This window comes from Solanum lycopersicum, chromosome 11, assembly GCF_036512215.1.
Source record: "Solanum lycopersicum chromosome 11, SLM_r2.1".
In the NCBI taxonomy this organism is placed as follows: domain Eukaryota; kingdom Viridiplantae; phylum Streptophyta; class Magnoliopsida; order Solanales; family Solanaceae; genus Solanum; species Solanum lycopersicum.
Genome location: NC_090810.1, coordinates 10,152,732 through 10,262,467, shown reverse-complemented (window position 1 = coordinate 10,262,467; position 109,736 = coordinate 10,152,732). Strand labels below are relative to the sequence as shown.

Genomic DNA, 109,736 nt, shown 5'->3' with positions numbered 1-109,736 from the left:
TTACAATAAATATGCGGAACATTTACTATCAACTTACATTATACCTCCAAAACCTGGTAGTCACGTGTACAAGCCTCTATTGTATTACAATTGATTCAAAAGAAAAACTCAAGTCTCAAATGAACTTGTTTCTAGAATAGAACAAGATCATAATTATGGATAAGAAAGTCTGATGAGATGGAAACAGCTACCTCACAAATCTTCAAGAAGCCTCAGAAAAGAAGAGAATGACAAGTACAATAAAAATCCAGGCTCATAACCTACAAAAAAATTATAGAAGCAAGGGGTGAGTACCAAACCACACGGTACTCAGCAAGTAAACCTCTAAACACAAGCTAAGGGGATGAAATACGGGTACTCCTACCGCCCCCAACCGAACCTCTACAACTACAACCTGCAGTAAAATCAACCCAACCTAACAGCTCACAGTTTACATAGCACGTAGCTCAATAACAACAGTTAGACAAATTACATATCCTCAACAACAACACTTTAACAAATTACATATCCTCAATAACAAATACTTCAACAAACTACATATCCGTAATAACAAGCTCAATGATCAATCACAAGTTACGCAGAAAGGCAATCAGAAGATCAGCAAAACACAATATCAAATTCACTAATGATAAGTATGTGCAATGCAATGGAATGCAATGTCAAGTATAATGATGCATGTCTGACCTAGTGATACACACCCGCTGTCTGTCAGTCCGGGACCCATGGGGGACATATCTGTCCATGCATCTGTCGCGGTGCACGACACGACCCTCGATAATAGTAACCATCGCGGCGCGCGATACGTCCCTCGAAATATAGTATCCATCACGGCGCGCGATACGTCCCTCGAAATGGTACATCCTCTTAAGTACTCATTCTTTCTCAATGTACATAACACTTGTCACAACCAATGCCTCAGAATAATGCAGATGACAAGCTCACACAAATAATGAGGAGATGACCATTTTCATAACATCGCACAGTTCACAATCACACAAACATGAAGCCACATCAACAAAGATTCAACAAGCCTTCAACCATTTCTCAACACATCACACATAAACAATTAATCACATTGCCTTTTATTATCCCTTTTTTTTTCATCATTATAATTAATCAATGTGGACAAGTCAACCCATCACTGATCCCGTTACTCCCAAACATATACCACAAGGAAATACACGCATTTCATACACTTAACAAGAGTTTAGAAATCTACTTGCCTCAATTTATCGAACAATCACTTCGAGACTTTAGCCTTCCTCCTTTGTTGTACTTTCAAATCAATACAATCTATTCAAATCAATAACCACAATAAGAGTTCAAATCTTACAACACTCATATTACTATTTGTTTAACTTTGACCCAACAATTTATCCAAATTTATAATAAAGTTTCTCAATCTTGATTCCAACTAATAAGTCAAATCTCATATTTCTTAAATTTCAAGTCAAGAGTTAAGTCATAATTTCTCCAAACACTACAACCCTAATAGTTTCCATATAATATAATTGTCCAATTATTATCCCAAAATGGCTATTGACGGCATATCAATATTCCATTGGAAATCTTGACATACTTTCAAAGGGAACACCATCAATAATTTCTAAAAAACCCAATTACATATCTATAACTAGTTATGACACTATCACTTTGACAAATTTCATAACAATTATAAGAAGATTTAGAGAAAATTAAATCCCAACAAATTTTCAGAATCTATATGTCACACATTAAATTCCTATATATTTAGTACCCACCCATTACCATTAACTTTCAAAACAAATTCACAAATCCTTTTTTCTTTACAAACCTACAGTAACCCACTTCAATTTCATATCTAACTCTTAACGAATTAAAAGTATTAATCATCATAAAACTTATCTTTTATACATGTATTGTTTCATCCACCAACAATAATAATTCATTTAATACCCTCTAGTCCATAATTATATGTAAATAACATGTGCACATGTACACGAAATCAAAAACTAGTTTCACGTATTAGTGTAAATTATACACGTTTTAACTTAAAAATCTACTCCTAATTACATTAAAAACTTAATAGAAAGGATGAAAATAATTACCTTGACGCCTTGAGATAAAAATATTGATTTTGCTCTTCTTCTTTTTTTCTTTTCTTTTCTCCCTTTCTTTTCTTTTCTGCGTATTTCTTTCTGTTTTTTTTTCTTCGTATGAGCCGTCACAGCTTTTAAAAGGTTAGGGCACTTTGCCCCTTTTCTTTTTATTTTATTTCATTTATTTATTGAATTAATTTCCTTTTTCTTTTCTTTTTTTTCTTTTTTTTTCCATTATTATTAGCAACAAAATAATCTTTTATTAAATCTAAAAATCATGTCACTCATTCTTATAAGTCATATAAATTAATTATAAAATCTACTAAAAAGTTTAATATAAAAATAATGGTTGAAATTTCTAAAACGACTAAGAGGGTCCTTACATTTTTTTTATTACAATGATTTAACATTTTAAGAAACTTTCGTCTATATCACTAAAGGATGTATTGCAGTGAATGAGGTTGCTCATCCCTTAATTAGAGGTCTCATGTTTGAACATTTGGTATGGAAAAATCTTCGGTATAGGGAGTGGTTCCCTTCGGAAGGGGTCTACAACTACAATAAAAATAATTTTTAGCGTCATTAAAATTTGACATCAATAAAGAGTGTTAAAGACTTTATCGACATTAGTTAAGTGTCATTAAAATCAATATTTCTAAAAGCTTCAGGGACATATACAAAGACTGCTAATTGCCCCTAAAAAACATTTTTAGCTATAATTAAGAATTAATTGCCGCTAATAATAATTTTTGATATAGTGTACACAACGTAAATTCGAATATAATTGAAGTCTAATGCATATACCGAACATTAGATGGGAAAAAAATCTTTCATCTATCACATTTATTATAGGATAAATTACCTATATACACATTTTTTTCTTCATAATTTCTATTATTGACTATCATTTTAAAAATATTTCTAAAATCCCTCTTTTTCCTTTCAAATCCCTTGTTCCAGATACATAAAGTTATACACGTTTTTTTCTTTCTATTTTTACTCCTTATTTCATTCCCTCAACCTCTTCCTATTTTTCTCACTCTATCTCTTCCTATTTTCATTCCATCAATCTTTACTTCCTTCATTTTTTAATTTTCAGATTTAATTCTCTCTATTTTCACTAATATCTCTCCACAATTTTTTTCAGAACAACTCAAGTTTTCGCTTTACAATTTTTTTCAAAGAATTACCGGATTCTCCTTCATTTTCACCTTCACAATATGCATAAGAGAAAGGTAAAATACATGATGTATTTTGTTTCCTGCAAAAAAATCAGTTTTAGGAGATCCTCATTTACTGGTGAAACTACATTATGAAATGAAATGAAGTAATATCTACCAAATGTATCATTTTATCATGTTTCAAGTGTTGTTGTGTATCTTCTACGGTTATTCAAATTTAGAAGAATATGTTTCCGTACACAATATCAAATTATATTCGTGATACATTTGTGAGCGAAGAAATCGAGGAATGACACATGCTCGAGCTTTAAATCTATTGTTTTACAAATTTCCAAAACCCCTCATTTTTGCACATTAAATTAATGTATCAGCGCATAAGATTAATGTATCTCACGCATCAGATTAATGTATCATGTATAAAATGTAATGCATCTTACTTAACGATTAATGTATCAGCGGTTATTTTAGTTATGATACGTAAATTCAAATTTATACTAAATGTATCTGATACATAACAATTACCAAACAATAATGTATCGATCTTAAACAATTACTATAATGTATTTTTTTTTAAAATTTAAAGTGTTGTATTTCTCAAATAAAATAACAGACATAAATAATAATGTATCAAACACTATTTTTTTGGTCATGATACGTAAATTCAAATTCATACTAGATGTATCTTATACATAACAATTACCAAACAATAATCTATCGATCTCAAACTTAAAATCTTATGGGCAACACTTACTTATTTAATGTATCTAATAAAAATATAATATCTATCAATTCAATTGAAAGGATCTTCATGATCTCAAACAAAAGAATATACATAAATAATAATATATCATGCACTAATTTTTTAGTTATGATACGTAAATTTGGATTTATACTAAATGTATCTGTAACATAACAATTGACAAATAATAATGTAGTGATTTCAAACCTAAAATTTTATGGGCAACACTTTCTTATTTAGTGTACCAAGTAGAAATACAACACTTATCAATTTAAATTGAAAGGATTTTCATGATGTATCTTCTCAAAAAAATTGATAATTTTTAATCAAAATTGAAAGAATCTTCAATGAACTAGGAGAATAATTTTGAAATTCAAAATTTTCGTCAATTTTGAATCAAGATGGAAAGGATCTTCAATGACTGGAGAAAAATTTAGAATCTCAAATTTTTCGTTAATCTTGAATCAAAATCGAAAATATATTTGATGAACTTGAAGATTTACAAAAGAAATCGTTGTCCAACAACAATTCCATACAATCCTTCATAACTCATCCCGCTTTCAAAATTTTGACAAATTTTTTTATCAAACAGAGAGAACGATGAACAAGAAGAAGAAATTTAATTTTTTGATTTTTTTGGATTGTTATACTATATGATTTTGAATTCGTGATATTAATTTTGAATGAAATAACGTAATTTGTGGAATCTTAATTTAATTTCCAGTTATTTCCCTAAATTAGTGGAACAAATGGATACTATGAGATTTTAAATTGATTTTACAGCTTTTTTTCTCTTAATAAGTGCAACAGATTGATCTGATAATAATATATCTGAATCCTTAATTATGTATCTGAAATATCTAAAAAATATGAGATTTATTTAATTATAAAAATAATAGGGATAGAAGGTAACTTAGGTTTTACACTATGGTATTTATGTAAGTTATACTTTATTATATTTATTAATTTTGCAATTTATAAAATTGTCAACTTTATTTTGAAAAGTACACTACCCTACAACACATGCATGTCTAGCAAGGTGTTGAAGTTATAAAAGGAAGAATTGTGTATGGACATGAATTTCAGGTTGAAAAAAGAAAGAAGTTGAAGCATTTAGAACGGAACTTGAAATACTATTCGATCACATTTATTTTTGACATTATAGGTGTTGAATTTATTTCATTTCTTGGTATGTTAATTTTTTTATATATAGAATTTCTTTAATGAAAATTAAACTTTCGCCGTTGAAGTTTGATACTTTTAAACTACTGGTGAATACATAGAAAGAGGATACAAACAACTTGTGTAGAACACTACGCTATAAAAGTTGGAGTTTGGAATGGTTAATTAAACAGAAATAATATATTACATCGAATAGTTTAATGTTAAAAATAATTATTATTTGTCAAATGTGAGCATTATAATTATTTATATAGTCATATACAGATCATCAATTCTTTGACATTCCCCTTCGTACTAGAGCCGTCAATATGGGCTAGGCCTGTTGGGGAGTTAATACCTCAGATGGTCACTCAATTATGCACTCTTTTCTCAGAAAGTCACTCAACTTTCAATTTTCACTCAAAAGTCACTCAACTATGCGCTTCTTTCTTAGAAAGTCACTCAACTTTGAATTTTAACTCAAAAGTCACTCAACTATCCACTCTTTCTTCAGAAAGTCACTCAATCTATTAAATTATTTTTTAATTAAAATTTATTGATATTAATTATTTATATAACAAATAAAAAATTTTAAAAAATAAAATAAATTATTCAGTGATCTACCCACCTAACCCGACCCACTAAAAATATCATATGACCTATTTTATTTTATCTTTAATCCTAAATTAATTCCTCTCTTTAAACCTTGAATTAGGATTAAAGACAAAATAAAATGGGTTATATCATGTTTTTTAATGGGTCGGGTTACGTGAGTGGATCACTAAATGGTTTAAATGGTATTTTTATTTTTAAAATTTTTTGATTTGTTATATAAATAATTAATATCAACAAATTTTAGTTAAAAAAATAATTTAATAGATTGAGTGACTTTATGAGGAAAGAGTGGATAATTGAGTGACTTTTGAGTTAAAATTCAAGTTGAGTGACTTTCTGAGAAATAAGTGCATAGTTGAATGACTTTTGAGTGAAAATTGAAAGTTGAGTGACTTTCTAAGAGAAGAGTGCATAGTTGAGTGACCATATGAGGTATTAACTCGTCCGTTGGGCCGGCCTGGCCTAACCCGGGATTTAATAGGGCTGGGCTAAGATTTTTGGAGCCCATTTAAGAATAGAGCTTTTTAGATAAGTCTGCTCATTTGGGGGGCTTGAGAAATATTGGTAGGGCCGGCCCGTGGGCCAATAAAAATTAATTTAAAAATATAATATTAAATTTAAAAATAAAGAGAGTCCAAAATCAAAATAATTAGGTTAATATTTCTATTTAGATATTTATACTTTTAGTTGAAAAAAAAAAACTTAATAAATATTAAGGAAAATACACAAGTACCCCCTAGACTATGACCCAATTGCAGAGACACACCTTAACTAAACTAAGGTCCTATTAACCCTGAAATTTTTTTTTTTTGTAATTTTATACACCTTTTGTCTTATGTGTCACTCTATGTGACTCCATGCAATTGAGGTGCGTCAGAGATATTTGGATGCCACGTAAGCCAAAGAGGTACACAAAATTAAAAAAAAAAGTTCAGGGGGCAATACGACCTTAGTAAGGTGTGTCTTTGGGATTTCGGTCATAGTCTAGGGGGTACTTGTGCATTTTCCCTAAATATTATAAAGATAATTTTATTTGTGAATTTGATTAACAAGTAGTGACAAGGTTTCATTTGTTTCCATTAAGATTAAGACGTTTCAAATTGAATGCACATTTAAATATTAAGATGTGCATTAAGATCTAGATGTATAAATCTGAATAAACATCTGAATATTAAAATATTGTCTCTGAATCTGATCACTAAATTATTGAGACAGTTTGTTTTCAATATTTGAATGCACATATGAAATTAAACGTTATATCAATAAAATATTATAAAAATCTTATTAGTAAAATAGTTTTTTTTCATATAAAATAACATTTTGAACATTTTTACCGTAACAAGGTAATATGATTTATCTTTTAAGAACTCAACATCAAGTAACATCATTAATATGACTATATTTTGCACTCAAATACTTTGAGAATCTACAATTTAAAATAGTTTATATAGAGTAGTAAATATATAGTTTATGAAAATATTTTATTTTATTTTATTTTATTATAAAATGTTTTTGTTGTTATTAATCAAATAACTAATAATTTCTTATTTTTTAAAATCGTGCTAAATATTATATCATGTGAGTGCTTATCAATTCAAATATATTTGTTAATTTAGAAAATAAAAGATGTATATTAATTTAAGGTGTGTTACAAATCTGATTCATTCAGATATATCCAGACCCATTAAGAGTCTTATAAGAAAATAAACAAACGAACTTAATAAATTGAATCTGAATAATTAAGATCCAGTTCTTAAAAACAAACGCACTTAATAAGGCAAATCTGAATGATTAAGATTCAAACCCCATTAAGTGCAAACAAATGAGACCTAACATAATGTAATATTGTTTTGTCGATATTTATGATAATATTTTTAAATTATAATTTATAATTTAATAATTATAAAAAAAATATAAGAAAGTGGGCTGGCCCGGCAAGCCTGTAGCCCACGTAATTGTGGGTTGGGCCGACCATTTTTTGGCCCACACAAAAAATGGGCTAGCCCGGCCTGACCCGAAAAATGTCAAAGCCTGTATAGGTTAGCCCGGATAGGATGGACTAGCCCATATGACAGCTCTATTTCGTACTAATGATTCGATGATATCTAATTTGTAGGATAAAATTATGAAATATCAAAATCAATAGTAAATGGGATTAAAATATTACTTTTGGAGGACATTCTGTTTTCCATGTTCAATAAAATCTATTATGAAAGAGATAGTCATTTTAATTTGTTATTATAATGATAACATTCATAGTCGCCGTTTGATATATTTTTTAATTATATTAACAAGTTGTCCATGTAATTATTTTTCTGTTAGACTTCATTTCAGAAAATTTTATAACTTTAGTAGTTGAAATTATGGCAAGGTAAATATGAAAAAAAATACAATGATATAAATTACAATAAAAATCTAATTGCACATTTATAGTCGAAAAATTTATATATAGTAGTGTTATATATGGTGATATAGTATAAAAAACTTATTTATATTATTTATATTGAGATAACAGATTAATTATCATTATAATTATTGTGTATCAAAAAAATTTAAGTTTAATTATATATTAAAAATGGAGCCAAGTAGTTACATTGCCAAACATTTTCTTTCACAAGGAAGATTTATTTCATTCTTGAAACAATACAATATATAAAGAAAAAAAATCAAATGAATTAGCGATTATACAAGTAATAATAGGCTTTTGAAAAATCAATTTATAGCTCCACAAACCGTTCTTATGATCCCATTTTGACCAGTTAGAGGACTGATATCTCCCATTTTAATCATGGCTGCAGCAAAATCAGAGGCAAATGCTCGAGGGCTATTGCTATATTCTAAAACAATATCATCGGTAGATCCTCCACTCAAAAGAACTTGATCCGATTGAAGAAGGCCTTTTCTTTGCCTCAAATTCTTGAAGTAGTTGTTATCCAATTGATTAGGTGTTACCAAATCAAGTGGAGCTAGGTTTCCATTTTGATCTTCTTGAGGACATTGTCGTCTTCTAGTGCTAGCAAATCCAGCATCGATGTCTGTTCCATTGCTATAAATTCTATCACGGAAAAGGAAACATTGTGCTTGTCCAATTGAATGTGATCCTAGAATTATTTTAAAATGTTAGAACTTGTCATAAATATATATGTACAAATCTATATATATGATCCATATCAATAATTACCTGATAAAGCAACCATATCCCTTGTGCTAAGGCCTTTGTTGGCAAAGCCAGAAATAAGCCTACTAAGAGGATCAAAAGGACCAGGAAGATCAGTTTCCGCAACAGTATGACTTGCAGTGGTTGAGTCTCTTCTTCCGAGTTTCACTGTCCATGATGGACCGCCAACCTGATTGTCATTAACGTAACATTAATTAATTGGTTTGAATAAAAAAGTTTCTTCTTTTCATAGTGTGAAAATGTACTTACGAGACTTGATGCATCTCTAGCAGCAACTGCAAGTATGTCAGCACACGATACAACTCCAGGACATATTTTCTCAACCTCTCTTTTTGCATCTTCTATAACACCAAAGCCTCTAACTGATCCAAGATTTGGCAGCGCTGTCTTCTCACTGACAATAGTTGGAGTTTCATCAAGCAAGAGAGAAGCATCACAACCCTACAAAAGTTTTAAAAAAAGTCACTTAGTATGTATATTATACATTTCATCAAACAAAACAATCATATAGTTAGATAAACATACATATAGATTAATTAATGTATATATCCAACCTGAACAAAACAATCATGGAAATGAAGACGAATGAGGGATGCAGCCATACGACGTTCGCTTGAAACTGCTTGTCTTATACTTGTACGAATAGTGGTGAGAGCATTAGGGCAAGTTCGGTCGTAGAAAGTGGAAGAAAGTTGTGCATGGCATTGCATGGTAGAGAGTAGAAGAAGAGAAAATATAGCAATAAAAGAACTAGTCATTTTGATATTAAAATGCAAAGTTTGTTGAAAGAATTATAGATATTTTTTTAATCTTTGTGATGTGTTGAGGGAATAATGTTTCACTCAAATATTTATAGGCATAAAAACACGTTATTCTAAATATCTTTGGTCACTATTGGCTGCCAATTGCATATCAGCGTTTTTTTGCCACCTTTTGTCTTGGCCATTCTTTTGACTTGGTCTAATTGCTACCTATTCTTGTAAGTGAAATGGATCCTTACCATGTTATCGATTATCGATTATTAGTTTATTAGTTATTAATCATTATCAATTTAATCTTGACAAAAATAATAATCAAAAATCAATTAAAAACTAGGTGATCCACAAATCAAATGAACCATACACAAGGGTTGATCGATTGTATTTTTTTCAAAAGCAAAACACTATCATATTGTAGAATAATCGAGAATTTGAGACAACCTAAAATAAATATATGAAAGTAAACTCTGAGCTGAGAACTTTATATACCATGTTACAGCCAAAATTAAACGGGTAAGAACATGTGAATTAATTGCACAATAGCCACTTAATTTCTTTTTGAAGTAATTTGTAGGGTTAGGGTTTAAAAACGTGAAAAAGTGGGGTTGGGTTATGGAGTCATGGGCCATTTCATCACTTTAAGAACTTGGGGATAAAAAAATAAGTACTCCGTGCGTTTAAATTTTGTTGACAAGTTAAGATTGTGGTTAGGTTATTATGATTGTTCCCTGCTCATTAATCATTATGGTCAATATATACATCATTTTGTCTTTGACAAATACCTTTCTAATTTGGGAAAATACTATGATTTTTAATGATTAATTAATTGTCGTATTCTGTCTGTCATAAGAAAGTCAAAGAAACAATTTTTATGAATTAATAAACTAAAGAAGATTTGTATTTTAATAAAAAAAGTCAAAGAAACAAATATTATGAATTGATATGTCAAAAGTCAAAAGTCAATGACATTATTAAAAAATATATTTTTAAGAGAAGATTTTCTTTTAGCTGAATAAAATTTCATAAACATATAAAGACATTTTAATTTTATTATGATGTGGATTTACATTATAATTTTGGATGTTATTTGTTACCAGATTAATATCTAACTAGAGATATATCTATAATTTTGTTATACGTACTAGGAAGCTTCATGTATTAAATAATGGCATGCATAAATGTCACTTTCAACATGTATTTAGGCATTATATTAGTTGAAAGTCAAAGTCAGCAGGCTATATCCAATTACATAATAAAGTTAAAACTAATTTTATTTTTTTAATAAATTAAAGCAGCATCTAATACTTTATAAGAAATTCACCTTATATCATTTGTCAAAGACAACTCTTGCCAAATACGAGTACGGTATGAAAGATCGAATTGATTAATAAATTAAATTGAAAAAAAATCTTATTAGATTTATGTGTTTTTAATGATTATATATATATATATATATATATATATATATATATATATATATATATATATATATATATATATAAAAGGTTATTGAATTATTGAATCGATTTTGATTTTAGTATTGAGTTATTGATAATCCGATAGCTTATTAAGTCAATAGTATTTTACTACTTTACTCTTCATAAATATTAAATATTTAATAATTTATCATGATTAATTAATCGCTATATCAGTGTTCTAAAACACTACAATTTATCTAATTAAATATTATTTTTCTTGTTTCACTATATCAAAATATTTTTTGCTAATTTACTTGTTTCACCATATCACGTCAAATTATTAGAGAAGTGAGAAGTTATATATTAAATCAAACTGTTAAAAATCAAAAATTGATAAAAAAAAATATTCATATTGATTTGCATCTTTTAAAATTGAAAATTGATAAACTGAATTCATAATACATAAAATCGAAATAAATCAACCGCTTTAAGAATAATAAATTACATTTTTTTTTGAATTTTTCTACTAAACTAATCCCTTTACAAAGATTTATTATGTTTATTATTATTATTAATCTCATAATTATGAGTTTGATAGAATCCAGTAATTCTAATTCAAATTTAGAGTTGTTAATGAACAAATAGGTTAAACTTGAACGAACAAATATAGTCAAATTTAGAGGTGTTAATGAGCAGATAGGCTGAACTTGAATGAATTGATATAGTCTAAATTAATAAATGGTAAGTCAAGTCAGTTGAATTGAAATAATTTGGATGAAACTAAGCTAAAAAATATATCATCGTAAGCCATCCATACAAATTTCAATAAGTTTCGATTTTTTTATTTATTCTATTATAATCTTTTATTATTCTAATTAAAATGTTTTTTTCTTTATTGTAACTATATAATATAGAGTATATCAAATAACAAATATATTTTCTTGAAAAAAAATTCAATGAGATTTTTTATGGTCAATTTGAACTATGTACCAAATATTATTTAAAGTTGGGCAATATGTTGAAACTAATAGAATTAAAATCAAACTTTGATATGAAGTAGTAGTGAAGCACCAGCTAGCAAACATAGAATATTAATTATACATGAATTAAAACCTCATTACAATATATTTTTCTCTTTAATTATTATTATTATACACTCGAGAATAATTTTAAATAAGATCCAATAAACTTCAAATAAATATATATTTTATACTCAAACTTCACTTGTCATATATACGTAGGGATATTCATGGTATTGTTACAAAAAATCAAATCGAATGCAATTTGAATAAAATCAACCAAAAAGAAATTCAATATTTGATTAAATTTGATTTTAAATTTTGAAAATCAATACTATTTAGCTTGGTTTTGATTTTACTAAAAACAACCGCAAAAATAATCAAAACCAAATAGATGAATAAGATGTATATATTTATAATTATTTATATATTATTCATAAATAAAATATAAATATTTTGTTAAATGTTAATTAACTTAAGCCTTTAATTTTATCATTTTTCTCAAGTCCAACACTGAAATTTTAGCCCAATTATTACAATCCTAAGATCAAGTCCACCAAAATTCATTACTTTAGTCTTTACCTGCACATTCTCTTAATTGAATCACTTTATTTGTGTTATAATAACTCTAATATTGCTTAATTACTCAATTGAATCGATAGTGGCTTTCTTGTGAATTATTCATGTATTAAGTGTTTGTGTCCATCAAAATACATATGTGCCCTAAAAATTTATTACTTCTCAAATAAAAAAACTCAAAAAAACTGAACGAAACCGAATCAAATCGACAAGAACCAAACCGCAGTTATTGTTTTGTTTGATTTGGTTTGGTTTTCAAAATTTACAAAACTGACTAGATTGGTTTGATTTGATTTTAACCAATAATCGATCCAAGCCGAACCACGAAAACCCCTATATATAGGGATAAAACATAAGTATTCCTCTAGATTATGATTGAAATCTCAAAGACGCGCCTTTACCTAAATTAAGGTCCTATATATAATTCCATCTCTCTCCCCCCACCTCACCCCCAACCCAAACCCATTCTTTGTATAAAGTTGTACATATTTTTGATTTATCTGACATTCAAACATTAATCACGTGCCTCAATTATTTAGAGTCATAAAGTGTATCACGTAAGCTAAAAAATGTATAAAATTATAAAAAAAAAATGAGTTCAAAGGTAATGTGACCTTAATTAATTAAGATGTATCTCTAAGATCTTGGTCTAGCTAGTTTAAGGATGCTTGTGTTTTATCCCCTTGTTATAATCACCTTGTTTGATATGCATGCATTTCAGATAACTTTTTTGTCACGACCCAAAAATGGACGTGATGACACTCGTCTTATCCCATCAAGACAAGTCAGCCTAAAATTCAACCATTACAATAAATATGCGGAACATTTACTATCAACTTACATTATACCTCCAAAACCTGGTAGTCACGTGTACAAGCCTCTATTGTATTACAATTGATTCAAAAGAAAAACTCAAGTCTCAAATGAACTTGTTTCTAGAATAGAACAAGATCATAATTATGGATAAGAAAGTCTGATGAGATGGAAACAGCTACCTCACAAATCTTCAAGAAGCCTCAGAAAAGAAGAGAATGACAAGTACAATAAAAATCCAGGCTCATAACCTACAAAAAAATTATAGAAGCAAGGGGTGAGTACCAAACCACACGGTACTCAGCAAGTAAACCTCTAAACACAAGCTAAGGGGATGAAATACGGGTACTCCTACCGCCCCCAACCGAACCTCTACAACTACAACCTGCAGTAAAATCAACCCAACCTAACAGCTCACAGTTTACATAGCACGTAGCTCAATAACAACAGTTAGACAAATTACATATCCTCAACAACAACACTTTAACAAATTACATATCCTCAATAACAAATACTTCAACAAACTACATATCCGTAATAACAAGCTCAATGATCAATCACAAGTTACGCAGAAAGGCAATCAGAAGATCAGCAAAACACAATATCAAATTCACTAATGATAAGTATGTGCAATGCAATGGAATGCAATGTCAAGTATAATGATGCATGTCTGACCTAGTGATACACACCCGCTGTCTGTCAGTCCGGGACCCATGGGGGACATATCTGTCCATGCATCTGTCGCGGTGCACGACACGACCCTCGATAATAGTAACCATCGCGGCGCGCGATACGTCCCTCGAAATATAGTATCCATCACGGCGCGCGATACGTCCCTCGAAATGGTACATCCTCTTAAGTACTCATTCTTTCTCAATGTACATAACACTTGTCACAACCAATGCCTCAGAATAATGCAGATGACAAGCTCACACAAATAATGAGGAGATGACCATTTTCATAACATCGCACAGTTCACAATCACACAAACATGAAGCCACATCAACAAAGATTCAACAAGCCTTCAACCATTTCTCAACACATCACACATAAACAATTAATCACATTGCCTTTTATTATCCCTTTTTTTTTCATCATTATAATTAATCAATGTGGACAAGTCAACCCATCACTGATCCCGTTACTCCCAAACATATACCACAAGGAAATACACGCATTTCATACACTTAACAAGAGTTTAGAAATCTACTTGCCTCAATTTATCGAACAATCACTTCGAGACTTTAGCCTTCCTCCTTTGTTGTACTTTCAAATCAATACAATCTATTCAAATCAATAACCACAATAAGAGTTCAAATCTTACAACACTCATATTACTATTTGTTTAACTTTGACCCAACAATTTATCCAAATTTATAATAAAGTTTCTCAATCTTGATTCCAACTAATAAGTCAAATCTCATATTTCTTAAATTTCAAGTCAAGAGTTAAGTCATAATTTCTCCAAACACTACAACCCTAATAGTTTCCATATAATATAATTGTCCAATTATTATCCCAAAATGGCTATTGACGGCATATCAATATTCCATTGGAAATCTTGACATACTTTCAAAGGGAACACCATCAATAATTTCTAAAAAACCCAATTACATATCTATAACTAGTTATGACACTATCACTTTGACAAATTTCATAACAATTATAAGAAGATTTAGAGAAAATTAAATCCCAACAAATTTTCAGAATCTATATGTCACACATTAAATTCCTATATATTTAGTACCCACCCATTACCATTAACTTTCAAAACAAATTCACAAATCCTTTTTTCTTTACAAACCTACAGTAACCCACTTCAATTTCATATCTAACTCTTAACGAATTAAAAGTATTAATCATCATAAAACTTATCTTTTATACATGTATTGTTTCATCCACCAACAATAATAATTCATTTAATACCCTCTAGTCCATAATTATATGTAAATAACATGTGCACATGTACACGAAATCAAAAACTAGTTTCACGTATTAGTGTAAATTATACACGTTTTAACTTAAAAATCTACTCCTAATTACATTAAAAACTTAATAGAAAGGATGAAAATAATTACCTTGACGCCTTGAGATAAAAATATTGATTTTGCTCTTCTTCTTTTTTTCTTTTCTTTTCTCCCTTTCTTTTCTTTTCTGCGTATTTCTTTCTGTTTTTTTTTCTTCGTATGAGCCGTCACAGCTTTTAAAAGGTTAGGGCACTTTGCCCCTTTTCTTTTTATTTTATTTCATTTATTTATTGAATTAATTTCCTTTTTCTTTTCTTTTTTTTCTTTTTTTTTCCATTATTATTAGCAACAAAATAATCTTTTATTAAATCTAAAAATCATGTCACTCATTCTTATAAGTCATATAAATTAATTATAAAATCTACTAAAAAGTTTAATATAAAAATAATGGTTGAAATTTCTAAAACGACTAAGAGGGTCCTTACATTTTTTTTATTACAATGATTTAACATTTTAAGAAACTTTCGTCTATATCACTAAAGGATGTATTGCAGTGAATGAGGTTGCTCATCCCTTAATTAGAGGTCTCATGTTTGAACATTTGGTATGGAAAAATCTTCGGTATAGGGAGTGGTTCCCTTCGGAAGGGGTCTACAACTACAATAAAAATAATTTTTAGCGTCATTAAAATTTGACATCAATAAAGAGTGTTAAAGACTTTATCGACATTAGTTAAGTGTCATTAAAATCAATATTTCTAAAAGCTTCAGGGACATATACAAAGACTGCTAATTGCCCCTAAAAAACATTTTTAGCTATAATTAAGAATTAATTGCCGCTAATAATAATTTTTGATATAGTGTACACAACGTAAATTCGAATATAATTGAAGTCTAATGCATATACCGAACATTAGATGGGAAAAAAATCTTTCATCTATCACATTTATTATAGGATAAATTACCTATATACACATTTTTTTCTTCATAATTTCTATTATTGACTATCATTTTAAAAATATTTCTAAAATCCCTCTTTTTCCTTTCAAATCCCTTGTTCCAGATACATAAAGTTATACACGTTTTTTTCTTTCTATTTTTACTCCTTATTTCATTCCCTCAACCTCTTCCTATTTTTCTCACTCTATCTCTTCCTATTTTCATTCCATCAATCTTTACTTCCTTCATTTTTTAATTTTCAGATTTAATTCTCTCTATTTTCACTAATATCTCTCCACAATTTTTTTCAGAACAACTCAAGTTTTCGCTTTACAATTTTTTTCAAAGAATTACCGGATTCTCCTTCATTTTCACCTTCACAATATGCATAAGAGAAAGGTAAAATACATGATGTATTTTGTTTCCTGCAAAAAAATCAGTTTTAGGAGATCCTCATTTACTGGTGAAACTACATTATGAAATGAAATGAAGTAATATCTACCAAATGTATCATTTTATCATGTTTCAAGTGTTGTTGTGTATCTTCTACGGTTATTCAAATTTAGAAGAATATGTTTCCGTACACAATATCAAATTATATTCGTGATACATTTGTGAGCGAAGAAATCGAGGAATGACACATGCTCGAGCTTTAAATCTATTGTTTTACAAATTTCCAAAACCCCTCATTTTTGCACATTAAATTAATGTATCAGCGCATAAGATTAATGTATCTCACGCATCAGATTAATGTATCATGTATAAAATGTAATGCATCTTACTTAACGATTAATGTATCAGCGGTTATTTTAGTTATGATACGTAAATTCAAATTTATACTAAATGTATCTGATACATAACAATTACCAAACAATAATGTATCGATCTTAAACAATTACTATAATGTATTTTTTTTTAAAATTTAAAGTGTTGTATTTCTCAAATAAAATAACAGACATAAATAATAATGTATCAAACACTATTTTTTTGGTCATGATACGTAAATTCAAATTCATACTAGATGTATCTTATACATAACAATTACCAAACAATAATCTATCGATCTCAAACTTAAAATCTTATGGGCAACACTTACTTATTTAATGTATCTAATAAAAATATAATATCTATCAATTCAATTGAAAGGATCTTCATGATCTCAAACAAAAGAATATACATAAATAATAATATATCATGCACTAATTTTTTAGTTATGATACGTAAATTTGGATTTATACTAAATGTATCTGTAACATAACAATTGACAAATAATAATGTAGTGATTTCAAACCTAAAATTTTATGGGCAACACTTTCTTATTTAGTGTACCAAGTAGAAATACAACACTTATCAATTTAAATTGAAAGGATTTTCATGATGTATCTTCTCAAAAAAATTGATAATTTTTAATCAAAATTGAAAGAATCTTCAATGAACTAGGAGAATAATTTTGAAATTCAAAATTTTCGTCAATTTTGAATCAAGATGGAAAGGATCTTCAATGACTGGAGAAAAATTTAGAATCTCAAATTTTTCGTTAATCTTGAATCAAAATCGAAAATATATTTGATGAACTTGAAGATTTACAAAAGAAATCGTTGTCCAACAACAATTCCATACAATCCTTCATAACTCATCCCGCTTTCAAAATTTTGACAAATTTTTTTATCAAACAGAGAGAACGATGAACAAGAAGAAGAAATTTAATTTTTTGATTTTTTTGGATTGTTATACTATATGATTTTGAATTCGTGATATTAATTTTGAATGAAATAACGTAATTTGTGGAATCTTAATTTAATTTCCAGTTATTTCCCTAAATTAGTGGAACAAATGGATACTATGAGATTTTAAATTGATTTTACAGCTTTTTTTCTCTTAATAAGTGCAACAGATTGATCTGATAATAATATATCTGAATCCTTAATTATGTATCTGAAATATCTAAAAAATATGAGATTTATTTAATTATAAAAATAATAGGGATAGAAGGTAACTTAGGTTTTACACTATGGTATTTATGTAAGTTATACTTTATTATATTTATTAATTTTGCAATTTATAAAATTGTCAACTTTATTTTGAAAAGTACACTACCCTACAACACATGCATGTCTAGCAAGGTGTTGAAGTTATAAAAGGAAGAATTGTGTATGGACATGAATTTCAGGTTGAAAAAAGAAAGAAGTTGAAGCATTTAGAACGGAACTTGAAATACTATTCGATCACATTTATTTTTGACATTATAGGTGTTGAATTTATTTCATTTCTTGGTATGTTAATTTTTTTATATATAGAATTTCTTTAATGAAAATTAAACTTTCGCCGTTGAAGTTTGATACTTTTAAACTACTGGTGAATACATAGAAAGAGGATACAAACAACTTGTGTAGAACACTACGCTATAAAAGTTGGAGTTTGGAATGGTTAATTAAACAGAAATAATATATTACATCGAATAGTTTAATGTTAAAAATAATTATTATTTGTCAAATGTGAGCATTATAATTATTTATATAGTCATATACAGATCATCAATTCTTTGACATTCCCCTTCGTACTAGAGCCGTCAATATGGGCTAGGCCTGTTGGGGAGTTAATACCTCAGATGGTCACTCAATTATGCACTCTTTTCTCAGAAAGTCACTCAACTTTCAATTTTCACTCAAAAGTCACTCAACTATGCGCTTCTTTCTTAGAAAGTCACTCAACTTTGAATTTTAACTCAAAAGTCACTCAACTATCCACTCTTTCTTCAGAAAGTCACTCAATCTATTAAATTATTTTTTAATTAAAATTTATTGATATTAATTATTTATATAACAAATAAAAAATTTTAAAAAATAAAATAAATTATTCAGTGATCTACCCACCTAACCCGACCCACTAAAAATATCATATGACCTATTTTATTTTATCTTTAATCCTAAATTAATTCCTCTCTTTAAACCTTGAATTAGGATTAAAGACAAAATAAAATGGGTTATATCATGTTTTTTAATGGGTCGGGTTACGTGAGTGGATCACTAAATGGTTTAAATGGTATTTTTATTTTTAAAATTTTTTGATTTGTTATATAAATAATTAATATCAACAAATTTTAGTTAAAAAAATAATTTAATAGATTGAGTGACTTTATGAGGAAAGAGTGGATAATTGAGTGACTTTTGAGTTAAAATTCAAGTTGAGTGACTTTCTGAGAAATAAGTGCATAGTTGAATGACTTTTGAGTGAAAATTGAAAGTTGAGTGACTTTCTAAGAGAAGAGTGCATAGTTGAGTGACCATATGAGGTATTAACTCGTCCGTTGGGCCGGCCTGGCCTAACCCGGGATTTAATAGGGCTGGGCTAAGATTTTTGGAGCCCATTTAAGAATAGAGCTTTTTAGATAAGTCTGCTCATTTGGGGGGCTTGAGAAATATTGGTAGGGCCGGCCCGTGGGCCAATAAAAATTAATTTAAAAATATAATATTAAATTTAAAAATAAAGAGAGTCCAAAATCAAAATAATTAGGTTAATATTTCTATTTAGATATTTATACTTTTAGTTGAAAAAAAAAAACTTAATAAATATTAAGGAAAATACACAAGTACCCCCTAGACTATGACCCAATTGCAGAGACACACCTTAACTAAACTAAGGTCCTATTAACCCTGAAATTTTTTTTTTTTGTAATTTTATACACCTTTTGTCTTATGTGTCACTCTATGTGACTCCATGCAATTGAGGTGCGTCAGAGATATTTGGATGCCACGTAAGCCAAAGAGGTACACAAAATTAAAAAAAAAAGTTCAGGGGGCAATACGACCTTAGTAAGGTGTGTCTTTGGGATTTCGGTCATAGTCTAGGGGGTACTTGTGCATTTTCCCTAAATATTATAAAGATAATTTTATTTGTGAATTTGATTAACAAGTAGTGACAAGGTTTCATTTGTTTCCATTAAGATTAAGACGTTTCAAATTGAATGCACATTTAAATATTAAGATGTGCATTAAGATCTAGATGTATAAATCTGAATAAACATCTGAATATTAAAATATTGTCTCTGAATCTGATCACTAAATTATTGAGACAGTTTGTTTTCAATATTTGAATGCACATATGAAATTAAACGTTATATCAATAAAATATTATAAAAATCTTATTAGTAAAATAGTTTTTTTTCATATAAAATAACATTTTGAACATTTTTACCGTAACAAGGTAATATGATTTATCTTTTAAGAACTCAACATCAAGTAACATCATTAATATGACTATATTTTGCACTCAAATACTTTGAGAATCTACAATTTAAAATAGTTTATATAGAGTAGTAAATATATAGTTTATGAAAATATTTTATTTTATTTTATTTTATTATAAAATGTTTTTGTTGTTATTAATCAAATAACTAATAATTTCTTATTTTTTAAAATCGTGCTAAATATTATATCATGTGAGTGCTTATCAATTCAAATATATTTGTTAATTTAGAAAATAAAAGATGTATATTAATTTAAGGTGTGTTACAAATCTGATTCATTCAGATATATCCAGACCCATTAAGAGTCTTATAAGAAAATAAACAAACGAACTTAATAAATTGAATCTGAATAATTAAGATCCAGTTCTTAAAAACAAACGCACTTAATAAGGCAAATCTGAATGATTAAGATTCAAACCCCATTAAGTGCAAACAAATGAGACCTAACATAATGTAATATTGTTTTGTCGATATTTATGATAATATTTTTAAATTATAATTTATAATTTAATAATTATAAAAAAAATATAAGAAAGTGGGCTGGCCCGGCAAGCCTGTAGCCCACGTAATTGTGGGTTGGGCCGACCATTTTTTGGCCCACACAAAAAATGGGCTAGCCCGGCCTGACCCGAAAAATGTCAAAGCCTGTATAGGTTAGCCCGGATAGGATGGACTAGCCCATATGACAGCTCTATTTCGTACTAATGATTCGATGATATCTAATTTGTAGGATAAAATTATGAAATATCAAAATCAATAGTAAATGGGATTAAAATATTACTTTTGGAGGACATTCTGTTTTCCATGTTCAATAAAATCTATTATGAAAGAGATAGTCATTTTAATTTGTTATTATAATGATAACATTCATAGTCGCCGTTTGATATATTTTTTAATTATATTAACAAGTTGTCCATGTAATTATTTTTCTGTTAGACTTCATTTCAGAAAATTTTATAACTTTAGTAGTTGAAATTATGGCAAGGTAAATATGAAAAAAAATACAATGATATAAATTACAATAAAAATCTAATTGCACATTTATAGTCGAAAAATTTATATATAGTAGTGTTATATATGGTGATATAGTATAAAAAACTTATTTATATTATTTATATTGAGATAACAGATTAATTATCATTATAATTATTGTGTATCAAAAAAATTTAAGTTTAATTATATATTAAAAATGGAGCCAAGTAGTTACATTGCCAAACATTTTCTTTCACAAGGAAGATTTATTTCATTCTTGAAACAATACAATATATAAAGAAAAAAAATCAAATGAATTAGCGATTATACAAGTAATAATAGGCTTTTGAAAAATCAATTTATAGCTCCACAAACCGTTCTTATGATCCCATTTTGACCAGTTAGAGGACTGATATCTCCCATTTTAATCATGGCTGCAGCAAAATCAGAGGCAAATGCTCGAGGGCTATTGCTATATTCTAAAACAATATCATCGGTAGATCCTCCACTCAAAAGAACTTGATCCGATTGAAGAAGGCCTTTTCTTTGCCTCAAATTCTTGAAGTAGTTGTTATCCAATTGATTAGGTGTTACCAAATCAAGTGGAGCTAGGTTTCCATTTTGATCTTCTTGAGGACATTGTCGTCTTCTAGTGCTAGCAAATCCAGCATCGATGTCTGTTCCATTGCTATAAATTCTATCACGGAAAAGGAAACATTGTGCTTGTCCAATTGAATGTGATCCTAGAATTATTTTAAAATGTTAGAACTTGTCATAAATATATATGTACAAATCTATATATATGATCCATATCAATAATTACCTGATAAAGCAACCATATCCCTTGTGCTAAGGCCTTTGTTGGCAAAGCCAGAAATAAGCCTACTAAGAGGATCAAAAGGACCAGGAAGATCAGTTTCCGCAACAGTATGACTTGCAGTGGTTGAGTCTCTTCTTCCGAGTTTCACTGTCCATGATGGACCGCCAACCTGATTGTCATTAACGTAACATTAATTAATTGGTTTGAATAAAAAAGTTTCTTCTTTTCATAGTGTGAAAATGTACTTACGAGACTTGATGCATCTCTAGCAGCAACTGCAAGTATGTCAGCACACGATACAACTCCAGGACATATTTTCTCAACCTCTCTTTTTGCATCTTCTATAACACCAAAGCCTCTAACTGATCCAAGATTTGGCAGCGCTGTCTTCTCACTGACAATAGTTGGAGTTTCATCAAGCAAGAGAGAAGCATCACAACCCTATAAAAGTTTTAAAAGAAGTCACTTAGTATGTATATTATACATTTCATCAAACAAAACAATCATACAGTTAGATAAACATACATATAGATTAATTAATGTATATATCCAACCTGAACAAAACAATCATGGAAATGAAGACGAATGAGGGATGCAGCCATACGACGTTCGCTTGAAACTGCTTGTCTTATACTTGTACGAATAGTGGTGAGAGCATTAGGGCAAGTTCGGTCGTAGAAAGTGGAAGAAAGTTGTGCATGGCATTGCATGGTAGAGAGTAGAAGAAGAGAAAATATAGCAATAAAAGAACTAGTCATTTTGATATTAAAATGCAAAGTTTGTTGAAAGAATTATAGATATTTTCTTAATCTTTGTGATGTGTTGAGGGAATAATGTTTCACTCAAATATTTATAGGCATAAAAACACGTTATTCTAAATATCTTTGGTCACTATTGGCTGCCAATTGCATATCAGCGTTTTTAGCCACCTTTTGTCTTTGCCATTCTTTTGACTTGGTCTAATTGCTACCTATTCTTGTAGGTGAAACGGATCCATCGATTATTAGTTTATTAGTTATTAATCATTATCAATTTAACCTTGACAAAGATAATAATCATAAATCAATTAGAAATTAGGTGATCCACAAATCAAATGAACCATACACAAAGGTTGACCGATTATATTTTCTTTAAAAGCAAACACTATTACATTGTAGAATAATCGAGAATTTGAGACAACTTGAAATAAATATATAAAAGTAAACTCTAAGCTGAGAACTTTATATACCAGATAGCATAAGTATAATTTTTTTACGAGTTGTCAGTTAACCCGATAGAAAAAGTCTAAAACCGTTAGAATCGATAGCCCGACGAAAAAAAATCAAAAACATTATCAAAATCACTATAACTCATTATTGATAAGTTAATAACTATTTTTTTATCCAAACTATCAATTTCTGTTCGATTTTAAAAGTAATTCCTAAGTTATGTCGAGCTAGAAAACTTCATGATTAAATATTTTGTATTTTATATTATAATTGCATGAATGTCATTTTCCAATAATGTAACATAGATTTGGTCATTACGTTGAAAGTCAACTGGCGATACCATCATTATAATAAGAGCTAGTGAAGCTCCAGCTAGCAAGCATGTATATCAGAATATTATGCATGATTTCTTTCAATATTATATATTCTCTTTTCAAATTTTTAAAATTATTTTCAACAGTATCAGAATAATTTCAAATTAAGTTCAACACATTGCAATTTAATATATATTTTCCATTTAACTTAATTATTTAAAACAATTTTACTAGACACAACTCTACAATATGCACCATAATTTATGAGTAAGTTTTTATCTTGTAATTACTTAGACATTTTTGGCTGCTACACCATGTTACAGCCAAAATTAATCGGGTAAGAACATGTGAATTAATTGCACAATAGTCACTTAATTTCTTTTTAAATTAGGGTTTAAAAAGGTGAAAAAGTGGGGTTGGGTTATGGAGTTATGGGCCATTTCATCACTTTAAGAACTTGGGGATAAAAAAATAAGTACTCCCTCCGTTTAAATTTTGTTGACAAGTTAAGATTGTGATTAGGTTATTATGATTGTTCCTTGCTCATTAATCATTATGGTCAATATATACATCATTTTGTCTTTGACAAATCCCTTTTTAATTTGAGAAAATATTATGATTTTCAATGATTTATTTATTGTTGTATTCTGTCTGATATAAGAAAGTCAAAGGAACAATTTTTATGAATTAATAAACTAAAGAAGATCTGTATTTTAATTAAAAAAAGTCAAAGAAACAAATATTATGAATTGATATGTCAAAAGTCAAAGGTTAATGACATTATTAAAAAATATATTTTGAAGAGAAGATTTTCTTTTAGCTGAATAAAATTTAATGAACTGAAAAAACATATAAAGACATTTTAATTTATCTTTATTATGATGTGGATTTACATTATAATTTTGGATGTTATTTGTTATCAGATTAATATCTAACTAGAGATATATCTATAATTTTGTTATACGTACTAGGAAGCTTCATGTATTAAATAATGTAGTAATAATAAATAATGGCATGCATAAATGTCATTTTCAACATGTATTTAGGTATTATATTAGTTGAAAGTCAAAGTCAGCAGGCTATATCCAATTACATAATAAAATTAAAATTAATTTTCTTTTTTTAATAAATTAAAGCAGCATCTAATACTTTATAAGAAATTCACATTATATCATTTGTCAAAGACAACTCTTGCCACAGTTCTGACTAATACGAGTACGGTATGAAAAATCGAATTGATTAATAAATTAAATTGAAAAAAAATCTTATTAGATTTATGTGTTTTTAATGATTATATATATATATATATATATATATATATATATATATATATATATATATATATATATATATATATATATATAAAAGGTTATTGGATTATTGAATCAATTTTGATTTTAGTATTGAGTTATTGATGATCCGATAGCTTATTAAGACAATAGTATTTTACTATTTTACCCTTCATAAATATTAAATATTTAATAATTTATCATGATTAATTAATCGCTATATCAGTGCTCAAAAACTGTAATGACCTGTTTAGTCGTTTTGAGCAGTAGATTTTATTTCTGGAAAAACTGGCTGAGTCGATGGATCCCACGACGGACCGTCATGTGCACGACGGACCGTCGAGGGGGTCTCGTTCCCAAAACTCTTAGAATTCTGAAATTTGGGTACTGAAATCGACTCTCTGAACTTCGCGACGAAGTGGCAGGACGGACCGTCACAGGCGTGACGGGCCGTCACAGACCCTTAGTAAAAATTTAGTCTCTGAACTCTATGACGGAAGCAGCAGGACGGACCGTCGCAGGCACGACGGGCCGTCACAGGCTGCGCAATCCCAGGCTGGGTCAAATTTCTGTTAAATGTTTTAAGGGGCGTTTTGGACTATTCCTGCTAATTATAAATTTAGTGGGTTAATGTTAATAATTTAACTACTTGGGGGTTAAAGGAGATAACCTTGAATTAATTAATGGGTTAATTCATCATCTTTTATACTTAATTATATGCTAATTAGGGTAAAAGAAAGAGGGTTTGAATAAGAAAAATAGAAAGAACAGAGAGAGAGAGAGAGAGAGGAGAACGCACGAACGAGAAAGAGGAGAAACGAAGAGGAAAGCAAAGCATTGGAAAAGTAGATTGCTTGAATCACAATTCTTCGGTGGAGGTAGGTTATAGTTTATACTATTCGTAGTAAACTCTTAATAGCGAATGATATGTATTGGGTAGTATTGTAAACCCTTCTATATGCTTAATTGTATGCTTGCATGAATGTGATTATATAATTGTGATAAAATAAGCATGATGAGGCTATTGAATCTTAAATCTTGAAAAAACCTAATCTACTTTGTTAATGATGATGTCTTGGTATAAAAGAAGGCTTGATGAACGAAAGTAGTGAGATTAGGGGATCGGGTGTCACGTTCCGGCACCAGGATAGTAATAGAGGATCAGGTGTCACGTTCCGACACCAGGATAGTATATGGATCGGGTGTCACGTTCCGACACCGGGATAGTATATGAGGATCGGAGTGTCACGTTCCGGCACCAGGATAGTAATAGACGATCGGGTGTCACGTTCCAACACCAGGATAGTATTTGGATCGGGTGTCACGTTCCGACACTAGGATAGTATATGAGGATCGGAGTGTCACGTTCCGACACCAGGATAGTATGTGAGGATCGGAGTGTCACGTTCCGACACCAGGATAGTATATGGATCGGGTGTCACGTTTCGACACCAGGATAGTATATGAGGATCGGAGTGTCACGTTCCGACACCAGGATAGTATATGAGGATCGGAGTGTCACGTTCCAACACCAGGATAGTATATGGAGCGGAGTGTCACGTACCGACACAAGAGGAATAAAGATAATGAATCTTGAAATATGTTAATATACTCAATTTAATGAACCTAATTTCCAAATGAGTATGGTATTGAGGCTTGAGTCCTCATGGGTGTACTTGACCTTACTTATTAATGATTATAGTACTTGATGTTGCTACAGATAGAGTATTGTAGTTGATTTATGATATGATCTGATATATACTGTTTTCTTTTTTGAGTTGGCCGATGATACCTACTCAGTACTTGTGTTTTGTACTGACCCCTACTTGTATGTTTCTTTCTTTGTTATTTGTGGAGTGCAGCAAACGTACAGTCGTCTTCAACTCAACCGCAACTCTAGCCAGTCTTCATTACACCGGATTTCAGGGTGAGCTAATGCTTCTAGCTTGGACTGGATCTTCTTCTTCATGTCTTGATGCCTTGAAGTTCCGGCATGGACTAGCTTTTTATTTATTTTAGCTTCCTAGATACTCTTAGATTTAGAAATTTGAGGATAGATGTTCTTATGATGATGACTTCCAGATTTTGGGGATAATAATAGTTGTTGAGTTTTTAGAAGTTATTTAATTGATTTTCATTAATGAGTTTAAGTCTTCCGCATTATATTCTGTTATTATATTGAAATGTTGGGTTTTGTATTGGTTGATTCGCTCACATAGTAGGATAAGGGTGGGTGCCACTCGCGGCTCGATTTGGATCGTGACAAAAACACTATAATCTATCTAATTAAATATTATTATTTTTGTTTCACTATATCAAAACATTTATTATTGATTTACTTGTTTCACCATATCATGCCAAATTATTAGAGAAGTTAGAAGTTATATATTTAATCAAACTGTTAACGATCAAAAATAGATAAATCAAAAATTGATTAAAATAAATTCATATTGATTTGCATCTTTTAAAATTGAAAACTGATAAACTGAATTCATAATACATAAAATCGAAATAAATCACCCGTTTTAAGAGTAATAAATTATATTTTTTTTTGAATTTTTCAGCTAAACTAATCTCTTTACAAAGATTTATTGTGTTTATTATTATTATTATTATTCTCATAATTACGATTTTGATAGAATCGGTAATTCTAATTCAAATTTGGAGTTGTTAATGAACAAATAGGTTAAACTTGACGAACTAATATAGTCAAATTTAGAGGTGTTAATGAGCAAATAGGTTGAACTTGAACGAATTGATATAGTCTAAGTTAATAAATGGTAAGTTAAGTCATTTGAATTGAAATAAGTTGGACGAAACTAAGCTAAAAAATATATCATTGTAAGCCAGCCATACAAATTTCAATAAGTTTCGATTTTTTTATTTGTTCTTTTATAATCTTTTATTATTCTAATTAAAATGTTTTTTTCTTTATTGTAACTATATAATACAGAGTATATCAAATAACAAATATATTTTCTTGAAAAAAAATTCAATGAGATTTTTTATGGTCAATTTGAACTATGTACCAACTATTATTTAAAATTGGGCAATATGTTGAAACTAATAGAATTAAAATCAAACTTTGATATGAAGTAGTAGTGAAGCACCAGCTAGCAAACATAGAATATTAATTATACATGAATTAAAACCTCATTACAATATATTTTTCTCTTTAATTATTATTATTATACACTCGAGATTAATTAATGTATATATCCAACCTGAACAAAACAATCATGGAAATGAAGACGAATGAGGGATGCAGCCATACGACGTTCGCTTGAAACTGCTTGTCTTATACTTGTACGAATAGTGGTGAGAGCATTAGGGCAAGCGCGGTCGTAGAAAGTGGAAGAAAGTTGTGCATGGCATTGCATGGTAGAGAGTAGAAGAAGAGAAAATATAGCAATGAAAGAACTAGTCATTTTGATATTAAAATGCAAAGTTTGTTGAAAGAATTATAGATATTTTTTTAATCTTTGTGATGTGTTGAGGGAATAATATTTCACTCAAATATTTATAGGCATAAAAACACGTTATTCTAAATCTCTTTGGTCACTATTGGCTGCCAATTACATATCAGCGTTTTTTGCCACCTTTTGTCTTTGCCATTCTTTTGACTTGGTCTAATTGCTACCTATTCTTGTAGGTGAAACGGATCCTTACCATGTTATCGATTATCGATTATTAGTTTATTAGTTATTAATCATTATTAATTAAATCTTGACAAAAATAATAATCAAAAATCAATTAAAAACTAGGTGATCCACAAATCAAATGAACCATACACAAGGGTTGATCGATTGTATTTTTTTCAAAAGCAAAACACTACTATATTGTAGAATAATCAAGAATTTGAGACAACCTAAAATAAATATATGAAAGTAAACTCTGAGCTGAGAACTTTATATACCAGATAGCATAAGTATAATTTTTTTACGGGTTGTCAGTTAATCCGATAGAAAAAGTTTAAAACCGTTGGAATCGGTAGCCTGACAAAAAAAAATCAAAAACATTATTAAAAGCACTAACTCAGTTATAACTCATTACTGATAAGTTAAAAACTATTTTTTTATCCAAACTATCAATTTCTATTAGATTTTAAAATTAATTCCTAAGTTATGTCGAGCTAGAAAACTTCATGATTAAATATTTTGTATTTTATATTATGATTGAATGAATGTCATTTTCCGATAATGTAACATAGATTTGGTCATTACGTCGAAAGTCAACTGGCGATACCATCATTATAATAAGAGCTAGTGAAGCTCCAGCTAGCAAGCATGTATATCAGAATATTATGTTGGGTTATGGGTCTTTTTCCTTTCCTATGTGGATAAATAAAAGCCCAATTTGGACCAATCCATTTTTGCCCATAGGCCCATTCTTATGAGGCAAATATAAACCTATTTAGGTCTTATTTTCAAATACATAGAGAGTTTTTTAGCAGCCAAAAAGAGAGAAAAAGAACAGTTTTTCGCAGTCAAATTTCAGCCATAATAGCCAACTTCAAATTGCGATTCCCGCTTCGTTTCTTGTCCGATTGAACTGATTTTTGGACAGCATATTATCTTTATCTCAATCTTTGATTAGGAACTGACAGAGTTGGATTTGGTGCCTGCAGCTTCAGTTTTGCTGTCGTGAACAGTAGCTGCGAAATTGGTGATTTTGCTCCTTTAATTCTCTAGATTTGGTGCAATCTTATTTTGTTGTTGCTCGTTGTTTGACACTTGTTTTGTGGCCAATTTTGGAGAACAATATTGTAACTCTTGGTGATTATAGTGGAGCTTTTGGTCCCGTGGTTTTTTACTCTTCACATCGAAGGGTTTTCCACGTAAATCTTGGTGTCTTGTGTGATTGATTTATTATTGTCTTGTTATATTTGTTTGGCTGAATTACTTGCTACCTTACTATCATATTGCTTGTGGTTGTTTGTCTTCTTTTGATTCAAATCGAAAAGGGAAAGTATAGACTTAGGTATTCTTCCGCTGTTATCCTGTCAGACATTCTTTGTTAGTGCCTTGTCTTTCCCAACAAAGTGGTATCAGAGCATTGGTTATTGTTGATTGTCGTTTTGAATGATGGAGGCAAATATGAGCAAAATGGTGTGTTTAAATGGTAGTAACTATCATATTTTGAAAGGCAAGATGAAAGATCTTCTATTTGTCAAGAAGATGCATTTACCTGTGTTCGCTTCTAATAAGCCTCAGTCTTTGAATGATGAAGAATGTAAATTTGAGAATCTACAGGTTTGTGGCTATATTACACAATGGGTTGAAGATAATGTTAGAAATCATATTGTGAATGAGACACATGCCAAAAGTTTGTGGGACAAGCTCGAGACACTTTATGCTTCGAAGACTGGCAACAACAAGTTGTTCCTATTGAAACAATTAATGAATATCAGGTATAAAGAGGGCACTCCTATTTCTGATCATATTAATGATTTTCAGGGTGTTCTTGACCAGTTGTCCGGAATGGGTGTAAAGTTTGATGATGAGATACAGGGACTTTGGCTTCTTAATACTCTGCCAGACTCTTGGGAAACTCTTCGAGTTTCTTTGACTAATTCTGCTCCCAGTGGTGTTGTAACCATGGAATATACTAAGAGTGGTGTCTTGAATGAAGAAATGAGAAGAAGATCTCAAACCTCATCTTCTTCAGCTTCACACTCCGATGTTTTGGTTACTGAAGATAGGGGGAGAAACAAGTCCAGAGGTCAAAATGATAGAGGTAAAAGTAGAAGCAAGTCAAAGTCTAAATACAAGAATACTACATGTGACTATTGCCACAAGAATGGGCATATCATGAAATATTGTTACAAGCACAAGAGAGATATGAGACAACAAAAGAGAGAAGGCGATAATGAAAATCGTATTGTTGTTGTTGCTAATAATGATCTTCTTGTTTCTTGTGATGAAAATGCCATTAATCTTGTTCGTGATGAGTCTAGCTAGTTTGTGGATTCTGGTGCTACTTCTCATGTCACGCCAAAAAAGGAATTATTTTCTTCTTATACTCCAGGTAATTTTGGAACGTTGAAAATGGGCAATAATCATGAAGTTGAAGTTATTGGCATTGGGACAATTTGTTTGGAAAGTAACAATGGTTCCAAACTAGTTCTCAATAATGTCAAGCATGCTCCAGATGTTCGCTTGAATTTGATTTCTGTGGGATATCTTGATGATGAGGGTTATGTTAATGCACTTGGTGCTGGCCAGTGGAAGCTTACTAGAGGTTTGATGGTTGTGGCCCGTGGTGACAAGTTGTCTAACTTGTATGTATTTCAGGTCTCCATATCCAGAGACTCAGTAAATTTGGTGGAGAATGATACTTCATCAGAGTTATGGCATAGAAGGCTGCGTCATATGAGCGAGAAGGGGATTGATAGTTTGGCTAAGAAAAATTTGCTTTCTGGAGTGAAACAAGCAAAGTTGAAGAAATGTGTTCATTGCTTAGCCGGTAAACAGAAAAGAGTTTCTTTTCAGAGTCATCCGCCTTCAAGAAAGCTTGATTTGCTGGAGTTGGTACATTCTGATTTGTGTGGTCCTTTTAAGGTAAGATCTCATGGTGGTGCACTTTACTTTGTGACTTTTATTGATGATCATTCTCGCAAACTCTGGGTATTTCCTTTGAAGTCCAAGGATTAAGTACTTGATGTGTTCAAGAGTTTTCAGGCCTTGGTTGAAAGACAAACATGGAAGACATTGAAATGCATCCGCTCGGATAATGATGGTGAGTATATTGGTCCTTTTGATAGATATTGTAGAGAGCAGGGTATTAGGCATCAGAAAACTCCTCCAAAGACTCCTCAGTTAAATGGTTTAGTAGAGAGGATAAACAGAACTCTAGTTGAGAGGGTTAGATGTATGCTTTCAGATGCTAAGCTGTCAGATTCCTTTTGGGCAGAAGCACTTAATACTGCTGCTTATGTTATCAATTTATCTCCTGATGTTGCTTTAGATGGTGATGTCCATGACAGAGTTTGGACTGGTAAGAATGTTTCTTATGATCATCTTAGAGTCTTTGGGTGTAAAGCCTTTGTACATGTTCTTAAGGATGAAAGGTCAAAGTTGGATGTTAAAACTAGGCAGTGTATCTTCATTGGTTATGGTCAAGATGAATTTGGCTATCGTTTCTATGATCCTGTTGAGAAGAAACTTGTTAGAAGCCGTGATGTTGTGTTCTTTGAAGACCAAACAATTGAAGATTTTGACAAAGCTGACAAGGCTGATTTTCAGAGTAGTGAGAGCTTAGTTGATGTTGATCCAGTTCCTTTGACTATTCACCGGAAGAAAATCTTCATAATGATGAAAATCAAGTTGATAATGAAGATGGTGATCATGTTCAGAATGACCGGCATGATGTTGTTGATGCTCCAGCGCAAGATGATGTGGTTGTCCAACAACCAATTATAGATGCTCCAGAGAGTTCTCTCAGACGATCTAGTAGGGAGAGAATTCCTTCATCTCGTTATTCTCCCAATGAGTATGTACTCTTGACTGACGGGGGAGAACCTGAGAGTCTTGATGAGGCCATGGAAAGTGAAGAAAAAGAAAGGTGGTTTGATGCTATGGAAGATGAGATTAAATCCTTGCATGATAATCATACCTTTGATTTGGTTAAGTTACCTAAAGACAGAAAAGCTTTGAAAAACAGGTGGGTTTTTCGGGTGAAACATGAAGATGGTAATCCAGTTCCACGGTACAAAGCTAGATTAGTTGTCAAGGGATTTAATCAGAAAAGGGGAGTTGATTTTGATGAGATATTCTCTCCAGTTGTGAAGATGTCATCCATTCGTGTGGTTCTAGGCTTGGCTGCAAGTCTAGATTTAGAGGTTGAGCAAATGAATGTTAAAACTGCTTTCCTCCATGGTGACTTAGATGAAGAAATTTATATGGAGCAACCGGAAGGTTTTAAAGTCAAGGGAAAAGAGAATTATGTTTGCAAATTGAAGAAGAGCTTCTATGGTTTGAAACAAGCTCCCAGGCAGTGGTACAGGAAGTTTGGTTCTTTTATGAGTCAGCAGGGCTTCAAGAAGACTTCTTCAGACCATTGTGTTTTTGTGCAAAAGTTCTCTGATGGTGACTTTATTATTGTGTTGCTTTATGTTGATGACATGCTTGTTGTTGGTCATAATACTTGAAGGATTCAGAAGTTGAAGCAAGAGTTGAGTAAGTCTTTTTCTATGAAAGACTTAGGACCAGCAAGGCAGATTTTTGGCATGCAGATTGTCCGTGATAGAAAGGCCAAGAAATTGGTATTATCACAAGAGAAGTACATTCAGAAAGTACTTCGCAGATTCAGCATGGACAAAGCTAAGGTTGTCAGTACACCTTTAGCTATGCACTTCAAATTGAGCACGAAACAGTGTCCTTCTAGTGATGATGAGAAGGAAGATATGAAGAAAGTTCCTTATGCTTCAGCTGTTGGTAGTTTGATGTATGCGATGGTTTGTACAAGACCAGATATTCTCACGCTGTTGGAGTTGTTAGCCGTTTTCTTTTTAATCCGGGAAGAGAACATTGGAATGCTGTGAAGTGGGTTATGAGATATCCCTATGGCACTTCTAGTCTGAGTTTGTGTTTTGGTACAGGGAAGCCTATTCTTTGTGGTTATACTGATTCAGACATGGCTGGTGATGTTGATACTCGCAAGTCTACTTCAGGGTACTTGGTTACTTTTGCAGGGGGAGCTGTGTCTTGGCAATCTAGGTTGCAAAAATGTGTTGCTCTATCTACTACAGAAGCTGAGCTTATTGCTGTCGTTGAAGCTTGTAAAGAATTGTTTTGGATGAAGATATTCTTGGGGGAACTTGGTTGTGCTCAAGAGAGGTATGTGTTTTATTGTGACAGTCAAAGTGCTATACATCTTGGCAAGAATTCTACGTTCCATGGTCGGTCTAAACACATTGATGTGAGATACCATTGGATTCGAGATGTGTTGGATTCTAAGTTGCTCGAGCTTGAAAAGATTCATACAAATGACAATGGTTCCGATATGATGACTAAAGCTTTGCCAAGAGGGAAGCTTGAAGATTGTTGCATGGTCGCCGGGATGGCGGTCTCCTCCACATAGTCGTGAGGGGGAGAATTGTTGGGTTATGGGTCTTTTTCCCTTCCTATGTGGATAAATAAAAGCTCAATTTGGACCAACCCATTTTTGCCCATAGGTCCATTCTTATGAGGCAAATATAAACCTATTTAGGTCTTATTTTCAAATACACAGAGAGTTTTTTAGCAGCCAAAAAGAGAGAAAAAGAGCAGTTTTTCGCAGTCAAATTTCAGTCATGATAGCCAACTTCAGATTGCGATTTCCGCTTCGTTTCTTGTCTGATTGAGCTGATTTTTTGACAGAATATTATCTTCATCTCAATCTTTGATTAGGAACTGACAGAGTTGGATTTGGTGGCCTGCAGTTTCAGTTTTGCTATCGTGAACAGTAGCTGCGAAATTGGTGATTTTGCTCCTTTAATTCTCTAGATTTGGTGCAATCTTATTTTGTTGTTGCTCGTTGTTTGACACATGTTTTGTGGCCAATTTGGAGAACAATATTGTAACTCTTGGTGATTATAGTGGAGCTTTTGGTCCCGTGGTTTTTTACTCTTCACATCGAAGGGTTTTCCACGTAAATCTTGGTGTCTTGTGTGATTGATTTATTATTGTCTTGTTATATTTGTTTGGCTGAATTACTTGCTACCTTACTATCATATTGCTTGTGGTTGTTTGTCTTCTCTTGGTTCAAATCGAAAAGGGAAAGTATATACTTGGGTATTCTTCCGTTGTCATCCTGTTAGGCATTCTTTGTTAGTGCCTTGTCTTTCCCAACATATTATGCATGATTTCTTTCAATATTATATATTCTCATTTTATTTTTTAATTATTTTCAACACTATCAGAGTAATTTCAAGTAAAATTCAATACTTTACAATTTAATATATATTTTTCATTTAACCTAATTATTTAAAACAATTTTACTAGACACAACTCTACAATATGCACCATCATTTATGAGTAAGTTTTTATCTCGTAATTACTTGACATTTTTGGCTGCTACACCATGTTGCAGACAAAATTAAACGGGTAAGAACACTATGAATTAATTGCACAATAACCACTTAATTTCTTTTTAAATTAGGGTTTAAAGACGTGAAAAAGTGGGGTTGGGTTATGGAGTCATCAGCCATTTCATCACTTTAAGAACTTGGGAATAAAAAAATAAATACTCCCTCTGTTTAAAAAAGAATGACCTCCTTTCGTTTTTAGTCTGTTTCAAAAAGAATAACCTCTTTTTTTTTTGGTAACAACTTTCCACATGAGGTTTCTAAGAACGCAAGATTAAAGAACAATTTTGTACATTTGAAATAACTTTAATTTAGGACCACATGATCAAAAGTCTTCTTTATTTTCTTAAACTTCGTGACAAGTCATACTAGACCATTCTTTTTTTAAATAGAGGGAGTATATAAAATATCATGTTCATCCCCAACACTTCAACATAAAATAAATTCATCCATCCAAATAATCATATTATAATCCCAAGGAATATCAAATATTTAATAAAAAAAGGTTAACACTTTTCGAGGAAACCTCTGAACACGTTATCAGACAACTCCTCGTCTTCCATAAGCTTCTCAACCTTCTTTACCTAAACTATTAACCTTCATAAAACTGTTCATCCTTCGTCTTTCATTCATCCTTCGTCTTCATCTTCCGTCTTCCATCTTCCTTTGTTGAAAGAAAAAAGAGATCCTATAGTTGTTCGTGAAAAATGAAGTCAAGCTTGTTTATTTTCATCAATCTTCTTCTCAAGTTTAGTCAAAGATTTTTCAATCTACTCTCCAGATTCTTTTTCAATCTTCTGATTCTGATGTAAGCTTAATCATGTTTTCTATTTTCTTTTAGCCTATTTGATAGTGTCATGAAGGTTGTGATGTTTAGATGTTTGCTTAATATTCTGAAAATTTCACCCGTTTCAGTTTATGCTTTTTATTCGGAATCATTAGTGACGTTATGCTTGGGACAATGCATAGATATTTTTGATTTTTTCTGTTTATCGATTTTTTGATTTTTTATGTTTGTCTGGTCTAACGGGCTAAAAGCTTTTACTGTATGTTGGGAATTTCTTGTATGTTGGTCGACTATAATGGAGTTTAGGCCATTGACATTGTCGATTTTTAATATGAAAAATATGTTTTTTTGTATGTAATACAATATGACTCCTAAAATTAGAGGCGGAATTGTTAAAATATCTGTTTCTAAGCCTTCTAAAACAATAAAAGAAAGGTTGAAGAAGTTTCAAGAGAATCTTCAAAAAAGAAAAAAGTTGTTGTTGAAGAGTCTAAGTCTAAATCAGATTCGGATACAATGGCTGAGATCGATAACTATGACGACAATAGTAAATCTAGTAAAGAAAGAACTGATAGTGGAGATGAGGAGAGTATCACAAACAACGAAGATACTGAAGATGACAATGATGATCCTCTGCCCTTGTCAATCTGTGCAAGATATATCTTTGATAAGTTCTTTAATCTAAGACATATATGGATGAGTTGAGATATTTTCCAACGAAAATTTCTATGAGAGAAAGATTCACCATTTATCGTGATTTTAGAACTGTATTAGTTTAACAAAAAAATTCATAATGACTTTAAAATTACTTGTTTTAGACATTTAAGACATATTCCAGAGTACTACAAGTTCAATAGACAATTGGTCCATTATATGTTGTTGCGCCATGTAAGAAATAATTTAAAAAAATTGCATGAGAGGTGATTTTGTGTGAATGATAAGCTTGCGTGTTTTGGCTTAAAAGAGTTTGCACTGTCACACGGTTGAATTGCTCAGCATACCCTTGTGAATCAAAATGAAAAGAGTAATTGAGAAAGGTGAGAAATGATACCATAAAGTGATGAAGAGTAAGAATATCAATGGTATAAAGTTGATGAATTTGATTAAGGTTCTAGATCGAACAAGGAGCTGAAGTTGAAGTGCTCCATAGTTTGTTCGTCCATTCTTTGTTGCTTGCCCACGATCAATCTAAGATGGTGGTTTCGAACCACATTAAGATGGTCAATGATTTAGAGTTTTTCAAGAGTTATCCATGGGGAAAAGAGTGTTTGGATTCAACACTGAAGTATTTGAAGAACAAAATTGATTTGAAGAAGCAGATGCAAGTGTATAATGAAATAGGGAATGCATCATATGCTTTGTATGGTTTTCCCTGGACATTTCATGTAATGGTTATCAATTATGCACTTCATTTATAATAAACTTTTGTATATTTATAAAGTATTTGATAGTCTTTGTTTTTTTATTTGTTATTGTATCAATTTCAGTTTTGGATATATGAGGTGTTTCCTCGTATTGGGAAGTATGCAAAGAATTCATTCGATTGTCCTTTGTCCATTCCCTGTTTGCTTAGATGACATACAAAAAAGGGCAATAATGTTGTCGAAGGTGATCCATGTAAGTATTAAGGGAGAAGTACAAATGTATAAATTTATTTATTATTATCTAGCAATATTTGTAATTCAGTTTCAGGTCTTGTATTATTTATATTATTATTTTTTGTAAATTGTGCATCCATACCTTATACCTACTGTTCGTGAAACAAAACAAAACAAAATTATATGGCAGCACTAAAGTCATATACAGACGAAGTCAAGGACATAACTATTGATGCCTTAAAGGTCAATTTGAAAGGTGTCACTGTCCTGACTTCTGCAACAGAGAACGAAGAGGATGAAATATTGGGTGAGAACAATTTCAACCAACCTCGTGATAATTCTGTTTCGAGTGGACAGAATAATAAAAATGATAATTGTGTGAGCGTGTTGCATCTTGTAAACTATCAATGTGGAAGTTGTTATTTTCACATGAGATGAGAAATTAAGGAGAGCTCAAAAGAACAAGAAAAATAAAGGTAGACTAATTTATATAGTTTTGTGTAAAATAATATATATGTAATAATGCTAAGCTATGTATTTATCCGTAGTTAATGAAGATTATACATCACTAACATTTGATAATGATGATGATGATGATGATGTAGATGAAGAAGTCCTTCCTTTAGTAATAGTCGATGAATATCTCGTCCCAGTTGATGAGTACTTTACATAACAAGTCAATCAAGTTGTACATGAGATAAAATAAGGAGATAAAGAATATTTGAAATTTGATAACGCTTTGAAAATTTGATGTCTCGAATCCGAGACTCAATTTTGATGGGTTGCTCGTTGATGAATCATAATCAAGCCACTTAAAAAAAGATCAATGCACCAATTGCACATCGATCTGGGTTCGTATCGGTGTGTGAAATCCTCAAAATAGCTAAATTACCACAACGACAAACGTAAGTCTTTTTTGCATTAGATGTTTGACATGCTTGAGACATAATTAAAAAAGATGTTTAAGTATTTTAAAATAGAATATGACTGAGGAGTTCATGAATCCTTCTTTTTTATACACTAAAAAAGCAGACGTTAACATTGAAAAAGTTGCAATTTGTACTTTGTTACCGCTGTAAAATTTAAATAATTGAGTATAGTCACTATTCATCAAAATATATAGATAATTAAGACAGTCGGTACTTGTTCATGTTCTTGGTATATATTGTAACAACGACATCTACACTTTAACAATAATAAGGTATATACGGGTTGATATCATGAGCCTTAAATGATCTATATTGCACCTACTACAATATAACTCTTTAATATAGATCATAGCTAGTATAATTTAAATGAGAAAATGATTAACTAATATTTAAATTATATTATTGAAATTTATTCAATTAAATCAGTTTAAACAAGACATTTATGGGTCTACATACATTAGGGGTGGAAATAAATGATTTATGAGAAACAATTGTAGTTATTCAGTCAACATTTTCAATGTAATGTGTGACAAAGCACAACTATGTTGAGAGAAATGTTGATTTTTCAGCTAATAACAATTGTAGCTTACTCTTAGAACTGAATGTTTGATTCATGTAAAAATTAGTTCCATCTAGAAAGTATGGTTGGGTTGTGATCTCAATTCCGGATCTGCCTCATCTTCTTCAAAAGGTTCGAAATCTTTCGCATCTACTGACTGATCTTCAATATCCTATGAATGATCATGCCCTTGGAAGAAGAATTCTCCTAAGCTTAACACTAGGTGATCTATATGTCAAAGGGATACTTTTCTTCCTATCGTTTCCCTTGCCTTGCAGCCTATGCATCAATTCATTGAATCATCACCCAAGTTGTCATTTGATTGATCACAAAAGATGTTATTTGGTTGATCACCCGAGTTTTCATTTTCAACTGAGTCATTGTCGTTAAAAGAATTCGTCGGTTCAGTCGGAGAACTCGCAATGACATTTATCCTCAACACAAGCCTAGAGCCATCAGCAATAACATCCATCATGTACAAGCTCACATTCTTATCATTCTCTATGAATGTGGGATGTATTTTTCCCCTCCCGTTCATTTGATAGCTTATCACCAAGTTGCCTAGCTCACAAGATTGCTCACCGACCTCAATTATGTTTGAAATCATATCGTCACATGAACCATTGGAACGCAAAGCAATAGGAACTATAGTCTTACTAAAAGATTTCCATAACCAGCTTTTGGGAGTATCCTCCCATACTCCAATATAATCACCACCAACAACAATATATTCTACTACTACCATATATAGACTACACTGATAGATATTAGATTACGATATTGGTATCTAGTGGTTGATGAGTGGTACAAATTTCGTACAAAAAACGAAAGAACGAGAATAAGTTCAAATCAAGCTCAAAATGGATAAAAATGCATATATAGTCCTTATAAACAACTAAAAATGATCTAAAAACGAGTTATGAAGTGATCTTGGAAGATTTTTGCAAGTTTCAAGAATGGGGGGGAATTTTTTGTTTGAAGCCATTTGAAAGAAAATGATGTAAAAATGGAATCAATGACTAGAATGATGATGATTTCACCTGTGAAAGCTTAAATATCGTCGGAATCAGCTAAGTCAGTTGCAAAAATAGGAGCATTTTGGTTTCTTGTTGGAGAGCTTTTCTGCAGTAAAACTTTTTAATAAATGAAAAATAAAAGCAATTCCACATTTGTGTTGGATGAGTAGGGACCAAAGTGTAGTATCAAAAACTTGAGAGTAGGGTGTTATATCTTTTGGAATAATATTAAGTGATGTCATATATGGTGTCTAAAGTACCAATTTTTTGGACTTTTGTCTGAATGTTCAATTAAGTTTGAAGAGTGGTTGTTTTGTCAACTCTCTCCAAAAACATGACTAATAGTAAATTGAGTATATATATTTAACTATTGTTGTTTGTTTAGTTTACTTTGTTCAAAGTACAATCACATTATTTGAAAAAGGGGAAAGACCAAAATATATAGATGTCATTGAATTTTGAGAAAAAACTCATTTATGTAATTGACCAAGTGTTTGACTTATATATGTTCTTTCAATTAAAAACTAATGGAATGAAAATAAAACTAGCGTAGATGAGTCAAATTTTTAATGAATGACATAAATGAGTATTTTCTCAAAGTTGAACAACATATTTGAACCTTTTCCGTTTGAAAAAGAACAAAATCACTCTTTATTAAATAATTTAACATTTTAAGAAACATTCAAGATCCAACTTTTGAATCAGAATTCGATCCCAACATGGTACTTGACCTCGACTCCCAACCCCAACATCCAATTTAAGATCCAATTTTCAATTGAGATCCGACCACGAGAACTGATTTTGAGACCCGATTCCAGCTCGAGATTCAACCTCTACCTCGACACCCTACCCTCGACCTCGATCCGAGACCCGATCCTATCCTAAGACTCGACCCTGACCTTATCCCAAGACCTCGAATTTGAACTCAACCTTGACCATGACACCTAACGCCGACCTCGAGAACCGACCCACGATCCTGACCCAACCCCTACCTGAGACTCGACATCAACCCTAAGACTTGACCTATGACCCAAACTTGAAATCCCAAACCAAGACTCGAGACCTAAGATTCGACACCTGACCCTGACTCAATCCAGAATTTAGGAGTTGGATCTCGAGTCGGTCTCGAATTGAGAAACAAGAGGCGGATCCAGGATTAGTATTGGAAATCGAAACCTGATACATTAAGTTAAGATGGAAGTTGAGGTGTGAGGTTCTTATGCTCGTATTCTCATTGAGATTAATATTACCCATGACCTACCTGATAATGTGACAATTGAACTACCTTAAATACGAGTGGCAGCCGCTATATTGTCAAGATTGTTTAATGTTGGGTCACAAGACTAGAATGGATAGGAAAACCTTGTAATAGTCAAAACCAAGCTCACTGAATAATATACAACTCAACAATTATTTCTAAAGTAATTATTGGTGTTTATGCACCGACAGTAATCACGGCTATACTCAAGAAAGTGTTTGGAGAATCTCAGACAACCTTCATTTTAGGCAGGATCGAGTGTACTCGACAATGTCATAGTAGTACATGAATTGTTTTAAATTCTGTGACTCACTCGAGTGGAATTGTATGAAAAAAATAGGCTTAAGTCATATGCGGCCCCTTAAAGTTGTCCGTATATTTCACTTAGACACTTCAATTTAGCCCCATACCTATTGAACACTTCAACCTTAACAAATTTATACCAATTTAACACAAACTGATAGTCAAATAAAAGAGAAATATGCGTGCATTTCAAACGCTCAAACATGACAAATGGACCAAAGAAGCGAAGACACATGGCAATTGGATTAATTTTTAAAATTTTTTTATTTAAATTATCAAAAAGCAATTTAAGAAAACAAAAATTGAATTAATCCACCCCACCCCCACCCCAGCCACCGGCCACCCACCATTCTTCTTCTTCTCGTCGACTTGAACTGCAACCTCCATACTTCTTCTTCTTCGTTTCCTTTTCACTGGCTCCGGCGTTTCAACGCCAGTCAACAATAGCCTCCAGCCTTTTCTTCTTCTCCATTGAATTTTATCCATATTTCACCATTATTGTCAATCTAAGCTAATTCCTCATTCACCTTTCATTTTGATTGCAGCAAAACCTTCTATTCATTATCTTTTATCTTCTTTTCACTAATTACAGAAAAGATAATCAATTGCTTCATCGAAATAATATTTTTATCGAAACAATGAAACTTTGTCAAAATATTTGAGACTTTAATTAGATTTACATAGAAAAAGAAAAAACACAAGAAGAATTTGAGGGGATCGGAGAAAAGATGGATGGGGTGGGTGTGGGTATGGAAAGAGATCAGAGAAGTTGCAGAAAGGTATATGGAAGAAGGTCATTTTTTTATTTTAGATTAATTATTTTTATGCATTATTTATTAATTAGGTCTATTAATTGAAAAGAAGAAGAAAAAAAGATCATTTCAAATGGTTTCACGCGCTTGGGGACTGTGAAATACACATTTTTTGTCACATAAGCCATTTGTGTCCAATAGGAACTGTTTTTGAACACATAAGGTTTCCAATAGGTATGAGGCTAAATTGAGGTGTCTAAGTGAAATATACGGACAACTTTAAAGGGCCGCATATGACTTAAGCCAAAAAAATATTCCTGGATTTTTTTGAAAATGACACTATGGCTAGGCATTCATCAAAGACTTGCCAAAGTTGACAGACCAAGTAGTACTAGGCCTTCATCAATGACTCGACAATGTCATAGTAGTACTAGTTGTGTACTGTGTAACACGAGAAAATTAAATGAAAGGTGTCAAATAAGTCTTAGTTTGTTTTTTGGTGACAGATTGACCAAAAGCTGGTCAAATCATCTTTAAAATGTGATTAAGTAAATTTGGGACTAAATTAAGATTTTCAAAACTTTCTAATCTGTTATAAAAATACAAAAAAAAAAACACTTCATTTTTTTCAACTTTTGTAACTCTATCCAAACCATTTTTCTTTAAAAAAAGGTAAATGAAAATAGGTATTTCTCTTCTTCTTCTCTCAATGTTATCTCTTCTCTTCTTCTTCCTCTTTAGAAAATCTGAAAATTCGACTATCAAAACAAATATTCTTCCCCATTATCTTATCTTCCTTCTCATCTCTGGCCGTGACTCTCTACTCTTTCTGAACTGAAGATTGTGTTTGACTTAAAATGGGTAAGTCAGTTTTTAGAGATTTTACAATTTTGAAATAATACTAAGTTTTTTTCTTGGGTTATTGAAGACTAAATCGTTCTATAGATGTGAAAAATGAATAATAGTGTAACGGTACCTATTATTTATTACTTTAAAAATAAAATTAACAAACCCGAAAAGCTATAATTTGAGAAAATGTATATGTAATGTTAAGATTCAGTGTAAATTCATTTTTTGTTGTTTTTGTTGTTCTTTTTGTGACCATTTTGTTCATATGGTTTAAGAAATATAGTTTTGTTCAGTTGCCCACAAATATTGAAGTGTAGGAGATTGAAAAAAATATATTTCTCAATCACTATCTATAATTAGTTAAAGAAAAAACAATGACTACTGCTCTGTATCACACTCAAACCCAAAAGGCAAAGAGAACAAGAAAGAGAAGGAGAAGGAACAAGAGATGGAGAAGGAGAAAGTGAAAGAGAAATAAAAAAAAAAGTTGAAGTCGTCAATTGATGTGAAGCAACAATATCCACCATTAATTAGATTGATGGTTATGCATACCATTGTGATTTTTTTTTTGTTGATAAGTTGTATAAAACAATTGATAAAGTGTTTATTTTTGTTGATAATATTAATGAATTTTTTGTTGAAACAAATGTCTATTATGATGGAAAAGAAGAAATGTGGTGTATTTGGCAACAAATATAACCTATGTTGTAAAAAACACCACAAAATTATCTACATGTGCCCAATAGAAGGATATATGTGACAACATATGTCACAGAAAGAAGATATGTGGTAACATATGTCACAGAAAGAAGATATGTTACAACATATGTCACTGAAAGAAGATATGTGACAACATATGTCACTGAAAGAAGATATGTGACAACATATGTCACAGAAAGAAGATATGTGGCAACATATGTCACTGAAAGAATACATGTGGCATTATATGTCACAGAAAGGAGATATGAGGTTATATATGTCATAGAAAGGAGATATGTGTCAACATTTCATTGTTACCAATGTGGTGTCTGTGGCAACATATGTAACCTTAATTATGAAAAACTATAAAATTATTTGCATGTACCTCAACAGAAAGGATATATGTGGCGACAGATGTCACATTATGAATTATCAAAAAAAAATTAAAAATAAAATAAAAATGTCTAAAACAATCGTCCTTTCCTTTTTCTTCTCTCCTCTCCTCTATAAAAGGTCATTTCGTTTCATATTGCAAATAAATTATTCATATCTAATTTATTTTTACTAATTTTTGTTTTCTTTTCTCTCTTTCCTTTCTCTCGTTCCAATATTTCTTTATAATTCAAATTGTTGCTATGTTTTCTACAACATCAATGGTAATATGTTGTGATTTTCTTCTACAACAAAGCGTTGTTGCCCTCATCATTCTAGATTATCGTTGATATCTTCCAAGATAAAATATAAAAATTATTGGTATTAAATCAGGACATTTTTAGTGGTTTTTATCACTTATTTGTTTGTAGGACAGTTGGATTGTTATTCCTTTTGAATTATTATCTGGAAAAAAAATACATTTTAAGATGTACATGTTGCCACATATGACATCTCTATTGCCATTTTTTCAACAAAATTTGCATATGTTGTCACATATGTCACTTCAAGGTTGACTCAATTGATAATTGAGCGATTTAGGAACGGAAAAATGTCAAATTGGATTAAATTTAAGTATTTTGAACAATAATTAAATAATAAAAATATGTTATAACACTTGAAAAAATAATTTACATGGTGTTATATAATCATCATATGAAGTTACTTGGTCATTGTATGATGAACTAGTGATATGATAGTCTTTGTAAAAATAATTGATAAAATTGACGAAAGTTGTTGTATTAGACCATATTTTTATGCTTAGACATGTTGTATGACTATATATTAGTGTTACATGTTGTATTAGGTGACAATTTAATTGAATTAACCCCAAAAAGATCATTTTATGATATACATATGTTGCCACATGTGACATGTCTGTTGCAATTTTTTCAACAGGAGGTGCATATGTTGCCACATATGTCACTTCAAGAATGTGTTAGTCGATAAATTGAACGATTTAGGAATGAAAAATGTCAAATTGGATCAAATTTTAGTACTTTGGACCATAATTAAGCAATAAAAATATGCTATAACACTTGGAACACCAATTTACAACAATACTATATAACTATCATATGAAGTTGCTTGATCATTTTATGATGAACTAGTGATGTGATAATCTCTGTAAAAATAATTGATAAAATTGAGGAAGGTTGTTATATTAGACTATAATTTTATACTTAAACATGTTGTAGGACTATATATTAGTGTTACATGTTGAATTAAATGATAATTTAATTAAATTAACCCCTCAAAGACAATTTTATGATATACATATGTTGTCACATATGACATTGTTGTTGCAATTTTTCTAACAAAACGTGCATATGTTGTTACATATGTCATTTCAATGATGACTTAATCAATAAACTGAGCAATTTAGAATGGAAAATGTCGAATTAGACCAAATTTTAGTAATTTGAACCATAATTATGCAATAAAAATATGTTATAACACTTGAAACAACGATTTATAAAGATGTTATATAACTATTATATGTAGTTACTTGGTCATTGTATGATGAATTAGTGGAAAATGATAGTGTTTGTAAATATAATTGATAGAATTGATGAAGGTTGTTGTATTAGACCATAATATTATATTGTACTTGGACATGTTGTAGGACTATATATTAGTGTTACATGTTGAATTATGTGGCAATTTAATTGAATCAACCCCGAAAAGATTATTTTATAATATACATATGTTGCCACATATGACATTTCTGTTGCAATTTTCCCAACAGAACGTGCATATGTTGTCATATATGTCACTTCAAGGATGACTTAATCGATAAATTGTCCGATTTAGGAATGAAAAAATATCAAATTGGACAAAATTTTAGTACTTTAAACCATAATTAAGTAATAAAAATATGATATAATATTTGAAACAATAATTTATAAGGGTGTTATATAACTATCATGCCGATTGCGGCATGTAAGTCATATGTTGCTACATGTCTAGTTTATATGTTGCAACTTGTGTAAGATATATGTTGCAACATCTGTCAATTATATTACTATTGAAATAACCTTGTTGTTGCTACATATGACTATAATTTGTTCCAATAGTCAATTGTTGCAACATATAGCAATATGTTGGAAACGCGAATGCAAATTATTCAAAAATTGCAGGTGCCCAAAGTATGATGAATGATTTCAAAGAACTATTAATTTTACATATCAAAACAATGGTGTGACCCTAATCATTTATGAAGTAATTTCAATTGAGGGAAAACAAAATCTAATCCACTGATTAAATTAGTTAAATGTGATTCAAGAAGAAGAAAAGAAGAAAGCTCAAGGACTAGCAACCAAGACCAATAATATACGAAAAGAAGAAGAAAAAGATAAAGAGGACGGGAAGAAAGACAAGCAAGCAAGCAAGAATGACGAAGAAGAAGAAGCAAAAGAAAAAAAATATGACGAGAGGTGAGGGAAAAATGTTTTATTTCCCCTTTTAGTACATCTTGTTAGTAGCTTTCCCCAATTTTAATTCCCACCAAAATTGGTTAAATTAGGTTTTAGTCAATTTACTCTTTTATCCTTCATTTAATTCAATCGACCAAACTGTCAACTAATAAACTTGAAGGCAATTCCACAATCTTTAATCATTAATCATATAATTGTCACTTACACTCACTACTTAAAACTTATGTCACCCATTTATTTTGAAACCTTATCGTCACTTTTTTTAAATGTCCCGTGTAACACAGGCTCAACAGAATTATTCAATCATCTTTTTTTTCTTGAGTGTGAATATTGGGGTACACTCTTGACGTGGATGAAAAAGATAGGAAGCTGGGAGGATGAACTACAATGGGTATTGAATACATCCCATAGAAGTGGACCACTCGCAAAAATATTGGGTTATTTGTACGTAGCAAGTCATGTCTACCATATTTGGAATGAAAGGAACTCAAGGCAGTTCTCACAACAATGCACACCTACTGCCAAGAACTTCAATGAAAATTGCCTCCAATTGCATATCAGGGGACAGTTCATACCAATTCTTGATCAACTAAATACTTATCCCTGCCTAGACTAATATATGTAATTACTAAGTACAGATAGATAGGTGATCTCTCGAGGACTAGTTCTAGAGTCCAAAACGAACTAGCGGTGCACATTTGATATTTGGTTGAATGAAATTTTTTACAGTTTGTCGAAAAAAGAATTAGTTGAGGAACATATAAATTGACTAAACTATCACATTTAAAAAATCATCATCACTTTGCTAGCAAATGAACACTTAGTTAGTAGGCCAAGGAATTGGGAGAGCTAGCAAATGCTAAGCTGCTCGATCAACAGTGCGGGATGGATCGGATGCCTTCACCATTCACCAAGTCCAGTTTCCCAGTTACTCAAGTCGGATAGCTGAAATCCAGGAAAGAATTTAGGAAGTCCCAGTCAAGCAAATCAAGCATTGAGTCGGACTGATGCGAGTGACACTGATCGACCACGTAGGGAATCTATTTTTGTCCAATAACTTTTTGTTGAATGACTTTCTACGATGAAAAAATAATTGGAAACAATTTTGCTAAAATATGCTATGTCATTGTCCATACATCAAATTCACTCACAAAATCAACATAGTAATGAGTTGAAAAACTTCTAGTCAGAAATATCCAAATGCTTCTGTAAAGTTTTTCCTCAAAATTATGAAAGATGTACTAAGATTGTCACTACAGATAATATACCAAACAGGAATTATCGCCTGTTGTTGTTGTTGATTACCCCATAGTAGCTTACACAAGTGGAAAGCTTCTCTATCAATAGGCCGGTTCATCTCGGGATTATCTCCATCCATTTGAATAATTAGACTCAAATTACATGATCTTCATCTTTAAATACTCTTTCACGAGTTCAAATTTGGGATTGAGAACAAGATGTACTTGAGTAGTTTATCTGAGGGAGGATGTGGGAGATCCCCATTGATGTTCTTGAAATTCCATATGGATTTAAAAATTTACAAATCCCGATGATCATCAGCATCACTGTGTGTTTTAGATGATTCTTCTTGTTCGTAAATCAATAAATTCACGCACCATCATTTCACATTTGCATGACATTCGCTGTTTTCTTTTTTCAGCAGCTCTTCTTTCTTCATCGCCTCCTGATTCTTGATTTGCACACTCATTTTGTTCAGAAATCTAATGATTTCCCCATCCTCCATTCTGTATGTATTCTTCTTCGACCCCATTTTCATCATCTTGGCGTTCTCTTTTTCGTCCCAATTGATTCCCTCCAGCTTCATCTAATTCCTCTGTTTTTTGCTCCTCTGTTTAATCAGATTCTTGATTTCCATTCTGTCGATTAAGCTTTTTCTGGCATGCTTCTTCTTCATGAATTCTACGCTTTTCATTTGCATTACCATCTTCTTCTTCATCAGTACGTATTCGCTTACGTCCAATTGCAGTAATTCTAGTTAACATTTTCTTTTCTTTTTTTCGCAGAGAAAATCAAAACCAAAAGAAAAAATGAGTAGAGATTATGAAGTGGCGGAAGAAGATGGTTAACAAATATAACCCTTACTATTATATAATAAAACTGACAAATTACTTAGAAAAAAATAGTTATAACTTCCACTGATAGATTTAAAACTAGTATTTTTCTTTTTACGTTTTTTCAACCATCCCAGTAGCATAGGTTGGTCCCGTGGAACAAACTCATTGATCACTTTAATTACCTTCCCAAATGCATTCCTAGCTGCATTTGCAAACCAATAATCCAGTACGTTAGCAAATTTATTTGGGGACAAAGTACTACTACCACCAACTGGTAGGTTAGCAAATATTATTCTTAAGAGCATCAAAAGAACAAAAACACAGAACCAATTCTTGAGCACCTGAATTCATAGTTTGACTATCTACAAATGGTTGCATCGAATAGGCGAACCAATTTCAATACTGGAGATTTTTTCTTCGTCACCACAACCCCAATTTCAATACGGTACCTTTAATGCCAAGTCTCGAAACATTAACACTGTTGTTTTCAATCGTGTTGCTATTTGATTGCTTCCCGAAATCAACTTGCGACTCTAGGACCAAAGTTTTTCTAGTGGCTAAACTTTGATCCCCTAAAGCCGATTCGTGCGCAACTGCTTTGCCTAAGAGCTGTCCAGAATTTTCTTTAGTTTGGCATTCCAATTTTTCTAGTGGCTAAACATTGATGCAGAGCCATGAAACAGACTAACAGATCATTTGTATAACCGTAACTTTTATTAGGCCTACCAAATAGCGAGTTAATCTCTTTCGGGTTTCTAACTATCATGCCTGAGGTTCTGCTAAAATGAAAGAATATTGTATCCTATTTTTTTTTGTTCAAAATCAGACAAGGCTTAAATGAAGCGACATGTACATTAAGGATTCATTTAGCCAACCCCAACAAGCTTGGGATTGAGGCAAATAGTTGTTGTTGTAGTCAGATCCCTAAGAAACACATAACATGAAAGCTGCTAGAATAGGTTTAAGTCCGGCATTGAGTGAATATCATAAACTCAACATATCTCCGATAGCCGGACTCTGACTAGATCGTGATGAAAGGATGGATTTTGAAGTTGTAACGGTTACATCCCCTCATTGGAGCATTTTTTTACCTATCTGCATACCTTATTCAAGATGACCAGAAAATCCCAAACGTTCATCTTAATTAGCATTTCTGTGGAATGAAATGATTCTTCATGGTCTATTGATACCCATCTTTGTCACATTTCCAATATCACAACTCAAAGTGGAGACGACTTGTAAGCCAGTATTTCGATACTGATCTTCTGAATCCTGAGGCAAATCCTCGAACAGATCATTGGACTTGATGCTATACAAGCTCCGTTGATCCCTGGCAGCACATATTCCTTAAATCTTATAATTTCATGAGTGTCTCGAGCTTAAATGCTTGGGAACATAATGAAACAGACTACTATTCCAGAATTCTATGCTATTCCTGCGTTCTTGCAGACAGATTAAAACAATACCTACTCGATATGGGGATCGTTTAAAAACTTGGGGTTCTAAAATGCAAGAATATCGTATCCTATCAAGAAAGCAGTAATCAGACTTGGACAAGCATAAATGTAGCATATGGATTAGATATTCTTGCATTTTAGAACCTCAAGTAATGGCACACATTTTTACTCTGTATCAAACAGTTTGGCAAAAATAGCACATACATCATATCAAATCAAGTTTCTGATCGTTTAGTCAGACATATCGTAATTCTTCTTCTGTAAATGAAACTGAAAATTAGTATAGTTATTAGAACCAACATTTAATGTGCCTGAACAAACAATCTCTGAAACATTTTCTTTCTTGTAAACAACACGAATAAATGATGATCATCAAGTTAAAAAAAGAATATCAGAAAAATTTACAAAAATAATAACAAAGAACAAAAAGAATGATCATAGCTTTAATTTAGTCTGCTCTAAGATGAAATCAATCTCTTTGGGGTCGTAAAAATCAAGTCTAATTTGCTTCGGACCCCTAAACAGTTATGATAAATGAAGCAATACAGTAAAACATTACAAACAAGAAATAGCATAATTGTGAAATTCTCATATAGTATTGTATATCACATTCACATTCAAGATATCAAATCATGTTTTTGATGTTTTAGTCAAAAATATTGTAATTCTTGTGTAATGTTTATACTAAAATGAAATTAAAAATTGGTAACCTATTTCCAGCTCCAGTCATCATAATCAGAAGTTGGTTTTTCTTCTTCTTTCTTGTTCTTCTTTAATCATTGATTCTTTTTCAGCAGCTCTTCTTCTTTCTTCCTCCAATTCGTTTTGTTCAATTATATCTTCATTCCCACGTTTTCTTTTATGTCCTCTATTTCTATCCCATTCCTCGGCTTCTTTCATTTTTTCATCAGATTCTTCATTTTCATGCTTTATTTCTTCAGTTTCATTCTTTCCATCAATCTCCATTTGCCCTTCTTCTTCTTCTTCTTCTTCTTCGTTTTCGGTAACTTCTTCTCCTTCTTCTTTTTTTTTTTTTGCAGAGAGATGAAATGAGTAGAGATTTTACACTTATTTTTCAATATGAAGATGGTTTATACAATAAAAAACTAATTAGTGGAATAAATTGTCTATTATAATAACGGACTTAACTTCCACGGCCAGTTATATTATTCTCGTGTATTTTCTGTGTTATATTTGGGGGTTTTCCATATTCATATTGGAACACGACTTAATTTGGATTCGCGCGTCCATTTTGAATGGGAATTCGATATGAGACCCCACCTTTACCTCGACACCTTACCAGAGACACGAGAACCGACCCTGACAGAAGTGAAAGCTAGGAACTGAATGGGAAATAGCATCCGATTACTTAAATGATCCCACAGGGAGAATGTCAACTGGTTCAAGTACACAGAGTATCTAATACCATCCACAATTGGTCCACTCACTTGTGGTGATCAACATTGTTGCACAAATTCAATGTCTCCCTATACCTATTGAAATGTTGCAGAGACAAGATTTTGCTGACACAGTTTGCATTGTTTGTCTTAGTAATGGATACCTGAACAATCCTTGAAACAATTCCAGTTGAACCCAAACTTCAATTTCCATCCTAAGTGCAGCAGAATGAATCTTGTACATGTGTGTTTTGCCGATGAGCTTCTAATATTGTGTAGGGCTGATAAAACCTCTATCCAACTACTACTACTACAATCTTCCAATCATTTTTCAGAGTTTCTGGGGTTACACGTCAATCTGGAAAAAATTGAAAGATCAACTATTAGATGTACCTTAGAGTTCACTTGTCTTCAAGAAAAATCACTATACAGCAATTCATGCCACTAGTGGAGAGAATGACTGCAAGGATTTAATGTTGGACAACAAAATTTCTTTCTTACAGTGCTCGATTTCAACTAATCAAAAGGGTGATATTCGAGATGCAGATGTATTGGGATCAAGTGCTTTTCCTGCCAAAGGAAGTGGTCCAGTTGTTCACTAGTATTTATCGTACTTTCTTATGGACTGGGAGCACTGAGACGTCTAAAACAGATTTTATGGCCCAAATCTGCTGGAGGCCTGTGTTTGATAGACTACCACCTATGGAACAAGGTAGCTATATGTAAACTCTTATGGGTAGTGGCTCTTAAGAAAAACAATTTTTGAGTTCGTTGGTTTCATAGCTTCTATATCAAGGACAGATCTCTGGATGAAGCACCAATTCCTAATCAAGCATGTTGGCTTGTTAAAAAGATCCTTGATGCTTGAAAATGGTTGGCGAGCTACAGAATTATTCACATTAAGGGGTGCTCAGTATCAAGCAAATGTACGTGTCATTCCAACCACGATTCCCAAAGGTTCCCTGGATAATCCTCACACTAGGAAAAGGTTGTACGCAGCAAGTGTCGACCATATTTGGAATGAAAAGAACATAAGGCGATTCTCACAACAATGTGCACCTACTGTCAAGAGATTAAATGAAATTTGCCTTCAATTGCACATCAGGGGATTAAATACTTACCCCTGCCTAGACTACTTTTTGTAATATATGTAATTACTAAGTACAGATAGATAGGTGATATCTCGAGGACTACTTCTAGAGTCCAAAACAAACTAGCGGTGTACATCTGACATTTGGTTGAATGAATATTTTTACAGTTTGTCCAAAAAAGAATTAGTTGAGGAACATATAAATTGACTCAACCGTTTTACATTTATAAAAAGCAAAAGAAAAAAAGTTAATAATAGTGCCTGCGATGCGAGCTAAAAAAATAACCATCTCTTTTCTGCCACTTAAAACAAATCACTACAATATAAATGAACACTTAATTAGTTGGCCAAGGAATTGGGAGAGCTAGCCAATGTTAAGCTGCTCGAGCAACTCAGGAAACAGAGGGAGATGGATTAGATGCAAATCAATCATTGAGTCGAGTTTCCGAGTTAATCGAGTCGGATAAGAATTAAGGAAAGATTTTAGGAAGCCCCAGTCAAGCAAATCAATCATTGAGTCGGACTACTAGTTTCAGTTCAAATGTAAATGATACTATTGATCGACCCCGTAGAAGGTAGATCGGAACCTATTTTTGACCAATGACTTTCTTTCTTATATCAGTCTTTTCCAGACTTCCTACAATGAAAAAATAGGAAAGAATTTGCTAAAATATGCTAATTGTCATTACCAAAACAGTCCATACACCAGATTCACTCACAAAATCAACGTTGTAAGGAGTTGAAAACTTTTAGTCATAAATATCCAAACGTTTTTGTAAAGTTTATCTCAAAATTATGAAACTTGTACTAACATTGTCTCCCTGCAGATAATATACCAAACAGAAATTACCACGTAGTCCCTAATTATTCCATAGTAGCCTACACAAGTGGAAAGTTTCTCTATCAATAGGCCAGTTTATGTCGGGATTATCTCCATCCATAAAAGTAAAAGTAAAATATTTTGTTTTGTTTTTTATTTGTACATCCAAATTGTGGTACCATTTTATTTTTGCAATATGCTAAATTTTTATTTAGTACTTTTTTCATTTTTAATTTTTCTTTTTGGTTCTCACATAATTGTGTAAACCATTGAGATAGAAATTTTATTCTAGCTCCTAAAGTATCTACCATTCCTTCATTATTCCAATCCTTTATATTTTTGTACTAAATGGTTTTGGTAATTTTGTAAAATATTGTTTTTTATTTCTTTTGCTTCGTCTAAATTGTATTTAGCTTTGTAATAATATTCTTTGAATGCACAAGTATATTCTTCTATATAACACATTTTACATATAGCTAATTTTGTCATAAGTTGTCTATTTATTATTTTTTCTCTATTTTGTTCTCTTATATCCGTGGTCATACCTCCAAATTCACTTCTTATTGTTGATTCATATTTGTCTAGTATATCTATATTTGTTGCTGATGAGGATCCATCCATTTTCTTATCATTCCTAAGTACTTCTAAACTTTCTGAGGGTAAATTTTCTATCCATAATTTTGTTGTTCCTACGAATGTCTTTCTATGTATCTTGGTGTTTTTGTTGTTTCTATTTTGTTATCTATTAACTGTTTAGATATTTTCCTGTCCATAGTAATATTGCTTTATTTATGTCTGTGACACAATCTAAATCTAAGAAATTATATTGTTCACTTATTGGTTTCTATTTCTCTTGATTTATCTATTTCTTCATTTTCTTTTGTTATTCTTATCATGGCTGTTAAACTATCTTCTAATCTTGCTGTTTCTTTTTCTAACATCAAGTATAAATTATTTCCTATTTTTTTTTATATCTTCTTCCTAAATTTGAAAATCTTATTTTTATTATCATTCCGTCTTGGTTTTCATATGTCTTTTCGTCTACTGCAAATTCCTCTTTGTTCATTATAATTTATGTATTATATTATGTTGTAATTCATATTCAAGACAATCTGATTCTAATTCTAACATAAATATAACTTTTCTTTGTGCTAGTATTGATTTATTATCTACTCCTGCTAATATATTTTCTTCTAACCTTCTTTTTCTATGTTATAATTCTTGTTCTTTTTCAGTTATTTTTTCCATTATTTTTTCTATTAATTGTTGTTTATATTTTTCTTTGTTCATACTGTTTTTTCAAATAGCAAACATATTTGTATTCTGTTTTCGAAATTATATTTATCAAATGATCTTTTTTATCGTTGTCTGTTTTGACTAGTTGTGATAGTTTATATTCTATATACAAGGGTTTTAATTTTTTCCATGTCTTTCTTACTTTTTTATCTATCTTGGTTCTTTTTATTTTGATTCCTTTACTTGGTGTATTGTTCATTTATACCTTTCTATATAAGATTTTAAAAAGTTTACTTAATTTACTTGGGTCTTTAATAAATTTTATCTTGTGAGTTATACTTCGTCTTTTCCATATTTCAATCATTATTGGTCTCTGAATATATCTAGATCGTCATATAAATCATACATATCATAGTAAAGTTCATCTTGTATACTTTGTATGGTTAACTCAGTCCAACCTTAGGTTGTTATTTCTATTATTTCATATGTTACCAATTTGTCATAAATTTCTCTTTTTATATCAGTGCTCAGATTTTTTAGTATATAGAGTAGTAATATTTTATAATTATCATCATCATCTATTAAATAGGTACTCATTTTATTCATTTTTGTTAAAAGTTTTTATTCCTTCCAACCTCTTAATGGATTATACTTATTTATTATGAAATAATAATGATTTAATAATCATCTCGTCTAGCCACTACTACAGCTTTTTTCTCTGATTAGTTACCCTAACAGCGCCTCAACTTTGTTTACTCCCCTAAACGGCCTTCTTGCCAACCGGTTTCAACTTTAGGATGACATAGTCTGGGCATACTTATTCCAAAAATATTTCTGTAGCAAACCTTCTAAAGATGTTTACTATAACATTATTAAGTCATGAGAAACAATTATAATCAACAAGAGATTTTCAGGAATAAATTTATTTAGTTACTCATAAATTTATGAGTGTATACCTGATTTTGGAGATTTGTAGCTCCAGATTTTTCCATAGTTATTAGCTTAATTAGTTAGCTAGCTCTGATACCAATTTTGGGGGATGGAAGCGGATTTGTAAAGAAAGAGAAAATATTGTAGAGAGGAGAAGATGATGGAAGATTGATGATTTTATTTATGAGGGAAGCCCTCTATTTATATACAACAATCTTACCTCTTTGGCCAAAAATGGCCGACACCTACTTTACACTTGGCCTTTTTACATTTTGCCGACGCTAAAAATAAAAAACTTAGTGGCCTATCTTTATTATTGGCCGACACACTTACTATTTACTTTGCGGCTTTTATAATTGGCTTTTTATAGCCGACACAACACGACAAAAATAAAAGACTATTACTTTGTACATATGGCTGATATTCAGCCGACACAAAAAACAAAACAAAATATTTTACTTTTACTTTTACTTTTTTTTTAATTCTAAAAGTACCTCAGGGATTATGTCATCCCCTTGGTTACATTTTGAACAAATATGGTCTGGGTATTTGTGCCCAACTAGCTTGCAATATCTTGTCATCAGTTCTTCGGATATGAATCATTGCTTTATTGCTCTAGTTGTTGGCGTAGCTTCTGATTTTAACAGGGACAAAATCCATTTTTGGACTTCTTCCATATCTGCTTGTCTTATTTCTCGCGAATTGGCATATATCATTAAGTGATCTCTCGAATAATAGCTCCATATGGCGTTGCCTTGTAGATAGTTATTTGCTAGCTCTTGTATAATAGTTGATAATCCTATTATCCTTTTATTGGCATAGAAACTGGTATCTCAACTCTTGTTATCTCTGGCTGTTGGCCTATATCTTCTGGAATTATCATTTTCCGCGTTAGCCCAATTTTGACTATCTGGATTGTTGTGCGAAATTTGAGATAATACGAGAAAATATATAAACGCGAAAAACAAGACAACAGATTTACGTGGTTCACCAATAAATTGGCTACGTCCACGGGAAGAGAGGGAGCAGTTTTATTATGGAGAGGCAAAAACAGAATTACAAAAATAGGGTTTGCCATAGCGTCTATATATATATAGTGCTAAGCTACGCCCTAACAGGCTTGGGCCCAACATACAGAATCAACAGAAAATTAAGGGCCCAATACAACAACATTGTATACCGTCGGGCCGGGGGCGTCTCCGCCCCCCCGGACCTCCAGGCCAGGGGGCGCGTCGCCCCCCTGGACCCCCCGACTCGCTGACCGGGCAGCGAGACCCCCGTCCTTTCTGTTTGTAACGGGTCCGATTCAAGGCATTCAACATGGATCATTGGCTTTATTTCATCATAGAGTATCTCCGCTGGTGCTGTGTAGAATCTTATGAAAAATAAGTTTCTTTTTGTTATCTTTTTATATATTAAAAATGCTTTGTGGACCTCTGGGATTCCACTTATTTCTTCACATGTATATGTATAAACTGTATTTAATAATCCATAGTTATAACAAGTTTTAACTAGGTTTGGATTAGTTTTTGGTTGTGCAATTAACTTGTTATAACCTTGTAGTTTTTGGGTTAGGTAGTCTTGGGTTTTTTCTAATGTCGTGGTAGACTTGGGTTTTTGATTCAAAAAGTTTTGTATCTTGTATAGGTTTTCAATATATGTTCGGGATATATGGTTATATGTTTTCTTCTCTTTATGCAGGCTAGCTGCATACGTAGATGTTTGTGGTGCTAAAGTGTCTATTATCTGTACCTTTGTAGTAAATGGTTTGGTAAATATGCTATTTAGGTTTATGTTTTTTGGTGTAGGTTTCTCCATAGCTCCTTTGCTTGTACCTGCAACATCAGTAATGTCATGGATTTTAAGGAGTTTCCCAACGTCTCCTTTTAGTTCTGGCTGTTTTTCGTCTGCCGAACGACGTAGCTCCGCATTTTTAGAGTCATGCTGCTGACTATTAGCTTTCAGATTTTGCACATCTGTCTCTATTTTTTCCATTTTCTGACATAGGTTTGTCATCATCGCTAATAGATCTTTCATTGTATCTCTTCCTTGAGAGGTAGTCTGCAATAAGATTTTCATCAATTTTAATAATCTCAATTGTAAATGTAAAATTTAATATATTTAATATTAATCTTCTTATTTCTTTTGTTGTAACTGAATCATCTATCTTTTTGGTTATCCACCACTTTCCCTGTGTGTTATCTGTTCTTACAATAAATTTATTGTAAACTATATACGGTTCAAATGCTAACAAACATTTATATAATGCAAATAATTCTTTTCTATTTATTTCCCATTTTGCTTGTGCTTCAGTATATGATCCTGAGCAATACCTGCAATGTTGTTCTATCTTTTCTTTGTTATATTTATATTTTAGTACTCCTCCATAACTGTGGTCACTTGAATCTGTTTCAATTATATATGTAAACGTTTTACTTTCATCAGGAAAATATAGTTTTGGTAATTTTTTGATATTTTTTATGTGTTCTTTGTCTTTGTTGTCAAAATGATATTCAACATCTTTTTTGAGTTTTTTGTATAGTGGTTTTAAATGTTCTGCTAGTTTTGGTATGTATTCTCTTACTTGGTTTACTAATCCTAAGAATGATTGTAATTTCTTTTTTGTATCTATATTTCATCAATAGTAATTATTTTTTGTACTATATGAGTTTGCATTTTTATTCCATTTTTATCTATTTGTATTCCTAGAAATTCTATCTGTGGTTTCATAATTTCTCCTTTACTTCTACTTAAACTTATACCTGAATGTTTAATTATATGTATAAATTTTTCTAATAATCTTATATGTTCACTTGTGTTTTAGAATATAGGAATATATCATCTATATATACAACACAATTTTCTAACTGGTTAAAACAGTTATCCATAAAATGTTGGTATTTACCTGGTGCATTTTTATATCCAAATGGTAATACATTCCATTCATAGAATCCTTGCGGTACTGTGAATGCTGTTAATTGTTTAGATTCTTCTTCTAGTTTTAGATGGTAAAATTCTGATTTACAGTCAAATTTGCTAAAATAGTTGTATCCTTGTATTTGTCTTATTTTAAGTATTTTATTAGGTATTGGATAGTTATATGTTTTAGTTTTGGCATTTAAATTTCTGTAGTCTATAACCATTCTACTTTTGCCTCTTTTTTGTTCACTGTGTTTTATAACTATAAATGCTGGGCTTGTATGTTTACTATTACTTTCTTGTATATAATTTTTTTCTAGTAATTCATTTATATGTATTTTAAATTCTTGCAAATCATCAAAGTTGTATTTTAATGGTTTTTGTGTTATTATACTATTTTCATCTATTAATTCAATTTTTATTTTTGTTTTATGTTTTTCCCATTCTTGTAGTGGATCTTCATTATATAATTGTTCTAGTTGTTCATTAATTATTTTAACTTTGTCTATTGTAAATATAATGATTTCTAATTGTGATATTTGTTTTTCATTTACATTTTCCATTTCCTGGTTTATTTTTTCACTACCTTTAATCCTTTCTATAGTTTTTCGTTGTTTATTTTTTACTCTTTTTGCTCCTATTTTATAGCCACATGACGTAGTAAGCCACTAGTGTGTTTTTGTTATTATATGTGGGTAAAATTTGTCTAGAAATGGCATTCCTAGCAACATATCTTTTGTTGTGAATTCAAAATTATAGATTTCTTCTATTGTTAATATTTTATCCCATATTTGTATTTTTATATTTTTTGCTTTATATTTAATCATACTTCCTTCATTATTAAATCTTGTTACTACCATTGGCGTTTTTAATTTTTCTCATTTATCTTCTGGTAAGCAATTATATTTACATATATTCGCTTCTGCTCCTGTATCTATCATAGGGTATAATATCTATTGTGATATCCTTCTACAATAATTTTTACAAGTATAAATATTTTCATTAATTATTTTGTTCTTTTTATAATTATTTTCTTATTTTGACAGGTTATTGTTAATTGTTCATTTTCTATATTGTACGGTTTAACTTTTTTTAACCATTTTATTCCTAATGTAATATTATGGTTTCCTTGATATATTTTAAATGGTATTACTAAGGGTATTTCTCCTATTAGAATATCCATCTGTTTTTCCATCCTCTGTTTTATCAGATTCTTGATTTAGCTCTTTTTGACCTGCTTCTTCTTCATGAATTCTACGTTTTTCATTTGCATTACCATCTTCTTCTTCGTCAATACATATTCGTTTACGTCCAATTGCAGGAACTGTAGTTAACATTTTCTTGTTTTTTTTGCAAAGAAAATCAAAACAGAAAGAAAAAATGAGTAGAGATTATGAAGTGACTGAAGAAGATGGTTAACAAATAATAACCCTTACTATTATATAATAAAACTAACTAATTACTGAGGAAAAAAAACAGTTATAACTTCCACGGATAGATTCAAAATTAGTACTCGTTTTTTCAATTTCTTTGCACTTAGGAAAAACTAATGGCAGAAGGTTTCCATTTGGTATTCAATAGTCGTATGGAGTTCTTTGATTAAGGGAGGCATTAATGCAGAGCCATGTAAACTCTAATGCAAAGTCTTGCACCAGTAACACTGTTGTTTTCGATCTCGTGTTGCTATTTAATTGCTGCCCGAGATGCAACTTTAGGACCAAAGTTATTCTACTGATTAAACTTTGATCCCCTGAAGCTGATTCGTGCGTAACTGCTTTGCCTTAGAGTTTTCGATGCTTCTTCTTGGTTTCTTGCTGCATTATTTCTCAATAATAGTCGACCATTCACTTTTATTGCATACAAAAGTTCCAATAAGACGGCAGATTACCCAATACAAACTTCTTAAATTGCTCCACACTTTTTTCCTGTTTTCTCGTCGACATATTGAATTCTCATTCGATGTGGCAAATTGCTAGTAAACCAAGTTCGACTTTAACTCTAACCGTGCTAGGTCTCGACTTATCTTGAATGGCTTTACAACTGCTATTTACCTAACCAGCAGCCGAGGCAAATGACAGTAAGGATTGTTTTGCAAAAAGTTGCTTGCGAGGAAAAGATATCCAAACAAAAGCTATTGATGTCTCTTTTTTCGAATTCAAATAATTTTGCTGAGCAGACAAACAATCTACATTTTCTTTCATGTAAACAGAGCGAATAAATAAGCATCATCAGAGAACAAAAAGAATGATAATCTCTGAAACATTACTAACAAGAAATGGCACTTCTTTTATTCTATATCAAACAGTTTGCCACATACATCATATCCAATCAAGTTTTTCTCATCTCTTAGTCAGAAATATCGTTATGCTTCTGTAAAGATTATGAATCATATATGATATCAAATTGAGTTTCTGATCTTTTAGTCAGAAATATGGTAATGCTTCTGTAAAGATTATGAATCATATATGATATCAAATCGAGTTTCTGATCTTTTAGTCAGGAATATGGTAATGCTTCTGAAAATTAGTATCGTAAAGAGTTATCAGAAGTACAAATAGGTCGTTTAGCTTTTTCAACTGCTTTTCTTATTCTTTCTTCTCGTTCTTCTTTTTCTTTTTCAACAGCTCTTCTTCTTCTTTCTTCTTCCTCTTTGTCGTCGCCAATTTTATGTTCGTATTGGAGTTTCCTTTTTCGTCCTCTATTTCGATTCAATTCTTCCATTTTTTCATCAGATTCTTCATTTTCTATGCTCGTTTCTTCGTTTTCATTATGTCCATCAATCTCCATTTCCCCTTCTTCTTCTTCGTCGTTTTCAGGTAACTTTTTTCTTTCTTTTACAAAAAAAAGTCGAAACAGAAAGATGAAATAAAGCAGAGATTTTACACTTTTTTAATTCAATATGAAGTGACTCAAGAAGATGGTTAGTTAATTGTTTATTTAACGAAAAAATGGTAATAACTACCACTGCTATTTTATATTCTGTAGTTATAGACACTTAAATTTTACCTTATAATTCAAAAATATTATTATTTTCTCTATTTTTAATTATATTTTGGGGCTTTTTTATTTGGTATCTAGTATTCATATTAGAGTTCGGTTTAATTTGGATTCACCATTTTGAATTTCTTATATTTTTTCGTTATGTTTATATTTTAACTTATTATTTCAAGTTTGAAACTTTGAATTTTGAATGGTATAATAAAGGTTACGTTCATTAATGCCAATAATTCTAGTAAAACTCAAACCAAAATTAAATTAATATTATCTAACAAAAAAATCAATTCAACATTATGAATGACTATAATGTTGAGTATTTTTTCTTTAATTTTACATTAGCTTAGACAACTAATACATAATTTAAATTAAAAAATTTTCTTAATATTTAGTTAGATAGTCAATTTTGAGGCATAATACATAAATATACCCTTTAACTTAATCTCATTTTACATTTATACCTCCAACTTTGAGTGTGCACAAATGAGCACTTAAACTTGTATAAAGTTGAACAAAAAATAGATACATGAGTCCTACGTGTTACAATACATGGACTCAAACTTCAATGTAGGATGCCATGTAGGACGTTTGTCTTTATTTCTTCAATTTTATACAAATTTAACTGTCTATTTATGCATACCCAAAGTCATAGACGGATCTAGGATTTGAAGGTAGTGAGTGTCATATCGTTAGGTTAATTGAATGATCAAATTATTATTGTTAAGTCTCAACCGTTTGTAATTTTTCGTCACATATATCATATTATAATATGGTCTATTTAAAGTCAAATATCGCCCATGACTTAATGGTATTATTACTGTTTTGTCATGTGTGGATTACAGGTAGGAGTCCAAGCACCAAACATTTTTATTTTGGAAAAGAAACAGAAAATACATTAAAAATGAGCAATATGACAATAGAACTTACAACCTCAAAACTGAAAGTTCAATCCTTAACCACGAACACCATGCACATACTTGTGTCTAGGGGTGGCCGATTAAATTTTCTTATGCTTTTTATGTAGATATACATATATATATATAAAATTTTAATCGAAAACACCGTTAAAAAATAATGGCATACATGATCCTTTTTTTAAGGATAACAACATAAATGAACCAAACTTATAACTGATGTCATAAATGAGTCTTATCTGAAAGTTTAGTGACATATTTGAGTCTTTTCCCCTTTATTAAAGATAGTTGTATTCTAGTAGGACTAAAAAATATTTAAAACACTATCTAATTATATATTTATTTGAATATTTTTTCAAAAAAAATCCATAAAACGTCATATAACAAGAAAAAAAACCGAGGAAGAATCCAAATTTTATTAAATTTATTTGAATGAATCTCTAAAGACAACAATGGTTATCACACTACCCAAATATAAAATTATGCATGTGAATTGAAATTTCAGTTTTTAATCAAATAAATAAGATTAGATGTTATTAACAATAGGCACAAAAAAATGCCTGTATATGTGGAGAATACCACAACAAAAAGAAAAATGATATGATTTTCTACAAATATATGCTATACCTACCAAAACCTCATGGGTGTTGCAAAGGGAAATAAGAGATTAGGGGCTATTCCTCCATTGAAGAAAATACTTAACTGTTCTCCTATTTCTTTCTCTGCATGTAAGGGTCAAGTCGAGTCGAGCAACATCTAACACCTTGCGTCTTCTCTTCCGTCAGCTATTCAATACTTCTCTTATATGATTGAAGTTCAAAACTACTCGGTTCTTGCACGTTTTGACTGTGCTTGATTCATCCAGTCGATGCATTCTTCAGCTGAACCAGAAGGGTGTGCGAGCTGCCACTCCAGCAGTTTTTGTTGCTGCGGAGAAAATTGAACTATCAGTAAATACTTATAACCGATTAAACGCTGGTTATGGAAATAGTATTAGTGGCATACCCATTCACTAACAACTGGCCCTCCACTTTTAATCTCCAAAATATTCATAATTTCCTTTCCATTAACCAGTGGTTTCATTTCCCAAACCTTCTCCAGACCTGGAAATTAAGGTAAGCTTAAAGGTTAAAAAGATCAATCAAATATGTAGTTTCTACAAAAGCAACATGCACATCACACGATGTATGCAAAATTTTACTATTCTAATATTACTGTCCAGTGAAACATCTTGGTGGGAGTCGGTACTCCATGAGAAACCTTAATTCATTTAAGAACCACACTAAATAAGTGTGGAAGTGAGAAAAGACTTTGGTATGGGATATAACCAAGGAATGTGAACAAGGTTAAGTTATTTTTATCTTTTATGGCTGTCTTCAACCGAATTGATCCAAACTCTGAGGCAACACTGAAGATAAGTGCTTAAAGGGAAAGAGAGCAGCAACACAGGAGCATTGAGTAAGAAAAATAATATATAAAAGGGACGCAATTGTACCTCAAGTCTTAAAATTCATGCTCAGTAGCTATATGAGATGATTGATACGTCCAGTTTCACAATCGCAAAGGGAACACAAAGTTAGAAGCAAAGAGGACGAATGACAATACCTAGTGTTCTTACTGCATTCTCTACTGTCTTAAATAATCCGCTACTCTTGTCCAGTTCAAAGTTCTCATTTGAGAAACTTGTAGAGGACACAACGTCAACAGGATGTAGCAGCATAGATAGAAGAAGAGCGACACGCCAAAATTCTTTAATTTCTCGAAGTAGCAAACCTGTTTGTAAACAAACATTTACTATATCAATTTGCAATATGCCACACTAATTGGTAGAGCACTTGTCTGCAGAAGAAAGATATTGTTACCAGTCAATATTCTAAGTTTTGAAGCTATTGGAACCTCAATGGTATCCCTTTCCCAATCAACTTCAAGAACTTGGATATCGTCTTTAGAAATGAGTAGTGATATTAAGGTGACAAACTTCCTAGTTACCGTATGCAAGCTCATGACCTGCAAATGGATCATAAAATATCACACTTCTTGATGTAGAGAGTCACACAAGGTTCAATCAAATTCATGAAACAGTCGCATGAAGAATCACTCACTATTTCCGCATCACTGGCCTTCAACTTGAGAGAATTGCGAAAAATATAATTGACAACTGGAATCTGATCAGCATCAGCCAAAGTTAGTAATTATTGACAAAAAAAATCGCAAATCCTCAACATGTGTAGACATTATCAAGTTCGCAGAAAGAGGTTACAACTACATAAAAAAATAGTATCTTTAGGGCCATGATTTTTCTTCTGCTTAGAAACAATATCCAGCAATATCCATCTTAAGCAAAACACACTCTAGATGGAATGGAATCATAAGAACTGTTCACGTCACATAAAAGATGCTGAGTGGAATCAATCAATGCAAAGCCTGCATGGACTCTTTGATGGTCCAGAGTTTACCTTTTTGGCTTTGTTATCTCTATAAATGGTCTCTCTGAATGGCAAAAATAAAGCAGCATACAGGCAAAGTCTCCTCTGATCATCCTAGAACCAGAAATAGATATGACAAGGTTAGTTTTTAATTAGCCTATAAGACATGGGGGGAGGGGTCATTTGGATCAATCATCACATCAAAATCAATTTTATCGCTAATCACAGAAAAAAAGTGATACTGATTGTCTCGTCACACCAAAAAGAAAATAGAACTCTCAGAATATGTACAACCAAACATTACTTTGTAAGGTGAGAATGGAAGAGGAGATAACTGTTGAAAACATGAGATGATAAGTTAAAGAACCACCCTTGTACTAACGAACAGGACATAAAATTTTTTTTTTTGATAAAGACGAACAGGACATAAATTATTTTTTTTTAATAAAGACGAACAGGACGTAAATATTTGAGCACATCTGCATGCAATAGAATCTTGAATAGTATATACAACTCATAAGGATTTTCAGACATATCACCAGCTTTTAATTTCATATACAGATGACAAGTTAAGGCAGAAGCATGATCATGAAGAAACACTCACTGAAAATGAGGAGCGTCCAATAAGGTTTAAAAGTTCCCAAGCTGAACCCAAGCAAGTAACACACAGCCTGTGAAAGTCACAAGTGATTCACATGTAAGAAGTAACAACCATCAAGGAGCAAAAATTAGAAAATTATACATCAAAACATCCAGAATAGATAGAATTTTGATTTCCTTAAAATGGAATGAGCAACTCAACAACATGACACAAACACTCGTACAATTTTATCATGTTCCTTTAGCACTCTTTCTGGGTCCTAGGAACATTCAAAATCTAATTTCAACTTTGAAAATTGGTGGTTGACCACAGAAGGTTTTGTTGGTAGAGTTAAAACTTGGTGGAACTCTTTTGTCTGCACTGGAAGACTTGACTACATATTAGATTGCAAACTCAAAGCCCTCAAAGGCAAGCTCAAGGAATGAAGTAAGAATGAAAAAGGGAACCTGAAGATCCAAAGGTCTAAGTTGCTCAGCCAAATGGAAGACTTGGACTCTTTAAGGTCAAAAAGGCAGTTGTTCTCATGGATTATGAAGAACTACATATCAATGAGGAGATTGCATAGAGACAGAGGTCTAGGACCTTATAGATGAAAGAGGGACTGTCGAATTGAAATACCAAGTTCTTTCATCACATAGCCAATGATTATAAGAGAAACAACAATATTGATAACTTAAAAGTACAGGGGGCGAACATGGATAAGGAGGTAGACAATGCAGTATCAGAAAGATTTGATAGGTTCTTAATTTCAGAAAAAGGGGATACAAGCTTCCGGAACATAAGGCACATAATAACGTCACATATTCGGGCATGTCTATCTATTTGCCATCATCTATTCTCAAAGCTCCCGCCCCACATGGTTCATTTGTACCGATTTTCAAGTCCATCATGCCATCATGCACAGTGAGACTACCAATCACTCACATTGATGCTACAATGTGGTAACAGGAACACAACAATTCTTACTTCAAATTCGAGAATTGGTGGCTTCGAGCAGAAGACTATGGTGACAGAATAAAGAACTGGTGGAGATCCTTCTGTTTCACTGGAAGGTCTGATTACATTCTGGCCTTCAAATTGAAAGCTCTGAAGAAGAAGCTAAAGGAATGGAGTAAAACAATATATAGTAAACTATGACTACAGAAACAATGTGTAATAAATCAGTTAACAAGCTGGATGAGAATCCAAAATCAGAAGCTATTAACAGAAGATGAAATAACCAAAAGCTATCAATGGAATTTGAAGATATTGCAAGACACGAGATTGCTTGGAGACAAAGATCTAGCTCTATGGCAGAAACACAAGAGAGTCAAGACACTGATAAGCTAACAGTACGAGGAGAAACTGACTGACATAGCTGACATTAAGCAAGAGAGTGTGTGATTGACAAACCAATCATTGGAGGCACAGGCGCCTAGATTGCTTAAATCAAATGATGCTGTGGGCTGAGTCATTATCATCCCCAGTGGTTCCCCAATTTGGTTGGGAGGAAATAGTGTCCTACTATGAAGAACTTTACTCTGAGACTCAGGAATGGAGACCACATTTCAACATGAGGGATTGCCCCATGATAATGCAGAGGACAATATGATGTTGATGGCGCCTTTTGAGCCACAGGAGATCCTGGACTGTGTCAAAGCATGTGCAGGAGACAAAGCCCCAGCATCAGATGGATACATCATGGTATTTTTCTCTTAATGTTGGGAGGTGATCGGTCCAGATGTAATAGCCACAGAGCAAAATTTCCACAATGAAGGTTTCTTTGAAAAGAATGCTACATTTGTAGCCCTGATATCTAAGAAAGGGGATGTTGAATTGTCTGACTTCAACCAATTGCCCAATTGGAGGTAGAATACACAAGATTATTTCTAAAATAATGACAGAAACTTCGAGAAGCAAGTGATCCACAAACAGGTGGATTGCCAATAGATATCATTGATCAAAAGAGGCAAATCATGGATGCTATAATGATAGAAAATGAATGTGTTGATAGCGGACAGAGGAGCGATTCACCAGGTATTCAATGCAAATAATATATCCAAAAGGTTTTTGATCATCTAAATTGGAAGTACCTGCTAGACCACCTATCCAACATGGTCTACTGTGCTAGGGGTTGAAGTGGGTCAAACAGTGTATTAGCAGACTCAATTTTTCAGTTTTAGTTCTCCTATTGGTTTCTTCTCCTCCTACAAAGGCTAGAAGCTTGACACAGGGAGATCACCCTGGAACAAGAGCTACATATATCCCATTAATGAGGTGGAAGATATCCAAGCTTTGGGGGGGGGGGGGGGGGAGTAGGAGCTCTATTTTACTAACTTATCTGGGTATGCCTTTGAGAGCAAGGAACAAATCAAGAGGGTATGCAATGAGGTACTAGAAAAGTGTGATTAACCAACTGGAAGAGTCGATACATCTCCCACGGAGGAAGATTGACCAGGATCAACAGTATGCTTGATGCATTACCTGCAGATATAATGTATATCCTCCTTACTCTTGATAATGTAATACAGAAGAGAGTGATGATAACATCATAAGAAGAAATTTCACTTAGACAAATGGGAAACTCTGACAACAAGCAGATAGAAAGGGGGATAGGAGTCAGGAACATGACGATTCAAACTAAGCCTACTGATGAAATGGCTATGGAGGTACAGTGCAGAAAATAACCCACTCAGGAAAAGAAAGATATTAAAGCTAAGTATAGGGAAAAGGACAACGGCCACTCCTTATGGTTGCAGTATCCGGAGCCATCAAAAACTATGGTCAATCTTCCAATCAAGGGTGGGCTTCGAAATGGGGGGATGAAAATATCCTTTTGGAATGACAAATGGATGGAGCAGGACACACAAAGCATGTACTTCCAGAGATCTAAACTTAATGTCAACAACAAGCACCTGTGTCTGAAGTATGGACAGGAAAATGATGGAATCTCAATCTACGAAGATAACAACTAAGAAATGGACAGGACTGTTATTTCTACAACACTCTAGCCCAGTTCAATGGCTTAACAGAAGAAGAAGACAGTTTGGATAGGCAGTGTGACAGTATCAGAAAATTCACTGCTAATTCTGCTTAAAGAGATCTTAATTCCTCCAACAATCGGGTGGGTTGTTGGCAATGAAAGATGGTTTGGAAAGTGAAAGTACCTTTAAGGTAGTTTTTTTCATGAGGCTCCCAGCAAGAGAAGTAGTTCTGACTGATGAAAAAAAATGACTAAGGCAACGTAATGTATTAACCAAAAAGGGTTGTTGAGCCATTATTACATGTCATGAGAAGTTGAGAACAAACTAATCTAAGCATAAAGATCTATAGAGATTCTAACAACTGCATTAGAGTCTCAGTATTATCCATGACTCGTGTTTACACCAAAAATGAAATAGTAAAATACAATTAACCATTATCGTCTTGATTGCGTTGCTCTTTCCTTCAAAAATTTTTTGGATTCCTTTCCCTCCCAAAAAACCAGCTAATCTAAGCAAAAGCATTTATAGAGACTGCATTAGAGTCTTAGTATTCCTTCCCCTCCCAAAAAAACCAGCTAATCTAAGCAAAAAGATCTATAGAGACTCTAACAACTGCATTAGAGTCTTAGTATTCTCCATGGTGAAAAAGTAAAATACAGTTAAGCTTTATAGTCTGGATTGAGTTGCTCTTTCCTTCAAAGCATCTTAGATTCCTTTTCCTCCCGATAGTCCACCACCAAATACAACCTGGGATCATACTTCATCTTCTTTTATATGGCAAGGGAACAGGGAACAAAGATGTTTCCATTTACTAAAGTGGAAAATCTTGATAGAAGCAAAGACAAGGACTTCGCATTACGAATTTGAAGAACCAGAGCAAAGCTTTGAAATCAAAATGGTTATGAAGATACTCCCAGGAACCACAGACTAGTTGGGGAAGTTTTATCAAGAACAGCTATGGGGAGCAGGATAATTGGGTTCCAAGGAGATCCATACCCCATATGGATTGAGTAAATGGAGGTCCATCAGAGTTTTATGGCCTTCCACAGTAAGAGCCATTCTATTATCAGAGTTCACAATGGCAACAAGACCATCTTCGGAAAGATAAGTGGATAAGCAATAGGAGTTTGCAGGAGTCTTTTCCTGAACAGTATGCTCTTGCTCAACACCAAAACAGGAAAGTGGTAGAGATGTGGTCTCCTCAAGGCTGGGAACTGTTGCTTAGATGGATGATGAATGATCAGGAGATTTATAGACTAACTGAACTCTACAAACACCCGGAATCCTTCAACAGATTGCAAGGAGTAAACTGTTTGTAATTGACTGGTAATATAGAGGGTCTTTACATGGTGAATGCAAGATATAAGATTATGAATTTGCCAGAGCCTCAGATTTCTAATCGGCCATGGAAATATATCTGAAGGTCACGATACCTTACAAGGTTGGTTGTTTCACATGATTGTTAGCCAATGAGGCTGTGTTTATATATGAATGTGTGAAGAGAGGAATCTCTTTATGCTCAAGGTCTTTCTATGTGGGAATGAAGTTGAGATTGTAGGCCACTTATTCCTACATTGCAGAGTCAAAGATCACCTACGGAAGATTTTTATCGATCTCAGAGGTATCTCTTGAACAATGCCTGGCTAGATTGTTCATTCTCATTTTAGCTAGGAGTAGCTGGAATTGAGGCGAGGGACATAGACAATTGGAGAATCATTCCTGCATGTATATGGTGGACCATCTGGAAAGAAGGAAATGTCAGATGTTGAGGATAGAAAATTTTCTTTTGTCAGTTATTTTGAGGATAGAACACAATACAGAATATTAAACTCAACTGTATTCTGTTATTTTGTTTTGGTGTACGAAGTCCTATTTTGAAGATAAAAAGATTGATTCCTGTTAGGATTGTATTATTTTAGTTTTTTTCTTTTTACTTCTCTGGTAAATTGGGAATTTCAAGTACTGGTCTATAATACAAACTTTGTTACTTGCTCAAAAACAAAACATGATAAAGTGTTTCCAACAAAACTAAAAATGATAACAACCAAGAGACGATGACACTGCTAAAAGCATATAGAAATAATCTAGCTTACCAACTACTGGAGTTAGACCAGAGAAACCATCACATAGGGGAATGTTCAGAACTTCTTCCTGTTGTTAGGTTTTCCATATATCTAGCTCCAAGCAGTTAAATCCATATTCCCATCACCAAAAGCAAACAAAATCACGTCTTACTTCTACTACCATCCTTCTCCCAAGAAAATAGCGTCCAGTTTAGGGGAGGTTCCTTCTACCCCATCTCTAGTACCGAGCAATCAGGGTTAATATTTCTTTCTTCAAGGCAAACAAGATCATCCCTTTACTTCTACTAGCAAAGACTGAATGAACTAGGCTTGTTGGATATTTGGTCCTTGTGACCACAGCAATATACACATTTTCTTTGTAAGGAGCATCTCAACAAGCACACAGCTAATGATTTCTCAAAAATAAAGAAGATGTGAGAGAGAGTAAAAAATACCTATCACATCCATCAGGAATTGATGGCTCAAAATCAGAAGGAAGACTAAATACAGCCGAAAATAACTTCAAGTCAGCAATATAAGTCATTGCTTTGACCGGTTGGTCACCAGACATCATAAGATCAATCTATAAATAAAGGAAGTGAAATGAAGATTAGAAGCACAATCTAGAGCTCCAAATTAATTTCAATCACGTAAAATTTCACTTAACATACTTCATGTCCTATGCGTTCTCTGCTAATTTTATCAGCAATAGCAACTCTCACGTCTTCATCTGCAGCTGCCTTCTTTAGTTCTTCATCTAATATAAACCCAAACCTTGCACCTTAAATCACCAAATCAAATGGACAATGTGAGTTTCATCTAGCTGATAGCACAACAAAGTTACATCCCAACCAAGTACGAACTTTACTGGAACCTAAAGTGATTGAAGGAGATACGAATAAGTTAAACCATTACATTTGACTTAAGTCTACTCAAAAAGAAATGTACACAAATAAAATATGCAACCTCTTCCACGAGATGGATTTGAACCAGTTCGGGGAACAAAAAGAATTGCTTAATTCGTGCTAGATCAGATTGGAGGTAATGCAAGAGCCCCCTGCAGTAGATCCAAGCCATTTTAGGTTACATAGAGGAGTTTGTTCCTGCTTCCTTTGTTCCGGCTAGCACCAAAGATTAAGAAATCAAGACAACAAGAAAATTGGTTGGTACAGGTACTTCTGAGGGAAAAGGAATAAGAGAGCCTTTGAGGGGTAGAAAATGATAGGCTCACAGAGCAGTCCCTTGCAGCCATTTCTAGACCATTGGCCAAAGAATATGGGCAGGGAGTCACTTGCAGCCATGTTGATCAAAATGACTAAGTTTAATGACTTGACCTTGGTACAGGTAGGGCTTGTTTCAGATTCTCATCAAATTTTGGTGTGCTCTTTGTAGAGAACAATATATTGGTGTAGTCTCACTGCTGCCTGTACACCACTTGTATAGTCAAAAGTCCTTATCCAGCCAGCCCTTAACACAATTTAGTTCTCTCAGAGAAATTCCTCATCTTATGTTTTATTTTTATAAGTAATTTTGAAGGGTAAGGATAGAACTCCTGAACTAATACTACTTTAGATGCCCCACTTAGCTCAATCTACAAAACACTTAGAAATATTCAATTTGCTAATGACTTCGAAGAAATACCTCCAAAACAATCATAATTCATACATGTTAATTTGGGTGATATACTATCACATACTGAATCTAACATTATTAAAATCCCTAATACCGTACTCACAAACCAAGACCAAAAAACCCTTATATCCTTTTGTGCTATAGTTTGAATTTCGAGTTTATTAAACATTGTTAAGTTTGGGAATGATAATCCTAAGCCTGTAAAATAGCCAAGGTTAAACATGGAGAAAGTCTCACTCTTGAATTTGACGGGGATGGCTATACCCGTTCTATTATTCGCACCTGAGCTCTGTGCAGAAAGAGCTCCACCTGTTTAAAGTTTAACTCAACGGATTATCAATCCATGCTTGAAACTCCACAGCTGCAATGTTGTCAAAGATGTGTTTAAGCCCTGGAACGAGGCTTAAAATTTGTTGAGTGCTTCACCTCGCTTAATGTGTGCTTCAGTGTCGTCATCAAGGTCCTAAGGCATACTCTTACTTGCCAACGAAGTTCTTTTGAAGAGGTGACACTAAACAGTATATTTCACTTTTTCATAATTGTTTTCAATTTCTTTATTCATATATTTGTTACTCGTGCTTAAAAATATTAGTCTTGGACTAAACATATATTTGTATTGTATCTTCCTTTGCGCCTTTTAAGCCCATGTCTTATTTGCGCTTAAAACACCAATGAACGTTAGAGTTTTTTTGTATATTTTTTTAGTCAACTGTAACAACCGACATCTATGCCACATACAGAATTAACAAGGCTGTCATGAGAAGAGGGATGGAGGCAACTGAGAGATTATATAATGCATTACCAAAACGAATAGCTCGAAGAACTCTTAGGGGATCATCCAAAAAGGTCTGCTTTGGAGGTAGTGGAGTGACAATTTTTCCAGACTTCAGATCTGCAATGCCTGAGAAACATGAAAATAATTATTTAGACACTTGTAGTTTAACTATCTTTATTGGTACGCTACTGGAGCTGGACAAAAGGAACAGAGGCATGCTAACCTCTTTCTGTAAGATCTTCGACTGATCTGGTGTTAATGTTGTAAAACAAGCTGTAAACATAATCTTTAGTGAAGGATTAACCGATTAAACAAGGAAATCATATTTATCTTTTGGAAACAAAAAGCTAACTTAAAATAAAGTTGGACTAATACATTAATGCATCCAAAGGCTAGATTCAAGTATGGTCAGGAAGATCAATGGTGTTCAGAGGAAGTGACAGAAACATATGGTGTGGGAGTATGGAGGACTATAAGAAACCTATGGCTGGCTTTCAGAGACAATGTAAGGATAAAGGTTGGTCGAGGAAATAAGGCTTTGTTCTGGAAGGAAGACTGGACTGGTCAAGGGTCCTTGGAGAATTTATTCCCTGGGTTGTTTTCCATTTGCCTGAATCCTGACAGCAAAATGCAAGAGGTTTGGTCCCCACAAGGTTGGAATTTGCTCTTTAGGAGATTTCTTAATGGAAATAGAGTGGGTAACGGATATGCTAGCTTTGATTGGAGATTTTCCTGGCACAAATCTGGAAACAGATAAACTGTTATGGAGGCATCATACTGATGGTCAATTCTTCATGAACAGAATGTACAAAAGGGATCTAGCCACAATTGCGGTGAAGAAATCAGGGCCATGGAGTGCTATATGGAAGAGTGTAGCCCCTACTAAGGTGAGGTGTTTCACGTGATTAGTAACTAGGAGAGCTTGCCTGACACATGATAAACTTAAAAAGAGGGAAAAAATTATCGCCTCAAGATGTTATCTTTGTAAAGAGGCCCTAGAAACCAACAATCATCTGTTTCTCCACTGCAAAGTAACAACACAAGTATGGGCTCTATTTACCAATATAATGAGTCTAAATTGGATTATGCCAGAACATACAGCAGACCTACTAAGTTGCTGGGTCAGAAGGGGAGGTAGTAAAAGCCAGAGGAGGTGGTGGAGAACCGTACCTACTTGTATCTGGTGGAGCATTTGGAAGGAGAGAAATCAGAGAATTTTTGTAGGGAAAGAATGCACTATAGAGAAGATTAAGTGGAAAGTAATTACCACTTTAGGTTTTTGGTGTAAAGTAATGAACATAGAAGAAGAAATTCAACTAGTGGATTTCATAGGAGCTTTGTAAGTAGTCCTGTTTTTTATTTGAACAGTTTTGGAGGTGGCCAGCATAGCCCTTAATGCTGAGGAATACAATGTTACCAGTTTCAAAAAAAAAACTAAATGAAGAGATATGAAAACACACACACACACCTCTGAGAGAAAAAAATAAAACAAAACCAAAAAGATACAGAGAAAATGAATAAATATATTAGAAAAAAAAAGGAAGAAGAAAAAGAAACTAAAAGCTCCACTGGAGTTTGTGCTCTAACACTGATGTGAACAAGGTGCGTTTGTTTCCTCATTTACTCGTTTTTGTTGTTTGGGACTTTGGGCTGGGATGAAGGGAAATAGATCGACTAAACCAAGTTGCTGCCTACAAGAGTGAAGGTGTTGCAAAAATAAAAATAAGGTGCCAGAAAGTAAAGATATTACAAAGTACCTATTAATGGTTAAATCCCTGCGATCAGCATCCTGTTTTGCAGTCCCAAATTTCTAAAGGAACAACAGATGAGAAAAAGTTAATGAAGAAACTAGCATACATGGTACACTGAACACACGCTTGAGTGTTAAAACTTTGACATTTTAGTTTTTTGATATAACAGTTAGAATGACAACATTAAATAAATGGAAAGGAATTTGATATTAACAGATATCAATAAATATATGAAGACTTCATACTATAGCAACAATAGCTGATTAAGTTCATGCATAAAGGTCCTATTTTAAAAAAAACATGTTTAAAAGAAATTATATCTTGGTAATTAAACTATTCCAACATATTAAATAGTAGATTGATCTTGAGCAAGCGGTGGACTGGAACTGGTAACATGATTCAGCCTTCTCATTCAGTAAATAGCCACCCCAATTTTGCCCACTTAGTAACCTCAAATCTTAGGACTAGGTCATTCTTAATTGAAAGCATGAAACTAAGCATTGCAGTCTCTTAACTGAGGTCTTTGATACCGAATGCATTGAAGGACACTCATGCAGAGGTTCTAGAATTACTAACTCCTTTTACTCCCCTTTTGTTAATTTTTCATAGCTAAGTTTGGCGGAATCTAGTTGGCCTTCATCCCTCGCATTTATGGTTTAAAAAAAAAAACACCAAAGAGAAGATATACATTTGATTACCAATTCACATTTACATACCATTGTTGGAATTCGACTGTTCTCACTGTAGTCTTCTGCTCTTAAGTTGACAAAATCAATCCATACGTCGAAAAGGCGCATCCTCGCTGTTTCCAAGTGTTTTGACTGATCGGGATTGCTGTAAAAATTGAAGAACAGTATTTAGTTATTGATAAATTACTCTACAACAAAAACAAGAAGGTGGTTTATCACAATCAAAATACATAGTCGTAAGATCTTAAAGTAGTTTGGTTTGAGGTATAAGGTATTATCCCAGGGATGAAATGCAAGACTATTTTGTCATGCCGTTTTGGTTGGAAGCATTAGGCAATCCTAAGACTACTTATACCTTACTGATGGGAATATACAGGGTGGAATAACTATCCCAGGATAACTTATCCCGAGACAATTAATCCCGGAATAACTTGTCCCAACCAAACGACCCCATATAGCTAGAGGCAGGCATGGTATGGTAGATACGGAATACCATATCGAAATTGAAAATAATTATACTACAGTTTCAGAAATTATGGTATTTGGTATTCGATAAGGTATTCAGTATTATAACAAAAATATCGAAATACCAAATACTACACCGAAGTGTATAGTACTATAGTTACATCTAAATTCAGATATATCATAATGCTGGCAAATATATCAAATAGTATTAATACAAAATTAACTATTTAGATGTTGGAACTTTGACTACTCTATCTTGATTGAAATGTCCTTTTTCGGAGATTGAGTAATGAAGGAAATTGTTTGTACTTTTATTTAAATATTTCTACAAGTGTAAGGTGTAAGTATGATTGTTTCTTAATATGTAGGTTGAAGGTGACCAAACTATGGTTACCGATTTACCGTGCTGCAAAATACCTAAACCAAACTTTAAATACCAAACCATATCAAATTAATTTGCCATGGTACCAGTATAGCATTTTTAAAAACCGGAATTTTCAATACCGAGCCATGCCGGCCCCTACATATAGCAGAGCAAATATTAATTTTCCTCTTTTCCTTTTTTAGCATCAAAACTAAGAACTTGCATCTTTTTAATATGTAGGCAAACCAATATTAGCCCTCAAGTCCCAAACTCCACTCCGAGGGCACAGACCTGCAGAAAGAGTTTTATTCTACGCCAAGCTACAAAAAAGAGTTGTCGTTTACGCCAAGATAAATTTTAGCTAGATCTTTATTACAAGACTCTTACACTAAACACAAATGAGGACTACACAAAAGCAACCCAACTGCACTAGAGTTAAACATACATGCTCAAGTCATGTTTTAAATTAATTGATACCTTATCAACAACCTCTCTACCCCCCACCCCCACCCCCGCGCCCACAAAGGTAGGGCTAGGTGCATACATCTCCCTCCCCAGACCCCACTAGCAAGATCACATTGGATATGTTGTTGTCAATGACAACTTGGCAATCGTTCTCAATAACACAATGCGCGTCCTACACTACATTATTATTATTATAATTTAATAACGCTGGTTTTCGAACTTCCTAGCCTCCACTTTGACTATTCTATTGGTTATCTACTACTCCCACCATTACAAGTACGAGATAATTCTGGCAAGCAAGATTTAGGCAAATGTGAATAAACCACCTAGTTTTTTATATTTTTGTTGCTCTGAACCCTCACTACAATACTAATTTCCAGACTAAGAAATCTACTAGAGCAAAGTGTAAAAGTAATTGGGCCTACATTAAATGAGGGATAACACAGCTTCACTTCCCACTTCAGAGAAACAAAAATTTAACTAATAGCTAGTCCATGGTTCTGCCATCTGTGAAAATAACTAGTTTTCCCAATTCATTCACAGATATAAAGTTTATTTCATTACAAGTATTGCCTTGCGATGAGACAATATAGCCTGACTCCCCGTTTTAGTGAGACAAAAAGTTTCCTAATATGCTTGTTCATCATTTGTCATTTGTGCCAATTACCTTTCACCAGATTTACCCATCCTCCCTTAAAATCAAAGACAGACCCAACTTTTACCTCTATTTTGGTTGCTCAACATCTGCCGAAACCAAGACTTATAGTCCAATGCACCAGTAGGAGTTTTCCACGATAGATGTGGTTTTTATTCTCATTGTCCCCCCTTCCCTAATGTGATAGAAAAAAATTGGAAACAGATATCTCACGAGGAAAGAATGCAGGAACATACCACTGGATAACACCAACTCCTTGGGTTTCCTCACCTGATGCTGACAAGTACTCGTTCACTTTCTCACAGAATTCTCGTCCATACATGTTGTCAAGAGCAATATCAATATCATAGCACTCTTTACCTAGCAGCTTCAGTAATAGAACTCCAGATTAGCCAAAGGAAAAGAAGTCATAGAAAAACAAATCACTTATATAAAACAACAAAATCTAATTTCTTGACTATTAAATACTTTGGACATAAAAAGTCATAAAGATACATGTAGAAAGCAATTCCAGAAAACTTCCACAGGAAAGAAAGTTAGTAGTCAACTGAAACACAAATCAAACTAGTTTAGGCTAATAGGTTCAGGTTATATAGTTTTGCATGCTGCTATTAACAAGATGAAAGAGAAAAAAAATCTAAAAAAGGTTGTACATCCCCAATGATGTGCATTATTTCTGTTTATTTGTTAAAGCTTAAATGATGTATCAAGCTTCATGTTACTAGAAAAGGTATACAAGGTTTACAGAATGGACAGTGAATGACAGATGATGTTGCTAGCTTTAGTATGTGAGACACATGCATGCGTATATCAATAGAATATTTCCACAGTGTGGACTGCGGAGAAAAATTAAAAATATTCAAATCTTGCATTCCATCAGAAAATGACAAGAATATATATTTTTTTCTTTGGGTCAATTATTTGGAAAAAAATTATTAGTGTTAAATCAAACACGCTACTATAGGTAAGTGTACAGAAAAAATATGCACTAATCAAAATTTTGGTTGTCTACCCGCTCTATACTAGTCAAAATTAACATTTATATGGGGACCTCTTATAAAGAAATGAACACTGTCAGTTAAGAAATCAAATTTGTGTGCACAAGAATTATTTCCATGGTAGTTAACCTGCTGTAAACTTCTTCCTACATTCCAGCCTGGTACCAGCTATTCTTTGCCCACATACGCACTGATAGAATAGTTTAAGTTGAAACTAGAAAACTTAATTGATGAAAAACTAATTAGAGTATACACTGTCACACCTGGATATACCCCCCATAATTAAAAGAAGACCAGAAAATATGATCTCGAAAATAAAGGCTCATCAAAAGGTTGCTACTTCACCGAATCTCCCTGTATTAAGCTTTAAACTTAAGACCAAATCTGTTCTGAGCAATTTAAAAAGCAAATGAATGGGACCAGATTCTCTTTTCAATCTATCAATGCCTTGAAGACCTCGAGTCTCACTTATCTTGTACTCTCTCCCATTTCTTTAAATAACACTTTCATGCAGTGTGTTTTCTAACTTCCACATTGTGAAAATCCTCTATCCCACTTTCAGTGACCTAAGATGATTGTGAGGTCGACTTGAAATCTTGACCCATTTTATAGAGTGTCCTTTGACATAATATTTCAAATTATAGAGTGTAATAATCACTAAAGTTCCATGAAAATACTACTCCCTTCGTGTTTCGGAACAGAAGGACTAGTGTCTCATGTACTACCCTAGCACCAACTTGATGTTAAGTTGTGCATTTTCGATACATAATCTATTTAACTTCTGAGGAAAATAATACTCCATCCACGAGGGTACGTGTTACATTCATTACATATATCATACTCTCTCCTTTTCATACGCTCCTTTTCAATTTGATTATCTGGTTTTGACTTGATGTTGAGTTTAAGAAAATAAAGAAACTTTTGAGTCTTGTGGTCTTTAATCAATACGTGAAATATACCAAAATGTCCTTTACTCTCATGACTTTATACATCGAAATTAAAGAGTTGTCAAAAGACATTCTTTTTAAAAAAGTAAGACAAGCAAATTGAAACCTAAGGAGTAATTATCAGTGACAGTACAGAAAAGATGGGTGCAAATAAGAAATAAGTAAATATGTTAAAAGATGAAATCTTGAATAGTTAAATATTTGTGAAATAAGTTTGTGAAAGGTTTATGTGGGACGTCAAGTATCATATAAGTTGAAACAGACTCTCAATGATGGGATTAAGTTATAGCTCCACAATACATAGTAGTAATTGATTGTAAAATTTCATACCAGTTTAGTTTGGTATAGATAAACGAAGTCTGCAGCAAAATCTCAATAAAAACATAACCAATAGAATATGAATATAATCAAAACCTTATCGCGAACCCAACCACCAGCAACACGAAGCTGTGTTCCCATATTATAATGCTCGACAACTTGAAGAAGACGGTTGAATATCTGCTCCTCTTTTGGCGATAAATCAATATGGTCCTTCACTTGAACTGACAACGGCTGAAATGCTGAGCCCTCCACCATTGTTGTAACTCCGGCGTAAAACCCTAACGCCGGCGGCGGTTGTTGAATGGAGAAGATAGAAAATCTCTTTAGTTTGAAGGACGGAAGAAGGAGAGAAGAAGAAGTAGAAGGGTTTGGGAAAGTGAAGAGACGAGGGCGAGTTGTATGGAATGTTGAAAATGCTGCTACGGCTATACTCAAAGCCTTCATTTCTTCTCTCTTTCTAACGGACAAGTGATGACCCGCTCTCATAAGCATAGAAAACGGGTCGGGTCATCCCAACTACATCTTTCATGATGTGGCAAGTTTATTTTTTTATTTAAAAAAAAATAAAAATAGTTAAAGTTAAAACATGAATAAGTACAATAATGTAATTAGCTTAGAATAAATATAGTCACATTTTATTGAGTAAATTTTAGGTGTATCAAAGATAAAAAAAAATTTATATTAGAGTTCTCAGCTATAATTTTGTTATTTATGCTTCATAATCAGATTATGTTTGTTATGGAGCATCTAATTTGTATAAATCGCGCCAATTTATATTAATCGAGCGCTCATTCGTCTGTGTCTATGAATATTGTGTTTGTATATGTATATGTTCTCTGTGTTAGGTTAGAGCGACGAGCAAGATTGAGAGAGAGAGATGAGAGAGGCGAGCTAGAGTGGGATAGAGAGGGGAGAGAGGTGAATTGTATATGTATATCAATTAGATAATTGTATATATCTAACTACTATGTATATTTATGAATGATTCAGTTTGTATATCTGCATAAACTTTAAATTCGTATACAATTGAATCAAGTTAAAATATTTGTTTATGAAATCTCTCTCTCGTTTTATACAAACACAAATTTTGTATAATTTTTTACACAATTTGTGTTTGTATAAAGTGAGAGAAAGAAAGACAAAAAAGATGGAAAGAATGATTTATATTTGTATTATTATTGTTGTAAAACTATTGGAAATCACGTAACTTGAGGCATACCTATATCACTGTCCTTAAGGATATTTCACCGATAAAGGTGTATTCAACAAGTTTTTCTTGTACTATAACTAGAAATCAGAATTTAACAAAAAATATATATTTTACTTAAGAAACCAAACAAATAAATAAGGAAGAAAAATTATTTTGATGTAATATCTCATTCTCACTCTTTTAACACACCAAAGTAATATATATAGATATTGTATATGGTAAATTTCATACCATTCAGTCGTATGCACCAGTAACTTTTTGTAACTGTCAATATGTCATTAATGCTATAAATTTCTACCAATAATAGTTGTGCATACAGAGCACATTAAGATCAAAATTATTTTCATGAAGTCTATCAAATATTTCATGAGTTCTGTAATTCTCAAATTAAATATTAATTAATTAAGGGATAATGTACAAGTACCCCTTAACCAATGTTCGAAATTTTAGAGACACACTTATATTATATTAAGATTCTATTATCCCTGAACTTATTTATAAATAATTTTCTACTCCTTTCGATCTACGTGACACTATCTTGTGGGTGCAGCGTGTGTTGACATTTTTTTCAAACTAGTAGACCGAAAAGGGGTAAAAATTTATTTATAAAATATGTTCAGGAGGGTAATAGGACCTTAGTATAGTATAAATGTGTCGCTGATATTTCAAACATAGGTTAAAGGGGTACTTATGCATTTTCCCATTAATTAATTCATAAAGGCAATTAGTCATGGTCATATTAAGAAAATCAAATTGTTGGCCATCAAATTAAAAACCTTAACATCATATATTATTATAAGTGGGAAGCTCCAAAGTAGAAAAGTTGAATTACAATTTTACCCTTATGCTAAATTCAAATGTTATTAAATAAATAATTAATTAAATAGTAAATAGTAGAATTTCTATAACATTTTTATTTAATTGGTATACACATGTGAGTAAATTAAATAGAACAAAAATTAAAAATAAGAGTTATCCCTTTGAATAGATACATGTATGTATTTCATCTTCCAAATTAATTTATGTTTTTAATTAATATTTGTCTTTAATTTGTAATAATACTTGACCTATCAACTTTGTAAGTGAATCTTCATATTCCAAACTATATTTTTTCCCTATAAATACAAATCTTTCTATGAAAATCTTTTAATAGTATTTTCATAGAAAAATTTATACGTGATACAATTTTTGTGTGGAAGACTAGAGAAGCTTTAATCAAGTGAAGAAAATTTCAAGGCAAAGAGGATTTCTGTCAAGATTACAAGGCGTAATGTGATTATAGGGATGAATAACATTTCAATTACTAGAATATCGGAGTTTGATGCATTTGTTTTTGTAATTTGACGAGATTAGAACTATGATAAGACCCCTCCATTCATGTAGTTGAATGTCTTTCGTTAACTTCTCTTCCAAAAAATTTTTAACTTTTTTATGGTCAAAGGTTGAATGTTTATTACCATAGTTTTTTTTCAATTTGCATTATCAATAAAAGACAGGGAAAGGAATGTTTTAAAAATAGGGAAAGGAATGCCTTCAATTTAAATTATCAATTTGCATTTTTGTTGGTAGCCTTATGCTAAACTTGCTCCCATATTTGATAAATTTTTTTTTGTATTTGTAATTTTATTTTAAGAATGTATTTGATTGAATGTTGTATTTTCGTATAAATTTTTTAATACTTAGTCATAATGATTTTCCATTACAGATTTAGTATATTTGAATTCTTTTATATATTTTATTTCTTAGATTACAGTTTTGTTTACACAGTATATTTAAATTTTATAAATTGTTTAATAAATTAAATATTAATATTAAATAGTAAATAGTAAATCATCATATTAGTATACATAACTTACCATCAACTTGTAAATGTATGTGACTCTCACTAATTATATTCATTATGTTCATTACTCTCATTTCTCATCGATAATCTCAAATGGATTAATATTTATTTATGACAACTCTTTGTATTTCTCAATGTTATCCAATAATAAATAGTGACATTTCACACAATAATATATAAACTTAAACCAATTGAAAAAGAATAAGAAAATCTCTATGCTCTCTTTTCTCGTCTCTTTTTATTTATTTAGTTTAACATTTATGTTTCTTGCTTGTTGTTATTGTACAACGTACTTTCTATTGTTATGTTATTATTATTGATAATTTACTATGGCATGTTGCTTTGTATAATTAACCTATCATGTGGTATGTTAATAGCTTCATTGGAATATTGAATTTGTGCGATAGTTATTTTTACTTTATGCACTTTTAGTCAATTTTATAATTAAAGATATAATATTTTTACTAGGAAGATATATGTAATTTCTACCGAAACAATGATAAATTTTACGATACAAAATTTATATGAAGTATGAACGTGCAACGCACGTTCCTAAATCTAGTATTATTATAAGAATAAGTTATTACTACAAAAGGAACCCCAATTACCAACCAAAAAATTGTTGGTAAATTGATCAAATTGGTTGGCAAATTGAGTTACCAATCAAATGTCAACTTATATTAATCCGGTCTTAAAAGGTTCATCGGTAAATATTACCAACCAATTTTAATTTTTTTGGTAAACTTACCAACCAAAATTCAGTTGGTAAACAGTCATTGATGTTGTTACAAAATTTTAAAATATGGCCCTGAAATTTTTGTATATAATTTTTCACCAACTGATTTTAAAATATGTCCCTAAAAGAATTTTTCGTAATTTTTCACCAAGTGATTTTTGGTTGATATACGGTTAGTACCTTTACTAAAGAATTGAAAATGAGTTAGTAAAATTTATTCTTCATTATTCGATTCAGTTGGTAATTATAGTATAAGTCTTCTAGTAAATTTTTCAAGGTACATTGACATCTGGAACCCGACTAAATCTGAATCACACCAAGAAGTCCCACATTAGGGGGTAAAACACTTCCTAACAAAGGTGACTCCGTACCCAGGGGAATAGAAGTCAAGACCTCTTGGTTAAGGATCAATGAGTACTTACCACTCCATCATAGCCCTTATTGGAGATAAATTTTAAATACGTTAGTATGATTACTTATTTTTCTAATCACTTTACTAACTAATTGTTAGTTTGTTAATAATATATCATTCAACTTCAATGTTAGGTTAGTAATTGATTGACAATAGCTTTTTCAGTCTTGGTTTGAAAACCTTGACAGTTCAGTTCACGTAGTTTGTAGCCATCATGTTTTATGGACAATTATATTATTTCTAGCCCAAATAAAATATTCAAAATATTATTAATTAAATAATTATTCAATAGTAAAATATTTATTAGTTTATTGCATTTAAAAATCTAAGAGTACGAATATAAATTCAAAAATATTAATATCAATTTTATATATCATATTTGAATGAAACAATGCAAAATCTACGATACCAAGTTAACGTAATCTCAATATGACACATCTCACTATATCATAATGTGTTTCTAAAGGTGTGTAGTGTACAAGTTGACAATGTATCCAACTGACAAGACTAACTTGAATAATCTTATCTACTTGTTGCTGCATTTTATGACTCATTTTTTCTCAGATGTCATGCTTTCTTTCTTGGAAATGGGTATACAATACATTTTTTTCCTGAGCATCCAAATCACGATATTGAAGATGAAGCCAAAAAAATGAAGCGGATAATGCACCAACATTTCATTAGAAAGCTTTCAAACAAACAAGATCGTAAGTTTGTGAAATAAAACTTATTGGAGGATCACTAAATTACTTTGCAGGTTAACATGTTGATATGATCTTAAATTTTATAGTATTGCTCTAAGAATTCATCAAGAAATACTGAGATGCGATATATAATATTTAGAATTAGCTAGCTACGGGAGTTCATGACTTTTTTCTAGGAAATTTAATATTAAAATATAGTCCTATCTAAGACACTACAACCCTTATATATAAAGATCCTCTTTAACGCACTCTGGGTTCCCCAGATTTACAGTTTCAGTTTCCTCTAAATTCGGTTTATCCTGATTTTCAAACTGCAGAAACTCTTCAGCAACATATTCCAGCGCGTCATTTTCCTTTTCTTATTCATCAACCTTGTCATCACCAGCCTCATTTTGTTAATTTAGCTCGTGACATGACATGACATTGGCGCGTTTAAATCTCACATTACTTAAACCATAAACAGACAAAGTTAGGAAAGTAAAGTAAAGCAGATGAGTAAATAAACAAATTTTCAAATAAAAGAGGCTTTCATTCAAATTGGAAATAATGCAAACTTTGGCTATGGCAAAAGGACATGTTGCCTTTTTCAAACATCACGGGGAAATTTTAAAATTCAAGCAATTAAGAAAATGCAAAATGGTGGCCTCGGGCCTCTTTTAGACCGCCATCATTTAAATGTGCATAGATGATGACCTTCTACCAAGGAGCCCGGGGAATCAGGATCGGTGTGGAGGTCCAGTTCTGCATCATCTCTCTTGGATCAGCATCACGGAATCCTATCAGCTTGACCTCTTCTTCAATGATAGTATCAATCTCTTAATAAAGACCACAGATTCCTTCCCCAAGGTCCTCCTGCTCGGCATATTCATGGGCTTGAAAGGATTGATATAGATGAGGGATTGGCTTGGCCAATGCTTGATCCTTCTTCTTCTTTGTCTTCTCATCATCATCTGTGGGGACGTACCCCAATCCATACCTTGACACTTTGACAGGAACTTGAATGGGCTCAACAATTCCTTGGGAATTCCTTCCCAATCTGAAACTGGCTCAAATCCTATTTGCAACATTACAGTAGCAATCATCTTATACATAGAAGGCATGAGAGGCTGTGGGGCCAAATCGTCACCGGTGGCATTTACCAGCTCCACCGTGTAGAAATCATTACCTCGCAAAACTTCATCAATAATAGGCACCTGTCTACCGGAGTGTCCCTTCGCCATGAATAACCAACTCTTCATTCTTCCAAACAAGTTTCATCATCTGATGTAGAGTAGAAGACACAGCTCCAGCCATATGAATGAAAGACCTTCTTAGAAGAAGGTTATAGCTGGTGTTGATGTCCAAGACTTGAAACTGTGCACTGAATTCTGCCAGACCCATTTGGATGATCAGATTCACCGCTCCCAGCGTATCTCTCTGAACCCCATCAAAGGCTCTTAGATTGACTTTGTTTTTGTTCCAGCTTCCCAAGGTCGAGCCTTAACTGCCTCAGTGTCGACAACGGGCAAATATTCAGACCAGATCATCATCCACTAAAATGCGATTCACGACCTTCTCGTCGTATACGACAGTGATGTGCAACGCCTTGTTGTGTGACCTCCGTTCAAAAGGCAACTCATCATCGCAGAAACTAATTTGATGCCCTCTGATAACTTTGTTAATCATAGCGGCCACATTATCACTGCTTGTGCCGAAGGGCACATACGTATCATCAAGAGCCTTCATCTAGGCCTGTCTATGCAATTGAGAGCTCATCAGCAGGGCCCATATGGAAATCTTGGCTGGAGTCTTCTCCAAATGCTTGACAATTAAATAATCTTTTGGCAGCATCTTTTTCCAGAATTCCTCCGGTTCGCCTTCGCTTATCGACCTTTTACCCTGATCCTTCTTGTGTCCTCCAAGGGCCAATTCTTCGAGAGTATAACATCTTTCAGATCGAGTCATACCCTGAGCGGCAGCAGTTTCAATCACAAATTTCGGTCTAACAAGAGTCTCTAGTGACACCAAGGCAACAACCTTTGCTGGTGTCAGGATCACGAACTTTTTTTTCTCTTTGATGCTTAATGAGGCCACGACCTTTTCTACCTCATCATGCACAACTGGAGTTATCACCTTAGTCACACATCAATCATCATCTGTCTCTATCATGTTGATATTGACGCCTCCATGATTCGGCAAAGGGTTGGTGTTGACATTAGGCGTGGCGGTTTGAAGAGAGACCACCTATTGGTCGATCAGATCTTGAATCTTGTGCTTGAGGTTGATTCAATTTTCAGTATCCAACACTATTGGAATGATAATCACACCTTTGATCAGACCTGTAGAACTTTGAAATAGTATCCACCGATTTAGGCCCCACCGGGTGGATATATCCGGCCGCAGCCAGTCGCTCGTACAATTTTTTTTGGCTTTCGACGAGCGCGGTAAAATCCTGGGAGGCTTTTTGTCAAATCTGGGTCAAGGAGGATCATAACTACCTTATTGGGGAGGAGGCACCTGTTGATAATTTCTTGTATTTGGATAGGGAGCTTGGTTCTGGGATATGGATTTGTTTGATAGTTTGGCGGTGGATCTTGGTAATTCGAAGGGGGATTTTGGTATAGTGGATCTTGGACTTGATAAACGGGAGGGGGTTCTCTTTAGCTCGACTGCACGTTAGCACAGTTGGGAGCAACACCTTGATAATAAGGAGGCGAAATTTGGTAAAGTGGAGGATGATTTTGGTATGTGGGAGATGGATTTTGGTAAATTGGAGGTGGATTTTGGTAAGTGGGAGATGGATTTTGGTAAGTGGGAGATGGATTTTGGTAAGTAGAGATGGATTTTTGTAAATGGGGGTGGATTATTTTTTTGACTAGACCGGTAAGAGTTTTGAGAAGGTCGAGAATGACCTTGGAAGTGGGAGAATGAAGATCTTCTTGGGTTTTTCTTGCCCTCATATGAAATAGCAGCCTTATCTTCTCTCTTCTTTTTCAACAACCCTGAAGATCCAGGCGATGTGGCTACACGGGCTATCTTCCCTTATTTTAAACCGTCTTTGATAGTCTCCCCAATATTGACTATCTCGGCAAACTTTGCTCTAACGAGCAACATAATTCTATCATAATATTCAGGCTCTTGCACCCGCACGAACACTTCAATGATTTCTTTTTCAGACATGGGCAGTATCACCCTCGTCGCTTCTTTTCTCCACCTATAGGCAAACTCCCTATAACTCTCGGTTGATTTTTGCTTCATCTTCTCAAAAGAGTATCGATCTGGAACAATTTCTACATTGTAAGCGAATTGATCGATAAAATCTTTAGCCAATGCATTCCAACAAGGCCATTGCCTAGTTTCATGCGAGGTGAACCATTCAAGAGCTTCTCCGCACAGGCTTCGGCTGAAGAGTCGCATCAATAGAGCTTCATCCCTACCAACTCCAACGAGCTGGTCATAGTAGGATCTCAAATGAGCCATAGGGGTTCCCACTCCTTTGAAAGTATCAAATTTTGGGATTTTGAACCCTTCTGGAAGGTTTAAATTTGGATGAATACATAAATCTTCATGACTAAGCCCGGTGATATCAGGGACACATTGGATCTCTTTCATGGCTTTCTTGATCTCTTCTTTTATGTCCACCTTTACCTCTTCCTTTTCCCTTTACTCCCTTTATGGTTCCTCATAATGGTCCATCTCAGAACCGTGCACACCGTGCTTGGCAGAGACAGGAATTTGGAAAGTGGTTCTTTTAGGTAAGGGTAGAGCTACATAGGGACTCTGGGCATTTTGAGTGGTTTGATAATTTTGTGGGTAAGTTTGAGGATTGGTATTCTGATTTAAGTGGTGATGGGGTGTTTGGGGATTGAAAGTATTTTTATTTTGGTTGTGGTTTTCATTTTGCGGTGGTGAAGCAATTTGATGGTGGGTATTTTGAGGATGGGGTGACATTTGGGGGTGGTTGTTTTGAGGAGGAGGTGGAGTTTGGTAGGATGCGGAAGCATATTGGAGATTTTGGGTAGTTAGATCTTTAACCGATGGATTCTAAGTAGGTGCAGATGGCTGATTCTAAGCTGGATCCATATTAGAGGAAGGAAAGTAGATTGGAGGTCTCCCATCAGCAGTGTTAGAGGCAAAACTTGGCGGAGGTAGATCCTGTCTCCTTTGCATTTCTACCCTCATCTCTGCAATCTGTTGCATCAGCTGCAGAATCAACTCATTCTGGTCCGCTATGGTGGGTTGATCCACCATAGCATCGGTAAGACTTACTTTTTTATCACTATATCCCATGACGGACTTTCTTTTGTCTGAATCTCGTTTAGGGAAGGAATCTGCGGGACCTTATGATCTGGTGAAATAAGGATGATCTGCCAGCTTTTAATCGACACAGATCAGTTTCAAAGTACCTGAGAAGAAAAACAACTCAAAGGCATATTTGGCAGTGCAGATTCAGAATACAAAATGCATAATATCACGTAGAGAGAACATAAACACACAAGTTGCTTTGTTTGAGGATATCTTCAATTCACGAGTAAGGACGGAACACATTTTTTAACAAGCAGGAATTTGCTTGTTTTAGTTTTGACACCATCTCAGAAAGGCTAAACCCCGTTGAGCTAAGGACTTCTTGCAATTGCTCTTTGACGTCCGTTAATCTGACCTTCGTATCTTCTCATAACATGAAAGGGGAGAATAAAAAGTTTTTAAAGATAGGGGCCGGGCCTGAGAAGGCTGCCTACGTATCTCACTAGGAGAATTTAGGCCCAACGTAATTCGAGTACAAAAAGAAATATCTTCATTCATTCATTTATTGAGATTACAAGGAAATTGAAAGACAACAAAGATTTAGAGATAATAATAATGACTACATCTCAGTCATTCTTCTTCTCATTGCAACAATCAGTCACGAGGAATAAACTTGACTCAAATCTTTCACATGTTGACGAGGGATTCGACATCGTGGCGGACTCAAGACACTTTTTAATGTTGTGGTCTGCAGCATCGTGATACGGACAACGCTTCTAAACTTCGTACTGAAGAGAATGCAATACTTCCAAGCCCCCTAGAAATGGGCAAAGACTCCATTCTGAACTAATTCTGTGTAAACTTCCTTTATCGGTTTCTTAAATGGCGTGAATGTGCAATGATAGAATATGATATTCTCTGTGACTGGTATGTCAAACCCCGGTTCATCACATACAAGGAGGACTCCATCACCCCAAGTGTTCGGAGTACTGTCCATGTTGAACAAACGACGGACTGCGTTCTTGAACTCTATGCATTTTTCTATCATATGCCCTTTCTTGTTGGATGACACTCACAAGTCTTGTGGCGGTCCCCTGATTCACTTGGGAAGATGCTCTTTCAATGGGCCTCAGCATGCGTCTAGATCGATAATGCTCGAAAATGAGGGCACATGAGATGGACTCTATCCTTTTTCGGTATTCCCGCGGATATGCTTTGAGAGAAAATTTCTTATCTCCTTTTGCCAGAAGTGCTTCGAAAAAAGGTTTGCGGGCAAGTGCCTCCTCATAATTCTCTTCGTTGATTTCCTCCTCGGGGCTCCCAGGAGGAGACAGTAGGTCGTATAGGTGCTTTCCGAGCTGCTTTTGTGTGTCGATTTTCTCTTCTTTGCTTGGTCCAGTCTGGATACTCTTTCCCTTGTCCATAGCAGTGATTTGCCTTTCCTGAGACAGTAGCGTAATGTTTTTTGATTTGGGGTATGAGAGATGTCTTTTGAGTGAGAAACTTGAGACTCGGAAATTTTGGTCAGACATTTTGTAACAGTGACTTGTTTGTATATATCTTCTGGAAATTTCTGGATAGGAGTGGATTTACGATATCCTCATTAATAGCAACATAACACATAAACAATTAATAGTACATATATCGCATCCTAACACATACAGGGGGACCCTTTTATGCCAAGGGTAGGCCTCGAGAATTTGAATTATATACGCGTGAATATGAACCAAATAAACAATTTCCCTCAATATATATTTCACAAGCGAATAATAATGTTCACAAAGCGGAAAATAAAGGATAAAACATTAAAGATAGACCCACGCAGGGGCCATTTGAACGTGCAATAAAGGCAGGCCCACGCAGGGGCTAAAAACAACATAAATACATATAAAAACCTAAACAGGGACGAAATCCACTATGATGTGCTTGATGGTCCTGCTCCGTTGCCATCCCCCCGAGTCTTGTATTGCTCAAACACATATCTTAGCATCGACACGAATCCTTCACCCAGGCATCCTTTGTCTTCCAAGCTTTCGTATCGCATCCTCTCGATTTTCTCCTTGACTCAGGTATTGAAATTATCATAACCACGCCTTACCTTAGTCTTTCCACCTCTTGATTCGCCTTCTCAAGAGTATCTTGGTTCTCGACAAACTTAGCGTACACTTCTTGGGCCTCTTTCTTTACCTCATGTAGCTCGGCCACTGCTTTGGCTTCTCTGTACGTTACGCTACGAAAGCTGTAAGGGGTTTGGGAGGAGATGTTTTGTATGTCTTCTTCAGCCATTCTTTGTAACCCTTGTCATATCCGACATTGAATCGGTCAGGGGCGATGATGTCTTTATCCATACGCTTGACACTTTTTCATTCTCTTAACATATCAGACGCGTCGTTCACTCTATCGTCTCCAATATTGTTACATAAGTGCCATAGTACGCCTCTTTGGGTACATTTTGTCTCCTCCCGAACTGTAGCAAGACTCGAAAGGGTGCATAAGGGCGAATTCCTCGAATATCTAGTAGAGGAAACACAATTTGTCTGCGGATCTCCACGACGACTTCTTTGGAGATGAAACGGTCAAGCATCCATTGGAGATCTTCTTCTCTCAATTCGGAGAAAATTTAAGCCCATCTCCTCCTTGTTCTCCAATTGACCATATTCGCCCAGTACAATATGTCATTCAAATCTTTAAGGGTGTTCTTGTTGTCGAGAGTATGTAGCTTCTGTGTCCCAACATGCTTTGACAAGTGGCTGAGAATCCACCACTAAAGGAGTAGGTTACATCCTTGGAAGTATCGATTCCCTCTTTACACTTTCCCAAGGCTCGATACATATCGGACAGGATGACCGGGGCTATAGGGTAGTAATTTTGTTATTTGTTGTTCTCGTACCCTTTTTAAATAGAGTGTGCGCGAGTGTTATAACTCGGGTATTCATGCTCAGACTTGGGTCATGCGGGAAGACCATCGTTCTTAACAATGCTACAACAAAATACTAGAGGATGAATTTCATTCCATTCTCTGTAAGAGACCTTGAACTCTCAATTGTAAGTGGAGTAGAAACTCGCATGTACGAATCTGATATATAGGTCTCTGAATGATATGTGGGATTCTTGGCACCAATATGCAAAATCTTTCCCTAACCCGAGCTAGTCTGCAATATCTTCTATGGAAGGTTTATTTGGGATGAAAATGTCTTCTTGTTTCCTTGCCTTTCTTTCTATCCTAGTACCTACTGTCTGTGCAGTCTCTGATTTCCTCCAATGTCGGGGTAATTTCAGCGGTTCCAAATCGAACACCATTCGTTGGCTATCCCAATATCTCGTGAGGACCTCAACCAGTTCTGGCCAACCGTTCATGTTGATCAACTCTGTCAATGCACCCACGTATTTGTTGAGAGTTCTTCTATGATCCCTGTTGAGATTATTATACCACATTGTATATTGAGATGGCGCTGCTATAACCATGTCAAACTTTGGAAAACGATCCATATCTACAAAACAGAAGCTAGTTAGGTTTACCCACCTCAAATTGGTTTTCACACGTACATCATTCAAATGTAAAATAAAATGACGTGTCGTTAGGTCGGAGACCTTAGATATGATTTTGGCAGTTTTCTACTAAATTGACTTAATACACCTTGGATATTAAGTCGTCTTAGGCTAATGCTTAATTTTTTGTTTTGGTTTCACTCTATCTTAGGTTTACTAGAATATGTTTCAAGTTGACGGTTACCCGAGTCGGACAAACATCGAGGTGAAGCTACCAAACAACGTCGGATGACATCATTCTAACTATTTGTTTGATACTTCCAAATGAAACTCTTGTGTATTCTGAAGAAAGCCATGGAAAGCCACGTAACTTTCGTTTTCCTAATGCATCTATTTGTCATTTGGCATAAATATGCCATGAAAATGCAACAATTCCAAAACTAAGGTAAAGTAAACTAGTTAGCAATTATTACAAATATCAAAATAAAGTTAGTTTTAAGGTTAGAATCCTCCTAATCCCCAGCGGAGTCGCCATTTTTGTTTTATAGGGAAAAGGAAAAACATTTGTTTTAAGAATTTTCAACTTTTTGAGAGTCGCCAGTCAATTTTTAAGAAAAAATCAAGAAAACTCACGTTTTTAAAAGACTTAACAGAAAAATTATTTGAAAACATTTAGAGGGGTTTAGGGATTTCTATTAACGCTTTAGGAAGGTGTTAGACACCTAAAATGTCCACTTATGCGATTTTCCGATAACTAACTTAGTTTGGCTAAAAGCCGATTTAACTCAAATTGAAAAAACATTTAGAATAGTAAAAAGTTAAAATATTATCTTATTATCTAATTCATTTTGTTTAAAGATTATTATTTTAATTTTAAGTTGATAAAAGCATTTACGACATTTCTGGAGATTTCGGATTTGTTAACTTTAAAATTAACGAAAATAAAGCAGGTAAACAATTAAAAGCATGTAAGGAGAGAGAAGTGGGTCCAACTCTGGATTTTCTGTCCGCTTAGACCGGAATTTGGACCCACCTATTTTCGGTTTTGACCCATTTTCTTTTGGTTTGACCCATTTTTCTTTGTACCTGTCCTAGACTAACCACAAAAATAGTAAGTGAGAAAAGAAATACAACAAGGGCTTAGGCCCAAAAATACAAATTTTTTTCGAAATAAAAACTTTGAACTCTTTATGGCCCATAACTTCAACTCCTTGGTTTGCTCCGAATTCTTCTACAGGGACCTATACTTCGATTTTAAATGGATCGATTGATTCAAAAAGGCATAGTTTGAACCTTTACGGCTTTCTCGAAAATGCAAAGGGAGGAGTTCATGGTGAACTCAGATGGATTTCATATGCAACAAAAAAAAATAGTGATACAGATTAGTTAAAAGCCAATGACACAACAAAAATAAAAATAAAATAATTAAAAAAAATAATGAAAGAGCTTTTTAACATACTTTCCAATGAATAATTAAACTATCCACTGATAAGATTATTTAACAATTATCTCATTGCACATGTTGCTTGAAACCTTTCTAAAAAAAATAAATGAACATGTAATTCACAAATCCAATTGAAACCCAAAACAACATTGGAAGATACTTTTAGTAAATTCAAAACATAATTGAACAAATCACTGCGACTCTTCTTCCAAAATGGACTGGGAGAACTGACCCCAAATAGAAAGAACTCTAATTGATAACTTAATTTATAATTAAAAGCTCAATTAATTTGAAAAGAGGCATTCCTGCTACTTTCCCTCTTTTGTAATTAAAATGGTTATGACATACCCTCAAGGAACCATAATTAATTAAGTAAGTATATTGACACATTGTCAAGGCAAAAATCTTAATATAAAGTCCGCATAGAACCTAAGACAAAATCAGTTCATAAAAATGCGAGAAGGAATAAACAACAACGCAATATTAAGGAAAAAAACGAGCTACACCAATGCTCTATTAAATAAGTGACAACTAATTTGTTGCGAATCCGAAACATGGAATAAAACTTTGACTATACGGTAAGAACATCGCTACTCTTAGAGAGTCATTTTCATGCTAGTAGGAAGCTTTATTAACAAAGATGAACCAAGGATCATAAAATATTTAATCATCAAATCTATTCAAAGTTGCCAAAAAATGACCCCAACAGAAGATGGAGTCTCCAATTTTAGCAAAGAATAGAGATACATTTTCTTTAAAAAAATAATTAACTACCAGTGATGTAGGTCAAAACAAATAAGCAAAGAATGAGGTATCAAGATATTTCCAATAAGGCAAATCAGCTACAAGAATGATATACAGATATAAGTAACGACCCACTTACTAAATGCATGGACATATGCTAATAACACATTATGAAATTAAGCCAAAGTAAAATAGCATCCACATGATATTTTAAAGAACCACAAAGAAAAAATTATATCATAACACAGATACAAGGGTGAAGGATAACCTGAATGATGACAAAGTTTCAGGTTTTCGACTATTAAACGGCGCCAAAACAAACAAACCTATACCTAGAAATAAAAGAAGACGATAAGATTCACAGACCCACATCATTTTTTTTAAAAAAAACTAAAATAGTGAGCAATAAATAATCTGCAAGTCCAAGTGAGGCATTTTCTTCCCAAAACGAGACACAAACAAATTTTGACCATGCGTTGAAGAACACCAACTCAAAATTCCAAATCATATTCAACAATGGCTAAATGTACAATAGCATGATTCATTCGGCACCATTCAAACCCATGAAGGGAACACAAGTAATGCCTTTAACAAAAGAACAACATAACAGTTTCATAACCATCCAACAGAAGAGGCTAGTATGCCAATCACGAAACCAAAAGAGAACAAATAGAGATACGATTCCTAATCATCAAATAACTTTGAGACCAAAATTTGCACTACCATTTCAAAAAAAGAAAGAAGAGACAACTTATGCTCAAGGAGAATCATATAAAATCATCTCTGAATAATATATATATATATATATATATATATATAGGAGTTGTTTACCTTGTTGTCGGAAGCGAAACAGAACAGTAACGAGCCAATGTCAACCTTCTACCGCACAAACTACCGAGCACAAACAACAGCCAACAACGTTCGAAAGAAATACTAAACTCAAACACTCAACAAGAAAGAAGAAACAAAACTTTCTACTGTTCTTCCTGACTATATTTAATATTTCTATATGGCTTATAGTTGTTAAGTTTTATCACTACCTCTGCTATAAGAATTCTCCAACAAAAGCTAACTTAAAAAATTTCCAATCCCCTTTTCTTCTCTCAGACTTTCTCTGTTTTTCAGGAAGAGAAACGAAAAAGAACCAGAACTTATATAGAGGGGAATTTTAGGGTTTTCTATTGCGAAAAAGGGGGGGAAAATTGAAGGATTTTGGACCCACCATCCTTTGAAATTCGAAAAATCTCTTAGGGGATAAGGTTGGACAGCTAAGAGTATGTACGAAGTTGTACAATCCCTTCAACGAAACAGCGATTTGGACGCTCGATTTCGACCAAGATTGAGTGGGTGCTCGAGATTTATGCATCCTACCGCTTCTCTGCAGCAAATCGTACTAATGATAGAAAAAAGAAGAAAACGCGTGAAAGTGGTTGCTTTTCGTCTATCTTCACGTCGCCATTTTGAATTGTTGGTTGTCGCTTCTAGAGCGTGAGGCACTGAGGTGCGTAAGGGTCATTGGAGGTTGTTCATGCACTATAGTCACCGTCTTCCGTTAACTCGCCGTGTATCGCTGCTGTTTATCGTGTTGGACAGCTGCAATATTGACGACCTGGACTTCTTCAAAGGGTATAGAAGTGGGCCGAGTCAGGAATATGTTGGGCTAGGCAATGAATTTGAAAAGGTTGGGCCTGGAAAATAAAATATAGGGAGAATTGGGCTTCTGATTTAGTCTTAACAATTCTAAGAAAATGGGCTGCTGGACATAAATTCAAAATATGGAAAGTGGGTCATGTTTTTGGACTTTAAGGAAATAGTTAAATCAAATCAACTTCGAAATTTTTGACAAAAAATTTAAGTAAGACGAATTAATATCGACTAATTAGCGAGCTTCTTAAGGCTAACAAAATAAAATAATTAACTCAGATATAAACTTAAAGATTCAAAATATAATTTAAAATAATTAACCAAATATTCATGTAAACAAATTATTACTACCATTATGATGATTTTGAATATTAATGAAATTTATATAATTATGCGGATAAATATGTAAGATAAATACGCTAGTTAAAACAATATAAAAAGTGTCAAACCTTATTTAAAATAACTCACAATTTAAAATTGTCATTTATAATATATATATATATATATATATATATATATATATATATATATATATATATATATAAATTAATTATTCTAAATTGTTTAAACTCGAGAATCTTGCTAGTTAATTGCTATCGAGGAGGGTCAAAATTTGGGTGTCAACAGTGGCAGTCAGTAACCCCCACAATTTAGTGTTGCATCAGTCGGGACGACCGTTACAAATAGGTGTGTCACAATTAAGTAGCGGGAGTTTTTGACCAACCCTGGGTACCTTTAGTAGGGGTTCATTAGTAGGGGTTTTAACCCCAAAAATGTATGTCAAAAAACTGCAGTTCAAGTTCTGGGAGTTAAAACACCAACAATTTGTGAACTTTGGGAGTCAAAGCCCCCACAAATCATGAATTTACATTAAGAATAACAGGAGTTCTAACCCCTGTAATTTATGAACATGTAACCTTTTAGAAAAATTCTATTTTGAATATTAATGACTATTTAGCATGTGCATCATAGTCAAACCTAAAAGGGGCTTATTAGCATTAAGAAATAACAAAATATTTCAACACAAAAGAATATATTATAAAATGTACTATTAGTTTTACAAACTAAATTAAAAAAACATCATTCACTTCAACCATTAAAATTACAAGAAACTTCAAATCACTATTAGAACAGTCCTTCGCTAATCTTGCTTTTATTGATGAAAAGATTCACTATCATTCATATGCAACGATGTCCTCCCACCTCTCAGCAAGGTCATTACCTTCAAGCATTCTTACAACTTCTGACATCATTGAACGTTCCGTAGGAATACTTTGTGTGAAAGTAGAGCTACCTGAATAAGCTGGTACACCTCTTCTTCATTGTAATTTTGAAGATCTGTATCAACTAATGTTTCATATTTCTTTTCCTTCAGGAGTCCCTTCACCTGAATATCCAGTGGAATGTTATAAGTCAAATCATAGTCATGCATGCAACTATATGTGCCATCTCTAAGAGCACAATCACTAGAAAGCTAGTAAGATCTGAAGGGAGAAGAAAAATACAACACATGAAGACATGAGGCTCAAATACAACCAATTATTTCTAATTGACACAAGTGGCATTACTGTCTATTAGTGTTCATATTGCTATTACAGTTTCTGTATCCATCAGAGATACAAGAGGTTCGGAAAAACTTTTATTTTTAATAGTCACTTCCTAACAGTTTGACCATCTCCTTTTCCTTCTCTAGGATGGCAATCCCACACAAGACTAGCCTTTCTCAAGGATGCTCCTGAATGAGTACCTGTCCTAAAGTATAATTTTACTATATGTACACCCGAATACAACAGGACTGAAGTGGACATTAATATGGTAGTTGCAAATACACCTAATCTTATTTGAAAGTGGCAAGGCATTAAAGAAAATAACAACAAAGAACTGCAATCTACAATGGTACCAAAATTTACAATGATGCATAATTCACTTCTGTAATCTACAACAATACCTAAATTCACACAAAACAATCGCTATTTGCAGTCCACCAAGCACAAAATATACAATAGTATCAAATACAGTGCACGCCACAATTAACAGTAGTTTCGAATTCATAAAATTCTTGTCACAACTCACATAAACAATACAACAAATAAACAAGGAAAATCATTACCTGAAAGGAAACAACAAGAGAACTTAATTCTCTACTTATCAATCTCCACTATCAGTTACTTATCTTGGCACAAAATCAACATCTAAGTTTCAAAAGAAAAGAAATGTAAGTTAGAAGGACAAATTACATCAAATTCTCAAGAAGAGTGAAACAATAACAAATGATTAAAAAAAATCTAAAACATAAGCAATCCATATATGTGCACAATTATTTGGTTCTCTTGAACATGAGATCAACAACTTAGATGTTACTACATCCATGCTAATTTCAATCTGCACCAATTTTTCAATGAGAAAGCCATCACTTTCGAAAACAATATAACAGACTTTAAGTCCAAAAAGAAAGCGACCTTTCCATTGTAACTAACCCTTCCCTGTTACTGTGGACATTTAGAATTAATCCACCTTCATCACCAACCTCACAAACATCTTGTCTGTACTTAACTTTGATAATTCCCTTTAGTGTGTAGAATGTTCTTCAATAAAGTTTGGACAATTAGAAACAACTGATTAGAGATAAATGAAAAGTGAAAGTGAAAAAATTATTACACTAACCTAGAGCAATACTCTGCAATGACATATGCAGACTTATTTTCCTTGTCACTATCATCAACCGTCTTTATCGCACCAAAATTAGCAACTTGATCTCCAAAAGTACTCTACGAACGTACTCTCTGAACAACTTTTATTTCATAAGTCACACATCTTCAGTGAGAATCCAAAATTTAACCTACCAAAACAATTAAGACAAACGTTAACCAAATAAAACGTTGAGCAGAATTCAAAGCAACTTATGACTTCATATGTTTTTTGTAGTGACTAGTCTTATGTCCAACAACATAATATGCAAGAGAACACATAAAAGAGAGTTCTATAGGAAATATACCATTCATTCTGCAACTCAACTAGGATGGCAATCCCTAAAACTCTATTTCAGATGACCTGCAAATACATCTAGAGCTAGAACATCACCACTTCCTGTGCCTAATACTAGGAAACAACTCATACATTCAATATCTGCTTTATGAACAATCATCTAAAACTCAAATCCAACACAAAATCTCAAATAATTAGATAAACCCCAAAATAATTTTAGAAATCTCAAATAAGCACATAGAATAAGATTGGAAAATTCAAGTAGAAGATCTATTGAAAACCACTCTAATAGAACAAATGTATATCTATATAATCTAGAATAGATAATATGATGGTACTACAATGGAACTTAACAATATCCATAACCTTCAAATTCAGTCAACATTCATAACTTTATTAGATTTCTAGAAATGATAGTAGAAACTTTGACTCATTGCATTGCAATTTGCACCAAATAATAATTTTTCATACATTGCAGCATATGTTGTAACATCTAAGAGCTTAGGAGTTAGAATCAGTGCTAACAATTCAGAAATGTAGCTTATTCCTTATAAAGTACAACTTACCTCATCAATATACTGAAGGAAACACACTAATTCCAGAATCAAAAATTCAGAAATAAATGAAATGAACAACTAACTTTAGCTATATCTGAATCAAATACACTATTAAGCTCCTAATACTACACATGAGAGAGAAGATATTCTCCTGTGACGATTTTGAGAATATTCGTCGATGGAAGAGAAAATGTGCGAGGTTAGAGAGAACTTAATCAATCCTCTCTTCTTTAATGGAAAATCAACACCTAACTAGAGTTCCTCTTCTCTTCTGCACACATAAATCACCATACTTCTCTTCTTCTCTTCATCAGTCGATGCTTTGGAGTGACAGGGAGCAAGAAAATTCTCATAGCATTTTTCCTACATCCCTAAAATTTTGGGAGGAAAAATAATGAGGGAAAGTTAAACCTCGGCTTACATATTCATGATAATGGTTTTCATTTTTAAGTAAATACTACTAAACTTTTATATTTTTGAAATAAAAATTCTTATTTTAAGATGATGGGGGTTTAAACTCCCCCTATTTATTTAGATTTTTTCTCTTTTCAGATGGCGGGGGTTCTGAACCCTTGCCATTTACTTATATTTTTTGTCACCTTAAAACCTCCAGTACTTAAAGTAATTTGTGGGGATTGCAACTAACCTTCACTTTGAAACTCCCACAATTTAGGTATTTTTTGTAGTGCAGGGGCCTTGTTGAAGTGCTTTTTGTAGGTTCTCCTCTTTAAAAAAAAATTGACTATATAAAAGTCAAACCGAAAATCTATGAGGAAAATCTCTTCGGAAACTCTCCACATGGAAGTTGGTTTTATTTCTAGATTTTGATAATAACGGAGTACTTTCAAAGTTCATAAAGTTCTCTAGTTTTTCGTTCTCAGATAGATTTATCTATACTAGTCTTTCGAGTGGCTCATCTATATGATGTAATATGTTTCTTGATCTTATATAAGATCAAGAAACATATTTATTTATGTTTTAAAATTTTATATGAAACTATATCATTTACCATATCACTTGAATTATACTTTTTAGTACTTAAAGGGTATTTATTTGCTACGAAGTTCAATAGTGAGTGCCATATATTTATCTTCAAGTTAATTGGATTCTTTAAATTTTTCCTTTGATTCTCTTGCAATGCAATCACTTTTCCTTTTGATTTTTTCATTATAATTGTACTTATAATTTATTTTTATGCCTCTTTATATTATTCATTATTCACTATATTACCCCCAGATTGAGTTTTGTACATACTTTAGTTTGCATGTCCAAACATACTTTTTGTTTATTTTTAAGAATAAGTTATTGAAAATGATAGAACTAGAGTTGTTTGTCCAATAATGTAATGAGGAAATTTTCAAGGTTACATAGAAACTTCTTATTATATCAATCTAGAAGTTTGTCATTTAAATAAGTCTTTACTTGTAAATTAGCTATTCTATGTCCTTTCACAATACTTTCCAACATAAGAGATAAACGTGCAACACACCTTTTTATAGAATAATATTTCTAAATAATATACAAATAATTGTAAAGCATGTATCTAGAGACTATTTATTCATAAGTATAAATATTAAAAAGATAACCATTAATTATGCAGAATATAATCTTATTGCTTAAGTTTTATATTTGAAAAAAATACTGGAATTTGAAATCCTACATTTCGGAGAATTCAGAATTTGGAATTGCGATTTGAAGTTGACATCCCTAAATGTATTCATACATGCACATTTCAGGGCATATGAGAGAATAGCTCTAACATTGCAACATAGAATTTCCATCAGCTTGAATTTCACATCAAAATCCACATACATAACCTTTTCACTTACATGTCTTAACCCAAAGCAGTCCTCATGAATCTAACTTCTCTTAAAAAATCGCTATATGCTTGACTATCATCGCCATATCATTATTTTTCTCTTGGAGACTCACATGACACACCACCAACGCCTAGAAGAAGAACTTAGAATCAATGATATAACTAATATTCTAGGAATTGGAGGTTGTTGAGGAATGACTTTATTTTGGAAAAATGACTTCATTGTTGTCGATGGAGTTGCAATCAATAGCAAGATGTATTGCACCATTAAGGTACAGTGATGTTATTTTATGCTATTTATGTTAGTGCATAAAATAACGTCATTGAACCTGAATTTTGCAATGTATCTCCTCTATAGTTGCAACTCCATCGCCAACAACGATGTCATTTTTTGAAACTAAAGTAATTCCTCCACAACCTCTAATAGTCGGAACATTAGCTATATTATTGAAGCTAAATTAATCTTCTAGGTGTTGGTGGTGTGTCCAGTGAGTTCCAGGAGAAAAAACACGGTTGGACAATATGATAGTCAAGCAAAAAGAAAAATATTTTATAAAAGTCGAATCGGAGCAACGACCATTCAATATCAAAAGAATCATTTCGGGGTTTCTTTATTGTCGCCGTCATCATATGTACTCTGGAGTCGATAATAAAAAACATTGCAAAATTTTGAGGGCCTCATCTCTGGCCACAATTGGGGTGGTTGGTCAGCAAAATCTGAAATGGTACTTTTTAGTATTAGTGTTTGAGGTATTGATGGTAGCGATCATGGTGTATGTATGGTAGAATTGTAGATGGTATCATTGATATTAACGATTAAGGTATTGGTGGTGGTGGTGATGAGTGGTAAAATCATGAATGGTACTATAAAATCTTATCGATTGAGGCATTGGTATCGTTGATATGGTAGATTGACAAAAGTATTGTTGAGTATATGGGGTTTAGGCATTGGTGGTTCTGGTGGTGATAGAATCTTGAATGAAATTGTTAATTATTAGTAGTTGAGGCATTTGTGGTAGTATATATGATGTTGATGTGGTGAAATCGATAATGGTTCGATTGAATATTAGTGGTTGAGGCATTAGTTGTGGTGGTGGTGCTGTTGGGGCATCATGAATAGTACTATAGAACATCAGAGGTTGATTTATATATGGTGGTAGTGGCGGTGGCGGTACCACTGTATATAAATGATTGAGGCATTGGTGGTGGTGGTGGAATCCTGAATGGTACTACTGAATTTTAGTGGTTGAGGCACTGGTGGTGGTGTATTGTTGGGGTTACAGAATCAAAAATGGTAAAATTGAATATCAGCGAATGAGGCATTGGTGGTGGAGGTAGAGTGTTGTAATGTCAATGACGGCCTGATGAGCGTGATGGTAAATGAAGCATGATTTTAAGTACAAATGAAACTAGAACTTGTATGTGGGATATGTTTTGGTTTCCTTTTTATAATTCAGTGGAGAGAGATATGATTAATGAGTTCCTTTTGCTAATTTATAGCTATAACTTGTCAGCCTCAGTTAAGGATATCACTTTCAAATTATATTAGTAAGATTGGTAAAGATATTTTAATATTGGTCAACTATATAATAATTAGGTGAAATATATCTTTTACACTCTAAATTTGGTAGCTAAATATTGCATTTTTCACCTACTTTTCCAAATAATTTAAAAGCAAATTGCAATTACTATGCAAGTTTAGCAATAGGTCAATGACTCTGCAATGATTCAACCAGATATCACATATTTTTACCTTTTAAATCAAATAATTTAAAAGCAAATTGGAATTAATATGAGATTAAGTAATAGCTCAATGACTCAACTATGATTCAGCTAAATATTTCATATTTTCACCTTCTTCTCCAAATAATTTAAAAGCAAACTGTAATTAATATGCAAAATTTAGCAATAGGCCAATGACTCGCGATGATTAAACTACATATACACATTTTAACCTTATTTTCTAAAACATTTAAAAGCAAATTGCAATTAATATGCAAGATTTGGCAATAAGTCAATGACTCGACAATGATTCACAAAGATATCACATATTTTAACATACTTTTCAAAATAATTTAAAAGCAAATTGTAATTAATATACAAGATTCTGGAATAGGCCAATAGTTCAACAATGATTCAACTAAATATTGCATATTTTCACCTTCCAAATAATCTGAAGGAATAGGACACAGATAGCCCCTAGATTATGAGAGAAATCTCATATACACGCCTAAACTTAACTAGGATCATATTACCCCCTAAATTAATTTAACATGGAAAGAATACACCATATATGCTAATGTAACATATAGAATGTGCACATTTGCCACGACCCAGACCGTCGTGAGTGGCACCCATGCTAACCCTCTGGTGGCAGAACCATTATTACAGCCCAACTAAATAATTTAAATCTACGGAAGCATGTTTAAATAACTGAAAATGAAGTTCCCCTAAACTTCCAAAAGTTCTAACAACGACGAATATAAACAATGCTAAGAAATAATCTAGAACCTGAAAGTCAATCTAACAATGAACCAAAAGTCTCAAAGAAAATGGGTACAACCCAAGCTAAATATAAGAAATCTAAAGAACTAGTCAAAGACTGAGATGTGGACATAAATAGCAAGGGAATTCAAGGAAGCTCGGAAGAACTAGCTCACCCTTGAATTTGACCAGTGATCACCAATCTTCTAAGAGAGGTTTGTCAATAGCCGCTGAAAGATGCCTTGCACTTAACAAAAATAAGAGCAAGTGCAGTATCAGTATCAATACACAACCATAGTTTACTAATAGGATCACACGACTATCTCACTAAGTGCAACATACATAAGTAATTACAATATTATAAACATGCGAATACCGAACATATACAATATCGATTATCGCATTCTCAACTATATGCATTTAGAACAAGTCATTGGTCCTCTCATGGAATCCAAACCCAAACTTTTAACAAATTAGAACATGGTACCCGATCCAGTATTTATGCCAAAACGTGACAACTGATCCCATATTTATGCCGGAACGTGGCAATCAGTCTAAGCTAGTGTGTCAAAACGCAATACCCGATCCATTCAACAAGCCACAATTATAATCACAAGTATATTCTCAATAATCATACAATCAAGAAGTGAATCAAGGCATGTAGTTATTCATTCATACTCATTTACATTTAGTATGATCAATAACGCAACATTTAGATACATATATGCATCACAATGAAGAAAGAACCAATATATATCACACAACATGAAATCTCAACCATCACCTACTTCTAACAAAGCTTGGATCCCCTAAGAAACTTGATTCTTCCCTTACCGGACTCGTTTCGCTTGTTCTTGGTATATAAACAATCATTATAAAAAGAGAATCAACAAAAGATCACTAATTACCCAAATTACTAGCAATGCTATCAACCCTTAATCTCAAGTATCCAAATTAGGACTGTTTCCACCATAAATTCCAGAATGAAACCTCCCCCATCGATAACTTCCCATTAGATTGTGTTCTACGGATCGAAAAATGGATTCGGTGAGTGAAAATCTTACCTTTAGCCTCAAGAATGGTGAAAAGCTGTCAAGAAAAGGCTTGGTTTCGTTCCTTAGCTATCAAGTTGGAAAATTGTAGAATAAAACATTTTTTGGGTTTATTTTCTGACTTTAAGTCGTGTTTTCCCCACCACACCAGTACTACCCCGCTACAACGGCCCCACCCTTGCAGAAGAGATCCTGTCTTATAGGCTTGCACAAAAATAGTGAGCAATTTCAAGAACTCCAAAACCCATTTTACAACACACCTTCAACCAATGACACTCAGAAACTACTCGTTTATGCCAAGATTAGTTTCGAGAGTTCTACTCGCCTGAATTCAATTTCGTAAAATGATACGTATTCCTTAACGTCTTAGCTATATACTTATGCAATAAAATTCATTATTGAATCACCCAATTGATACCATATTTCCCTATAATTCATTGACTCTAATTTTGTCCAAATCTGGGCTAGGTTTGGAAATTCTATGTTACTATGAAAAAATTTTCCGACCCCAAAATTTTCCCCGTCGGTGTTCCTATAACGACCAAACTCTGTTGTTATAATAGATACCAATCCCGTTACTCTTTTATGAGTAACAAACTTAGGAAAAATAGGCTAATGAAGGAATGGAGTAGTACCATAATCGACGAACAATTGGGGATACTTATCTCGCATGTCCTTCTTAGTTTCCAACGCAGCGTCCTCAACTGGACGATAATTCCATTGATCTTTCACGGACTTAATCTCCTTGGTTCTTAGCTTTTGGCCATCGCAATCAAGAATTATAATCGTTTCCTCCTCATACTAGAGATCATTGTGTAACACAATTTAGTCCCGCTTAATGATGTAATCCCTGTCACCAGGATATCTCTTCAAAATGGACACATGGAAACCCTACACATTCGAGAGCCTTAAAGGTACTAATGTATCACAGATATAACGTACCTTTCATGCAAAATCTCATCACTCCTTTCATGGGTTATACCTTAAGAAGAACATACTCATCGGTATGAAATGTCATGTCTCTTACCTTATGATCTTCATACTTCTTTCTTCTACTCTGAGCTGCTAAAACTTAGCTTGGATACTCCTCACTTTATCTTGAGTATCCTTTACTAAATGAACCCCAAATGTTTTCACATCTCTATCCTCAAACCATCGCAGTTCCATATGAATGTTGGAGTGATAACAATTATTATAAGAAAACTCACACAAAAGTATGAACTTATCTCAATGCCGTCCAAAGTCAATCACATATGCCCTCAATATGTCTTATAACACTTGAATGGTCTTCTGTGACTGTCCATCCGTCTTTAGATGGAAAGAGGTAATAAAAGTCAGTTGTGTGCCCAATTCATCATGTAATTTCCTCCAAAACTTAGAACTAATATTTTTACCACGATCTGATACAAAGGGGCACTCTATGCAATCTCATTATCTCTTTCACATACACCTTAGCCAATTGTTCCGCATTATAATCTATTCTAACCAAAATAAAATAGGTTGACTTAGTCAATCTATCAACCACTACCCAAATAAAATCAAACATCCCCAAATTCTTGGGAAGACCAACCACAAAATTCATGGCTATCCCTGCCACTTCCATTCCAGAATTGACATTCTTTGAAGCAAACCTGAAAGGCTTTGATATTCATACTTCACTTGTTTACATTTTTGACACAGCCACAAACTCTGCTATATTTTTTTCATGCACGACCATACACAAATTCACTTTAAAATCTTGGTACATCTTGGTCACACCCAGATGAATGGAATATCACGAAACATAGAATTCTATCAACAATTTCTGAACCAAGTCATTAACTCGAGGAACACAAATTCTTCCTTTAAAATTTAGCACACCTTACACATCAAGAGTGGTCTCTATTGTCTTACCAATAATAGTCTTCTCATTAAGTTCTTTCAAATTTTCATCCTTGAATTGCTTAGCCTTGATCTCTTTCATAAATGTGGCCCTTACTTCAATGCTAGCTAACACCCTCCTTTCTGTGAGATGCCCAATCGCATGAACTTAGACTCCAAGGTCTGAATTTCCTTAGCCAAGGGTCGCTTAGTTACACTCAAGCAAGATAGACTACCCATACTCACCACTTTTTGACTCAAAGTGTATGCAACAACATTAGCCTTGATCGGATGGTATTGAATGGTCACATCATAATATTTAAGTAACTCCATCTATTTTTGTTGTCTTAAATTCATATCCCTTTGAGTGAACACATGTTGCAAACTACGATGATTAATAAACACCTCACAATTAACACCATAGAGGTAATGCCGCCAGATCTTAAGAGCAAACAATACCACTGACAACTCTAAATCATGTGTTGGATAATTCCTCTCATGCACCTTCAATTAACGTGAGACATAAGCTATAACATTCTTATCCTACATCAACTATAGCACCCAAACAGAAATATGATGCATCACAATAAATAATAAAATCTTTACCTTCCACCATTAGTGCTAGGATAAGTGATATGGTCATCAGAGACTTGATCATTTAAAAGCTATCCTGTGATTTTTTTGACCATTCAAATGGTATATCCTTTTTGGTCAAATTTGTCAAGTGAGTGGCAACCTAAGCAAAAATATTCACTATGACGGGTCATGGTCTAATATGTTATACAAATTATAGTGATCAAGTTTTGAAGACCAATGTTTGAGAGTTCTAAGGGAAGACCACAGAGGGTTTCACGGTCTGTGAAGCCCGTGACGGGTCGTGGAAGTGGCCGTGAAAATCAACATTTCAGTCCTACTTCGAATAGGACTCCTTTTGAGAAACTTATTTTAAATTTATTAGGTTATCTTTTATGTTTTATATTGACTTAGCTTGAACGACGAATAAGTTTTCATTATCATCAGTTTGAGATTTTCAATTTTCAAGATTAAATTTAGTTTTAAGATTGGATTTCCAATTTACCGATTATTAAAGTGGTTTTTGGTTTGCTGATTATTATCATAAGTCTTTATATATGTTTTCATAATTTAATATTGTATGCCTTCGTGAAACCAAGAGAGGCTAAACACCACAACTGGGAATATAGGATCCATGACGTAGTTATAACTGTAATTTCGTAAAATGAGTGAAAGACATTCAACGTTTATAATCTATAGTTTTAGCTTTCTTTATCTTTATAATCTGATGAGTGCACACATTAGATTGAGACTATTTCTGGTATTTGTTCGAGATAAAGCTATTAGTTAGGAAAAATCTGAACTTAACTAACAAATTGGAGTTATAGTTTATGTTCGAGTGAAAAGAACTTTAACCTCAAACCATTGGACGCGAGGGTCAATGTTAGTACCATTCTAAGGTTGAGAAAATATGAGTGAAATGTGTCTGATTAGACTGAGAAGTTTCAGATTGAAGTATCTTGCAATGATTTTGTAAACATTGAATCTCCTGAAACTAAATTACAGAAGAACACTAAAAGTAATATTATGGTGAACACAATCCTGGTTTCTCTTAATCAACTGAATCAACTTTACAACTAAATAGTCTATTAGTCCTAAATTAGGATTTTGCATGTTTTGGTAATTACAACATTTAAATCACACCCACTTTACTTTCCATTGTTAATTTGTGTAGGAGATAATAACGAAATTTGAATAAATACGACAGTGAAACCTTTTATTTAAAGAAATTCTATGTGGGATCAACCTCAACTCTAGTTAAATTCTGTAAATTGATATCGACCATTTACACTTCTCATTTTAGGTGTTAGTTTGGACGTATCAGGCACCCATACTAACACTCCCGTGGAAGAATCATTACTAAAGGGCCAACTAAACAATTTCAGGCTACGGATGTAGGTTTAAATTACTAAAACTGAAGTTCCCGTAAAGTTTCAAAAGATCTAACAACGAAAGTAAACAATGCGGAAGAAATAATTTGGAACGTCAAAGTCAATGTACCAAAACATCTAACAATTATAAATAGGTACAAACCCAAGCTAAACATAAGAAATCTAAGGAACTAGTCTAAGTCCAAGATGTGGACATAAACAACATGAGAACTCAAGGCAGCCCGAAAGAACGGGCTAACCCTTGAAGTAGATCGACTGTTACTGATCTTCTAAGCGAGGCCAATCTCTAGCCACCAAACGATGCCCTTTACTCAACAAAAATAAAAGCAAGTGCAGTATTAGTACACAACCACAATTTATAAGTAGGATCACATGGTTATCCCACTAAGTGTAACATACATAAGTAAATACAACATTATAAATATGCAAATGCCAAACATGTACAATATCGATGATCACATTCTTAACATTATGCATTTACAAAAAGTCATTGTTACTCTCATGGAAACAAAATCCATAATGTTAGCATCCCAAAATGTGGTACCCGATCTAATTTTTATGCCAGAAAGTGGTTGTCATGCCTCGAGCATACACCCTAGGCGGGACTGGCACTCGAGAACCATTGTTGGCACCAAGAAAATC

The 109,736-nt window shown here is 32.9% G+C and overlaps 3 protein-coding genes and 1 pseudogene across 3 annotated transcripts; all 4 read right to left on the bottom strand.

Annotated features, from left to right (window-relative positions):
- Window positions 1-8,378: 8,378 nt before the first annotated feature.
- On the bottom strand, window positions 8,379-9,791 carry LOC138339192 (lignin-forming anionic peroxidase-like). The gene is made up of 4 exons (XM_069290738.1): window positions 9,507-9,791; window positions 9,202-9,393; window positions 8,956-9,121; window positions 8,379-8,875 (listed from the first exon to the last, which is right to left on the bottom strand). The coding sequence occupies exons 1-4, from the start codon at window positions 9,708-9,710 to the stop codon at window positions 8,487-8,489; spliced, it is 951 nt and encodes a 316-aa protein (XP_069146839.1). The 5' UTR covers window positions 9,711-9,791; the 3' UTR covers window positions 8,379-8,486.
- Window positions 9,792-21,908: 12,117 nt separating this feature from the next.
- Window positions 21,909-23,318, bottom strand: LOC112940333 (lignin-forming anionic peroxidase). The gene is made up of 4 exons (XM_026028321.2): window positions 23,037-23,318; window positions 22,732-22,923; window positions 22,486-22,651; window positions 21,909-22,405 (listed from the first exon to the last, which is right to left on the bottom strand). The coding sequence occupies exons 1-4, from the start codon at window positions 23,238-23,240 to the stop codon at window positions 22,017-22,019; spliced, it is 951 nt and encodes a 316-aa protein (XP_025884106.2). The 5' UTR covers window positions 23,241-23,318; the 3' UTR covers window positions 21,909-22,016.
- A 28,039-nt stretch (window positions 23,319-51,357) lies between these two features.
- LOC138339628 (uncharacterized) lies at window positions 51,358-58,611 on the bottom strand (annotated as a pseudogene).
- A 4,686-nt stretch (window positions 58,612-63,297) lies between these two features.
- Window positions 63,298-80,408, bottom strand: LOC101243854 (tRNA nucleotidyltransferase cca2). The gene is made up of 15 exons (XM_026028187.2): window positions 80,017-80,408; window positions 77,894-78,024; window positions 75,736-75,853; window positions 75,026-75,078; window positions 73,492-73,541; window positions 73,296-73,394; window positions 71,533-71,642; window positions 71,317-71,444; window positions 65,839-65,905; window positions 65,265-65,348; window positions 64,911-64,973; window positions 64,671-64,815; window positions 64,414-64,581; window positions 63,814-63,911; window positions 63,298-63,735 (listed from the first exon to the last, which is right to left on the bottom strand). The coding sequence occupies exons 1-15, from the start codon at window positions 80,365-80,367 to the stop codon at window positions 63,631-63,633; spliced, it is 1,770 nt and encodes a 589-aa protein (XP_025883972.2). The 5' UTR covers window positions 80,368-80,408; the 3' UTR covers window positions 63,298-63,630.
- Between the last annotated feature and the right edge of the window lie 29,328 nt (window positions 80,409-109,736).

What these genes read in the sequence shown, in the direction of transcription:
- LOC138339192 (XM_069290738.1), bottom strand. Translation starts at nt 9,710, where the DNA reads ATGACTAGTTCTTTTATTGCTATATTTTCTCTTCTTCTACTCTCTACC. An exon ending in CTAGAGATGCATCAAGTCTC is followed by an intron (nt 9,122 to 9,201) that starts GTAAGTACATTT and finishes AATGACAATCAG; the next exon opens with GTTGGCGGTCCATCATGGAC. An exon ending in GGATATGGTTGCTTTATCAG is followed by an intron (nt 8,876 to 8,955) that starts GTAATTATTGAT and finishes AAATAATTCTAG; the next exon opens with GATCACATTCAATTGGACAA.
- LOC112940333 (XM_026028321.2), bottom strand. Translation starts at nt 23,240, where the DNA reads ATGACTAGTTCTTTTATTGCTATATTTTCTCTTCTTCTACTCTCTACC. An exon ending in TCCATGATTGTTTTGTTCAG is followed by an intron (nt 22,924 to 23,036) that starts GTTGGATATATA and finishes AAACTTTTATAG; the next exon opens with GGTTGTGATGCTTCTCTCTT. An exon ending in CTAGAGATGCATCAAGTCTC is followed by an intron (nt 22,652 to 22,731) that starts GTAAGTACATTT and finishes AATGACAATCAG; the next exon opens with GTTGGCGGTCCATCATGGAC.
- LOC101243854 (XM_026028187.2), bottom strand. Translation starts at nt 80,367, where the DNA reads ATGAAGGCTTTGAGTATAGCCGTAGCAGCATTTTCAACATTCCATACA. An exon ending in GAATGCAGTAAGAACACTAG is followed by an intron (nt 63,912 to 64,413) that starts GTATTGTCATTC and finishes CTTAATTTCCAG; the next exon opens with GTCTGGAGAAGGTTTGGGAA. An exon ending in GGCCAGTTGTTAGTGAATGG is followed by an intron (nt 63,736 to 63,813) that starts GTATGCCACTAA and finishes TTTTCTCCGCAG; the next exon opens with CAACAAAAACTGCTGGAGTG.